Below are 144,179 nucleotides of genomic sequence, written 5' to 3'. Positions count from 1 at the left end.
TTGTGATTTTTGCAGGTTGTACTGTTTCATAATAACTGAGCTTTGTTTCCTCACTGTTTTCTGTCCAGATGATTGAGATGAGCCTGACCTTTGTGCTCCATCCCTCTTTATCTCTGACACTCAAGCAATCAGCCAAAACATTAGAATCTACATTTGCTTCACCATGAGAATCTTTATTGTAATCTTGCACAAATATTCATCTGATTACCTTTTCCTGTCTCCAGGGGGATGGCAAGCGAGCCATGATCATCACTGGGCCCAACATGGGTGGCAAGAGCTCCTACATCCGACAAGTTGCTCTGGTGACCATCATGGCACAGCTGGGATCCTTTGTTCCTGCCAGAGAGGCATCTGTAGGCATTGTAGATGGCATATATGTCAGGTAACTTCCACCTGCCTAACACCACCTTCTTCTCTGTAGCCTATAAACAATGGCTGAAAAAAGATCATTGTAGTCGTAAAAGGCCTCAGTATGAGCATAATGCATATAATTTCCTCTGGTTGTCACAAAATCCATCCGAGATGTTTTAATTGCACATTACCTTCTGATGAAAAGAAACTTGCAGACCTTTTATTCTCCCCCGTCCTTATTTCCTGTTTTTGTCCGCTTTCTTTCCTAAAGAACAAAGATCACTCTCATAGGAGATTTATCACAGCCTCACCTAATCTGCCGTAATGCGGTATTTACGGAGGAACAGAGGCTTGGGAAACCATCCATCTTCTTAAACCTGTGGAAAAATCAGCTGTCACTGAGATGTTTTTTTTTTTTTTTTAGTTTTCTGGTCATTAGAGAGGAAGTTCTGTATGACAGCACAAAGCTGAACTTTAGTGACCATGACAACACTTCAGGGGCTGAGCAGACTTTAGAGTTTGTGCTTGAATGGTCCAGAATTGAACAGGGTGAAACCATGCCCACTAGTCTTTTCAAAGAACCCCGGTAACCACAGATTACAGAGGCAAGAGTGTGAGTCAAACCTATTCAGCCCTCATGCCACATCTGCTTGATTTTTGAGGAGCAGAGTAATACTAGATTTTCAGGTCCTTGAAAGAAGTACCGGTGCTTGCCAAGCAACGAACGGCGACAGTGAAAACATTGTTTTAAAACTAAAAAACAGTGTTGCTTTGTTAAACGCATGGAATAAATTTAGATTAAATATAATTTACTTATTAAATGTAATTTTCATCATAATTTACTGTGATGCCATTTAATTAGATTTTTAATGTCAAACATTCTCTGCCTTTTTAAAATAAATTATATGTAATAAATGAAAAAAAAAAATAAATACTACCGTTCAAAAGTTTGGGATCAGTATGATTTTTTTTTTTTTTAAAAGAAGTCTCTTATGCTCATCAGTGTTCCATTTAATTTGATAAAAAAATACAGTAATATTGTGAAATATTATTGCAATTTAAAGTAAAAGTTTTCTATTTGAATGTCCTTTAAAATATATATTTTTTCTGTAATGCAAAGCTGAATTTTCATCAGTCACTACTCCACTCTTCAGTGCCACACGATCCTTCAGAGATATGATAATTTATAATCAATGTTGAAAACAGTTGTGCTGTTTAATATATTTTTTTTGGAGCCTGTGTTACTTTTTTCAGGATTCTTTGAATCATTTTTCAGGATTTCTTTTGAATTGCAGCGTTGATCCAAAATAGAAATCTTTTTAGAAATCTAAAGACCGGAGTGGTGATGCTGAAAATTCAGGTTTGCATCTCAGGAATAAATTCTATTTTGAAGTATATTAAAATAGAAAACCACTCATTTAAAATGCAATAATATTTCACAATGTTACTGTCTTTTCTGTAATTTTAATCAAATAAACGCAGCCTTGATGAGCAGAAAAGTCATTAAAAGCATTAAAAATCTTACTGATCCCAAACTTTTGAATGGCAGTGTAACAATAACAAGACTTAATGTGCAAAACTGATATGTGTTCAATTTATTAGATTGAATATTTAAATATCCACCTTTTTCTCTAGTAACCGATGAGCAGCACCATGAAGGATTCTAACTTCCGTTTGGGTGCTTTCGTGTTCCAGTCTCCGTAGAAATCCATGTTAAAACAGACTGAATTTAAACTTTTTGGTAACACTTTATTTTAAGGTGTAATAATACGGAGTAATTACCTAATTAAGTACTTCGTAGTAGCTGTTGTACTTACACGAAACAAAATGTACTTAGTTATGGAACAGCCTGTACTAACAGTTTGTAATTATGTAGATGTAATAGGCAGCCACTGTTACACATATGTAACAGACCGAGCCTGTTATACAGCTACATATGTAAACAAAACACTGTTGTGTTGCACACTTTATACAACTTAATTAAAAATGTAAGTACACAGACATAAGGTACTTAAAATAAGTGTATCAAGATTGTACTTATGTGCATCTATACTGTACACCTTATCCAGCTGCACCTTAGTTTGATTTAACCCACTAGTACACATCTTAAATACATGTAATACCTTTCTTATTACATTAAAATTACAGAATATTACACAGGCATAAGCTACTTAAAATAAAGTGTATCAAGATTGTACTTAAGTGTACAAGTAGCTGTGTAACAGACTCGGCCTGTTATATATGTGTAACAGTAGCTGCTTAATACATTTACATAATTACAAACTGTAATTACAGGGTGTTCCATAACTTAGGTACGTGGTAAGTACATTTTGTTTCTTGTAAGTACAACGGCTACTACTAAGTACTTAATTAGGTAATTGCTCTGTATTATGTACACCTTAAAATAAAGTGTCACCAGCTTTTTCGATATAACTAAATATAAAAACGTGCACAGGTTTAACATTATATTTTATCGGCTTGGAAAATATGTTAATTAAACACCAGAGACAGGAAATACAAAGCACCGCTCCAGTCAGGCAAGACTTCCGTGTTCAGAAAAAGGTGGATAAAATAATATAAATTTAGTGATTTATTTAAATACAAATTATTAATTTGTTTGTTAAAAGCCTAATTTTAAGTTTATTATTTTTTATTTCTATTTTGCTTTTAGTTTGGCTTAAATCTTCACAGACATTTAGACATTCTCTTTTGTGTGAGGAAAAAGAACAAAATCAAAACAAATGTGTTTGCACATCAAAACCAAGATTTATTTATAAAAGGAATTAATGGATATTTCTTGTGAGTGTCAGTAGTGATCTACTTTCATTCTGTAATGTGTTCTGAAAACATAAAAAATGGCCTGCCTCTTTCGTTTGGTCTTTTTACGTTGCACTGTCACAGAAATTTATTCAGTGGTGTTTCACTTCCCTCATAAATTCAAATGAAATATCTACATTCTTGTCAAGTATGTTAACTAAACCTGTCTTGCTCTTATTTCTTAGTAACCTAAGTGAACTTCTAACCCCTGCTTTAGCCTTTCATTTTGATGTGATTTATTAACATTGTTTACTTTTGTAGGGGTGGATGGTTTTTGCTGACTCTGCTAGTCATTAGGCTACGAACAACAACAACAACAACAACAACAACATCTACAGCGGTTCACTAATTAGACTCAGATGCAAGTAAAATGCCTGAGATCTATCTGTATTTTAGAATATTTCTTGTAAGGCCAGTAATAATGTAGAATTATTTCAGGTGTTGTGTAAATGTTCTTAGCAGCCACTTTCATTTTGATATATAATAAAATATCGTTTTACAGTGAAAATGGTTTGATCTACAGCTAAAGATTTTAATGCACCACTGCGAGGCCGTTCAGCAGCAAATAGATGTGATTGTAGAGTGTTGTATGTTTTTTTTTTTTAACACTGTCTGTCAGTTTAAATCTGTACATGCCGCTAACAGTGAAGTGCTGCCTTGTTAATTAACCCAGTCCTGGCACTATTCACGTCAGAAGATAATTGCCTTCACTCCCCAGAGTTGTGTTGGTTTGTTCCAATTAACAGGTCAAGATCAGGTTCAAACAGAGCCCAATTAAGCCTGAAGGGTTCAGTGGCCTATACTATACTCTGGTGAAGCGGAAACATAGAACGGTTAACACTTTTGCGTAATGGGGGGGTATAGAATACAGGAGATGAGTTTACATCCTCAGCAGAGTCGAAGTTTCACAAAAGCCCTTGCAGCTGCTTTGAGTGGATTTTAGCTTTCCATGTAACAAAGATTTGTGACACGCTCTAAAACTGTTGGTAGGAAGCTGACATGAAATACTTTTGAAAAGTGCACGTCCTGTGGTTTGACACGGTACACTCCCTCTAAGATGGATTTATTCTCTTCCAGAATAAACAGTTCCTGATAATTTACTCACCTCATGTCATCCAATATGTTCAGATGTTCTTTTTTTTTTCTTCAGTTGAAAAGAAATTAAGGTTTTTGAGGAACACATTCCAGGATCCCAGCCGAGGAATGAGGGTCTTATCTAGAGAAACAATTGGGCTTTTATTATTTTTTTTAAAATGTACTTTTTAACCACAAATGCTTGTCTTACACTAGCTTGACTTTACACATTTTGTAATCACATTGGAAAAGTACTGACCTGGTGTTTACAAAGCCAAGTTGCAAAGAAAGTGAAACTTTCTTCACAAAAACAAAAAGTAAAACAACAATGTTAGATGATTTTGAAGTTGTTCAAAATGTTTGAGTTTACCTACCCTACCTTTAGAAAATGACCAATCGCTTCATTTCAGACCCTGTCAGACCCTTTGTTTTTTTGGCTGGGATCGTGTAGAGCCATTTGAAGCTGCTTTGAAATTGCAGTTTGGACCTCCAACCCATTAGTCAGCATTGAAATCCACTATATGGAGAAAAATCCTGGAATGTTTTCCTCAAAAACCTAATTCTTTTCAGCTGAAGAAAGAAAGACATAAACATCTTGGATGACATGGGGTTGAGTAAGTTATCAGGAAGTTTTTGTTCTGTAACTGAAATAATCCTTTGAAAGGCGTTTTTGCAATTTGATGTGAATTATCATCAATGCAGGCTTATATTATTTGAATATTAAAAAACTTATTTTGTTTAAAGTTTTAATTTGTCACACTTCCTGAGTTTAAGTTTTGTCAGAATTCTTACATTTATTATTTGTTTATTAATTACATTTTTTTGCGTTCATGAGGGCATTGTGCATCATCTATTCAGGCCCAGAAGCAGAATGCGTTTTCATCTTATTTATAGTGACATAGCCATAATGTCTATTTAAACTGCAGAAGTCCGAGCATCTGTGAGAGTCTTTGGTCAGACAGACAGTATTTTGTCTTTTTTCTCCACTGATGGAACAGTTTTATTGAATAGCACTTAAGGTTTGGAAGCTCTTTTCCCCCTCTTTGTTTTGGTAGCGATGGAAACAGGAAGTTAAGTGCAATGCAAAAAATAAATGAAACATGAAGCCTTTAAAAGTGAAAAGTAAATCTTTTGCAATAAAGAAGAAAATATATTTTCTCTGAAATATCTAAATCTTTTTTGAGTTTCATAGTACTGTCTGACCTTTATTGTGTTTATTGCAGTGTTCTGCTTGAGATTGCTTTTACGGCAACCGGGCTGAAACATTTTATTGCTGACGTGACCAATTTTGAATGGTTTCTGCAAGAAAAGAGTGCATAAATATGCATATGAAGCATGAACAGAATCAAAAATTTTATGTGTGTAAAAAAACTCATTTAATATTTTGATCGTCACAGAAAACAATGACTCCAACAGCCATTGATGCCGCTGATAAAAATTCGAATTACACTTGGGGTGAAATTTGCTGGGAAAAACCCTAAAGACAAACATGAAAATTGAAATGGTCAAAATGTTTGGATGTTAAAATACAAGAAAACATTGAGAGACAAATACAAAAGCAACAAAAATAGAATGAAAGTGGCATTTCGTTAATGTGGCTCACGGCAAAGCAGACTACATATACCATCTGTGTTCTCTCTCGAGCGTGGCCAAGAGCTGCACTATTAGTCCAGCTAAAGCTTGTCTGTGGAGTTTTATTCAATTTAAAAGTAGGATGAACCCCCTTTTCAGGATAATGGGAATGATTTTTAGATTAGCTGTTAACAAAGAATAATTCTGTGTTCTGGGGATCTTTGTTCACGACCTCTAATGGCCAGCACATTAATTGGCTCATATCTTGCTTAATGCTGTTGCAATTGGCCTGAATTAGGGAGGCTTTGCTTTGTGCTTTTTTACTAACCATTGGAAAATGAAAAGAAAAGAAGAAAAATCCAAACATTAACACTGTTTAACACAGCAAGAGTCCTGCGGTACAAACATACCCTAGAGGTTCGTTCACCTCTACATGGTGATTTTTCAACAGCGTCAGCTTTTTCCTGCACTCTCAGCATCTTATGAAATAATGAGGTGCTGCATTTGCCTAAGTCATGTGATCTTTGTGTGGTGTTCAAATTTGATTAGAGATATCCTATAGCCTTAAAATGTTATCAGCTGCCAACCAATATTTTTTTTGTGCTCAAATACTGCATTGCCCTGGTAATGCAAGTGTTTGTAGGTCGCTTTTGTAATCATCTGCCTTATTGAGGTCTTAATGAAAAGTCTGTAACATACTTTAGTATAAATTTTTCAATGGTGGTGTAAAACAATATCCTTTTTACCTTGTCAAAAACAGCTCTGTTCATAGTGACCCATTTCGGTGCATTAATTTGCTCATTACCAACTTAATGCTTGTTCAGAGACAATTTAATTTGCTCAACTTTGCTTTTTTTCTGACAGAATGGGAGCGTCTGACAACATTTCAAGGGGTAGGAGCACCTTTATGGAGGAGCTTGTGGAAGCATCAGATATTTTGGCTCGTGCCACATCCCGTTCCCTGGTCATCCTGGATGAGCTTGGTCGAGGCACCAGCACTCACGACGGCATCGCCATCGCTTATGCTACCCTAGAGTCCTTCATTAGAGATGTAAGTGAGATCGACAGACTTGGAGGGCTTGCTTGGAGGAGGCTGTGATTCTGACATGTTTTCATGCCAGATTATAACATGCCATATAGTAACACAGTTCATCCAGAATGATTTGTAGTATAATTACTGGAGGGAGATTCCCTGTGTTGCAGCCTGTGGTTATGTGCCCTGTATACAGGCTAAATAGAGGACTGTGACTTGAGTAATTCTACAGTTCTCAGGTCACTAGTACTTTGGATTGAACCCAGCTCCCAAATCCTTAACCTAATGTTGTGTGGCAAGCCAAGCCCACTAATATGCCAATATTTGCCCATTTTGAGAATATCAGCATCAGTGTTGTCTCTGCCTTAAATCTGTTCTGAAATCTGCAGATTGCATCACTAGTGTATAGAGCAGATTTCGCTTATTTATTTCAAAACATTGTAGAAAAACATTGTGTAAAATAAGTGTTCAGTTATATATACACTAACTGGACACTATAGGGGTGTGCGATATTGACAAAAAAAATTATATCTGGATATTTATTGGGATTTTTTCTGATAACAATAGTTAAACAGTATTTTGCTTGGTTTACGCTTGTCATAAATAAATAAATGACACTAAAACCGCCAGCAGGTGGCAGCAAGTCCCTGTCTTAATAAGTAATTAAATCGTTCATTCAAATGAGTCATTCATATTTGCTAATGTCAGTTAGTCTCTGAATGGATCATTGAATCATTGACTCATGATTAATTCAGCCACAGATTCATTCAGGAACAAAACAAGGCAGTGTTACTCTGAGACGCACAAGTGTTCTGATCTGACTTTGTTTGAAACTAACTAAACAGAAAAAAAAAAAAAAGAAAATTTAAATCACTCAGTTTATTGAACACTTGTGTAAAACTAACATCACATTTGCGATCACGCTTGTGCTAATATTTAGAAAAACAAAATCCTATACAGAGACATTTTTTGCTTTCATTAGGTGAATTATAGGGTATGGGTGCCCGTTTCCGCCACTGAATGAATTTAGTATTTATTTTATTTATTTTTTTTTTTTTAAAGTTATTGCAACTTTTTATCTCACAATTCTTTTTCCCATGACACTTTTTCTCAGAATTGCATGATACAAACTCACAATTCTGACTTTTTTCTTGCAAATGCGAGCTAATGCCTTGTAATTCTGACTTTTTTTTTTCTAGCAATAGACTTTTTTTTTTCTCAGAAATGTGAGATCTAAACTTGCAATTGCGAGTTATAAACTCTACTTTTGAGAGTAAAAAAGACTGGAAAGTCAGAATTGTGAGTTTATATCTTGCAATTCTGAGAATATTTCTCAGAGTGTGCGAGTTTGTCTCATAATTCTGACTTTATAACTTGCAATTGTGAGTTTATATCACAGCAGTTCTGAGAAAATAAGTTAGAACAGTGAGTTTGTATTAGGTCTGGACAATAATTCAATATCAATTGCGCTGTAATTTTTTTCCAATAAAGGTGATATGAATTTTAAACACGTTTCCAATATTTCAAAATACATTGGCAGTGTTTCCCATACACTGAATTATTTGTGGCGATTGATTTTGTTGAATAAACATGAGCACTGCACTTTTAAAATCAAAATGCGGCGTGGGTGTTTTTAAAGAACGTATCTTTGAAGGGAACCGACTGTTTTCAGAATAGGTTTTTTTTTTTTCAAAGATTTATTTTTGGCATTTTTAGTCTTTATGACAGGACAGATCAGAATGGACAGGAAGCAAAGTGGGAGAGGGATGGGGGTGGGATAGTGAAAGGTCCTCAGGTCAGGATTCGAACGCGGGACGCCTGTAGTGCAGCAGCGCTGTATGTCGGCCCACAAGGCCATTTTCATTTTGTCTGATAAAGTAGCATTAATGAGCGCAGCTCTGTTTTGTGTACAGCTGTTATCGGGGAAACCACTGTCTCTGTCGCTCCAAAAGCGCCTCCTGCTGGCAGAGAATAAATTTGAATTTTCAATAAGGCCCTCCAGCAACATGTTTTTGTTGCTCACTCTATTTTTCTGTTTTCTGCAGCAACTCTGAGCACTTTTCATGTTCTTTATCCAGACTAAAGCTCTTTTGTTTCAGTCTATAAGAATAATCTGCTTATGTGATAGTTTAAAGATATTAATATTAAGGTGAGATTAATAATATTAAGGTGAGCTAAGAGTCTTAAGTTTATTTGACAGTGATTTTACATTTCTTGTTTGTATCAAGGATAAATACAAATAAGGTTGTTGCTGGTTTTTTTTTAATATATATTATATAGTTTTATAGAAGGAGGTTTCATAGACTTGGCAAATTCTTTTTTTCAGAAGTTTGTAGGTACAGACATCTGTTGTGGGTGTTCTTGGCAGTTTTTCTGAGGCTTTTTTTTTTTAATAATGTTCATATCAATATTGGAATTATATTGTAGCGACCAAAATTAATAAATATATTGTGTATAAAATATAATATAGCCCTAGTTTGTATCACACAATTCTAGGGCTGTAACGATAATCGCACAATGTCGTGAGGCGCGTTTAGTCAATGAAGCCGGTACTTTGATTAGTAGTAAAGCTCCATCACGTGCGTTCAGCTGGAGCGGCAAGTAATACACAGAGCCGTAAAGCACTGACAAGCTACGCCAAAATCGCGCGCAAAATCGAATCGCGATTTTGGCGTAGCTTGTCAGTGCTTTAAGTCTCACAGTTCTGAGAAAAAAGTCAGAATTGTGGGATAAAAAGTTGCAGTTACCTTTTTTAAAATGTGTTCTGCAGTGTCTGAACCGGACTTCTATAATAGGTGCATTTTAACGGCATTCTAATAGGCTCTTGGTGTTTTGTTTTTTGTTTTTTTTGCAAAGTATTGTTGCTGACAATGTCCATCTCTTTATGACCACAGTGTACCCATCTACACTCTTAAAAATAAAGATGCTTTAAAAGGTTCTTCACAGCGATGCCATAGAAGAACCATTTTTGGTTCCTCAAAGAACCATTCAGTCAAAGGTTCTTTAAAGAACCATTGCTTTCTTACCTTTTTATAATCTGAAAAACCTCCTTTTGCCACGACAAACCTTTTGTGAAACAAAAATGTTCTTCAAATGTTAAAGGTTCTTTATGGAACAATTTAAACAAAAAACGTTCTTCTATGGCATCGTGAAGCACCTTTATTTTTAAGAGTGTAATGATGACTACTTCAAGTAGGTTAATGTGTCACAAATCATCTCAGACTGGTTTCTTGAACATGATAGTGAGTTTACTATCCTCAAAAGGCATCCAAAGTCACCAAAACTCAATCCAATAGAGCATCTTTGGGATGTGGTGGAGATTTGCATCATGGTTGTGCAGCAACAGGGGATTAAAGCTGGTACTAGTAAGGTGTACCTAATGTACCCAATTAAAGATAATATTCTTGTCCTCATATTCTGATTTCTCTTCTCACTCCAAACTAAAATGCAAAGTCGTGACTGTTGAGAGGACCCATAAGATGTTAAATGGAAGGTTTTCGGTTCTTTGGTATTCAAGGAATACTTTGCATCTCCCGTGTGCTTTGTTAACTTGCAAATTTGACAGGTAAAGACTACTCACAGGAGAACAACCACGTTAGATGTGTTAAAATGACATTCTGATTGGACAGCTGTGTTTACCTGCTAAATGAAAACTCACATGAGTCACAGTCTGGAATCACAGGAGCCAAAGTGATGCCTTCGTTGAACGTGTAAAGTTAATTAAACCATTCACAGTTTTAATAACAGTTCTCTGGCATCTGGCAGCATTTGAATGTTTGACATGCAGCATGTCATAGTGAGTGCCATTCTGACAGAAATGAAAAATGTTTTTCTTCCAATTGCAACAAGGTCAAAAATTCTCTGGGTAGTGAGACTTAATGGTTTATACTCCAAAGCAAAACATCAAGGGATATGCTGGACTCAAGGGAGCATGTTTCCCCCCCGACACACAAAAAAATATCTCACACCAGTCCGTCCTTTGGGACACAGTACATTCTCCTGTGAGACACGCTTGTTTTCAGCTGCTTAGTGTAGATTTTTTCGATTAAGCTGGTAGGTTGATTTTTCCCAAAAGCTTAAATGTTTTTAACATTGTTCTGTTAGTTTGACCAGCACGGCAGCCATGACTCAACCAGTGGTGTGAGTTTGGGGTGGGATTATCTGTTTTTACGACCAATGGCTGACAGTTAAAGTGTAGGTTTAAAGTGTAAACCTACTGAATTTTAAAAACATTTTTTCAAATTTCAAGTTTTCAAGATTCAAGAGTGCATCACACATTTATATACAAAATGCAACTCAAAGTGAAATGTGTTTTTTGGGACACTAGCGGACCAGAAATTTCACACTTAGTGCCCTATTTTAGCGATCTAAGCACATAGTCTAAAGCGCACTGCGCAGGTGCACTTGGGGCATGTCCGAATCCACTTTTGCTATTTTAAGGACGGGAAAAACGGTCGCTGTGTGTTTTGGGCATAACATGCATTTAAACTAATCAGAGTCTCATCTCCCATTCCCTTCAAGAGCCAGCTGCGCTTGCGCCATGGCGGATTCACTATTTACACGGCGGAATTTGCAAGAACAAAGGCTGAACGCTTCTCCAGAGAGCAGGGCCGACGCAAAGGGGGGCATTCATTGGCCGAGCCCACTCAAATGAGTTACTGTGCACCCCCTTTTAAAACTCTCCCCTCCTTGCTGAACTATTTATTATGACCTGTAGGCATTTTTATATTTATTTACACAATAATAATAATAATCTTTTACATTGTAATCCTTTCATTTTTAATATTTGGCATGTTTGTGTGCTGATGTGCATCTCTGTGTGTGTAACATAGCATTGTGCACCTGCCTATAGGCGCGTATTTCTAACACGCTCTTTAAATAACAAGAAAACTATTGCGCCATTGACTTTAGACAAGGTTTTAGTTGGTCAGTGGCGCAGTGTATTTCAGTTGCCTCAAAATAACAGCGCGCCAACAATGTGCCTGAACACACCTCGTTTTCAGACCAGCATGCCCACGGGCGAATAAATGGGTCGGGCTGAAACTAGCAAAAATCAATTGCGGTGCAAGGCGCCGGGTGTATGATAGGGCCCTTTAGCTTTAATTTAATCTGATATTTTGATGTATTGTTTATACTACATTGATTTTGTCTTATATATGACATTTTCTACAGGTATAAATTTAGCAGCAAATGATTGTCAATATATAAGTTCACCACTGTGAACACTAAATTTTGCTGCCAAGTGAAACAATTGGATCCTAGTAAAATTGGCAATCATATCTTGTGTGTGGCAAATTAAAAGTGCTAATTAGTTGGTTGTTGGCTGTAGTTGCTCATATTGAAGGTAAACGTCACTTTAGAAGCTGTGCTGGTGTTTGGGCTGTCAGAGGGTGACCTCCATTGGGTATTGCATAATGTTGTGTGTCTCTATGGCTTTGGCTCAGGTGCAAGATCTATCACTCTTTCTTTTTCTATTTTGCTCTCTTTCTCCCACCACAGGTCTCTTGTACTGATACTGCCTCAGGCTGGAGTTATTTATTTATTGGCACATGGATGGGCTTGTTTTCCACAACTCAGCTGTGATGCAGAATAGCCAAGGCATTGTTGCTGTTTGTCTTCTTCCCAGATGCTTTTCACATTGTTCACCTGTTCTGCCCTTTTTTTCCTCTCTTACTCAGAGGTTTTTATTGTAGAGGGTTTGTCCTTATAGCAGGGTGATGGATTTCTGTCTGTTCTTTGACTAGTAATCTAAGATAATCATCAACATGAATAGGGAATGTGGTACCAGGCATATAGAATATTTATGCTTTCAACGGAGTATCGGTAAGCTTGTTATTTTTGCCATGTCTGGCATGTTATTAATTAACTGTGTGTTTTATAGCTATTTGAATGGTGATGTTTGTTTTCTCTTACCTTTTCATGCCACCTTTACCGTTACATCTCAGCCTTATGATGCAACAAAGCCTAAATTATCTTTCTTTCAGTTCATTTTACTTGAATGAAAGCTCTACATAACAGTACATTAAACATCAAATATGTTCTGATTGGGTGTTATTGTGCCACGTCATGGTACATGTTCGCTTACAGCGAGGTGAGTCAAATTACTTGACAAATTACCGACAAATTAGTCACTGGAAACGTGCGTCTCGCCTGGTGGGGGACACAGTGTCAGACGGCACAGCCATGGGCCATTCACTGACCATCTGATGCTCATTGCTCACGGAATTGGCATGAGCTGTTTGTTTCAAAAGCTGTTGATGTATTATGGAAAACAAAATGACTGTGTTTAAATACATGGTGGTCCTTTTTAAGGCAAGCCTCATTATCACTGTTGCTCATAGTTGGGGTTAAGGGTTTGTTGTTTTGTGCAGTCTAACAATGAGGCTTTTTTGTTGTAAATCAGTAGTTCATTAAAGCCATAGTTCACCTGAAACTGAAAATTCTGTCATTAATTACTCACCAACATGTCATTCCAAACCCATCAGAGCTTCGTTTATCTTTGGAACACAAATTAAGATATTTTTGATGAAATCCGAGAGCTTTATAACCCTGCATAGACAACAATGCAACTGGCACGTTGAAGACCCAGAAACATAGTAAGGACATCGATAAAATAGTCCATGTGACATCAGTGGTTTAACCGTAATGTTATGAATCTATGATAATATTCATAACATTACGGTTGAACAACTGATGTAACATGGACTATTTTATCGATTTTCTTACTATCCTTCTTGGTCGTGAACATGGTAGTTGCCTTGCTGTCTATGCAGGGTCAGAAAGCTCTCGGATTTCATCAAAAATATCTTTAATATTTTGTGTTCTGAAGATGAACAAAGGTCTTATGAGTTCGGAACGACATGAGGGTGAGTAATTAAATGACAGATTTTCATTTCTGGGTGATCTATCCCTTTAATTAATTCAATTAATTCATTAAGTAATACATTATCCTGACACATTTTCCAACTCCTTTTTTTTTTTTTTCTTTTTTTTTATTTACTTAGTTTAATTTAGTTAACTTTGAGTTGCTTTAAAAGCTGGGCACTACAAAATGTATTAGGGTTTTTTATTTAGTTATATAGTAGGAAGTCTCTTATGCCCACTGCATTTTGATACAGTATTATCACAGTAAAAACAATTATAGAAGTCTTTTCTGCTCATCAAGGCTGTTTATTTGATTTAAAATATAGAAAAAATAATGGTTTTCTGTTTTAATGTACTCTAAAATATAATTTATTCCTGTGATGCAAAGCAGAAATTTTATCATCATTACTCCAGTCTTGAGTGCCACATGATCCTCCAGAAATCATTCTAATATGCTGATTTATTATTAGTGTTGGAAACCGTTGTGCTGCTTAATGCTTAATAATAGTTTTTTTTTTTTTTTTTTTTTTGATCTGTGGTACTTTTTCAGGATTTTTTGATGAATAAGACGTTAAGAAGAACAGCATTCATTAAAATAGAAATCTTTTGTAACAATATACACTATCTTTCAAAGTTTAGGTGTCAGTGAATTTCTTTCTTTCTTTGTTCAAAAGAAATTAATACTTTTGTTCAGCAAGGATGTGTTAAATTGATAAAAAGCGATAGTAAAGATCTATATTGTTAGAAAAGATGCTGTTATTTTTAACTTTTTATTCTTCAAAAAAATCCTGAAAAAGTATTAAAAGTTTCAAAAAAATATCAAGCAGCACAGCTCTTTCCAACATTGATAATAAGTCAACATATTAGAATGATTTCTGAATGATCATGTGACAGTGAAGACTGGAGTAATGATACTGAAAATTCAGTTTTGCATCACTAAAATAAATTATATTTTAAAGTATAGTAAAATAGAAAACTGTTGTTTTAAATTGCAATAATATCTTAATATTTTTTTCTGTATTTTTGATCACTGAGCATAAGAGACTTCTTCAAACAACGCTAAAAATCTTACTAATCCCAAACTTTTGAATATAGTTATTTTCAGTCAAACCTACACCCAGATGAATTCCACAGGCTTGAAAAAAGCATTGAAAAGAGGCCTCGCACATATCCAGAGATCATGTCATAGAGACTTGTGGGTTCAATCAACAAGCAACCACCCAGAATACCGTAGCAATTCCTTAGCAGTGCATAGAAATCTTTTCTGAACTGTGCGGTAGCTACATACCAACATCCTAACAAGGTGGTGGTGACTTTTTACAGGCAAGCAACATTAAGAAAATGTACAAATGCAGTCTTGCTCTGTATACTAGAATCCACTGAGAATATCATGAGAATTATATGCTCAGGCTGGAGCTGTGACACTGAGTGCTCACAGAGGTTCGAAAATGAAATGCTTCAGCATTTGTTCAAGCGTGCGCTTCATATTGAAATTCCCCCTTCGCATTAGAATAGCTTTTTGTCCATGCCCGTTTGCCTTTACAGTGCGTACATGTGTCCTGGCAGCATCTTGCAGAGAGTGTCTGCACATCGCCATGGCAACAAGGCTCAGTCATTCACCTGCGCTGTATTTAAGAATGTAAATACGTTTGTTGTGTAACACCGTTGAATGATGCATTGTGAGCAACCTTGACGCAGAACTTTCTTCTGTGAGCAATAGGTAGTGGAGCAGCGCTGGTTGCCATAGCAAAGCACTCGGAGCACATGTGAGAGGCAGACAGAGTCCCTCCTCAGTACTTAGTTGAGATATCTGAGAGTTGAAATAAGTGAGGAGGTGGGCTAAAGACGGCGTCATGTCAGTCGGAACTTCGCACTAAATCTCAAACAAAAGCTTTTCCTCTTGTTGTGCGTTAAACTGGCCTTGAAGTGCTCTCCTTTGCTCTCAGTGGCTGCTAGTTTCGTCATACTGGACTCTGGGTTTTTATCCTTGTTTTTTCTTTCAGTTTTGAGGTTCTGCTTCACATGACTGTATATTAGACATCAAATGTGTTTAGCTATGATTGTGTCGCATGACTCTGCAATTGCTCTGTTATACGGACAGATAAATTATTTGTCTGAAGTCAAACAAGCGGTCTTAATTGTACATTACGATCTGTGTAGCTGGCTTAGCACCCTATGAAATCAGTTTTATTTCAGTTTACATTTTTCTGGAATCTGTTTTTTTTCCATTTTAATTTTTCTCAACTCCTTTTAAATGGTAAATTCAATGTTATTAATCAAAGAGCATGTCTAATTAATTAAAACATGAAACGCATACAATTTCATGTCAGTTTAATAAAGGTTTAACAAAAATGACATGATTAGGGCCCTATGAAATGTTTTATTTTTTTTCACCATATGTTTTATTGTTACCAAATTCTGTGTTTTAGCATGTCTAATTATTTAAATGCATACTTAATTTATTCAAATTTATTCTTAAAATAGCCTTTAATAGGTTTGTTTTACCCTCAGAAATTCTGTGTTGTGTATTTAAAGTGTTCTGGTTATCAAATGAAGGCATAAAACATTAATTTAATTTATCTTTTACTTATTGAAAATTAAGCAAACTTTTTTTTTTTTTTTTTTTTTTTTTTTTTTTTTGCAAACAAAGGGGAATTTACTATTAAAACTAAAACATGGAAGAAATGTTGTGTGATTATACCCTAAAAAATAATCTTTGTTTAATTTTAGTAGTAGTAGTAGTAGTAGTAATATATTTCTGGCACAATGTCTTGGAACGGTCAAATGCTGAAATCACCGCGAGCGTCATGCGTGCTTCCGTGTGTGTAGTAAACAAAACCGCTCGTCTGCTCCATTCATTAAAAGAGAGACACAGAGAACATGCAAGATTCACATTTAAATGGTATTTTTGCGGTGTAATATTTACAGATACTAGTCCATATTGCAGTTTGATTTAAGTGTAATGACCTGCTTTTGATTAATTCATTCAAACTTTGACAAATTCTGTGACATTCCGCGTTATTTAGTAAATTCCGTTTTATGACTGGATTCTAAGGTTTCATCCGTGTTTTCTGCATTGTGGAAATCATAGGGCCCTACTGGCTTTGCATCCTTTCCAGGATATTTTCAGGATAAGGTCTTTATCCACATGCCAGGAAACAAAGGCCACACACTCACTGTAAAATTTTTTAGTTACAACTGAATTTCACCAAAAATTGGTGTGCCATGTACCGCATGCGTCGTGGTACTCTCTTTAATGTGCGTCGACTGACACAGATGAGAAGAAATTCTTAAATTAAGTAGTTTTTTGGTTTTCTTTACACACAAAAAGTATTCTCATAGCTTCATAACAATAAAGTTGAACCACTGACATCACACAGACTATTTTAATGATGTCCTTACTACATTTTTGAGCCTTGAACATGTCAGTTGCATTGCTGTCTATGCAGGGTCAGAAAGCTCTCAGATTTCATCAAAAATATCTTAATTTGTGTTCTGAAGATGAATGAAGGTCTTATGGGTTTGGAACGACAGGAAAGTAGCAACATTTTGGCAGCTTACCATTTCTGGCCAAATTATCTGCTATTTCTGACCAAAGTTATAATGCAGCCACCAATGACTTATATTCTGTAAATTTTACTAAACCGCAATCAACAGACCCATTGTATTTTGTTTATGTTTGGAAGGCTACTTTGCTGAGCGCACTTATTAATGTTTATGAAAGCAATTGACCCTTCGCAAAAACCCGCCCTACTTACTGTTGCTATGTACGACAAACAATGCCGCTCTCACGCTACAGATCATGTTCTCACACAGTGGAAAAATACGTTGCAGCGCAAAGTTTACGTCCACTGAAGTTAATCTGCTCTCCTGTGTAATTTGTTTGTCGGACAGAATGGTGGATTTGTGTGTTATGATTGGTCAGATCGCCTGTCAATCAAGCTGTTTGCGAAGGGTCAATAATTAAAGGGATAATTTTGTCAATAATTACTCGCTCTCAAGTAATTCCAAACCATGCATAGACAGCAATGCAACTACCACATTCAAGGCCCAGAACGGTAGCAAGGACATTGTTAAAATACCACCGTGAACCACTGAAGTCACATGGACTATTTTAACAATGTTCTTACTACCTTTCTGGTCCTTGAATGTGGTAGTTGTATTACTGTCTGCAGGGTCAGAAAGCTCTCGGATTTCATCAAAAATATCTTAACTTGTGTTCTGAAGATGAATGAAGGTCTTACGGGTTTGGCACAACATGAGGGTGAGTAATTAATGACAGAATTTTCATTTTTGGATGAACTGTCTTTTAAGCGTCTTTGGGTTTGTTGTTTGGGCTCAGCACATAAAGCAGTCCAGTTTATGGAGTTAATAAAATAGATTTTGGTATGTGGCTTTTTTCCAAGATAATGTGTTTGGACTTGAGTTTATTACAGGCTTTTTTTCTAGCAAGATCTGGCAACACTAATGAGGCTAAATGTACCCTGTGGTTTCTTGCACCACACATAATAAAAAAAAGACAACTCTGATATGCATTCAAATACGTCATTAGCAATTAGCTGTTCAGTTTGGTTCCATACACACTGCATCAAATTTGTGAAAAAGACTGCAGACTGCTGAAAATTCAGCTATGCATCATAGGAATAAAGTATTTCTTAAAATATATTACAATATATTAAAAAGGAAAACAATTTTTTATGCTTTTTAGGCTTGATGTGCATAAAAGATATTTCAAAAAAACTTTACCAGCCCCAAACTTTGAATGACAACTTGTACTTTTAAAGTAAATGAGAAATCTTTATTCACAGCTTTGCTCTAAAGACTGTGTTTGTCCCTTAACATCAAGTAATTGAAACATGCTTTAGTTGGTTGTTTTACCTACTGATCAGATGATATATTTTCTTTTTAATGAGCAGTTTTTGGTCAGAATAGTTATTGTGGACCAGACTTCATTCTGAAAAGTGTGCCTATATGTAACTGTCTGTTTTAATTGTAACATATTTTTTCATTTAGTCGCCTTTCACATCAAACATGAATATTGCCACAAACAAGACTTTGTGTAGAAGCAATGCCCCAGGAATTCTCCCTACTTTTTATGCTTCGTCGATTTTTAAAAACTTGCTGACCAATACAATATATTCAGCTTCAATAATGTTCCTCCTATGCATTCACAGATGACGCTAATCGTATTTGATAGTGATGGGCAAGATAGAAGCCTTGCATTAAAAGTCTCCAAAACCTCCATCAAAGTAAAGACTACATCACAAAAAAACAAATAAAAAATGACGTGCCTCTTGTTCGGCTTCACTGCTCTTTTTGTGTATCTTCTGCACGTCTCTCATTCACACTTCAGCTCAGTGCCTCCCCTGAGCCTGCTAAAGAAACAAATGCATCAATAAATGGAGAAATGAACACGTCTCCTCTCTGGAATGAAATGTGCGCATTGGTGAGGTGGTAACGCGATGCACACAGACGCGCACGCTGTCTGCCGGGCTGCTGATAATGTTCGTAAATGGCGAGTGAGGGGGTGGTTGCTGTTTGCGTGGTTTGTGCATCTGGCTCAAGGATGTCTCGCTCTGTCACGCAGTCATATGGAAGCAGGATGCTGAGTAACCAAATCTATATTGTTACTCCTTGAATAGATTTGTGATATTGAGTTTTGATTATAGTTGCTGCTGATTTGTAATGTATTGTCTTAAGTAGTAGAGGTGAAGTTAGTCTAGATTCTTTCTGACTGCAGCTTTCAAGCTGTATTCACCAAACTTGGCAGTTGTTCAAGCTGTTCTGATTTAGTTTGTTTTTTCTTGACAACAATCAAATATCCCTCAAAAATAACACTGACTGAATGACTCGTAATTTTCATGAATGAAAAATCTGTCATCATTTTCTCACCCTTAAATTGTTCCAAACCTGTATGATTTTTTTTCTTCTGGTAACCACTCAAGAAGATATTTTGAAGGATGGTTGGTTGATGAAAGCCATTGACTTTCTTTGAGAAAGACTGACTGTAGCCAATAACTTCCATAGTACAGATGTCAATAGTGGCTGTCAACTGTTTGATTACCAACATTCTTCAATAAATCTTTTTCTGTGTTTAACAGAACAAGGTTTGGAACAACTTGAGGGTCAAAGCACCTTAGCAAATGCTTTGTAGATGTTTTAAATTTTCAGGTAAAACTTTGTCAAAGTGTGTCTAATGCTGGTAGTGCAGAAATGACAGCTTCACCATGATGTTCAAATGTGTGAAGTTTGATTGTTTTTCTTTTCTATTTGCTTCTGCAGGTGAAGTGTATGACGTTGTTTGTGACCCACTACCCTCCATTGTGTGAGCTGGAGCACTTGTACCCGCAGCATGTGGGGAACTACCACATGGCTTTCCTGCTGAATGAACCAGAGAGCACTTCTGATGGTAAGTGTGGATTTATCTACCAACTCACATTGCATCATTTTCTAGAGTTGGGACTGAGCTATATATATGCTTCTATTCAAAAGTTTGGGGTCGGTACGAGTTGTTGTGATAAGAATGTTTTCAAAAGAAGACTCTTAGCCTATCCAAGGCTGCATTTATTTGAAAATACAATAAAACAAATAAAATATTGTAATTAATACATTAATATTTATATATATTTTATGATATAATTTATTCCTGTGATGGCAAAGCAAAATTTTCTGCAGTTGTACTCCAGTCGTTATGAAAGCCCATTTCGTTCACTGAACAAAAAAGATGAAAGGTAATTGCAACTTTTTATCTCACAATTCTGACCTTTTTTTCCTTGCAATTGCGAATTTATGTCTCGCAGTGCTGACTTTTTTCAGAATTGCGTGATGTAATCTTGCAGTTGCAAGTTTTAAAGTCAGAATTGGGAGATAAACTCGCAATTCTGAGAACATATCAGCCTTTTTTCCCCTCTTAGAATTGGATTTTATAACTCGCAATTGCAAATTTATATCTCTCAATGCTGAGAAAAAAAGTCAGAATTGCGAGCAAAACGGTAAGAATTGTGAGATACAAACTCGCATTTGCAAGAGAAAAGTCTGAATATTTCTTGCTATTGCGAGTTTATATTCCACTGTTTTGACTTTATAACTCACAATTGCGAGTTTAGATTTCACATGTCTAAGAAAAAAAGTCAGAATTGCGAGAAATAAGGTTTTCAATCCGATCTCATTTCAATTCATACACATTTTACAAGGCACACTAATTTATATGAATTTTGTACGATTTGTGCTAAATCGTACATATTTCACAAGGTCCCTAATTCATATAAATTCGTATGAATGTCCTACCCCTAGCCCCGCCTCTAAATCTACCTGTCACTGGCGTCTACACAGATCATACAAGATCATACAAGTGAGGTCGTATGAATTTGTACAAATTAGCTACCTCGTAAAATCCAAATAAATTGGTCATGAGATAGCGTTGGACTTTTTCTGGGAGTTTATTTCTTGAGTTAATGCCGTTGTTCTGAATTTATAACTTGCAGTTGCAAGTTTATATTTCACATTTCTAAGAAATAAAGTCAGAATTGTGAGTTTTCAACTCGAACTCATGCCAGTTTGTGCATATTTTACGAGGTGGCTAATTCATACGAATTTTATGAGGTCCCCAATTCGTACGAATGACCTACCCCTAACCCGGCCTCTAAACCTACCTGTCACTGGGGTGACAAATGAAGTCGTAGGAAATCATACAAATTAGCCACCTCATAAAATATGTATGAATTGGTTGAGAGATAGCGTTGGAGTTTTTATGTTTATTTCTCAAGTTTATCCTGATGTTCTGACTTTATAACTCGCAATTGCACTATTCACAATTCTGAGAAAAAAACTTTTTTTTTTTTAGCTTGTTTCATGTAATTCTGAGAAGAAAAAAAATTAATTGTGAATTGTAAACTTGCAGTTGTGAGGGGAAAAAAATAAAATTGTGAGAGAAAAACTTTATTTATATTTATTTATATTTATTATATATATTTATTTTTTATTCAGTGGCGGAAACGAGCTTCCATAAGTTGTCAGACTGTATAGTAGTGCAATAGTGATAGTAATGGCAGTAGCCAGTATAATAAATATTTGAGGATGAAGCCCTTGTTTTGAGAATAGCCTAATAGGCTGTTTTTGTTGTTCTAGAGCCATATCATATTGTAGTTATGGCACTGTTTCCGTCCTTTCCCTCTGTTTATTAACTTTGTCTTGATGTCATCTGTGAAAGCCTTTAGTGTCTGGATCAGGGATTTCATCTGTGCACATAAAGCAGTAGTAGGGAATGAGAAGTGCATTGTCTTGAAATATGCTGGTTTTGATAGCCTCTGAACCAGTTCCTTTGCTATTGTACTGTATGTCAGCTGAGTCATTCGGGATTTCATGGATCACTTACTCATGCGTGTTATCTTTGCATTGACCTTATGCTGCTTGAGTGATCAAAGAGTTCAGCACACTTTTGAAGACCTTCTGTTAGTCAATCCACTTATTGTCTGATCTGTCTGTAGGAATAGTTCTGTCCAATGCTTTATTTTTAATATAATAGAACAGAATACTTAACTCTTAACTTAGTGTTTTTTTTTTTGTTTTTTTTATGTTTTTGATTTGCTTCATGATGGGTTTTTTTTTTCAGTAAAGCCTTTCATTTAAGTTGTAGAATAACAAATGTCACTTTTACATGTGTTTGAATGCCAAATTGAATTTCCGTGCTCCATGCACCGTTTTCATTTATTTTAAGTTTTTTGACAGTTTCATTTCCATTTTATCTACTGACATGCCTGAAAGGGTTAGTTCACCCAAAAATGAAAATTCTGTCAGCCTTTACTCACCCTCATGTCATTTCAAAGCCCTGAGACTTTGGTTAATCTTTAAAACACAAATTAGTTTTTTTTTTTTTTAAAAAAAAAAAAAACAAGAGAGATTTGTTCCTCAACTGAAAATCAATGTAACCAAAACATAGATCATAAAAGCATTGTGAAATGAATCAATAGGAAGCAAGTATTTTTTGGATACGTGGACTTTCAATGGAGGTACAGAAACCTGTGAGGTTTCTTTAAAAATAATTTAATTTGTCTTTTGAAGATTAAGTAAAGTCTTAGGTTTGGAATGACATGAGAGTGAGTAAATGAATTTTCATCTTCGGGTGAACTTTCCCTTTAAAAGAGAAGAGATGGTCCATGTGATATGTTTCCAAGCATCCTTTTCAAATATTAGTTTGATATTCAAGAAAGTGGAAATGGTTGAATCAGTCAGTATGAAATATGAGAGATGTTTTCGTTGCTTTCACGTGTGAAATAGATTTGGTAATCTGTTGTGTAGTACATTGCGTAATCTGTAAATGACTTCAGGCAGTGACAGGTCAACAGATCACGTTTGCTCTTACGCCGTGGACTGCAAAAGACGAAAACCCTGAGTGGTAGTTTCTGAGTCTAATTCACTCATTTCACGATTACCACATTGAGCACATCTCAAGATATTTCTTGTCAGCCCAGGTGTCTTTCTCTGCTTTTTCTCCTGTGGTAGATTGGTAGAAACTTCATGAAAGAAAACTTGGAAAGATCCGTCAACCAATCAGAGTCAGGCATTCTAAAGTTCTGTTGTACAAATGTAATTTTTCCAGGAAGAAAGAGAATTCCAGAACCTTAAATCCTTGTAACACTGTTACAAGACCCAGGTAGTGGTTACTTAACAACTAGCTTGTGTGTATGGCAGTAATCCTATTGCATAAGTAGTCTTTCCTCTTCAGTTTCTCATTGCACTGTGCTGTGTAGTTTCCCTACATTAAAATTCATGTGTAAACCACATCCAGATTCAGAGTTCAGATAATTCCCCCCAATCCCTATCCCTGTATTTTCTAAGAGACATATTGGAAGAAATGCTTTAAAATATTCACGAAGGTTAATAATAATTGTGTCGTTACTGTCACACCATGACATAAGAAATGACTTTATGTGAGTTCTTCACTGAAGAAGTTTAATTTGTGGAAAAAGTTCTCGGCATAACTCAGTGACCTTATAATGTCCATCACTGATGAAATATCTTTTCTCAGACAAAAATTCTTCAGTTATTATGCCATCATGTGGGTATTATTCACAGATTTGACCCTTTTCAAAGTATTGGTCATATACTTTATACTTCAAGGTAATGCATTTCATTTTTTTTTGAATGTTAAAATGCTTTCTCTTCTCCCAGTATAACAGCTTAAATACTTGATAAATTCATCAAATTTAGCATTATTTTACAATGATAACATAAAACAGTGTAGTACTTAGGCAGCAGACAGTTTATCAGTGTATAAATATAGTAGCATCATTATAAGGATTATCATGGATCTTGTTTTCATAAATTCTTTACTTGAATCCTTTGTTCTTTTACATTGAATCCTCTTATCATTGCTTTGATACACACGTAGTGCTTCCAAAGTGTTTAATAACTCTCTTGATCTCATTTCTAGAGGAGGAGGTGCAGCCAGAGTTCATCACATTTCTCTATCAGCTGACTGAAGGCGCAGCCGCCAGGAGCTACGGGCTAAATGTAGCACGTCTGGCTGAAATCCCAGAGTCCATCCTCAGGACCGCTGCGTTCAAATCCAAAGAGTTGGAGGCTCTCGTGAACAGCCGGAGGTACGTGGGCTGATTGGTTACACAATGGAAAAAAGAACACTGTAGTAATTTTGGGTTGTGGAGGAGCTTCTTTCAGAACAAATTAAAGACTTTACAGTGGCACAAATATCTGAAGAGGGTACAAAGTATTAAAGGAGAAGTTCACTCCCGGAACAAAAATACAGATACTCACCTCCTTGTCATCCAAGATGTTCATGTCTTTCTTTCTTCAGTCGTAAAGAAATTGTTTTTTGAGGAAAACTTTTCAGGATTTCTCTTCATATGGTGGACTTCTATGGTGGCCCTAAGTTTGAACTTCCAAAATGCAGTTTAAAAGCAGCTTCAAAGGGCTCTAAACGATCCCAGTCGAGGAAGAAGGGTCTTATCTAGCAAAACAGATTTTTTAAATCCTAACCGATTATGAAATCTGGTTGCAGCACGCACATAAGGAGAATCTTTGCAGATTATCTTCTCTGAAATCTTAAACATGCACATACTGCAAGATTTGAAAATCGTGGTGCATCACACACTACAAGATATTAAGATTGTCATGCCAGAGGGATCCCCTCAACACAACAGATCGTCATTTTAGCAGTGTTTACATATGTTAGCTAGCCTGCTAGCAGCTTTCTACACTCACCTAGTATGTTCAAAACTGAGACGATTTCACCCCAGAGCTTCTCTTACTCCTTACTGTTGTGGTATGTTTTCGACACATTATACAGATAGTGTTACTACAAAAACTCAAAAAGCAGTTTCCTCCATCTCCACTATCCAACGGACCATACAGCAGCTGTTTTGCGGTTGCGCATTGGCTGTTGAGAAAGTAGTGATGTAATCATATAGCCGTCATTATCCCAATCTAAAATCCTAAATATCAAACATCTTTGATATTAATTGGGGTGGCCCCGATTTGTGTGCGAGCAGATCGGGAGGTGCAAGATTCAATCTGTGAACGCCTCACATTACCAGATAATCTGCGCTGAACATCAGGACCGATCGAAGTGCTCGACAGGATTTTTGCTCCGATTCTCGGGAGAGGAAAATCGGGGCAAAAGCGGACTTAAAATCCTGTAGTGTGAGCCCAGCTTTAGGGTGGATCTAAAACTCCCATCTCATTTGCTCCTCCAACTTTAAAATCGCCCTATATCGCTGCAGAAGTACCAACCCAGTGTTTACAAAGTGAATGTGCAAAGAAGATCAGACGCCCTTTATGAAAAAAGATAAAACAGCGATGTAGGACGATTTTGAAGTTGGAGGAGAAAATGAGATGGGAGTTTTTCAACATTCCCTAACTGGGAACTGGAATACACACAGTTCACGCAGAGCTAGACAAGATGTGCATTTGAGGTTAAAAAGAATATAAATTGTCAATTTTTTTAGAAAATAACCAATTGTTTTGCTAGATAAGACCCTTCTTCCTCGTCTGGGACCCTTGGAAGCTGCATTTAAACTGCATTTTGGAAGATTAAACTTGAATGGACATAGAAGTCCATTATATGGAGAACATTCCTGAAATGTTTTCTTCAAAAACATAATTTCTTTACGACTGAAGAAAGAAAGACATGAACATCTTGGATGACAAGGGGGTGAGTAAGTTATCTATAAATGTTTGTTCTGGAAGTGAACTTCTCCTTTGATGGGGTTGAGGCTCCATTTGCAAACATATTGTGTAGACTCACGTATGTTGTATTTGATCATAGACATTAAAGTCAGTGCTAAAAACCTATGCTAAAAAATGGTCAGAATTAAAATAGTAACCGATTGTGTCAGCTGCTTTGCATGGATTTTCACATACAGTAAATGGAAGCCAGTTTGTCCAGTTGTCCATGTATTTCCTATTAACACATGCTTGAAGTGTAGAGGAAGTGGACAAAAGTCATTCTTCAATTTCAAATGTTAATATTCAGATTGCAGTGCAAATTGAAATTTAAATATCCATAGTGAGTCTTAGTGTATATGCATTTGTATTTGCTCCAGCCACTAAAGGAGCAGCAATTTATCAAATGTCTTTGATGAAATATTTCCTGAGGTATTAAGCCTTTGTCATTGTGAGGTATGTAACATTATATTATCCCCTTTTTGTCTTTGCAAACATAGGACAATGGTGCGACTGTTATCTGATGCCTGGAGTATCACCAATAAGGAAGCACTGCTGGATTGGAGAAACTATAGTTGCTAATAATAGCTTGGGTTTTGCCTGTAGGATGATGGTTGCAAAAACGGTTAAACAAACAGGAACTGAATATTGTGTATTTAAATATATCATGCATTTCATGCCATTTTAATGTTAACTCAACAACAGATCTTACAACTATGAATGATGTCTTTATATAGACACTCTCCAGGTGCTTTGGCTATCAGATTTGCTGGTAATATACAGCATATTACCAGCAAATGGATATTTGTGCCCTTAGAAAAAGAAACTGTGATGCAAATGATGCATCTTTCTAAGATTGTTGGTGTAATGTTGTATTTACATTAATTAAACTGGAATTAAAACATCTTTCTGTAAATTGTGGTGCTTATTCCATTAATTCACCTATTAATGAAAATCCTGTCATTATTTACTCACCCTCTTGTATGATTTTCTTTCTTTCTTCTTAATTTAAATAATGTTGGTAATCAAACAGTTTTGGTCACCATTGGCAAAATGAGTGTTCTACAGAATAACTGATAAAGATTTGGAATGGTAATTGCTGACAGAGTGTTCATTTATATCAATTTAAGTTTCCTCCGTAATCTCATTGTCCTTCAGAGGTGACGTCTGAGGTGAATGATAATCAGTCTTCATAAAAGCTGAAGCAGTCAGGCTGAGAACATAAAACCCTCCTGTGTCTTCATCGTTACGCACACTTGCATTGCTTTGAAGTTACCCAGATTTGCTTTAATAATATTATTTTAAATGTCATTTAAAATGATGAATTATAGAGATGCTGGAATGACATGAGGGTGAGTAATTAATAACAGAATATTCATTTTTGGGTGAACTATTCCTTTAAGGCCTATTCATACCAAATACTATAACAGTAACTATAAAATTTTAATTATCATTCTAATTCTGAGTATAGGGAAGCCCACATCACAGGTGTAACAGTAACTACACAGTTGAACAATATAATTGGAATCACTTTCAGAACTATTTTTTCAGAACTAATAAACGCTAAAAAATAAATAGCCTATCAAAATTTAACTGACTTAAAGTGACAGATGACGAAACAACAGTGTGAACTTATCATAAACAGAATGTATTGTGTGTTGGTGTGGATACTAATATAACATTTTAGGAAGTGTTGGGGAAAGTTACTTTTAAAAGTAATGCATTACAATATTGCATTACTCCCTGAAAAAGTAACTAATTACACTACTTAGTTACTTTTTACGTAATGCGCTACATTACTTTTGCATTTTAAGTAAGTCTGGGCAGGGCTTGCTTGTTTGTTTTTAATATAAAAAATTCTATTTTTGGCAAATGTAAAAGCCCTTTCACACCAAAAGTCAAATTAATAAGCCTCAGGCTGAAGAAAATGTGAATTCACGTCATGAATTCAAGTAATTTTTGCTTCTTAGTATGGTTAAATGAGATCATCAAGGTCATCAAGGTCAGCAGCAAAAACAGGTAATATAATAGGATATATGTGTAATTTAATTTGTTTAATTACTGCAGGTTTGCAGCATATTCTGAGTTTGCTTCTGCACTTACTCCTGGTTTCTCTCAACATGGGGAGAGCTGTCAATCAGTCAATCGTAAAACAAAGTAACTGGCGTTACTCACTTGTAAATTAAAAAGTAATGCGTTACTTGTTACTCGAAAAAAGTAATCTGATTACGTAACATGCATTACCCCCACCACTGTTTTTAGTTATCTTAATAGATAGCATTCTTGGTGTAAACTTGTTTCCATGGCAGTTTTCATGCATTTATTGAAATGACTAGTAATGTATTGAATGTGTGAATTTCAAATGCTGCTTGTAGTTATTTTTTGTAATTTTTTGTAACCTAAGTACTAATGACACCGAAATGTAACATGTTTCATGTACTCAGTGTGAATTGTGGCCAGTAACCTACCAGTAAAGCGCCTAATTGGACCCTGTCAGATGCTTGCTGTGTGTAGAGTGATGCTCTGCAGCGCGCTTCGCCCCGCCTCCTCATTAAAATCTCTGCATCACCCCGCCTCCTCATTAAAATATCTGCATCGCCCCGCCTCCTCATTAAGAACTGCGAGTCTTTCTGCCCGCGCTCTCGATCCGCCCACTCATTAAAAGCTGCGCTCAGCCACAAGGGAAAGTGGATCTCAGCGCGGGGGAGAGAGAGAGGCGCTGTCTCTTTAAGAGGATGCCAAAGCCGATTACATCTGATCTCAACAGTGATTCTCTCTCACCGTCTGTCCACTACTATTGCTTATTTTGCTATACTGCATGAGCTAAACGCGTTGACAGACAGTGTTGCTCGTCGGGGTTAAAACTTTTCTTCAGGCCAGAATGGATTGGGCTCCGACCTCGTTTGGATGAGTCGCGTATGAGCAGTGCGCTTCAGCTCGGCAACTTTCCCGTGCGCATTTCTCCAAACATCCTAGGTGGAAAGTTAAAATCACGTGGGATATGGTGACAAACAAGTGAATACATATTAAACCAAGACGGAAAATGCAGAAGAGTGTTCGGTACAATGAGGGACACGCTCTGTATCTCTCCGTTATCGCGCGTAAAGAGGGCACCAAGCGAGGTTATCTCAGCAAGAAGACCACAGAAAACAGCAAATGGCATGAGAAGTTTTTCGCACTGTATCAGAATGTTTTGTTTTACTTCGACACCGACCAGAGTGCTCGACCATCAGGGATTTACCTCCTGGAAGGATGCACATGCGAACGAGTCCCTGCGCTCAAGGTGTCCACCGCTGGCAAAGATACACTTGACAAGCTGGTGAGTTCAACGTTTCTTCAACATACCAGGCACGAATTAAGGCTTGAACTTCTCCAAAGGGCGTCAAAACAAAACGATAGGGTGTCTTTTTACATAAACGTATATGTTACTTTAACCTGCCTTTTTTAACGTTTCCCCAACTAAAAAGTTAAATCACAAGTTGTCGGAGCGCAACAGACGCTCGTGAATCAAAGTCGCGTTCACGAGATGAGGTAACCATAGCAACAGTACGCTGCTTTAGAGCTTAATATTATTGTCGGGTTGTAAATCGACAAAAGCATAAGTGCGGTCATTATCACTTTACTACAGATCTAGATAATCACATAGTCTCGAAAACGAAAGAGTGGTTTGTTTAAAACGTAAATGTTGACAGCTAACTGTGAGTCCAAAATACGTTTTGGTTGCGCCTGAGGAACCTCCAGAGACTGTGCTCTAAAATGACTGACGTAAATGCCTTTAAAAATTCCAGACCCTGAAAGTCCTTGAATGATTTGCACATTAAACATGTCACCAAAATGGTGAAAATACTGAAAAAGCTTTTTGTATTTTGAGTGCTGTTATCTCAGTATGCGTAAAAGAGATCTGATGAAGTTATCACTGACATCTGGAAATCCAGACTAATCTTTAACTTGGAGAACATATTTGTCTGTTTTTTTTTTCTTCACAAAACGTAAAAACGTTTTTATTATCCCAAACGTCGGCAAAATGTTGGAAAGTATCTAAAAGATAATTACAAATGTCTTGTAAAAACGATTTCTTTGCTATGTTGAAAACCTGTTGCATTGGAAACCCAGAGTCCTCCTTTAAATAACATTCGAGCAGTGCAGAAACGTGACCGTGATGTTATGCATTGATTCGAGATCATCACATCCAGAGGACCTCTGTAATGTCTACTCGTGATGTCTGCGTTAGTATGTGAGATATAGGTAAAAATTGAATTTCACATGGGGTTCTGACAAAGAAATGTGAGTGAAGCCTTTTTATCATGAGGAAATGTTCACCTTCTGATAATATAATGCAGTAGTCTGCTGATGTCATTAGAAATGTGATATTGTAGCTGCCCATTGATGTCAGATATTGATTTCAGTTAGAAACAGTATTAGAGGCTCCCTATTCAACAGGTGCAGTCTGTTACCTCTGTACTGGAAAAAAACTATTTGTGCCAGCGTCATTTATGTAAAACGATCACAAGCAATACCTAATATGGGATTTATCCAAGCTCTATAACCACTCATGTTGTGGTTAACACTTTCATCTGCTGATAAATCTCTCACAGGCACAAATTAGGTGTGAAATATGTGGTATTTTCTTTTTCTGTCTTTTTCAGTCATCATCTTAAACACAATATACAGAATTGATTTAAAATGCTGTCCCACAACCAAAACACATTTAAAAAGCATTTAAGTATTCTAATCTTAGATGATCCTTCTATTATCTATTGAAACCCACAATAATATTTAAAATATTAGTAAGCTTAATATATATAAAATCATAATTTATTGGGTACTTTCAATTGGGAGATGGCTGTCCCGAACCCTAACCCCTAAATTTCAATTTATGAAAATGATATTGAAATAATTTTTGTATTTTTTCTATTGTTGTATTTAAAAGTATCTTTTTGATTATTTAAAAAAGTGAAGTTCAAAAAAGAAGCAGCCACTACTGAAACATTTGGTGGAGTTTCAGTAGTGACATTATTGATTTTTTTGGGTGTTATTCCATAAATTTGTCACGACCAAAACATGTCATCATTGTTTTGGTGGTGGCATAAGGGAATGCATAATCCTCATATTTGGGAGAAGTAAACAAAATTTTAGTACAGTTATGCAATTTATTTAGCCTTTTATTATGTTTTAGTAGTGTTTTATTATGTTTTAGTAATGTGACGTGGTTGCTACCAAAGCATTATGTCACTACCGAAAAATGGGATGTTTTGTCAAAAATAAAGTATACTGAATTATCAACTAAGGTGTTATAATAGTTTTTGGTGTAATGAATATTTAAACTAATAAATCCTTAACTCTGAAGTCAGTATGATCAACTTTTTGCCTTTTACAAAGAAAATTTGGATGCAAAATGCAACAAATTGCATTAATTACACTTGAAATATTGTTAAAAATGTAATTGTTATTGCTTTACGTCTGAAAAAAATTAAGAAAATATCAAAAATGTATATTCTAATTATGATTGATTTACCTCTGAAAAAATGTTAAGAGAATAGCAAAAATATATTCTAATTAAATGATATACTACTGTTTCAGTAGTGACAAATTTGGGGAGACAAATATTCCAAAACTTTTTGAAAATACAATATGAGAATTAACTGAACAATTACTAGAAATGTGTACCTTGGATATTATACAATTTGCACAGATACTAACTTTTTTCCCCAAGACGTTTCCAACTCTGACTTTGGACCAATTCTGTTCAATGGCCTATATATAAAATGATATCATCAGACCTTTTTCTAGTTTTCAAAAACATGATTTTTCTCTATTATGGGGCACCACTACATGAGATGGAAAGTGGACCTTCTGTAGAAGCTGAAGCTCTTGAGGACCCCGTGAAATCAAAGTGAGAGTTTTGTGCCTTTTATTCTGTCAGTGGTAGTTCTGAGGTCATTCAAACGTAGACCAGCTTCACTTTTAGCAAATAAATATGGGTGTTCAGCTGCCACAGGTCACCCCCATGGTGATTTAAATGTTGCTTACAAAAAAAGATATTACCAGCCAATCTTGCATGAAAAACATTTACGAGGTTGCGTTTTCATATGAATTCTTATGATGTGAAATATATGAAAAAGTCTTTTTAGACAAAAAAAAAAGTCATAAATACCCACTGCTAAAGAGCAGATCATATAAAAACGTATGAATAAGGGCTTTATTATTGTTTAAATTAACCATGTAATTATTAAGTTAATAAGATTCAATTCAAAGGTTATATATCCTGAAAACCTGATTTTTTTTCTGTGTTTAAGTGCTATAATTGGGTCCCCAGTGCATCTACCAACCCAGAAAATGTGAAAAAGGACAACTCATTAACTTTGTTTTGTGTTGGTTTTTTTCTGCAAACGTGAAAAAACGAAAGCGTCAGATTTCGCTTCCCCTAATTATAATATTACCATCCCTTAATCTGCATGTTTCCACCCATGGTGCCATCATTTAGTTTTTGCAAGCGACAGTGGTATACCAGTTCTAACGCCATGGCGAAAGTTCGAGCAAAGCATGCTAACTGTTCTGTTGTTGGCTGCATAGAAAGGTACAGAACAATATTTAGAGACCCAGTCTCAGAGGAGACAAGAGAGCTGTGGATTTATTGATTTATTTACTGTATATTACGCTGCTGCCACCACACAGATCTAACATAAACATGCAATTTCATTCCCAGCTGTTTACCTCAGGCAGAACAGACTGTTTTTGTAACTCCTGTGTGTTTTTAACATAAACTTGTGTGTATTTGACCCTTTAAGCACAATAAGACCTGAAAGAGAACTTAGTTTAGTACTCACATGTTGTGTAACAGCCGCTTTCTGTGTGCGTGCTTCAGAAAACTGTATATTAGAAGTTTAATATGGTTTAAAATAATGATACCAGTGTGATAGACATGATAATCAAAACCAAACAGATGTTTTATCAGAGTATCTGAGGTAGGAGCTGTAAAGGCACAGCCCTACTCTAGAAAAGGGGCGGGGAGCAGCAGCTCATTTGCATTTAAAGAGACAAAGACGAAAATAACGTCTTTCTGCTTCCACTCAAAATAAGCATTTTCAAAATTATGTAATAAATGATCTGTGGGGTATTTTGAGTTGAAACTTGAAACTTGAGCTGACACATTCTGAGGACACTTGAGACTTATATTACATATTGTAAAAAGGGGCATAATAGTTCTCCTTTAAGTTTATTGATTTTATGTTGTAGTTCAGCTTTCTTTTCTCTGCCTGTTTATATTTCTGTGCAGTTTGATTGATCAAAATGATGATATCCCATGTGAACTGAAGGCTTATTGAAAACCATCCGTACTAAAAACGTCACTTTTATAGCCAGAAAAGATTTGATAAGCACCAGCAATCATGTGGTGCTTTGAATATTATGCCTGTTCAATCAGAAATGAGATGGCTTTGAATCGACAGATGTTATATAGTTCTCACACAGTGCATGTTTGTACCCTGTATTGACTCTTTCCTCTGCGAGAACACAGTTAGAAATCCTCTCTCAATCACACACCCACAAACTCCCACACGGCTGCATATAAGTATGCGCACTCTCTCCCACAGACAACTAAAAAGACACAAAGGAATAAATGTGGGCTAGTCTATAAAGAGTACAGACGGGTGTAGAAGCAGTCGATAGGGATACTGAAACTCCTTTGGGGAGAAAAAACCCAGAGGAACAGAAAATGTAAACCAACCAAAAACATTTTACGAATAAATGTTTTCAGCTCTGCTGAAACTGATAATCAAAATGCATTTCCCAGTAGTTTAAATAAAAAAAAAAGTTAGAAATGGCTATTTTGATGAGCAAAGCATACAGATTTTATAGAAATATGTAGGTGGAGATTTCCAGCTGTTTATTTGAAACATAAAGCTTGCACTGATGTCAATGAAAACCTTCCTGTGCCTGACCAATTTTATTTGTGTACTCTTATGAAGTCCAGAATTCGTTTTATAATGCCAGATTTCTAAGGATTTGGCATTCGCTGAAAATACGGTAAATAGATGCCCTTAAGCTTATAAAGACCATGGAACAATCAGACAACATCATGATTTGATTTTGGGTCTTTTGTTGTTATGAGATCTTTTGTATTAACTGCCTTTATGAAAGATTAATTACATCAACACAGAAATTATATGGGGTAATAAAACACTTCTAGGGCTTATGAAGTGCTTAGAAACAGACATAAATTATAAATACTGTATTCCCGCTAATGTTGTGTCCTGGATCAATACCATAATCTTATCATTTCTAAATAAATAATCACCTTAGAGCAACAACAGGCATGCTGCCTTCGTATGTATTGTTTGTGGAAAGCTGTCTTTGTTTTGTTCAAGCTGGACGAAGGTGATTCAGTGCATACCCTGCTGATGTTTTCAGATTCAAATGATTTTGTTAGTGCGTATAATATAAACAGTGCAACAAAATGCAGTTGTTGTTTAATCTTGCCATGCAGTTTAAATGCTGATAACACCAGTTCTTGTATTTTTATATTTCATACACTACCCCAAGACTCATTGATGTTTCTTGGTCTTGTGCGTAGTTCATTCATATATAGCATATCTGATGAGCTGACAGTTTGATGAATGAGGGGCAAAGAGATGCACCGTCTGTGGGGGCTGAGTGTGTAATTTTCAGAAGAGACTCAGGTAATAACTTAAGGGCACAGAAGAAAGGATGACAAAGTAACACTGCAAGTTTCTTGCAGGCAAAGTTGATCATTTTTGCTTTGTTGAAATGTCTTTTGCTTGAGTTCTCTTTCTTCCTTTAACCAAAGTAATGAGTCGGTGATTTGTTGTCAACACTATTAAAGGGGTTAGTTTACTGAAAAGAACAATTCAATTTAGCTGTTAATTATTTCACTCACTCAGAATTCACTTTTACATGATGTTTGAACATAAATGTGTTTTGGCAGTGTGTGTACACAACCACCCTATAATGATAAAAAAATCCACCCAGTGTTTTTTTTTTAATCCCTCAAAATCATAACCCCTTTCTCAGATCAAGCCATTCTCAGATTCTTGTCTGTGTGATGTCACACACACCTAGGCCACTCCCACGATTGTTATTTGACACTGGTGTTTAATCATAGACCCGCCCTAAATGAGCTGTGAACAGTCCACCATTGATTCAACGCTGGAGCAGGAGTAGACAAGAATGACTCCTAAGCGATTGAGGTGTTTTGTTGTTGGATGTAATAATGAACATAGCAGTCGTCATTTACTCCCAACATCTGAGCCATTGAAGGCGCAGTGGATTACTTTCGTTTTTGAAGGGAATGCATCCTCGATCTACCTAAATGTGTCTATGTTTGGCCAAATCATTTGTGATCCAACTTCACCTACAGAAGAAGTGAGTATAGCCCAATTCAGTGTCTGCAAACAGTTATGATGTTTTTTTGTGGGCGGAGCTTATCTGGTTGCATAAAATTATGGTTTTCAAGTAGCAGTCTATGGAGCCATGAAATAAAAGAATTAAAAGGGTAAATTTGGGTTTATATTTCAAAATTCGGACTTTATTCTCACAATTCCGAGATTAAATCTCACAGTTGACAAACTCACTATTGTTGAGTTAAATCGAGTTATAAAGTCTGAACTAGGAGATGTAAACTTGCATTTGCAAGACAAAAAGTCAGAGTTGTGAGATAAAATAAATAAATGTTATATAAAATGTTAATAGTAATAGGTTTAAATATTATGTCGTGCTGTAACTGTAGGGCTAATACAATAAGTCCCCTATTAACAGCATATGTGAATATTATGGAGATGTTGTTTAAATCAAATTTAAATCTACGTTTACAAATGGCACCTTTGACGACAGTATTCTATAAAAATTATTTGCATTCCGATTCTGGCATCAAAAGGGCCAAATTTTTTTTTCTCTTATTCTGTGGATTTTACACGTTTCCTTCAACTTGTTACCAGTGTTTTTCTGCCACCACTATACTTGCAGCTGCAAGTGACATAACAGTGACGTCTGCTACTGATTGGTCTGTTAAGGGTTTTTTTTATGAATTTTTTTTGCAAATCGCCATTTCTAATAATGTGTAAGTTAGCAAGTTCCGTGGCTAAAGTTATCAGTCTCAGAAAATGGCTCGTCACCCCACAGAAGGGGGTGGGGGGGTGAGGTGGGTTAAAAAGACCTTATTAACAGGGGACACGAAGGGACATGCAGCGAAACGGGTCACTGTGAACAGAGCTGTTTTTGACAAGGTAAAAAGGGTGTTGTTTTACACTACACTCTTAAAAATAAAGGTGCTTTAAAAGGTTCTTCACAGCGATGCCATAGAAGAACCATTTTTGGTTCAACAAAGAACCATTCAGTCAAAGGTTCTTTAAAGAACCATCTCTTTCTCACCTTTTTATAATCTGAAGAACCTTCTTTCGAGACAAAGAACCTTCTGTGAAACAGAAAGGTTTGTCAGATGTTAAAGGTTCTTTATGGAACTATTGAGACAAAAAAGATGCTTCTATGGCATCGTGAAGCACCTTTATTTTTAAAAGAAATTGTAACCAAAATATGTAATAGACTTTTCATTAAGGGGTTACTCCACCCCAAAATGAAAATTTTGTCATTAATCACTTACCCCCATGTTGTTCCAAACCCGTAAAAGCTTTGTTCATCTTCAGAACACAAAAAGATATTTTTGATGCATTCCGACAGCTCTCTGACCCTCCCATAAACAGCAATGTAATTAACACAATCAACTTTCAGAAATATAGCAGGGAGATCAAAATAATCAATGTGACATCAGGGGTTCAACTTTTTAATTTTACAAAGCTATAAGAATACTTCTCGTACGTAAAGAACACAAAATTCATGATTCAATTCAATTTTTGATTCGATATCAATTATTATGAATATATATCAGGTACAGTACATGCCAGATGTTCTCAAGGAAATAAATCTCTCAGCTAATGCTGTAAAATATGCATAAGAGTCAGCTGGTACAACATTACTAAAAGGTGAAAGTGAACTGATTTGTATACAAACGCTTAAATCACACTCAGTTAAGTTTTTATAATTATAAAGTTACAGTTACATAATTATATTTCTACTCCAGTTCATTTTTTTGAACTATGAACATATACATGTTGTCTGTCATGAAAACTTAACATAAATTAAATACTGAAGAACAGTAAAAATTGTAATGAATATGTTATATGGTGCAGTTAATGTTTTCTAGCTGACTAACAAGTTTATGGTCACCAAATATTTTTTTCTGAGGTAAACCTTGTTTACAAGCTCTTATACTCATGTCTTTGCACGGTTGAAACACTGACTGAGCAATTACATGACAGGATACGAATTTCAGAAGTTTCAGAAGTACGAAGTTGTTATTTCATGCTGAAACATATTAAAGTGGAGGAGATGATCAGATCATATGCGCTTCGGATTGCCGCTTCTCTTGAAATAAGCCGCAACAGCAGTCTGTCGTTCCACATTAAACAGGGCCAAAATGTTATTTATTGTTTGACTACTGTAATTAAATAGACAGAATTTGACATCTGAGACTTTGTTTCATATCAAAAGTAAATAAGCACAAAGCTTATTGCAATTTATTGGATGGGAGGCACGCTACAATGTTCTGTTCATTAAATGAAAACAGGCTGGACTAATCGATTCTTGGGATTTAAGAATCGATTAAAATTGAGAAATCAATATTTTTTACCCAGCTCTATTTTTTAAAGTGGTCATCGGATGCAAACTTCACTTTTACATGTTGTTTGAACATTAATGTGTGTTGGCAGTGTATGTACACATCTACCCTATAATGATAAAAATCCATGCAGTGGTTTTTAATTAATCTGTAAAAATAAATCTCCTTTTTCAAATCGAGCCATTCTCAGATTCTCAGATGTGGCATCACACTGACAGAGGCCGCTCCCACGATAGTTGATTGACATGAGCGTCTTACCTCACACCAGCTGTAACAGTCTGACCTCCATTGTTTCGATGCCAGAGCAGGGATGTAAGATAGGCAAGTATATCTCCGATTGAGGTGTTGTGTTGCTGGATGTAATAATGAACATAATGACATCTGAGCCGCTGAAGATGCAGTGGATTACATTTGTTTGTGAATAGAATGCCCTCTTGCTCTACATATATCCGTCTATGTTCGTGCGAATCATGCGTGATCCAGCTTCACCTACAGCAGAAGTGAGTGTAAGGGTTTTTTTTACGAATCTTTGCGATCACCTTTCCTAATAACATGCTAGTTAGCAAGTTTAGTGGCTAAACGCGGGTAAATGCTAAAGTAAACGGGCTCGTCACTCCACAGAGAGAAGAGAGGGGCGGGGCGAGCAGAGCTCATTAACATTTAAAGCAACCTCGACCAGAACAGGATGATTTTTGCAGAGCTGATTTTGGCAAGGTAAAAAAGGTGTTATTTACACTACCATTGAGAAATGTTAACCAAAGCATGTTATAGACTTTTCATTAAGACCCTAAAGGATCATATCAACTTGTGGAAAATGGGCATCCGATGACCCCATTAATACTGGAAAAATTTTGATCAGATTATTAAAATGTTCCTCACACTAAGAAAACAGTGTGAAGAAGTGGTTATTCTATTGCATCTCTGCCAAAAAACCCTTTATTTTATAGGGGCTGTTAAGCTAGAAGGCAAGATTGTAAGTGAATAGAGTAAGTGCTTACTTTTTGGTCTGTTCTGTCCACAAAGCTATTTTACGCAACTTTTGAAGACTTACAGAATAGAGCACATCTGGCCTATGTTTGTTTTATTTTTTTGTCATTTTTGACAGTCAGCATTGACATTTTACAGCTTGTTTTGTGCTACACAGAAGAAAGTGAAGTCATGGTTATTAGTAATTGTTACAGCCTGAACTCAGTTACATATAGTTGCTTCATCAATAGAGACCGGATGATTTATTACTCATCTTATTGTGTCTATTGTATTAAATTACTGACAAAAAAATCACATTGTTCAGTTTCACTAAAAGGTCTGTTAGATTTAGTTTGCAACCTATTGCGAATGTTATCTGATAAGTAGTAAATTGTTTGATTAAAGAGAATTAGTCTTGAATTCTTGAAGCTTTTCTTATGGAGTAACACGTTATTGATGTTGCGCTGCTAGTCTTATTAAAGATTATACTGAGAAAGACAGATGCCAATAAGCTTGTATCTCTAACAGCAGTGACATCTCATTCATTATTGATCAGTTTACATAGTGAGTGTGGCCCATCTCTGAAATTAATGCTTTGTGTCATCTCTGATATTAATGTGTTAGAAGTGTTTGTGAAGGGTTCAGTCCAGATATACCTGGAGCAGCACTCACCAGTAAGTTGACTTTCACGTTATTCTCACAATGTCTGTGTACTGTGCTGTGCATAGGATTGACATAATCCGACTGAGAGACTACAACATGTAGATAATCCTTTCTAGCGGACTTAAAAAAAAAAGCAGGATGAGTATGTTCGCTCTCATAAAATGAGCAGGTACGGAGTTATAGAAATATGAAAGAGCAAGAAAGGTGCTAGTATGAAGTCTGTAAGCTGTTTAAACAGATGTCAGCCTAAATCCCTAAATGCACTGTGGTTTTCAGAATAGTGTACATAGTGATGCTAACGCTTTAGTTTTAGACCAAAACATATTCTGAGCAAATACGTGGATGCAAACACTAGCTATGCAAGCTCAAGGTTGTGCGTCGTCACTGCAGTTCAAGTCTGACTGCAGTTTCATAATGCGGTGGAAGTACATGTTGCTTTTTCAGAAAAAGGGGTGTAATAGCAGAGATTTGTTTGATACAATAAAATTCTGTAATTTGGCATTAGACATTAACTGTAATTAATGCACACACCCTAAATGCGTCAAATCGAGGTGTTTTTTATTAATAGAGGCCTGACGTTAGTTTGTTTTTCCAATTAGGGAAAATACATACGTTGGGAAATTCCGCATAATTCCCAGCAGATCATCGGATGGATGTGTTGTGGAAAAAAGTTAAAGTAGTCTGACCTTTTCTACTGCGCTACACTTCACTCTACAACCTGTTTTATTGTTTTAATGGTTCTTTTCAGGCCCAGATAGCGCACAATAATGTTTTTTATAGCACAAGCTGATAATGGGCTGCGATAATACTTTGTAAAATGGAAAATGTTGGAGCGAAAAAAAAACAAACAAGCAGGTGTTTCTGATACAGTTTGATTTGTGCTCTATAATTTGCAAGAAAGGACAGAGCATGTGGAATGTGACATCCGTCTTTTCTTTACTTTACATTTGCTTTCAGTCTGTTTTGCCAGACTCTTGCTAATAACAGTTTACAACAGTCAGCATTATATGATTCCTCTTTCTGGCAAATAACATGCTCATCCATAAAATAAATAAATAAATAAATAAAATCAGTGTGACATATCTCTGCTCCAAACCCCAGTGAGCTGCAAAATCATACTTCATTGAAAGGAAAGTACGTAATATAAAAAATGTAATATAAAAAAATGTAATATAAAAAATAATATATAAAATAATAATATAATAATAATAAAAATGAAAACATTAAAGAGATAGTTCACCAAAAAAAATAAAATTCTGTCATCATTTACCCCAGTTTCAAAACTTACTGTGGTGAAATGTAAAAGAATTTTGAAGACTGTTGGTAACAAAGCTGTTTTGGTTACCAGTGACTTTTATTGTATGAACAACAAGTACTGAGATGTTTCTCAAATAATCTTCTTTTATGTTCCATAGTTTATGTTAGGCCGTTATAGCCTAAATGTTTGTGTAATTAATTTTATGTTTAATCAAATTAAATATAACTTTCTAAAGCTGCAATTTGTTTATTTCTGTTTTATCTGTTTTCCTCTTTACTAATTATAGCATAAAACAAACACAAATTAAATCAGAAAGTATCTTGTTTTAAAGGGGTCATCGGATGCAAACTTCGCTTTTTCATGTTGTTTGAACATTATTGTGTGTTGGCAGTGTATGTACAAATCTACCCTATAATGATACAAATCCATGCAGTGGTTTTTAATTAATCTGTAAAAATAATATCCCCTTTTTCAAATCGAGTCGTTCTCAGATGCCTGTCTGTGTGGCGTCACACCGACAGAGGCCACTCCCAGGATAGTTGATTGACATGAGCGTCTTACCTCAGACCAGCTGTCACAGTCCAGTAACTTTCCTTGTTTCGATGCCGAAGCAGGGATGTAAGTTAGACAAGAAATCTCCGATTGAGCAATTGAGGTGTTGTTTTGCTGGATGTAATAATGAACATAGTAGTCGTCATTTACTCCCGACATCTGAGCCGCTAAAGATTCAGTGGATTACGTTTGTTTGTGAAGGGAATGCGCCTCCCGATCTACATATATCCGTCTATGTTTGCGCAAATCATCCAGCTTCACTTACAGCAGAAGTGTGCATAAGTTTTTTTTTATGAATCTTTGCGATCGCCTTTCTTTATAACGTGGTAGTTAGGAAGTTTAGCTGCTAAACGCGGCTAAAAGGAACAACCCCTTAGAATGAGATGATTTTTGCAGAGCTGATTTTGGCAGGGTAAAAGGGTGTTGTTTTACAAAACCACTGAGAATTTTTAATCAAAGTATATTAGAGACTTTTCATTAAGACCCTAAAGAATCATCCCAACTTGTGGAAAATGGGCATCCGATGACAGCTTTAACTGCATAAAGATGTCAATACACAACATTTTTAAAGTTAAAGTCTACCGAAGTTAATCTACTCTCCTGTCTGGTTTGTTTGTCGACCAAAAATGGCATATTCTGCATTATGATTGGTCAGATCACCTGTCCATCAAACTCCCTGCAAAGGGTCAATTGGATGCTTTTTGTGTCTACATAAGTTACCATTCCTGCTGTGTAGACTGATTCAGTTCAGTCACCCCTGATGTTTCTGTGAGGTTATAATGCTGTCTCATCGAGATGTAGACAGCTCACTAGGTTTTGAAACATAGCTAGTGTGCACACATGTCTAAATGCACAAATGTCTAAATATCAATCCATCCACCTAATATTGATCTGCTAATATATGCTGAGCCATGACCACTGACGTCATGATGATATTAGATTACACATTGGCTCTCCTGGCTGCAGTTATTAATAACATTAAAGAGTCGCTGCTGGGCGCTTCATTACTGGTCACACCCGAGTGGGAGTTATGTCATCCTGCTGCTGCCATCAGCCACTGGGATACGCACAGCTGGATACAATGAGCTTGTGTTCATGAAAAATCATGCTAAATATACAGTGATTTTTATCAGGTTGTATTAGATGGTAAAGTTTTGTGATTGTGACTGAATAGACGTTGAAATGTCTAGACAAAACGGTGATGTAAAGAAAGTGCCAGGAAGGAGCTGTTGTCAAAAGTACAAGAAAAGGGGGCAATGTAGTTTGTCAGGTTGATTTGGTGTCAATAAATAGAATAGTATTTATTTTCATTTGCACCCACATTTTAATATGTCTACAGTGCAGCAGCTGCTATTATTGAACAGCTACTGTTAATTATTCATATTAAGAGACTATTTCCAGGGCCATGACCATCCTTTTTTTCTTTCCTTCGGCATCTTATGTAAGCTCATCCATCTTCACACAAAACCAGATGATCACAAATTCATACACTTTTAATGTATGAAATTTATCACACCCCATGACAGTTCCACCACCATGGCGCCTCGAGTATTATCATTACCATTACCATCAGAAGAACGAGATCAGACATAATGTGAATCTTTTCCAATTACGCTGATGTATTTCAACATTAAACTACAGTAACTTCTCTGTGAAAGTCTTTCGTCCCTGTGTTCCTCATTACCAAAACGTTTCGTGAGGAAATCTTCCAGCTCAAGATGTTTATTTTTACTAGATTAAGAGGAGAGATGGGGAAACTTATTCCTGGCTGTTCAGCTTTTATAATTGGCCTCAGAAATAAGCTCTAGATTGGGAGCATTAAAATGACAGGTCCCCTAGAAGTAAAATATTGTTTTGGGATGTGAAGCCTGCTGTTTTGCTGCTTTGTGTTATTGCGAATCTGTGTTAATTTGGGTTTTTTCGTTAAAGGGGTCATGAAATGCATATTTCAAATGATTTTTATTACGTTTCCTAAGGTGCGCTTATAATCTTATTAGTATGTTGTTGTTTTTTTATTTGGAAGGGGCATGTCTGCTGTGAGACTTCAATGTAAACGCCCACTGTTATGATTGGCTAACATCATTGCATATGAAATGAGCGGTACATGTAAACTCTCTTGAAAACTTTTACTGTGTTTTTACTCTTCAAGATCAATGAATTGTGAAACGTGTTGATTATAGCGTTATATTTAGAAATACTCCTGTTGCATGAAAGAAAAGAAAAGCAAATGGATCACTGCAATTCAAAGAAACAAATGGTCTCCAGGCAGCGAAACACGGATTTGCAGTTATCATGTTAATATGTTGAATATTGCGGTAAGATCACACCCTATATATTGTATTGTCATATATCATACTGACAACTCACAAATTAAATATTTACCACCTTAAATTCTGCATAACTGGATGTTTTTAAATAAACACTGACAAAAACTATATAAGATTTTGGGCTGAACATATATATAACACTGATTAAGTGATCAGCCTATTTTGTATTTACAAAATGTGTTCACAGGCAACTCTGCTTTGTTTATTTCCCCGGTGTGGAAATCAGGCACACATAAATGTCGGGAAAGACGATTCATGGCTGCATATCATTATCTGTGGACCACTGGATATTTGGTAGATTGTAAGGAACATTATACTGAGTCCAGCAAAATGATTATCGTTTTGTTTTACTTGTGTTTTCGCAGCTTCCCTATTTAATCCATTTACGCAGCTGCTTCTTTTGGCACTTAGTCCAGCTGAGGAGGCGTGTTCTGGCAGGAAAGTGACGTCAATGCATACCCTCTGTTGACCACATGATGCAATGATCTTATTGTTTGGGCTGGACGATAAAACGATAATGATAATTATCATGATATAATTTCCCTCAATAAAACAATAACAAGAGTTTTGCACCACATGGACCATTTATTTGCTCAGCTCAAAGTTCAAAGGGCAGCTTTTTTTCAAAGTTACTCGCGACCGCTAAACAGCGATGTGAGATCCAGTGTGAAGTGCTTGAATTCAGAGAAAAACACAAAAGACTTGGTGATCTAAACTAGTTTAAAGCCAGATGAAACAGCGCTGGCAAACAGGAGAAACACTGTGTGCAACGATACAGTCAGAAGGCTTTTCAGTCTACAAATCACCATCTTTTACCATGGATTTACTGTAGTAACACTAACTGCAACATGGTATTGTGTAAGAAATGTGGGATGTTTATCTCAAATTATGTTATATTATTTGTTTAGACATGTAATAAATGTATTAAAGGAGTAATAGAATATAATTACATTAGTTTTTTGCATTTATACTAAAAGTATTTAGACTACTGTTTCTTATACAACTGTAATACACCTTTTCACACCGAGGACAACTGAGGGACTCAAACACAAATATTAATAAGGTTCACACATTCACTGATGCTCCAGAAGGAAACACGATGAATTTTGAAAAATTTTGAACAGGATGAAGATGTCCAAATTTTTCTTATTTTCTTCTATTTAGTACTGCCCTTCTAAAGGAAAAGAAGATACTTGCATGTTTCCTGGAAGACAAATTAAATACAATTTACCTTGATCTTCAGATTCAAAAAGTTTTCACCCCCAGCTCTTAATGCATCATGTTTCCTTATTTTTTAAATGATTTCTTATTGTTATCTTTTTTTTGTTTGTTTGAATTATTCACTTTTCACAGATTCTGCAAGGGGTTTCCTAACTTCCGCATGCCACTGTAGATACATTTTTTATGGTATTGAGGTGCTAAATGTGTGGTTTTAACTGTGGTTCTCATAATCTAAATGTATGGTGTCATTATGATTATTTAACTGCTCCCAGTCAAAACAGAGCATCCCCGAACTCAAACATTTGATCTTTACGACTCTTGACGAGCGCTGATTGTCTTCCATTTGTTTTTCTTCACTAGTCACGTTTGATCTCTCGAGTCTCCATGAGATCTGGTGTTACTGTGAAATCTTTCCTACAAGCATGTGGTCTCACGGTCTGGTTGAATTGTCTAGTGTGCACGTTCAGAGGATTATAAGGATTCAGAATCGGTTAAAATGGTCTTCATGTCTGTGGTCTTCCATGTTTTTAAAATCGGTTAAGATTTGAAAACCATCTAGTTTGCGACCAGCCTTAGGAGCAAAAATCTGCCTTTAAACTTAAAAGAAATAAAAATGCTAAACTTACAGTTATAATTATCAATATCGACTTATATGAAAATGATATCTGATTGACCAATATCGATTTTTACGGCCATATCTTATTTATGGCCATATCAGCCAGCCTAGTCATTGTTTTTTGCAAATCCAAATGGTGGCACAGAAATTGCACACTTCATCTTTAAGGAAGTGATTTTACTTGTAATATTTGTAGATACAAGTGGCAAGTAAAAATCAATCCAATCCACACATTCTCCCACATAATCAACACTCTTGTAACACTCCTTACTCTTACTCTCCCATAATAAGTCATAAGAGTGTAAATGCTGCACATTAATCAAATGGAAAAAGATTCATGAATACTTCATCAGTTGTACTGTTGTACATTTTTCCTATGACTCCTAATCACTGCCAAGTGTTTTATTTTTAAATCTATTTTTAAAATGTCAGATATTGAATGTTATATATCTTGAATGTGGCAGTTGCGTAGCTGTCTATGCAGGGTCAGAAAGCTCTCAGATTTCATCAGAAATATCTTAATTTGTGTTCTAAAGATGAATGAAGGTCTTACAGGTTTGGAATGACATGAGGGTGAATAATTAATGACAGAATTTTAATTTTTGGTTGAACTAACCCTTTAACCCTGTTCAATCTCTTGAGGATTGTATGGCTATAACAGTGATCCACATGTTCCGTCTACCTGAGTTTTCCATAGTCTGTGTTGATAATGTGATCAGTAGGAGAACACTAAACAAAATATTAGTTCCATCTGATCTTTGTGTGATGTAATTCCTCATGTGGAGGCACAGATCAGAGACAGGGTCTGGGAGCTTGATGCTCTTACTGCCAAAACCCTGCCAAAAATAACAGCTTCAACCAGCCTAAGGTGTTTTTCTGCAGAATGTATGAGTGAAGTGGAGTGACAGCAATTTCTCCTCTCGCTGAAAGTGTTCTGTAATCACTCCACTCTAGCCACACTCTGGGTTTTCCATTTCCTGCTCCATGCTCACCAGTGATAGAAACCACACTTCATGTTTGCTTAACAGCAAAATTTGCAACTAGAATGTTAAGAAGGTGAGCTTCAGGTTCACTCCGCACCTCTCACATACTTAGTTTGTCTTAGTATGTTTAAACTTGATTTCCCAACTGTCAGGTGACAAAAACCCGTCTAAAACCACCACAAAAGACCAGCCGAAGCAGCATGGCTAGAATGTAAGACTTGAAGGCATAGTTAGTTTGCAAAGGCTGGTTTATGGTGTTTGTAAAAGCTGGAACAGCCTGCACAACTGTTAAAATCTGAACAGATTTTAAAACACTAGGTGACTGTTTAGATGGTTACAGAAAAAAAAAACACTACGAGAAGTCATTCTGAACACAACAAACTCACATAGAAACATCCTGCAGCTCATTACTAGGAAATGCATGGCAAACTAAAACAATAAGTGTTGCTCAAAATATGAAAAGATGAATATCTGTATGCAGGACAGAACTGAAGCTAAAAAATCTGTACCCTGTGCAATTTTCTGTCTCAACTCCAACTGTCTAAAATCTGCAGACTGGCTCTGGAAGCTAGTGTTGACTTATCCAGACTGCAAATCAGGAGAAAAATCTGGGCAAAAGTCATGTACTTCCAGCCTTAAATAATTTCTTCAAAACCCTAACATCCAAAGCAAATACTACTGACAGTCCACTTTATTCTCTGCTTTTAAAATATTACGTGCATGTCAAGAAATAACTGAGCAAGATATTACCATAGATTCCATAAAAACGTGATTGAAAGCTTGAAAAATTGTGCACTGTCATGCTGAGAAAAAGCAGGACCTGCTCCATTTCTTTTACTGGCATTCGCCTGTCATAAACATACCAAGAAGGTGTATTATGACAGTAGCAAATATTGCTTTGTGATTGATTGCTTTATATCTGGCTGTAGCTGTAAAGATAACTACAGACATCTAAACTGCATGATTGTAAACAGTATCAGTAAGCACCCAGCAGGAGTGAGAGCAGAAAGCATCATCTATTTCATCCAGACGGCGAACATCAACACTTTCCCTGAAAAACCAACAGCAAAGCTGACAACTACATCCCTTCTTACTTCCTCCAATGAGAGAAATGCATAAAATGGATTCTGCTTATCTAGACAAATATGTGAAATGAAGTGAAAGTGAACCACCCTGTACCCTTAAAAATAAAAGTTCCAAAAAATGTAGGTGATCTCCCAACCTAAATAAGCTCAGTCTGCTCAGTTTCACTGGTTTCATAGTGGGGTTGAGTGATTGTCAGACTGGAGAACTGGCTGGTTGACAGGCTAAAAGAGTTTAAACCAGATCAAACCAGCAAAAATCCCTTTAGGTTCTTTGTTTTTCAACACATGATTGTCATGTGCTGAGATGATGCCAAATATGATTTACAAAAGGTGAGCCAAACTAAAATTTCCTGTCAGCGTAACAGACAAAGAAGTTTAAAGTGCCCTTATTATGCCATTTCAAATATTGTCTTTTATGCAGTGTGTAATGTAGCTGAATGTGAACGCAAATGTTCTGCAACGTTGTAAAGCTGAAAGTGCACAACATATAAAGTTATCGTCTTCCAAAAAAAATGGACTCTGAACAGAGTCGTTAGTAATTCAAATCAAGTTTCCGTGATGGCTACACGTCACGGAGTAACACATTTGCATATTTCCGCCTATGTTTTATGTTGGCCAGACGCAAACAACTTGACCCCGCCCACAAACACGTCATCTTACTGGCTCATGGAAAGGAGGGGTTTAGAGAGACTGAACTTCTTAGAACAAAGCATTGGAGAATCTCTGGAAAATGAGGTGATATTAAATACATATTTTGAGAAAACAAAAGCGATGTTTGACCTTGCATGCATGTAAACCTTTTGTAAGAGACTCCCAAAACTATGGAAGCCTGTTTCTGCCGCTGAATTAAAAAAAAAATGGTAATTGTGACTTTTCATCTCACAATTCTGACTTTTTCTTCAGAACTGTGTGATACAAACTCATAATTTTGACTTTTTTTCTCAGAATTGTGATATAAGCTCTAAATTGCAAATTCTGAAGTCAGAACTGTGAGATAAAAAGTTGCAAATCTGACTTTTTTTCTCAGAATTACATGATATAAACTCACAATTGCGTGTTAGAATGTCAGAATTGAGACATAAACTCACAATTCTGACTGTGAGTAATTGTATATAAAAAATAATTCAGAATTTTTTTCTCAGAATTGCTAGTTTATATCTCGCAATTGTGACAATTGCAAGTAAAGTGAGCATTGTGGGATACAAACTTGCAATCTGGAGAAAATATCTGTTTTTCTTTCCCAACAATATTGGCCTTTATAACTCACAATTGCCAGTTTATATCTCATAATTCTGAGGAAAAAAGGTCAGAATTACATGAAAAAAGTCAAAATTAGGAGATATAAATTTGCAATTGCAAGAAAAAAGTTAGAATTGTAAGATACCAACTCACATTTGTGAGAAAAAATGTCAGATTTGTGAGATTTAATCTTGCAATTCTGTCTTTATTTCTTGTAATTGCGAGTTTTTGTCGCAAAAAAAAAAAAAATCTAAATTGTGAGATAACCTTGAACCTTGAAATGACACAATAGGGGCACTTTAATTGAGAATGCTGAACAAAAGAAGCTTTCAGTGAACAGTTCTTAAACAAAGCATTTTATTCTTAGTGTGAAGGAAATTTAAAAATCTCTAGAACCCTTTTTCTATTGTAAAGAATCTTTTGTGGAATGGACAGTTTCAATGAATGTTAAAGATTCTTCATGGAACCATAGCTGCCAATAAAGAACCCTTTTTTAAAGATTCACTCAAGTTCCAAAAGCATGTTTTGCAGTGATGCTATAGAAGAACCTTTTTGGTTCCTCAAAAAACCTTTCAGTGAGTGTTCTTAAAAAAAACATTCTTGGTGTGAGAACATTGATCTAAAGAACCTTTTTCTACTGTAAAGAACCAATGGAAAGGTCCCATGGATGTGAGAAGTTCTTCATGGAACCATGAATGCCAATAAACAACCTTTCTTTGTAATATAAGCCTGATTATTCTCAGTATATTCTGTTTTGCTGGTTTCATAGAGGGCTTGAGTGCTTGTCAGGCTGAAAAACCAGCTGACTGACAGGCTAAAACTGTTTAAACCAGATCAAACCAGCAAAAATCACCTTAGGGTCTTTTTTTAAACATTATCGTCATTTACAGGGCTGAGATCATGGCAAATATGATTTGCTAAACGCAAACCAAACGTATTCATAACAATCTCCTGTCAGCCTAATAGACGAGGAACTTTAAATGAAGATTGGCAAGGCGCTGAACGAATAAAGCCGTAGTAATGAATGCAGAGCAAAAAGCATTATGGAGCGCCGCTCTTGCGCAGAGCACTGCGTCGTCATGGCAACGGGATTTGTTAGGTGAAGTGACGGTTTAAAAATATGCTTGACACTTGTTAAGAAATGTTATGCAAGAGGTTCTGTCTCTCTCACCCACCCGCTTTGCTTTTCCCTTCTGTAGGCTTGGCAGATTTCCCGAGCAAATTACTATTGCGGATACATGCAGCGATGAATTCACGTATTGGTGGCAGGTTCGGTGACTCGATTTAGAGGTGTTGGACCAAACCTTTACCCTGCTCACCAGGCCTGTTGGTTTGTGTTGGCATTGGACGCTAATGCGGCGGCATAGTTCAGTCCCTCCTGTGAGTCAAACAAGAGCGTTCTGTGTGTACCTCTTTCATATAAGCGCTCAGCCCAGAATAGACACTCTTCATATAATTCAGTGCTCTGGGGCATGGCCTTGTGAATACAGGGCTTCAGCATTTTGCAAATGTATGACTTGTGTGAGGAAATAGGTTAGGAAGCATTTTAGTCAGACCATTCCAGGGGAAAAGGCCGACATAACTGCTTGTGAGTGAAGAGGTCACCGGTCCATTCTCACCCGCATTGAAAGGAGCTCATGCGTGTAAAGGGGCAGAGCGCTGATGATTTAGTTTACTAGGTCAGCATCAGTGTGGGCAACTTCTTCACTCTATTTTTATTTATTTTGTTTAGAGAATATTTGGCTCTATCAATAGTATATCGGTCTGTTTTGCAAAGTTATGGTTTTGCATTATAATATATATCATTTACTCACCCTCAAGTTGTTCCAAACCTGTATGATTTTCAAATGTTGGTAAACCCATACAGTGTTGGAACAACTAAAGGGATGAGTAAATGATGACAAAATTTTAATTTTTGGGTGAACTATCAGTTTTAAGGTCATAAATGGATTAGACGAAACCTGATCAACACAAATACTTAAAATGTTTAGCTAAATAACCAGATTCTGTTCTGCATGTATTAGCTTATTCTTTTAAAATGTACTTATGTACTTATGTGCTTGTTCTTTTAAAATGTACTTAAAATGTACATACTATGTACTTATTATAGTAATTACAATAACTAGGTAACTAGGTACTAACGCTGAACCTACCCCTAAACCTAACCCTACCCATGTAGTTACCTACCAGTACTTTCCTTGGTAAGCACACTGTAAGTACATGTACTATAAAATAAAGTGCAACCATAACATTTTACTTATGCATAATTACATGCAACTACAGTAACCCTAAACCAAACCCTCATCCTAACCCTAACCATATACAGTAGTACATGTAGTTAATTAATATTACTCAGTACTTAAATGTATAATTACACTGTAACAAGGACACCTTAAAATAAAGTGTAACCGTCTGTTTAAAATGAGCATATTTTTGATAGTTTTCAGTGTTTTTCAGTACATGTACATGTACATGTTGATTTCATATGATCTTTTGTTCTTAGGCCATTTGTGACGTATAGAAGTTGTAGAAAATCTCCTTTTTGAATGTTCTTTTTGTGTAAAATCCGAGTTTGAGCACATTACTTGCTTTCTGTTATCGCAGAAAATACCAGTGTACACTAGAGCCTTGCAACAGACCATTTAAAAGATTACTCCAGGGCTTGTGATTGCGGAGATGTAATATTGTGTTCGGTATTAACGTTGATGTCCGTGTATTTGTTTTGACATTGTTTTTATCTCATCCTATCACCAAGGCTGCTCCTTAGTCTGTTGCTTGAAAAAAGCCTCTGGGTGCCGCACAATATCGCAGCTGTTTGAAACATTTACCAACACAAGGTACAAGGTTTCAGTTGTTAATATTAGTTAACTATATCAATTCACATGAACTAACAATGAACAATACTTTTACAGCATTTCTGACAAAAAACGATGCATTAAGAGCAGGGGGGTGAAAACTTTTTGAATTTTAAGATCAGGGTAAATTGAACTAATTTTGTCTTCTGGGAAACATGTAAGTATCTTCTGTAGCTTCTAAAGGGCAACTCTAAATGAATAATAATAATAATAATATTTAGGCAAAATAAGAAAAATCTTTGTTCTGTTCAAAAGTTTTCACCCCCAGCTTTTAATGCATTGTTTTTCCCTCTGAAGCATCAGTGAGCGTTTGAACCGTCTGTAATAGCTGCTTATGAGTCCCTCAGCTGTCCTCAGTGTGAAAAGATGGATCTCAAAATCATACAGTCATTGTTGGAAAGGGTTCAAATACAAGAAAATGCCGAAAAACCAAATAATTTGTTTGACCTGAAGGATTTTTTTGAAGAACAGCAGGACAAACAAGGCATAAACAGCTATCACTAAAACAAAAAAACACAGCCGGTCACAAAAGAGCATTAAGAACCAAGCATATGTAAACTTTTGAACAGGGTAATTTTTTATAAATTCACCTATCATATATTACTTTTTCTAGTGGATTATATGTAAACGTCTTTTGCAGATTCTGCAAGGTGTATGTAAACTTTTGACCTCAACTGTAAGTTCTAATAGTTTTACCAGTAGCTTACTCTTAGAAAAAGGGTACAAAAGTACCTTATTTTCCCCTAAAAATGATACATAATATACTGTACCTAAAAGGTACGGTTGGGTTTTGACACAAATTTCACAATTCGATTAGATTCTCATTCACAAGCTTGTGTTTCAATTCGATTTCCGACTTTCCGATTTCTGAATTTTAAATCGATATTGATTTTTTTTGTTCTATATACATCAGGTACAGTACATGCCAAATTTTCTCAAGGACAAAAAAATCTCTCAACCAATTCTGTAAAATATACATGAGAATCAGTTTGGTACTACATTACTATAATACTGAAGGTTAAAATTAACTGATTTGTATTTGTAGTTTTTTAAACTGACTAACATTTTTTAAACTGACTAACAAGTTTATGGCCAAAACGGCATTTGTTGTTTGAATGCTGTAATAAAATAAACAGAATTTGAAATCTGAGACTTTGTGTCATATCAAAAGTAACAAAGCACAAAGCTTATTAGGATTTATTGGATGGGAGGTGTGCTACAATGTTCCATTCATGAACTGAAAACAGGCTAGACTAATTGATTGATATTGTTTCGTAAAAATAGTAATCAATTAAAATCAAGAAATCAATTTGTTTACCCAGCCCTACTAAAAGCTATATACTAGTACTTTAAAAGTACAAATTAGTACCTAATGTGTACATACTAGTACCTTTTGAAAGAGTACCACCCTTGTGACAGTTTTGTACCTTTTTTCTGAGAGCATAGAGATGGTTTGGTGTATGTAAGAATGCCTGATGCTGATTTTGTCCTTCTGTTTACATGCAAGTTAAACGCCCAGAGAGGAGTGCAGGAGGACGTCCAGAGAGGCAGCCAGCCTGAGAGACTGTAAATAGATCTAGGGAGGGTTACATAAGGCCTCTCATGTCTGTCTGTACTAGAAAACACTGAACGCTTAATCCCTTGAACTTGACTTCAACTGCAGTTTTGTGATTATATGTGTGTGCCTACTGTACATATACTGGAAGCCTATGCACATCTGTACACACAAACAGTTTTTTCTATCGCTGACACATACAGTACATGGCTGTCACAAACTGACTGAAATGTCTGCACTGTATTTTGTCTCCTTCTCATGAATTCAGCGATGACTCAATGAGCAATGAGTGAAGCTCACTGTGTTTACTGTTGCATGACCAGCTGACGTAGATGGTTTCATTAATGTCGGCTGCAGATGTAAAAGAAATGCAAACGTCAGATACACTAACAAACGCAATATGTTCTACTTTCTAACCCCTAAACCTTTGAATCAGTAGATGGCATTTATATGCATAACGATGCCATATGAAATTATATAGAGTAGTTATAATTATTTATATATTTGAGACTTATTTCCCGCTGGATTCTAAGTGTATGCTAATTCAGCCACCAAGGGATGGAAATGATCAGCTTTCATGCATTTAGACTATGATTGCTTTCTTCCAGTGTCAGTTAAATGCTGTTAGAGTGTTTTTTTCACAAGTGATTTTCACTGGCAAAGCCACAATTCTTTTTTAAAGTGCATGTCAGGCTGTGGTTAGTAATGCTCAAATTTAGCTGCCTTGATGCAGTTGATATTTCATTAATAATGTCTTTGAAGCCACATCAGTTTTAATGGTTATGTAAGGATTGCAGTAATAGTTCGTTCCCCTATATAAACAAATAGCTAGTAGCTTTCAGTTTTGATGATGTTGTTTATAACTGGATATGCAAGAGTTTATGTGTGTGTGTGCATATCTGGCAAATGATATTATTTTAGAACTTTATAAAGTAGGAATTTTGAAAATCAGATTTTAATTCTATTCTGCTGCTTTTTTTTTACTTATTTGTTTACTTATTTGTTTATTTTATTTTATTTTATTTTATTTTATTACTTTCTTTTTTATTTATTTAACCTTATTTTTTCCAAACTATTTATCCTGGTCTTGACTGTAACTCTAGAAACCAACACAAAACAATACATTTAAAATGAAATGCATGTGATATTCTACGCTTTGTGAAGCTGCTTATGAATGTCACTATGAAAGCATACATGCTAACCAGCTCACACCATGCATTTTCCCTCAGGTCATTATGACAATAGCTGATTCAACTCCTCTCACACCTGCTGTTAAGCGGCTGCGTGTGTTTATTTGCCTTGCAGATGGCCTTAAGCCACGCAGTGCTCAGACTCTCATAATGCTGTATCTGTTTTATTTCACAGACCTTGTCAGCATCTGTGTGTTGGCAGTAAAAGCTTGATGTTTCTATGAGTTTTTAATACAGAGCAGGTGCTCTGATAGGAATATCTAAAAGCAGGTCTTTTATGGTTGTAGTTTTTATTTATTTATTTATTTATTTTGTGCTGGAGGTCAGAACAAAACATTTCTAATCATCATATTTTAGACTGTAGGGACAAATAAGGTACAAAATAATGCCTTACAAAACTCTTAAAGATGGAGTTGTCTTTCTCTGTCTCTTTTAATAAAATTAAATTGTTGATTCAATTTTTAATTTTTTTTTTTTAAATGTAACAAGGTTGAAGGTAGGGTTGTATGATTTCCACAACGTGGAAAACACGGACAGAATTGCGAAATCTGGTCATAAAAAAATGAGTTTTACTGTATAACGCAGAATCTCATGGGAATTTGCCAAATTTGGATCAATAAATCAAGTAGGTCAGTACACTTACATCAAAACGTGATATGGACTAGTGACTGTGAAAATTAAAGGGGTCATCGGATGCCCATTTTCCACAAGTTGATATGATTCTTTAGGGTCTTAATGAGCAGTCTGTAAAAAATTCTCAGTGGTAGTGTAAACACTGTACACTTTTTTCACCTTGTCAAAATCAGCCCTTTTTAAAGCGAGCTAATGAGCTCTGCTCATCCCACCCCTCTCTTCTGTGGGGTGACGAGCCATAATGTTTACTTTAGCCGCATTTAGCCACGAAACTTGCTTATTTAGAAGAAGATGTATAAAAAAACCTTATACTCACTTCTGAAGCTGGAACATGAATGATTTGCACAAACATAGACACATTTATGTAGATGGCCGGGCGCATTTCCTTCAAAAATGAAAGTAATGTTAATCCTCTGCGTCTTCAAGATGTCAATGATGACTGCATTGTTCATTATTACATCCAACGACAAAACACCTCAGTCGCTCAATCTTGTCTTCCCCTGCAATGGAGTCGACACAGTGGCGGTTGCACTGTTCACTCGGATCATTTAGGGCGAGTCTAAGGTAAGACACCAGTGTCGATCGACTATCATGGGAGCAGCCTTGGTCAGTATGATGTCACCCTGACAAAAAGCTGAAAATGGCCTGATTTGAAGAAGGGGATATTACTTATAAAGATTCTAAAATTCAGTTTTGCATCCAAAAATACTATTTAAATATGAATCCTGCATGTATCTCTGTGCCTCAGTATATAGTTCATAAACAGTACATAAACATAATCTCTACAATGGATTTGAGAGTCACTTCATTAACGTTAACATCATCATATCATAAACAAACAGAAACTCAAAGGTCTTGTCAAGGCAACTCGTCAAAATAAATGTTTGGTTTAAGTTGAAGAAACTGCGACAGAAATATATTACTTAATGTAATGATACAGTACTACAACTACTACTAATAAAATATATTATTAAATAAAAATATATTATTAAAACATTATTGTTTAAAAATACTTACCAGAAAAATGATTTACCAGAATTTGTTTAGCTGAAAAATATAAATACACATGTATTTAGTATTTTTTAATAAATAAATATGTTATTTTTTTTAATTCTATAAATTAATTAGAGATGCTTTTGATTATTAATTTTATGAAACCATCAAAATGGAAACCAGACAATTAGTGGAAAACACAAAATTTGTTAAAAATAAAACTGAATTTGAGGGGAAAATAAATGTTTATATCATAAACTTTTAATAAATTGCTGTTAAATTGTGTATGATTCATGATTTCAATTAAATAGACTTGTTTTTTGATTCATATTTTTTATTTAACAATTAAAACAAAGTCTAGAAAAATAACAATCTAAGAACATTTAAGCAGGAAAAAAATTGAATTTGGAAAAAAAAATATATAAAACACAATTTGGGGGAAAAAAAAAAAAACCCCTAGGTTGAAGGTTGATTGTTACATGCATTGAACACTGCACTTTGGTCTCTTTATTATTTGTGTCACATTATTTCTCTCCATTTTGTAGAAAAGGATCCAAACTGTGCATGTGGTCGTGAGTGCCACACTTTTATGGAATGTTATATATATATATTTTTTCTGTTGGACAGAAAACAGGGGTTGCGATGAAAATGTGGAAACAGGTAGTTTTTTAAATAAATAAAATTAGGTAATAATTAAAAAAGATGTGAAATGAGACAGGTCAAAATTAATTCATTTTAATGCTTGTCATGCAGCTATTTGACTACGCATAAAAAATGCCCGTAATGTTTTAAAGGGGACATCATATGCAAAACTCACTTTTGGCATTTGCATATAGCAGTGTGTGGACACAACCACCCTATAATGATCAATTCAAGGAGTTTTGATTTTCTGAGCAGTATGACATAGATCCCGTCTACAACCACTGATGGACTGTGCCTTATTAGCATATTTCCACCCTTAGACAATTGTACGCTTTCTGCCATTATCTTCGCATTCAAGCTGTTGTATCAACAATGTCTTGTTAGCAATGCAGGTGTTTTGTAGTTGGATGCAAAAGTGAACATGAAAGTATTCACTTTCTCCCAACATCAGAGCCACTGAAGAAGCAGTGGATTAGTTTTGTTTTTGATGGTAATACGCCACCAAATACACAAAAAACGGAACAGAAGGGCGGGGTGAGCAGTAGCACTTTATCATTTAATATGTGAACATGCTGTGAACAGTGCTGTTTTTGACAAAGTTTTGACCATTGAGGAATTTTAAACAAAGTATGTTGCAGACATTTCATAAAGACCCAAAAAATGATCAAAATAGGGCAGTGAAGTATGCTATTCGTGGAAAGTGTTTGTAGTACAGTTTGAAGTTCAGTAGGTTCAGCACACACACAGACTTAAAGTAACTTCTCAGTTTGTATCTGTCTTTCTATCACTTCAGCATTATTTCCTCGTCGTCTTCGGCCATGATGGACAGAAGCCTCTGGAACTGCGGACAGAGGAGGAGTCAGACTGTGACGAATGGGTGGAGGCCATCCAGCAGGCCAGGTAGTGTGGCTGTTTGTGTTTGTTTTTTGTATCCTGCTCAGTCAAGGATGATATTTCACAGCGCTAAAGAAGCTTTACTCTCAGGCTGAAAGAATAAAATCATCATAATAAGAAAGAGACATATCAGAGCGGGTTAAGTCAAGCGCATTGTGCATTTATCCCTGTCACTGCAGAGCAGCACAGCAACAAATAAGCCGCACTGAGGTTGACAGCACTGTTGTCCTCCTCTCCCCGGTGCTCAGACGTGCAGCCTAAGATCAAACTTCGCAGTCATGTTTTATACATCTCATCTCCAGGAGACAAATTTCTAAAGAAAGCTTAAACTGCTTTATTTGTTGTATCACAAATCTGCCTTAGAGCAAGACTGAATATTAAACTGTAATTTCAGACTATTGCCAGGAGCGTCATGCATCTATTTTTTGGTTTTTAAGAAGTAACAGCCCTTTCTTGCTGCCAGGCAAGATTTTAGCAACTTAAAAACTTCTTAGCAACTTAGTAGTTCATTATGTAGAAGTCTAGTGAAACAGTTTTCTTTTAGTATGTTGGGATTCATTTTTTCTCCCCAAGCTTTCTTTCTTTCTTTCTTTCTTTCTTTCTTTTTTTAAGCTTATTCATTTTACATATTATTTATTGCTCTATTTGGCAATATTGTAATTGTTAACAATAGTTTTATAAACTAAAAAAAATATGTAAACACTTCTGAGACTGTGACTAAGTCTAATGGTACAGTTTTCTTTTAGCATATACATTACATTTATGCAGATGCTTTTATCCAAAGCGACTTAAAATGAGAAACATAACAAGCAATTCGTCACAGAGCCAACAAAATTCATAGTATACAATGCCAGGTTTATTAGAAAGCTACATTAGAAGACAAGCTAGAACACAGGTGAAATAAAGAAAAGAAAAGAAATATTTGTGCGTGTGTGTGTAACCAAACGGGCATCCTGAGCTGAAATCAGTTTTTTGGACATAACACCATGGAATTAATGTTATTATTATTTATTTATTTATTTTTAAAATATGTATTTAATCTCATGCTCTAACAAACATAGCAATGTTTTAAAAAACCTCAGTGTTTATACTTTTGGGGGAATCAATCTTACGAATGGCTTATTTATAGTTGTGAAAGTATTTTAACATTGAAATAATTATACACTTCATTTTAAACAATGACACAAATACTGTTTTAGATCTGGGGTAAAAAAAAATACTAATTTATGATGTTATGACAATGGTTTGTTGTTGTTAGCAACTTACGCACAGAGACACACACACACACACACATAATATTCTGCAGACACACAAACCCACAGAGATTTAAGGCACTCACATGCTGACACTCCAGAGATTTATACTCTTATACAGATTTATACTCAAGCCGCAGTGTACATTTGTATTGCGTCACTGGGGAGATCGGCTGAATCTAACGGATTATTGGGTTACCCATGAGCAGATGTGCCTGTGAACATCTGGACAGTCCACATTGGACTTTAGTCAAACAGGCCGACATTGTTCACTTAAATGCAACTGGAAATAAATTATGGACAATACGTAAAGACAAAATGCACCATTAACATACACTGACCAAAATTATAAACGCAACATTTTTGTTTTTGCCTGCATTTTTCATGAGCTGAACTCAAAGATCTAAGACTTTTTCTATGTACACAAAAGGCCTATTTCTCTCAAATATTGTTCACAAATCTGTCCAAATTTGTGTTAGTGAGCACTTCTCTTTTGCCGAGATAATCCATCCACCTCACAGGTGTGGCATATCAAGATGCTGATTAGACAGCATGATTATTGCACAGGTGTGCCTTAGGCTGACCACAATAAAAAGCCACTCTAAAATATGCAGTTTTATCACACAGCACAATGCCACAGATGGAGCGTGCAATTGGCATGCTGACTGCAGGAATGTCCACCAGAGCTGTTGCTCATTAATTGAATGTTCATTTCTCTACCATAAGCTGTCTCCAAAGGCATTTCAGAGAATTTGGCTACATCCAACCGGCCTCACAACCGCAGACCACGTGTAACCACACCAGCCCAGGACCTCCACATCCAGCATCTTCACCTCCAAAATCGTCTGAGACCAGCCACCCAGATAAATGCTGCAACAATTGGTTTGCATAACCAAAGAATTTCTGCACAAACTGTCAGAAACCATCTCAGGGAAGCTCATCTGCATGCTCTTCATCCTCATTGGGGTCTTGACCTGACTGCTGTTCGTCAGCATAACCAACTTGAGTGGACAAATGCTCACATTCAATGGCGTCTGGCACTTTGGAGAGGTGTTCTTTTCATGGATGAATCCCCCAATTCACTGTACAGGGCAGATTGCAGACAATGTGTATGGCGTTGTGTGGGTGAGCGGTTTGTGGATCGAGTGGCCAATGGTGGCGGTGGGATTATGGTATGGGCAGGCATATGTTATGGACAACGAACACAGGTGCATTTTATTGATGGCATTTTGAATGCACAGAGATACCGTGACAAGATCCTGAGGCCCATTGTTGTGCCATTCAACTTGCAGCAATGTTGCAGCATGATAATGCACGGCCCCATGTTGCAAGGATCTGTACACAATTCCTGGAAGCTGAAAACATCCCAGTTCTTGCATGGCCAGCATACTCACCGGACATGTCACCCATTGAGCATGTTTGGGATGCTCTGGATCGGCGTATACAACAGCGTGTTCTAGTTCCTGCCAATATCCAGCAACTTCGCACAGCCATTGAAGAGAAGTGGACCAACATTCCACAGGCCACAATCAACAACCTGATCAACTCTATGTGAAGGAGATGTGTTGCACTGCGTGAGGCAAATGGTGGTCACACCAGATACTGACTGGTTTTTGGAATTTCCTACAATTTTAAATGTATCAAAACTTAAATTTAAGTTTAAATGTAAAAAAACTTAAATTAAGTCTTATCAACCAACCTAACAAAACATACATCAATGGAAAACTTATTTATTCAGCTTTCAGATGATGTATAAATCTCAGTTTAAAAAAAAAAATCTACCCTTATGACTGGTTTTGTGGTCCAGGGTCACATATTTATACTTGCCATCCTGATAATTTCAGTAGCCCTTCAAATATTTGTTACTTTTTAAAAATATTCATATATTGTATTTTTTAAGTTTTTTGGCATTTAGTATGAATATGTTAGTCTTAAAGTTATCTATAAGCTAGTGTGTTTCAAAACAATGACAAAATTCGCATTTACAAGACATAAGCATTCAAAACGTCAGTCTCTAACTTCCACCAATATGGATCAATGATTTTGATGACATCACCCTGCACTTCAGCTTCTCATTAAACTTTCCATCCAATCAAATGCTCTCTAGAATCTGAAACGCCCCGCCCCCTACACTCTGAAATCAGTCACTTGTTCACAGAGTTAGTATTTTCTGTACGGTGAATGGCACCTAGTGCACTATATAGGGGATAGAGAACGATTCAGACAGTGTCAACATACTTTCCATTAGGGCGAAATAAGTCTGGTTTCACACTGTGTCATGCAAACTGCCACAGAGTGCACAGTCTGCTCTGGTCCAGAGAAATGATAGCACGGAGTGAATCTTATGCATGAGTCAGCACAGACAACTAAAGGTATCGAACCCATTTGAATTCTACACAGAATGTTATGTTTAATAGCATTATGGATAAGATTGTGGTTGTCGTACGCTGTCAGATGCAGCTTTACTGAGCTCAGCAGGTCTGGTCCAAACTGTGATATAAACAAAATGCTATTGGCTATTTCAAAAAAAGGGGGTGGGACTGTTTGATGTGCCCCGCCATGTATTCCTGTTTCAGTTAAAAGGGGTCATATGATGTTGCTAAAAAGAACATTATTTTGTGTATTTGATGTAAAGCAATGTGTTTGCGTGGTTTAAAGCTCAAAAAACACATTATTTTCCACATACCGTACATTATTATTGCTCCTCTCTGTCCCGCCTTTCTGAAACGTGCCAATTTTTACAAAGCTCACCATTCTGAAAAAAAGCGTGGTGTGCTCTTATTGGCCAGCTATCCAGTGGGCTGTCATTGGCCGAATACCTTAAGTGTGTGACGGAAATGTTACGCCCCTTAGCATGTTGTGATGCCGTGTCCCTGCTCAACGAGACGAAAACAATAAAACCCATTATAAATGAGGCATTTGTTGCATCCAGTGAGGACACTTTAATCTTTAATCAAAGGGTTTGAGACTTTAATCTTTGCAAATTTACAGATCTTATATATGCATGAACAGCTTTTAACACTCAAAAGATAGAAGGAAACATGAAATGGCATGATATGACCCCTTTAAAATTACGTCAACACATACAAAAACACCATGTGTTTCAAAGCACTTCAGTGGCAAAACCATTTAACATTTTTCAGTATTTTTTCATTTAAAATGTTCATTTTTTTGTTATTTCAAATTAGATCTGGAAATTATAAAAGCTATAATTTAAATCCATCACAGCAATAATGTACACATGTACATAATCAACACAATCAAGTATACTGATAGTAGCAATTCCCTCAAATGGACATCTTTATTGTTGAGCCCTGCTAAATGAACCCAGGCATACATAAACGACTACATTTATATTCTCATTAAATGTAATGTTTATAGATCTCATTAAACTTGAGTTTAACCCTGTCGTTTTCATCTCAGCTACTCTGACATCATCATCGAGCGTGAGGTTCTTATGCAGAAGTACATCCACCTGGTGCAGATTGTGGAGACCGAGAAGGTGGCAGCCAATCAGCTCCGCACACAACTGGAAGACCAAGACACGGAGATTGAGAGGCTTAAAGCTGAGGTAACTGTATATGCTTGAGCTGTGCCATTTAATGGGCTGTTTTCCAACGTGTAGTCCAATTTTATGAATCAGTGAACCACTCTAGATCCCATTAATCTAATAACAGCACAGGTCTCCAAAATGTCGCCATTACTGAATGATCCTGTGTACTAAAAGCATTTTGTGACTTATACAGACTGACAAAATCCTGATATGGAGTTTAACCGTGGGTTTACTTTTCTCGTATTGCATTTTCCAGAGTGCGGTATTTCTTTTTGTGATTAAGGTTACCAGCAACATATTCAATCCCAGTGTGCCACAGAGCATCTCTCAGGCTCTGCATCTTATCTGTTCCCTAGTTGTGTTACCAGGGAATTATCCTCCCCATTGGACCAGTCGCCATGGGGACGAGAATTATGCCCCATTATTGACATTGCAGGGTCAGTGACATGTGAACACACGTTTCAGAGCATAAATCAATGCAAAGCAATGAGAAACATGTTATCTTAATTAAGCTGATTACACTCACTGCTTAGTGTTCACAAAAGATGGGATCTATCTATCTGTCCATCCATCCATCCATCTGGTTCTATCATTCTTTCATTCTATTATTCTACTTTTTTTTTGATTGCATTGTGCTGTTTTACTTACGCTGTTATTTCTTTATATAGACATAAGTCTGGTGTATAATATAAATAGCCATAAAATCCACTTATGCTGCATTGTCATGATTATATTAGAAGTATTCTTTTATGAATAAATGATGAAGCCATAAAAGCAGTGCTTTGTTTTTTAACGTCTGAACGTCTGCATTCAAACTTGTTGTGGGTTATAAATATTTTATAAGGATACAATAAAAATAGATATCGAATTTCAGTAACTACTACTGGCTCATGCCCTAATATTGATATTTATTGATAATATACAGCCAAGATGTTTACAAATACTATACATTATGTGCAAATTCTGCATTTTAATAAGTAATTGTATTATTGGTTTTATTATAGAAACTCAGTTGAGTTTTAATTGTTGTGAAACTGAAAAAAACAAAAAAAAAAAAAAAAAAAAACATTTCGCATGTTATGATGGCAGTAAATGGGGCTGGCCAATATGGCCAAAAAAGTTATCATGATTACATTTTTCATATCAGTCAATATTGATAATTGTCACGTTAAGTTTCGAATTTTAATTTCTTTCAAGTTTAAAGGCATATTTTTCTTCTAAGTGAAAGCTGTAGAAACCAGACCATTAATTGTGGTTTTAAACTATTCTTTATCGTCAGGACATAACAAACACTTGACGTTTTCAAATTCTTTGCCATCACTTTTTCTTTTTCATCACTTTTCCAGTCATTATTCCTTAACAAAATGAATCACTTAAAATAAAAGTTAATTTCTTAGTGTTTGTGTCACGAATCTGGTCAATGTTCCGCGGTCCGCTCACCACCAGATGTCACTCTCACCCTATCATTACACGTTGACTGTTGTTCTACACCCCGGACTACTATTCCCATCACCCATCACGCTGATTGCGTCAACACCTGTGACCAATCAGGCGCCCTATAAAAGTCCCGGTCTCTCCCCATGCAAGGCACGGAGTATTGCGTTGTTATTGTGTTCATTGTTTGCGTTCCTAGTTTCCTAGTTCCCTCGCCTGGCCTTCACGTCTCGACTGCTCGCCGCCTGCCCAGTGGACTATTGCTCGTGTCACGGATTCTTCTCTCTCGTCTCGCCCCTTTACGGATTACGTTCGCCCCTGTTCGACCCACGCCTGTTTCACGGACTTCTTTGTGCCTAGCCCTGATATCACTGTTTACTGTTGTTTTGACCCTGCCTGTTCGACCATGTCTCTGTCTCGTCCCCTCAATAAAAGCTTGCATATGGATCCGCTCGCCTCTCGCCTCTCACTCCCCGTTACAGTTTGCATGTAAATACATTTAGTGTAAATGCACAAATGCTATAGCTTGAAGTAGTTCACTTCCAGAACAAAAAGTTACAGAAAATTTACTCTCCCCCTTGCCATCCAAGATGTTCATGTCTTTCTTTCTTCAGCTGTAAAGAAATTATGTTTTCTGAGGCAAACATTTCAGGATTTCTCTCCATATATTGGACTTCTATGGTGCTTGTGAGTTTGAACTTCCAAAATGCAGTTTAAATGCAGCTTCGAAGGGCTCTAAATGATTCCAGCCGAAGAAAAAGATTTTCTTAAAAAAAAAAAAAAAAAGTATATACATTTTAACCTCAAATGCCTGTCCTGTCTAGCTCTGCATGAACAGGCAAAGAGGGTCAAACACCCATCCACAAAAAAAGTTAAAACAGCAATGTAGGGCGATTTTGAAATTGGGGAGAAAATGAGATGGGGTGCACAATAAACATTATATCAAACATTTATTGAACTCTTGTTATCATTTCATCGTTTAGCCCTAGCAGTAAAACTAGAATAAGGAAACTTAACTGTTATCCACTTGAAGCTAAGAGTAGTAACAGAAGCCTTCAGATTATATGAAAGGATTGTTTTATTCCAAACTGACACTTAACAGAGAAAGAAAAAACAACAAACATGACCATTACCTATTATCTATAGTGTACAATAGCACTTCAATAAACTAAAGTATTTGGCTTGTGCCTGCAGACTACATATACTGGGAGATACGCTGTGGGGCATTTAGCCTATTTGCATCCAAAGTAAATGGCTGATAAAGGCTTGGTGAGAGAGCTTTTTGATGAAGGCTGTTGAATGAAGGAAGGAAATTGTCCGTGGAGAGGAAGTTAAGATGGTTATCTGATGTGCCAGCACCCACACAGGGTCTCAGTGATCCACATTTATGACACATTGAGAAGGATGAGCGTTAAATACCTCAACATTATCTGATTTGTCAAATTATAATCACAGCGAGCGTTTGCAGCCCAATCATTTTGACAGTCACCTCCACCGATTTCCTTTTCATTGTAATGCTCAGTCATGCTGTATTTTGTTTTCTTTTAAAGATTATAGCCTTGAACAAAACTAAGGAAAGAATGCGTCCGTACCACGTATACCAGGAAGAGGAGGATCCTGATATAAAAAAAATCAAAAAGGTAAAGAACCTAAACCTTTCTGGCTACATTACATGGCTAGAAGTATGTGTACATCCAAACAAACGGGCTTGTTATGCAGAAGTTCTTGAAGGTATTTTTTTTATTTGTTGAACAAAGTGTGACTGCAAATAGTAATCCTACATTTTTTGTCTCTGTAGGTCCAGAGCTTCATGCGAGGGTGGCTGTGTAGAAGGAAATGGAAGATTATTGTGCAGGACTACATCTGTTCTCCTCATGCTGAGAGCATGAGGAAGAGGAACCAGATCGTCTTCAACATGGTGGAGGCTGAGACAGAGTACGTCCATCAGCTTTCCATCCTGGTCAACTGCTTCCTGAGGCCGCTCAGAATGGCTGCCAGCTCCAAGAAACCTCCCATAAGCCACGATGATGTCAGTAGCATCTTCCTAAACAGGTCTGTGAGTTTGGTTTCTTTGGCTTTCAATCAGCACTGAAAACAACACCCTCGAAAATCAAAAGTGGCTGTGTGGAAAAACCAATGACCTATAACCAAAGTACCTCAGCATAGATTCTTGCAAAACCCAAAAACGTACATGAACATTTCATTCACTTGCAGTTTTCAACTTATATATATATTAGTGGTGTCAATCGATAAAAAAATAACAAAAGCTATCACTTTAAGATTTATTAGGCTTTAAACAATAATTCTAATTTAAGCACTTCACATAAACCCCATGATAGTATATGTCTTATAGCTGTGCCTTTCAGAAGAAAATATAGCCTAAAGTTATCAAACACTACATTCTAAATTAAATAAAGATTAAACTTAAAATTACACAAGTTATTGATTTCCTATTTTTAATTGTTTTTTGATTAACAGACATCACAGCAGCTGGTTATTAGGATATTTTGGCTGCTGTTACTTTAAAAGCTGCCTCTGTTAAACTGGACGCGGATCTGATACTGCTTTAAATGTAACTCATAAATAATAAATACTTACATGCACAGTTTTAAGGCAGCTTTAATCACCTTTTTTGTAGCGTCTTGACTTAACTGACGACATAACTCTGACATTGGATACTCCTAGTTTGGGTTTGAATATGATACAGCACTTTAATATAGCCTAATGCCTAATGCAGCGCGACACATTTGTGCCTGCACTCGAAGAGCACGTGCTGCGAGCACAGTATAACGGCTGACAGGACAGGAAGATTCGTTTTACTTACATATAGCCTGACAAGATCTCATCTGACTGCAGTTCGCTTATGTTCTACTAAAGCGTCCGTCTGAAACGTCTCTCGTTTATATGCGCTCCTAAAGACGTTCCGCGTCTAAATAAACGCAATTCTTTAGCAGTTGTGAGTGGCGTGGCCAAACCTAGCCCCGCCCCTGCATTAATTGCGTAAACTATTTTTAACGCATTAAACTAAAAAAATTAATCGCCTGCGTTAACGCGCTAATTTTGGCACCACTAATATATATATGGCTTTTCTGACCGTAAACTTGCTTTGTAGCTCACCTGGTACAGCACTACACTTATAAACAGTGTTTGAATTGTGTCAAAGCTCTTGGGGGGAATGCATTTAACCTGCAGTTACAAATGCATGAAAAATGTTTTAATATTTTAATCCTAAAACGTTGAATGCTGATATTTACAATTATTTTAAAAAATTAAGCGGTACTTTAAATGTGGAATTACAGTCGTCAGGAGGTGTCAGTAAGTCACAGTTAATAAGTGAGTCACTGCGATTGAACCGAATCATTTAAACGGTTGATTCATTCAGAAACGAAACACCGTCATGCTGTTGGCGAAATAGAGTAAAAATACGCAATATGGTGTCTAAAATGTAAGCCACTTAATATTAACTTACAATTTATTGAACTATTGTATAAAATCAATATCCCATTTATGATTTTTGCAAAAAAATATATAAAATTATATAAATATACTAAAATTATATGATTTTTTAAAATGTATATAATTATTAAAATGATATAAATATACATTTTCTGCCCCCATATCCTGAATATTGGGAAAATACATTTTATTAGACTGAATCACGCAGTGAAAGAACACACTCTAAATGAGCACAGTCAGTCTAGCTAGTGTTTATGCACTCATAACTTCTCTTATAATCAATGAAGCTGTCCATACACTGTATGATAAATAAATGTCTTACTTACATATTTCGTACATCTGCACTTTGTTGCTTATGAGGGAATTCGTGAGTTTAATCTGAACAAAACTCCAGGTTTCAGCAATGACTGTTCTGAACGCCTCTGATTGGCCACTGCATTCGTTGTGCGTGATTGATTACAATGTGCAACGCTGTAAAAACGTGTAAAATTAAAATATGATTTGACGTGAGCAGGTCTAAATTTAATACAGCAATTGAATCTTTTAATTTAATTTGCACTAGTTTTATGTTTTAAGTATTACATTTTTATTGGAAAAATAGGGGACCCCCCAAGTATATTTTTTGGGTGTTATGGGGGGTCCCTTAATGCTTATGGGAGGTCCGGGACCCCCCAGCCCCCCCTCAGTTTGAACGCTGCTTAAAAGTCAGAACACTTATGTACGAGTCAGACGAAACGCAAGTCACGATAAAAGAGCTCAAAGACTTGTAGGAGCAACCTAAAATGGTCTGGTTGATTCAGCAAATGCATTTTATCTCATGTTGGCTTTTGTTAATGTTTGCTTTTGTTGCTGGTTAGATTTAGTGTAGGTGGAATGAGAGAGCATCAACCTTCTAACGCTAGTCACTGCCGAACATTTCATTTCATTTCTGAACTGCGCTGTACATGAAACAGCTAACAAAATAAAATGCTGCCAGGTTCTCACTGATCTGTTTCTGATAAAACTCAATGCATTTTTAATGACCCTCACTTGACATCTCACTAGGAAGTGTGGCAAAATGTGCAGAAAGCAACACCATTTTGCAGAAATTATGCCACAGGCACGTTTTTCCAGTGATCATGGGTTGTAAAAATTGAATGTAGGAGAGCCTCTAACCCAGATCAAGCAGGGTCGGTGTTGATACATAATTACTGCAGTGTTATGACGGCTTGTTTGCATGCTGATTGCATGCTATTTCATCCACATCCTTCTGCAACACAGACATAGTCAAAAATAGCAATGCTAACTCTTTCCACAACTGCTTTTTTTAGTAGATGTTCATCATACTTATAATTCAATTTTTAAATGAAAATTCTGTCATTAATTACTCACCTGCATGTCGTTCCAAACCTGTAAGACCTTCGTTCATCTTCAGAACACAAAATAAGATATTTTTGATGAAGCTTTCTGACCCTGCATTGACAGCAACATAACTGAAATGTTTCCAGGCCCAGAAACGTAGTAAGGACATCTTTAAAATAGTCCATGTGACATCAGTGATTCAACCGTAATTTTACAAAGCTACAAGAATACCACTGATGTCACATGGACTGTTTTAACGATGTCCTTACTACCTTCCTGGGCCTTGAAAGTGGTAGTTGTGTTGATATCTATGCAGGGTCAGAAAGCTCTTGGATTTCATCAAAAATATCTTAATTTGTGTTCTGAAGATGAACGAAGATCTTACGGATTTGGAACAACATGAGCGAGAGTAATGAATGACTCTGGATTTATTGATATTTTAGTAAGTGTTTTTGTTGTATTAATATATATGTTCTCTTTTTTGCCCTCAGTGAGACAATCATGTTTCTACATGAAATATTCCATCAGGGATTGAAGGCGAGGATAGCAAACTGGCCTACACTGGTTCTAGGTATGTCATGATTTTTACATTTTATCTCTCAGAAAGCTAATTACCGCACTCAGGAGCAGCTATTCAGAACACCCCATCAACAAAGACAGCACATTGCAGGGTGACACTAACATCAAGGACAAGCTGTTTCCGCTGACGCACAGCATCTCAATCAAACCCGTCAGTGACGTCTGACTCTCTCCTATCTCACCGTATACAGACACACACACTTCTGTAACAATGAGAGCCAGACAAAAACCCGCCAACATCTTAAACCCAAGATAAGCATTTTCAAGCACCGCTGTGAATAAAAGAATCCGTTTTTAATGACTTTGACTTTGTTTTCTCCTTTTTAGCGGATCTCTTTGATATCCTGCTGCCAATGCTGAACATCTATCAGGAGTTTGTGAGGAACCACCAGTACAGTCTTCAGGTTCTGGCCAACTGTAAGCAGAACCGGGACTTTGACAAACTCCTCAAGCAGTACGAATCAAACGCGGCGTGTGAGGGGAGGATGCTGGAAACGTTCCTCACGTACCCCATGTTTCAGGTGCCGCTCTCGCACTCTCATTAGTGTCTTATTTAATTCCAGCCTGATCACTGAGGAGCTTGATTTGTTCAATTAATTTGAACTGCCACTGGGAATTGCTGGCTTGTGTTTGTACAAATAAGAAATTTGTTTTCCATAAACCATTTGAACAAGCTCTTCAAACTCACTCACAAAGAGCCTCATTTATCACTTGTAGAAGCCTGATGTACAGTCAAACCAAAATTATTCAGACAGCTTGAACATCTCTCACATTATCAAAGTTTATTCACTATAGTTTAGAAAATGGTAATAAGATATGTCAGAACAAATTCATCTTGATAATGTCAGATAACTTTGATAGAAAGGTATGTAATGGATTACATTCAATCAAAAATTATTCAGACAACTGTTAGTATGATAATATTCACACAGCTGTCAATACTTTGTTGAACAATTACATGCAATGCTTAATTTTGTTCAGTCTGTGGTGTAAAAAGGTTGCATTAGCAATTAAAGAAAAAAAACACTTAAGCAAAACATGGTTAGGTCTCAAATGTTTACTGGTTGTCCACTGTATGAAGACTTTTTGGGTATAATATGTCACAGTTCACTTTATTTTGCTATCCTCACTTACGTAAATGAGCTATAGTGTCCTGCACCCACTAGTAAAAAAAATGAAAATATATATCTGGTGTCTGAATAATTTTTGGTTTGACTGTATCTCAATTCTTCCATCAATCAAAGTATTTTTTTAAAATTCCTGAAATTAAAGCCCAGGCACAATCTAAAGACATTTTTCTGAGGTGATTTTGGGGTAAAATCTGTAGAATTGAATGAGTCAGAGAGTACTAGACTCTTGGATGAAAGCATTATTAAATTGGCCACAATTTACTGAACATGTAAGACACAAGAGATGTATATAAATTGATTGATGGACAGACACTCTGTGGGCGCAGATTCAATGCAGGCCTGTTGATAACTCTCACTCTCTTTGTATGCTTTCACTCTTCACACTGTTTCTCTCTTTATACTATTGATTGACAGATCCCTCGTTATATCATTACTCTCCATGAGCTGCTGGCTCATACACCTCATGAGCATGTAGAAAGGAAAAGTCTAGAGTTTGCCAAGTCCAAATTGGAGGAACTGTCCAGGTAAGGAAACCACCCTTAGAAGCAAACTTACTAAACAGTTGCGCATTGTATGTCATTGCAAAAACCTTTGCCTAATTCACTAACCACCTGCAGTCCTGTTTAACCATAAGTTTAAAGGGATATCTAACCCCAAAAAATGAAAGATTTCCTTTTTTAGGTTTTCAGACTTTTTTCTTCTGTGGGACACAAATGGAAGACTATTAACTTTCAGTGCATGAACAAAAAAACCCACTGAGACATTTTTCAAAATAACTTCTTTTGTATTCCACAGAAGAAGGAAAATCATTTACACTACCAGTCAAAAGTTTTTTGAACAGTAGGATTTTTAATTGTCTTCTAAATAAGTATTTTTAAAAGGCTCACCAAGCCTGCATTTATTTGATCCAAAGTACAGCAAAACAGTAAAATTTTGAAATATTTTTACTATTTAAAATAGCTGCTTTCTATTTGAATATATTTTAAAATGTAATTTATTCCTGTGGTGTCACATCCTCTCACATGATCCTTCACTAATTATCATTCTAATATGCTGATTTGCTCTTCAAGAAACTTTTTTATTATTATTATTATCATAATTAATATTTAAAACAGTTGAGTACATTAATTTCTTTGATAAATAGAAAGATCAAAAGATAAGCATTTACCTGAAATAAAAAGATTTTGAAACATTATACACTATTCCTTTTAAAAGCTTGGAGTCTGTATTTTTTATAGGAGAAATTAATACTTTTATTTAGCAAGGATGCTTTAAATTCATCAAAAGTGATGATAAAGACATTTATAATATTACAAAAGATTTCTATTTTAGATAAATGTTGTTCTTCTGAATTTTCTATTTAACAAAGAAACCTGAAAAAATTCTACTCAGCTGTTTTCAACATAATTATAATAAAAAATGTTTTTTGAGCAGCAAATCAGAATACTAGAATGATTTCTGAAGGATCATGTGACTGGAGTAATGATGCTAAAAAATCAGCTTTGAAATCACAGGAATAAATTACATTTTAAAATATATTCAAATTGAAAACATTTATTTTAAATAGTAAAAATATTTAAAAATTTTAGTGTTTTTGCTGTATTTTGAATCAAATAAATGCAGGCTTGGTGAGCAGAAGAGACCTCTTTAAAAAACATAAAAAAATCTTGACAGAATTTTAATTTTAATCCCCTTAATACGCTGAAAGAGCATTGTGCTTTGAGTATTAAAGGGAAAGTTTACCCAAAAATGAAAATTCTGTCTTTAATCACTCACCCTCATGTTGTTCCAAACCCGTAAAACCTGCATTCATCTTCAGACCACAAATTAAGATATTTTTTAAGAAATACGAGAGCTTTCTGACCCTGCATAGACAGCAATGTTGCTACCACGTTAAAGGCCCAGAAAGGTAGTAAAGACATCATTAAAATAGTCCATGTGACATCAGTGGTTCAACTGTAATATTATGAAGCTACGAGAAGCTTTTTGTGTGCAAAGGAAACCAAAATAATAACTTTATTCAACAATTTCTTCTCTTCCGTGTCAGTCTCCGACTCACATTCATGAGAGTATCACAATGTATGCGTGTGGTGCTGACGCAGGAATCGTTATTTTTGTTTTTTATTTCCGCACAAAAAGTATTCCCATAGCTTTAGAAAATTACAGTTGAACCACTGATGTCACCTGGACTATTTTAACGATGTCCTTACTACCTTTCTGGACCTTGAACATGTCAGTTGCGTTGCTGTCTATGCAGGGTCAAAAAGCTCTTGAATTTCATCAAAAATATCTTAATTTGTGTTCTGAAAATGAACGAAAGTCTTACAGGTTTGGAACGACATGAGGGTGAGTAATTAATGAAAGAATTTTCATATTTGTAGTTGATTTGTAGTTGATCGTATTTGAATTATCTTGTGAATAATATGTCAAAACAATGCAGGCAGTGCTTCAGCAGGACTAGTGGATTTCCTTCTGTTTTTTTTTTTTTTGCCCTTGGCAATATGTAGTAGTTGTAAATACGTCACACTTATACTTTAAAGTGCTTCTTATACCCTGTCATGTTCGTTTACAGCTTTGGCAGAGTATCAAAGTGGCAAAAAGTAAGAAAGTGAATTTTTCAAGTTTCCATTTGTGACACAAGTGTCATGTTCGCATTGTTCCAGGGTGATGCACGATGAAGTGAGTGACACAGAAAACATCCGTAAGAACCTGGCTATTGAACGCATGATCGTGGAGGGCTGTGACATCCTCCTTGACACCAGCCAGACGTTTGTGAGACAAGGTGAGTCGTGTTAACACCTCAAGCTGCCACCTGCTTGACACGCCGCCTTAGGCAGAACCAGCACCTGAATGACAGTGACAGCTTCGGTTTGATCCCCTCTGGCTCTGAATAATTCATGGTTTCACAATTGGACAGCATTGTCTCCAGGATTGACAGTGTGTCTGATGTTTTCAGTTGACGTGTTTTAAAATGTATTAGAATCCAGCGCTGTATTGGAGAAGCGGAAAACCAGGATTAACAAGCATTTGGAGGGTCTCCACATGGAATGTATGGAAGAGGAAATGACATCAGCTCACCATAAGAAAGTTCATGTTCTTTTGTAGCATGAGTGACAGGAAAAGCAATTTCTTTTGTTGATTTTTCTTGTGTTGTTAAAACGCATGAGCCCCTTGAGTCAGTGTGGGAGGATTGATCATTATTATGACTTCCGTATTGCATTCTATCTATAGGATGCCCACGTTTTAAAAGAGTAGCTTAGGTTTATTTTATTTTATTTTATTTTATTTTATTTTATTTTATTTTTTATTTTATTTTATTTTATTTATTATTTTATTTACCCTGATACCTTTGCAAAGAGGTTGCCATTAAATAATAGGAGAGTTGTACAGAAAACTCACATCCCGTATGTAAGAAGTTTCCATTTTCACATGCAATGTCAGTGTTTCTTAAAGACATGGCAGAAAAAATAGATATTTAAATTTATAAGGTTATTCACACATCTTCAGTGCCAAAACATTCTAAAGTCATATATATTTTTTCAATGTGAGTTGCTGATTTCTGGAGAAATGAGCAAGAGGGAACATTGATTTGACTCTTTGATTTGTCTCTGCCCACATACAGTGATATAATAAAAATCATTCATCATGCACTGATAAACGTTCATCTTGTGCATAATGCATTGCACACTGCTACAATTTAAATACAAATGCTTTCCTCTGTAAAATGTTTATTTTTAGCTATAATAAAATTGCTTTCTTGTCAAAATAGTTTCTTCAGTTTTTTAAATTGCGCTTTAGGAAAGAGATTTTTTTTTCTCCTGTTGAAACATTAACCATATGAACCTTCGTATAGGCATAATATGAATTTATTAGGATATCGTAAAGAAAAAAATTGGGAAAACATTAAGATTGATCATTATGAACCTGTTTTAATTAGAATTAATTTATAAATGATATGTTCCCAGATTTAGAACTAATACATATGTTTAGTTAATAATATTTTATAATAATAATGAAATTGTGTGTGTATATTTAGAATGATATCTTATTTACTCAAGCGTCAGAAAGAGGGTGTGGAAACTAACAATTAAAATATACACTATGAGTCAAAAGTTTTTGAACAGTAAGATTTTTAATGTTCTTTAAATGTTCACCAAGCATTTATTTTATCTAAAGTACAGCAAAAGCATTAAAATGTTGAAATATTTTTAGTATTAAAATAACTGTTTTCTATTTGAATACAGTTTAAAATGTAATTTATTCCTTTGATTTCAAAGCTGATTTTTAGCATCATTACTCCAGTCACATGATCCTTCAGAAATCATTCTAATATTCTGATTTGCTGCTCAAAAAAAATCATTTTTATTATTATTATGTTGAAAACGTGTGAGTAGAATTTTTGTGAGTAGAATGTGAGTAGAAGTTTCTTTCATGAATAGAAAGTTCAGAATAATAGCATTTATCTGCAATAGAAATCTTTTGTAACATTATAAAATGTATTTATCATCACTTTTAATCAATTTAAAGCATCCTTGCTAAATAAAAGTATTAATGTCTAGCTTTTGAATGGTATAGTGTATAATGTTAAAAAAGCTTTTAATTTCAGATAAATGCTGATCTTTGGATCTTTCTATTCATCAAAGAATGAAAAAAATGTGAGCAGTTGCTTTAAATATTGATAATAATAATAATAATTATAATAAATGTTTCTTGAACAGCAAATCAGCATATTAGAATGATTTCTGAAGGATCATGTGACTCTAAAGACTGGAGTAATGATGCTGAAAGTTTAGCTTTGATTACAGGAATAAATTACATTTTTAAAAAGTTAGCAAAATAATTAAATGATAAAAAGTGTGATATAAATGTAATAAAGTGATTTAATAAAGTAAATAGATTTAATTTATATTGCTGTGTTGCCCTGAAGTTATAACCTGGATACATTTATACATTTTTCCTGGACTCTAGCTTATATATTCTGGATATGATTTCTGATGATATGATATGAGGTCTGCCACGTTTCCTTCCTTCTTGTAATCTTTTGTTCAGTGGTAAAGGTGTCTTTGATCTTCATTTATCATGTTTGCTGCTGTGGCTCTGTTGTTTCAGCTTGTTGTCACTCTATTAATATTTCTACATGTTTTCTCTCTCTCTGTCTTGCTGTCTTTTCTCTCAGGCTCTTTGATCCAGTTGCCCTCAGTGGAGAGAGGGAAGCTCAGTAAGGTGCGACTAGGCTCTCTCTCGCTCAAAAAGGAAGGAGAGAGACAGTGCTTCCTCTTCACCAAGCACTTCCTTATCTGCACGCGCAGCTCGGGAGGCAAGCTTCACCTGCTCAAAGTACGTGACACACATGCACACAGTGCACTCCAAATGAAAATGCCACTTTACTACACAACAGTCACTCTACAAAAATGTCATCGCTTCTGTGTTTAATATATTGACAGGGCAGCTAAGGCATAGTAATTACGAAGGAAACCCCTGAAGATCAATAACTTAGAAACCAAGCAGCAAATATTTGATAATTGCAATGATGTCAAAAGGTTAATCATGTGTGATGAGGTTTGAGCTTCCCCTGTTCATTTCGTTCAATCCCTACACCCCTCGTGCAGATTTTTGCATATTACTCCTCTCAGTCTTTTGTGCTATTTTAATTGACTGGTTCAATCCTCAGACAGTTTCGGGAGCTGAATTTCCTCATGAGCTTCAAATAGGTATAACTAAGAGGGGTTTAGAAAATAACTCTCTTAATACAGTATATTTAGTTTGTCTGCTAACAATCTAGCAGTGTAAATACATAAATCACAGGAGAATTCTGTTGTTGATTTTGTTTTTTAAAGGCATGTATTTTAGTGGCATTTTGTGATAGGTATGATGGTGGTGGAATGATTACATTTTAAACCATTTTGGGATCAGTTTTTTGGGATTTTTTTTTTTTTTTTGTTAAGGCTCAATTATCTTGATAAATTCACTCATGCTTCAGTTAATCTAAATTATTTCTAAACAGTCAATTGAAGTGGTTTATGTTTAATTTAGAAAGTGGCGCAATAAGGCAGACCAATTATTTGTTTAATGTTTAGCAACATATTTTTATGCATCAGAATAATAGATATACACTATCATTTGTTAATATCTACTGTAATAATAATATGTTTCTTTGCAACATAAAACAATTTGCTATTTTGCAGTTATTTGTGAGCCATTTTTAGTTTTAGTCTTAGTCTTTTAAATAACTTTTAGTCTTAGTCCTGTGTCAAATGTTCTTTTTAGTTATTATCATATTTAGTCAGCCTTGTATGGAAGCTGGTTTCCACCACTGAATAAAAAATGTAAAAAAGTGTTATTGCTAATTTTTATCTCACAATTCTGTTTTTTTTTTTTTTAATTTTTTATCAGAATTGCATAAAAGCTTGCAATTACGAGTTATAAAGTCAGAATTGCCAGGAAAAAACTCACTGACTTTTTTCTTTTCTTTTTTTTTTTTGTCTTTTTATATCTTTTTTGACTTTCATTGACTTGTATCTGACTTGTGAGATATAAACTCGCATAAAGTCCAGTTTTGAGGGGAAAAAGACTGATATTTTCTCAGAATTGCAAGACATAAAGCAATTCTGAAAAAAAAGTCTGAATTGTGAGTTTATTTCTGAGAATTGTGAATTTATATCTCACAATTCTGACATTATAACTTGCAGTTGCGAGTTTATATCACACAATTCTGACTTCATTTGTCAGAACTGGGATTTTTATATCTCACAATTCTGAGAAAAAACGCCAGATATGCGAGATGTAAACTTGCAATTGTGAGAAAAAAAAGTCAGAATTGTGAGATAAAAAGTTGCATTTACCATCTTTTTTTATTAAGTGGTGAAAACAGGCTTCCATAACCTCATCTTGTTTTTGTTTAGTCAAGTTTTAGTTGACTGATTTTAGTCAGTGAAAACTGTCACATTTTTATCGTGCATTATAGTAGTTAAGTTTCATTTTAGTCATGGGAAAAAGCTTGTCAACAAACTATTTTGTCATAGTTTTCTTTAACAAAATTACCACTACTGTAAATTAAATATAATGTAACTCCATTTGTTTGATGCATTAACTAATCTTAAGTTATTTTCTCAGTTTAATTTTCTCAAAAACATCTTGTTTTTGTTATCCAGTAAAATAAATACCAATTTAATTATTTGGTGATTACCAAAGCAAAAGGAGATTTATAAGCAAGCTTACAAAGACTTTTGAAAAACACCTTTGAAATGTGACCCTGGACCACAAAATCGGTCATAAGGGTTTTTTGAAATTGAGATTTGTACATTATCTGAAAGCTGAATAAATAAGCTTAAGCTTGCAAGAAAATATCAAAATAGTGAGAAAATCGCCTTTAAAATTGTCTAAATGAAGTTCTTAGCAATGCATATTACTAATCAAAAATTACATTTTGATATATTTACAGTAGGAAATTTACAAAATGTCTTTACTTAATATCCTAATGATTTTTGGCATAAAAGAAGAATCAATAATTTCAACCCATACAATGTATTGTTGGCTATTGCTACAAATATACCTGTGCTACTTAGGATTGGTTTTGTGGTCCAGGGTCACAAATGTCTTTGTACATTAAGATCCATCACAAACCTGTTATTCTAACAAACCATCAATATCATGAAACTCTCTTTGTGATTAACCTCTCATCCTAATGGTTTGACTCTGGCAGCAAGGTGGTGTGCTGTCCCTGATTGAGTGCACTCTCATCGAGGAGCCTGACGCCAGTGACGAAGATGGTGAGCCTGTTTCTTTGACGCACATTTTCTAACACATCAGCACAGATGAGTGAAGACATGCATCATTAGCTATATATTGGCCATTATTCATATACTGCAGGTTAATTAACTGTTATAGACAGGTCAGAAAAGAGTCCAAACTACCTGCTGTTTAAATGTCAAATGGGTAGAGATGATAATTGTCATGGATTGATTATCCACTTGAGGGGATAGAAAGAGACCCAAGGGCTAATTCAAAACGGCATCACAATGACCCTCTCGTGATCCCTGAATATGGTCCCTAAGAGATGTTTAATAAACATCACCGCCATTATTATGTTACTAAGAAGAGATCACTCCGTTCAATTAGTTTTTATTGCCATTGTTTTCCTGAGTGATCCCTCAGGACTGGTAATTAGGATTTTCATGCATGATTCATGTTTAATTCTAACCTTATGTCTTTTTTAGCCAAGAATTCAGGGCAGGTGTTTGGCCACCTGGACTTTAAGATTGTGGTAGAGCCCTCAGATTCTCCTGCCTTCACTGTGGTGCTGCTGGCACCGTCCCGTCAGGAGAAAGCGGCCTGGACCAGCGACATCAGCCAGGTTGGTCAATGTTGAAAACAGTTGTGCAGCTTAATATTCTTGTGGAAACTATGATCCTTTTTTTCACAATTATTTGACAAATAGTCAATATGATTTTTACAAAAAACAAAATCCAAACAGCAAAACAAATATCTGAAGTGTAGTGTATGTCATTCCAAACCTGTAAGACCTTTGTTAATCCTCAGAACACAAATTAAGATATTTTTAATGAAATCTGAGCTTTCTGACCCTGTACAGACAGCAACGTAGCTACCACGTTCAGGGCACAGAAAGGTACTAAGGACGTTGTAGCCAAAGTAGTCCATGTGACATCAGTGGTTCAACAATAATGCTTTGAAGCTACAACAATTCTTTTAACAATGTCTTTACTACCTTTCTGGGCGTTAAAGGGGTCATCGGATGCTAAGTTCACTTTTTCATGTTGTTTGAACATTAATGTGTGTTGGCAGTGTATGTACAAATCTACCCTATAATGATAAAAATCCATGCAGTGGTTTTTAATTAATCTGTAAAAATAATATCCTCTTTTTCAAATCGAGCCGTTCTCAGATGCCTGTCGTTGTGGCGTCACACCGAGAGAGGCCGCTCCCATGATAGTTGATTGATATGAGCATTTTACCTGAGACCAGCTGTCACAGTCCAGTAACTTTCCTTGTTTCGATGCCGAAGTAGAGATGTAAGTTAGACAAGAATATCTCCGATTGAACGATTGAGGTGTTGTGTTGCTGGATGTAATAATGAACGTAGTGATCATCGTTTACTCCCGACATCTGAGCCGCTGAAGATGCAGTAGATTACATTTGTTTGTGAAGAGAATGCGCCTCCCGATCTACATATATTCGTCTGTGTTCGCGCGAATCATTCATGATCCAGCTTCACTTACAGCAGAAGTGAGTATAAGCGTTTTTTTATGAATCTTTGGATCGCCTTTCCTTATAACGTGGTAATTAGGAAGCTTAGCAGCTAAACGCAGCTAAATGCAGCTAAATGCGGCTAAATGCGGCTAAAGTAAACAAGATCGTCATTCCACAGAGAGAAGACAGGGGCGGGGTGAGTAGAGCTCATTTGCATTTAAAGGAACAACCCCTTAGAATAGGATGATTTTTGCAGAGCTGATTTTGGCAAGGTAAAAAGGGTGTTGTTTTACAAAACCATTGAGAATTTTTAATCAAAGTATATTAGAGACTTTTCATTAAGACCCTAAAGAATCATTTCAACTTGAGGAAAATGGGCATCCGATGACCCCTTTAAATATACCATTGCTGTCCATGCAGGGTCAGAAATCTCTGGATTTCATCAAAAATATCTTAATTTGCGTTCCAAAGATGAACGAAGGTCACCCTCACGTCCTTACAGGTTTGGAACGACGTGAGGGTGAGTAATGACAGAATGTGCATTTTTGTGTGAAGCATCCCTTTAATTCACTTGCTGGAGATGAAATTTTAGTATCTAGCATGCTTTATTTCTCATATTCAGTGATATACGATCTTGTCTTTCTAGTGTCCTGTTGAATAAAAGCATGCAATGTCACAGTAGTAAAAAATATAAAGACAACAGTACCTGACACCTCATCTATAGTTGGTGCATTTGCTCTGAACCGTACAAATTCCCTGTAAACTTTAAAAAATAAAATGATAATGGCTGTACAGAAGAACTTGAACATAATAGCTAACCACCTTGCTAAAACTTCACACCAAGAGCCATGAGGTTAAGACTTGTTCCTGGAGGAGATCACTTTGTATTTGTAGACTGAACCTGGCTTAGTGATGAACCCACAAGAGACATCTCTCTGTCCTTGAAACCCTCAGTCTCTTACATACACAAAGAAATTACATTATGTCCAGCATTTAATGAGAGGATTAATTATGTTGTGTTGTGTTTATGTTATGTTCATTATTTTGATCCCTCTCTTCATTTGAATTTCTGCTCTTTGGGATATAGTGCATTGATAACATCCGCTGTAACGGCCTGATGACCAGCGTGTTTGAGGAGAACTCAAAAGTCACAGTGCCACATATGATCAAGTAAGTCAGACCTTTGTTTGTTGTGAAATAATGAAGAGTGTTACAGTGTTTCTGTAATTATAGAAGCACAACTGACTAAAAAGAATATTTCAACCAGCTAAAAATTGCTGTTTTGACCATTTTAATGCATAAAAATGTGTCAGCTAGTCCAGAACAGCATTTTGCTTGCAGCTCATTTTTGAGGCCCAGTGAACATGCACTGAAGCCCTGAGTACTGAATCGTTGCATGTGTGCAAACGCATCTGTCCAGGCTAAGCATTGAACACAGTGAGCTCACTACAATAAGTGCAAACAACCGGGACTAATTTCCCTCTCTGCTGGACAATATGTTGGCAAAACCAGTCCAGAAAGCATTGCAGCATTTCAGTGTGACTGTCCGTGTGATTGACTTCCACTGCCAAAAGGGCCTTAAGCAAAGAATAATGATTATGTATTTTTATTTATTTCAAATAAACTAGTTGTACAGTCAGCACAGCTGGGTGATCAGGATCCCAGTGTGAATCAGGGTTTATTTTGGTATAATGACTAAATAGCTGTGCATAATCTTGCTTATTGCATTTGTGCTTTTGAAATAAATATAGATATGATATACTGATTTGAGATTTTAAATAGTTTTAATATTCTACTTAGATTAGCATAACGCTTCTAATCAAAATGAAAAACAATTTTAATGTATATGTTATTATTATTACTCTACAATCTAAGCTACATTTGTTATGAGCTGCAATTGCTATCAACAGTGTAATAAATGATATCAGTGCATCTCCACTAATGCTTTATAATATCACCATAAATGTACAGCAAACAGACAGTTAAAATGCTTTGGTTGTGCTCCTCATTAGATCCGATGCGCGTCTCCATAAAGATGATGTTGACATTTGCTTCAGTAAGACGCTCAACTCCTGCAAGGTTCCCCAGATCCGCTACGCCAGCGTGGAGAGACTGCTGGAGAGGCTGACTGACCTGCGCTTCCTCTCCATTGACTTCCTGAACACGTTCCTGCACACCTATCGGATCTTCACCACCGCCACCGTGGTCATGGAGAAACTGGCTGACATCTACAAGAAGCCTTTTACATCCATACCAGTCAGGTAATAAAGCTCCTAAAGGGGATAAATTCACTGCCAAAGCTGGGAAATGCAAATAAAAAATTATATCAACTGTGTATTTTACAGCTTATTGTTTAAATGGCCAATATTATTTTTTTCAATCCATCATTTCTACCAAGCATATATTGGTGTTGAGTAGATTTCAAATGTTTAGTGCAAATACAGTATAAAAAAATAATAAAAAGTAATAAACAGCTTTTTTAACCTGTTTTTGAACAGTAAGATTTTTAATGTTTTTTTTATAAGAAGTCTCTTCTGTTTACCAAGCCTACATTTATTTAAAATGTAAGTAAAATTGTAAAATATTTAACCTATTTAAAATAACTGTTTTCTATTTGAATATATTTAAAAATGTAATTTATTTCTGTGATTTCAAATCTGAATTTTTAGCATCGTTACTCCAGTCACACGATCATTCAGAAATCATTCTAGTATTCTGATTTGCTGCTCCAAAAAGATTTATTATTATTATTATGTTGAAAAATGCTGGATAGAATTTTTTTCAGGTTTCTTTGAAACCTGAAAGTTTCAAAGAAGAAAGAACAGCATTTATTTGAAATGGAAATTTCTTGTAACATTATAAATGTATTTGTCATCACTTTTGATCAATTTAAAGCATCCTTGCTAAATAAAAGTAAAAAAAAAAACAAATTATACTGATTCCAAACTTTTGAATGGTATAGTTTATAATGTTACAAAAGCTTTTCATTTCAGATAAATGCTGATTTTTAGATCTTTCTATTCATCAAAGAATCCTGAAAAAATGTACTCAACTATTTTAAATATTGATAATAATAATAATAATAATAATAATAATAATAAAAATGTTTCTTGTACAGCAGTTCAGTGTATTAGAATGATTTCTGAAGGATCATGTGACACTGAAGACTGGAGTAATGATGCTGAAAATTTAGATTCAATCACAGGAATAAATTACTTTTTAAAATATATTCAAACAGAAATCAGCTATTTTGAATAGTAAAAACATTTCACAATTTTACTGTTTTTGATGTACTTTGGATCAAATAAATGCAGGCTTGGAAAGCAAAAGAGACTTCTTTAAAAAACATTAAACATCTTACTGTTCAAAAACCTTTGGTAGTGTAAATAACTTTTTACTTAAAAAATATATGTAATTTATGTTTATATAAAATAGTATTAAGACTGTACATTTTTGAATCCATTGAACTGAAATTATTAATTAAAAACTTTAAGTTAAATAACAAATTAACCAACTCTAATATCGTTTTTACTACTTAAGTTTAAATTAGAGCCACTCTATTTTAAACCAATGATCCTAAAACAAACATTAAATCATCACAATATTCTCAATGGTTCTTAAATTTTGAAATGTTATTTTGTGCAGTTATATTGTGAATATTCAATATATCAAAGCCAACAGGTGTTCAGCCAGTTCTACAGTTTCTGCTGCCAAAGAAGTCAAAGAAGAAATCAAAAATCACAGCACCCTGAAAGAAACATATTTTATACTTCAAAATCAAAAATCCTAACCCCAATTTTTTTAGTTAATTTGTAATTCTGTGGCCTCACACTGGGTAGCCCGGCCCACAAAAAGATCTCACTAGTCCCGGTCAACATAAATATCTTCTGAATAGCTACAACTGTATTGTGTCACACAGCGGTTCTGTATTGAGTGTAGACAGGCAATTTTTTTGGATCATATGCCATTTTCTACACTGTGGTCTGTCAAGTAATACCATATATTAATACTCAAATGGTCTGTGTGATTGAAATATGTGAAAGAAATCACTAGGTGCATGCGTCTAAAACACTGCTGTGAGCGAGAGCGAGTAACCCATTTGTCTCTGCATACAATTGTCTTTTCAAATGGAAGAATGTTTTCTGTTCCAAAAGCAGGTGTTCTGCCAAGTTAAATTGGTGCACTCTCCGTAACCCTTGCCTAAAAAGCAGTTCAGAAAGCCTCAAAGTGCTCAGCAATTCCTCCTCCATTTTGCTTGAATGTTCGATATTCTTGTGCAGAAGGCAAATGCAGCATGTGTACCTCATGTGACAATGCTTGTGGTCATTGTGAGTGCTGTTTAATGTGTTGTCTCTGATGTTCCTCATCCCCACACCCACTTTGCTGTCACACAGGGTCCAGTATCACTCATTTGACCGCTTGTCCATTACATCCATCTGCCCAGACTACAGCCTGAAGATCAGGAAGATAGCGATGGATCAGTCAAAGTAACAAACCCATCTCTGTTACCGATTCACTTTCATCCCTGTCTGTTTTTCTAGTTCCTTACATTTTCAACTCTGTTTGAACTTGTTTTGGAGTGTTTGTCTTTGTGATTTAATATGTGATTTTATTACATCCTGGATTCTCAAAACTTCCGCACTTGCAGAAATGCTAGCATCCATTGCAGATCTTGCAATGTTTACCTGTTTTGTTGTTCTCAACTTCTGAAAGCTGCAATCAGTACTCCTCATGTGTTTCCACATGTAGAATGCATCCAACACACTGTTTGACAAGAGTGTTTAGTGTACTTGGAGCATGCAAGTATGCAGAACAGAACATGAGACATGTGCCAGTGCTGCTCTGCCATTTATCCCCCATCTTTCAATGTTGTTTCCACAACTCAGATCCCTGGAGCTTTTCTTCGCCACCAATCAGAACAACCGCAGCGGGGACCACGTAAATGACAAATCCCCCAGACTGTGTCGCAAGTTCTCATCTCCTCCACCTCTTTCCATTCCTTCCCGTACTTCCTCTCCGGTTCGCACCAGGAAACTTTCTCTTAATTCCCCTATTGGCTCAAAAGTAGGCATCTTGGATCTGTCCACAACCTCCTCGTCGGCAGCCAGCAGTCCAACCTCTGCCAACCCTACCATCTCACCCCCACCGTCCAACAACAACAACAAGCCCCCTTTGGATCTTAGTCGTGGACAAAGTCCATCCTCCCCCGAGCAGAGCCCTGGAGCTCCGGATGATAATGCAGAGGTGCCACGAATCGACGCCCTCTGTGGTAAACTGCGCCGCAGCATCAGGAGAGGTGAGCAGAAAATAAATTTTCTCTTCTAAGAGTAGTGAGAGAAACATATTAGCTCTGTTTTAAAATCAGTCTACTGTCTACTTTGGAATGTGCTTTCCAGGGTCAGAAATAAGAAAAAGGGCAATATTTGACCCCAGAAATTGATTTCCAGCTGCATTTTTTACATATGTGAGGGCAATTTTTATAATCACCTTATTATAAAAACCATATTTTGTCTTTAATGTCAAATACCCAAATTTACCCAACTTTAATCAACATTCCAAACAATAGACTGTTTAAAATTGTACCTAAATTATACTTGTAAAAACAGGAGCTCATAGGATTGCAATATTATGACAAAAATCATTATTGTAGATTATTGCTCTATTAATATAAATATAGAAAACAATATAAAACATTTTTGTTTCGTTTTAGGCATATCACATTCTGGCTTCATAGACAAACATGTCTGTTTATGACGTTAGTCAAGTCTAGCACAAATTATGTGCTATTAAGCTCCCATTATAATCACTGAAGATACAGAAATTAATCTTTTATTTACATCATATCTGCACTGTGTTGTTTATGATGAGGGAATTCATGAGCGTATACACTCAACAACAGCTCTGGCATTTTCAGTACTGAATAATCTAAGCGCCTCTGATTAGCAAATGCATTCCTAAGTTCAACAGAAATGCGTTTGATTGGTTATAAGGCTCAGCGCTGCACAAAACAGCATGTAAAAGCAATCTGGTGAATTGACACTTTTCATTCATTTTCACATTTCATTTTAATCACAACAGCCGTAATACATTTAATTGTGCAGGGGCATTTTTTGACCCTATGTTTTGAATTTTTGGGCATTTTTGTTCATTTTGGTGGCATTTTTGCCCTAGTTAATTTCTGACCCTGGTGCCTTCCATGTAATCCACTTAAATGGAATCTCATAAGTCAAAATGTAACAGTTGGGTCCCGGAAGTAAAAATTGAATTCGTTTTCTCCTTAGTAAAATTGAGATTTAATGAGAACTTATAAACCAAGGGTGCCCAATCCTGATCCTGGAGATCTCCTGTCTGTAATTATCAAATGCTCCCAGAGACAGAGATTGTCTTACTATTTGGAGATGAGACTCTGTAGTACTTACCATTGAAAATCATAACAGCTAGTGGATAGTTTCTAATGAATTACTTTGCTTGTCTTCTGATAACATATTGCACAAGGAAAGCGATTTTGGTGTTTCTACTGATATTGTGATTAGCATTTGAAAAGGATTCATTTACAATAGATGTTTGTTGTTATCTTACAAATACAGTAGGATGTAATATTTGTAGAATGTGCTTTAAATTCATAAATTTAATTAATTTATGGAAATGAAGCCATAGAAAGATACATATATGTTTACCTTTATTTATTAAAAGAGGTTATATAATCATCATACAGAGCAGTCACTACATTACATGTAAAGTCATTACATTTTAAGTCTGTTCATTGAAACTTGGAAGACATATAAATAACATATTTTCATTAAACGACATACAGTATAATATCATATTTTAAATTGATATTTGATATTGATATTTTGAACACTGATATTTTCAGACAATACGTCTATTATTAAAGTGCCCCTATTGTTCTATTCTGAATATTGCCTTACATGCAGTGTGTAATGTAGCTGGATGTGAATGCAAACAATGTGAAAGTTATAAAGCCAAAAGTGCACAGTAAATATAGTTATTGTCTCCCAAAAAAAACAAAAAAACAAAAAAACAATCGACTTGGAACAGCCTGAATGAGTTATTAGTAAATCGAATCCCACTTCTATGATGTCTACATGTCACTGTGTAATACATTTGCATAAAGCGGCTTGACCCGCCCTCAAACAAGTCACTTTACTGATGACCGCTTCGCCAGATTCACAAAACGCAAAAAAACACAAAACTGTACCCAGTTTACTTTGACTCAACTGAATCACAACCTGTAAGTATGATAAATAATAAATGTTTATATTTTCTATTAAGCGTTCAAAATACAGAACTATGGCAATAGGTGTATCGCTTCTGACACATTGTACACGTTAGACAAATCACAACAGACTGGGCCATCTGACCAATCAGAACAGAATTTAGAGAGACTGAATCTTTGAATTGCTTAGAACGAATCATTGAGAACCACTGGAAAATAAGGTGAAATTAAATGCATATCTTAAGAAAACTAAAGCGCTGTTTGACTGCTTCTGGTATCCTTCCTTTCCTGTGTACTGCCAAAGCCACAGCATTAGCTTTAGCGGTTATGCTTTTTTTTAGTTAAATGTTTACCGAAGATCTTAATTAGCTGGCTCTGTTGTGTTTGATCAGGGTTGGAGCTGAACTTTGCAGGATGGTAGATCTCTATAGGAACAGGATTGGGAACCCTATTATAGACTATTAAAGGCAGACCTATTGTGAGTTACAAGCCAAGGTTGTTAATCAATGGTATTTATTTTTGTTAAGGCCATCAGATTCACATTTTTTCAACTTTTTCAACTTTAAACAATCATGTTTAACAACAGAATTACCCATTAAAAAAACACACCAATCAGAGAATCTAAACAAGCAATTGTCAAAAAGAGCACTCCCATGAACCACTCCATGAAAACCAACATCTTTAAAGGAGAACTCCACTTCAAGAACAACATTTACAGATAACGTACTCACCCCCTTGTCATCCAAGATGTTCATATCTTTTTTCTTCAGTTGTAAAGAAATTAGGTTTTTTGAGGAAAACATTTTAGGATTTTTCTCCATATAATGGACTGATATGGTGCCCCGGGTTCGAACCTCCAAAATGCAGTTTAAATGCGGCTTCAAACAATCCCAAATGCGGCTGTAAACAATCCCAGCTGAGGAAGAAGGTTCTTATCTAGCGAAACTATCTGTTATTTTCATTAAAAATTAAAACATTTAACAATTTACATACTTTTTAATCTCAAATGCTCGTCTTGTCTTGCTCTCCCTGAACTCCGTGTATTCTGGCTCAAGACAGTTATGGTATGTCGAAAAACTCCAATCATATTTTCTCCCTCAACTTCAAAAATCATTTCAAAATCATCCTACATCACTGCAGAAGTTCTGGCCCAGTCTTTGCAAAGTGAACATGCAAAGAAGATCAAACACCCTTAATAAAAAAAGGTAAAACAGCGATATATGAGGATTTTGAAATTGAGGGAGAACATGAGATGGGAGTTTTTCAACATATTCTAACTGTCATGAACTGGGAAAAAAACAGGTCGGGAAGCGCAAGACAAGACGAGCGTTTGACATTAAAAAATATATAAATTGTATTATTTTTATGAAAATAACCGATCATTTCGCTAGATAAGATCCTTCTTCCTTGGCTGGGATCGTTTACAACCGCATTTGGGATCATTTGAAGCCGCACTTAAACTGCATTTTGGAAGTTTAAAATCGGGGCACCATATCAGTCCATTATATGGAGAAAAATGCTGAAATGTTTTCCTCAAAAAACATAATTTCTTTACGCCTGAAGAAAGAAAGACATGAACATCTTGGATGACAAGGGGTGAGTACATTATCTGTAAATTGTTGTCCTGGAAGTGGACTTCTCCTTTAAGTCAATTGTCTTACATTTATCCATAGTTTTTCATTTGATTATGTCATTTGCAATGCTTCATTGGATTTTAGTACTTTCCCTTATAAAGCCATTAAGTATACAATCTTTTGTCTTTTTTTCAGATTTTCAAATAGTTTGTAATGTTGTAATTCACCTCGTAGCTGGTTGGTTTGATTCAATGGCTTGTAAGTCAAGATATTAACAAAGACTTTTAAAATCCCAATGGGTAAAATACTTTCGTGATGAAAGCCGGTAAGAAAAGTAGCCGGCACTGTTGCACACTACAATTTGGTATTGGCATACTACTAAGGTAACAGAGCAGCACATAAAAATAATAAAAATATATAGTGCACACAAATGTTTGGTCATTTGTAAGTAAATCTGAATGATACTTTTAAGCAGTGATTGAAATCTAAGATTTATAATTTAAAATAAAAAAATATATATCTTGCTTCGTCCACCATCTTTTTTCACTAAGCTTATCACAATGCATTTTGGCATTGCCTTTTCAAGTAAGGTTACATGAAAGGATTCAAATATGGCTAAAACAAGCTAATTAAGCGTAATTAGGATTTTAATTTTTAAAGTCTTCGCATTGGGTGTGTGTATGATGTTACTGTAAGCAGCCCACTAGGTTTTGGAGTAGAGCAGTGTTGTGATGTTGGAAGATGTAGGTCAGCACACTGGCTGGATGGTAACATGGATGTTCATGAATACGAACTTCATTAGCTGGCTTTTGCCTTTTTTAAAAGCATAATTTCATCTACTCCCAGAAGTAGCTGGCAGAGCGAATATTGTGGGAAAGATTTGTGTAGCTGCTCCAAATAACATCGAAAACCACTTCATCATAATAACTTGACGGCCAAACAAATGTGTTATTTTCTTTTATAGGCTATTAGTCTGACCAACATTCTCCTGTCTCCACATAAAATCCACGCGCAAATAAAGTGCAAACGTGCTTGCATTGTGTGCCTCCTTAATGCAAAACAGAAGACCTGAGATATTTGGCGAAACACCCATAATTTTGTGGTTTTACTGGCAGTCAGGCAGCTCGGAATGAGAAGCAGGCATGTTTGAAACTCAACCAAACTATAAAGCGCTTGCTTTATTCAGAAACATTGAAAGGATCGATTTGTGTCTTGTAAATAGAGTGACTTTGGTTAGGATGTGTGGTGCGCAAACTACTAATGGTTTGCTTTTTGTGTTTGCTAGTTTAAAGAGATGTGCTTCTATGGTTTTTCCCTCTGTCTGCTGTAAAATCCACCACATTCTGAGCTCTTATTGTGAACCATTAGCACTAATAGTAAGCTTTAACACTGCATCAGATGAGCCACATTAAACCTGCTAAGAGAATCTCTTCTGGTTTGCTTCTATATCACAGCCTAATCAATGTCTCGATGCAATTTTCTTGTTTTCGATTTTACTGTCATTTGGAGCTTCTCTGATCTCAGTAGCGAGATAATCAGTCTCACAGCCACAGGGAACAAATGCTACTTTGATAAAATTCAAATGTTTTGAGCAAGCCTGCATAGATAATTTGTTATATGATCGACTCTGTAATACTTTTCTGTCACAGATGTTCCTTGTTACAAACCGCTAGCTCAATGTATTAAATTTCAGTGTCTGTCAAACGATAAATCAGGCAAAAAATCTTGCATTATGTCTTCAACTGGCCCTTTGCAAAGACCCGCCCCCCTTTGTTATTGTCTGACAAGCATCATAATGTTCTCACGTAGTGAAAAATACTGAAAATGCACTGACAGACAAGACAGATCAGGTTACTTTTGGTACAAAGCATTTGATTCAAATTTTCTCATTTTGTAAGAAATTTACACACTAAATACCATTTTGTGGCTCTTTAATGTGTCGAGACAGATTGCTGTAGCATCTCAGTTCAAGTGGAACATAAACGGATCAGCTCTTCCACTTCCACTACTAGTTATAGTACAAAATATACATGAATGAGCATCAGAAGATATCTTGTTTCAACTACAGAAAGACGTCAGTTTTTCAAGTTCAAGTCCACCGACATTAATCTACTCTCTGGTTTGTTTTTCGGACAAAATGGCAGATTCGCCATTATAATTGGTCAGATCACCTGCCAATCAATCTCTCTGCGAAGGGTCAATTGTATATATGGACTATAATATCAGATACACAGGGACAATGTTATTTTAGTAGACTGAGATAGTATTGTAGTTTTTATAAATTTTGAATTAGATTTTTTTAAATATATTTTCAATTTTTTATGTACATGTTAAAGTACAATTTATTTTCGTTTTTATTAGTATTAGTTTATTAGTTTTAAAAGTAGCATTTTTTTATGAAATTTTATTTTTTTTAAGTTTTAGTTATTTTAGTACACACTGGCATGCATCATATTTGCTCAATTAAATCTTTGAGGTGCTAATTCCAAAAAAATAGTGCTTGTTTTACTCTAGCACATCACAATTTCAGCATTTTTCCATTTAACCTTTTTGTAAGGTGATGAAGTCTTGTATCATCCATGAATCACCAGAAATCTTCCACAAAGGCATGATTCATATCTTCCTCTGAGCCAGGTTACAAATGTTTGTTCAATTCTCTGACAATTTTTACATGTATGAACAATTTCCAAAGACATTTTATGAGTATTTATGCTCTTGATGTGAAGGTTAGAATTATGGATAGTGACAGAAAAAACAAACATGACCCAGATGTTTTACTACATCCAAACAGTGACAGCAAATGACAGTTTGTGTTAAACAAAAGTATTTATATTTCTAAACTTGTATTTATGTAAAACTCTTTGACATTAAATTAAATATTTAAACATATTATTCCACTCCATTGCAGATTGCAAGTTAAATTATACATTTTGAATACTTTTATCATGAAGTTTTGACCAAAAAACATGATGTTGATATTTTTGAACTCAGCATCATCAGAAGAATTTTTTTGTTTTGTTTTAAAGAATGCAGGGCCTGCTTAGAGGTTGCCTTTTTTAACTTGTGCCAGTATGTAACCACCATGCTCCCTTTCATATCCCTGTATCAACAACCCAACAACCACCCATAACTCCCTAGCATCCGTGTAGCAACTCCCCTGGCCATAGTTATTTGCTGTTCCCTGCTCCCTGCTCGGTTTGCTTGTAGAGCTGTTGCCCTAAAAACATTCATTTTTCACAAAGGAGGGGTTCTATGATCCATTTTAATAAAGGGTCTGACTTTCCCCTCAGCTGTGCTGGAGTCAGTGTCTTTGGACAAATTTATTCCAGAGTCGCCACAAGGCAGTGAACCAGGAGAAATCTCTCCCTGCCGCTCACCCTCCACTCCACGCCACCTCCGCTACAGACAGTCAGGAGGTAAGCGTGCGCATGTCTGTTTGTGTTTGGCTTCTGAGAACAACTGTCAAACACAGTGGCGATTTATGACTTTCTGAAGGAAATATAAATACTTCTGTGAATGAAACACTTTCATTCCAACATTGTCGATCTTAGGAGATCTAGACGTTCTGTACAATGAGGCAGTGTAATATAAAGATTTAACCATAGTTTAATAAAATATAGCTGGACTGCAGATAACTTTCTGAACTCTTTTCCCATTAGTCCTGTTATAAGTATTGAGTAGCTGTTGTACTGGTCTTGGATCAGTTTTGTATTTCATTTTAGAGGAGAAAGCAACCAATCCTTCTGATGGGTCATCAGGCAAAACTTACTCAGTGCAGGCCTCAGCAAAGTCCAGTTCAGTTACTAAATGGCCACAGTCACAGTCTTGGATTTGAAACAGTCAAATATTGTGCTTGGATGATATTAAATGAAGCCATATATGGGGAGAGTTGGGACAGGAGTTAATTACATGTGACTTCTTTCCACCAGCATGTAATTGGTTCTGAATGGCGCAGATGTTGTTCCATTCAGACTGTTTGTATTGGGTATCTTTAGCATCTTTATTTTGTTCAACATAAGCAATCAGATTATGATTCTGCATTCAGCGGATATCCATGGAAAGCTGTTTCCATATGTTCACTCAGTTAATGACTGAATATGGTTACTAAAAGGAGGGAATATTTGCAAAAAATGCTTTCATTTTGAGTATGATCACTGGATTGGAGGAAGAACTGCTTATGTGATAAATATAGCTTAGTTATGCGTACAGCGCTACATACTGTACTACACGTCCATTGAGGAAGTCAAGGGTAAATTCACACAAAAATAAAAACTCTGTCATTATTTACTCGTTAGGCTTTTTCCAGTGGAACACACACACACATAAAATTATTTTTAAATAGTATTAACAGTATTTTCCATACAAGAAGTCAACAATAATCAGGAGCTATTAAGCTACAATGGCCAAAAATAGTTTAAAAGTAGTTAAATAAATTGGTTCATCCTATAATTTTATGTGATGAAGTGACTTAAAATTAAGCCATATTTTAGTAAAACGATTCACCAAATATGATGGATATGGTGCAGGTCTGACATCATGGTGTGTGGCTATGAGACACTTGAGAACTAATGGTGTTTGATGTTATTGAGGTCCAATCTAACAAAATGAATAAATAGATTAAAAAAAAAAAAAAACTACTGGATTCTCTTTGTTCTATGAGAGGTAGTTTACCCAAAAATAAAAATTTCCCCATGATTTACTCATCCTCAAGCCATCTTTGGTGTATATGACATTCTTCTTTCAGACGAATACAGTCGGAGCTGTGTTGTAAATGTCCTGGCTCTTCCAAGCTATATAATGGCAGTGAATGGCTGTTGAGATTTTGAAGCAAAGTGCATCTATCCATCATAAAAAGTACTTCACATGGCTCCGGGGGGTTAATCCACACGTTTTGTTGGATCAAAGTAAAACAATTGCTTGTTACAAGTAATCCTTTTACTTTTTCTCAACTGAAAAAATTAAGTTTGATCAAATCAAATTTCTACAGTCAACTGAAACTAAAAAAAAAAAAAAAAAAAAAAACTTTCAATTTCCTTTTTTTTTTTTTTACGATTCTAGCACAAATTAATCACTAAATTTATTTGGATTAACTTACATTTTTAAATATTTTTAAATCAAATATCCAGATAAATACAAATCTAAATTATACACGCAAAGCAATTTCTTCACCTTTAGAATGTGATTTTACTGTTTTAAAATGGAAGGGTTTAACACTCTTGTTTATACCATCACAGTGAAATCTTCAACACTCAGTGACATAATTTCCATTTTTAACATTGCAAAAAATTTGAGGAAGAATTTACAACAGTTAATAGTGAAAACTGCTTTTAAACTACATGGTTTAAAACGTAACATAGAACATTCATCCAAGAAATTTAACATCCATGTGGCATTGAAAAAAGCCACTCACAGTTCAGATGAACTTGAAAAAAGAAAAGAAGACATTTTAACAAATTTGAAAAAATACATGCTAGGTCAACATTATAAACTCTTCAATACTCAATTCTCCGGATATTCGGTGCTTTTTAAAAAGATCAATTAATTGAAAAAGATCAGTTCACTGGAAGATTTACTCACCCTCTTGTAATTCAAATCCATCAGACTTTTTGTTATCTTTAAAACACAAATCAGGATATTCTATGATGAAACCTGAAGACTTTCTTTCCCTCCAGTGACAGTCCATTTAACCAAACCTAAGAAGATCCAAAAAAGTCATAAAGGCGTCATAAAATGTATGTGTGTTTATATGTGAATAAAAGCAAGTTAATCTGTTTAAATAAAAATCGAGGAAACAAGATTGCTGTCGATCAATAATGTGGTTTTCACAAAACATAAAATTTTTGATTGGTTTTGGTTTTACTTCCAGTTAAATAAATCATTTACTTTAGCTTAATGACAAGACAGAAAAGTAAATTAAGTGGGATCAAGTATAAAATGTTCTTTAGAGAAACAACAAAGCATATGCACTTTTTTTCAGTAAAGCTTCAGCTAACTTTCGTACACGTGACTTATATCGAAATCCTACAACATTTTTCTTTACAAATCCTTTTGTTGTACTTCTAATTCATGACCGTGTTTTGTTTTGCTCTCTTCTCTGTGCTTTCACGTTTGTCACTTCTCACCAGAGTTTTACCAGCTTTACTCACCAGTTTTAAATATGGATATTTTTCTTACACGTTTCATCAATTCAGACGGCCTTTATTAACCCTCCGGAGCCTTGTGAAGCACTTTTTATGAGGGATTTATGTACTTTATTTTAATTCAAAATCTCTACATCCGTTCACTGCCATTATAAAGCTGGGAAAAGCCAGGACATTTTTTTACTATAGCTCCGATTGTATTCTTCTGAAAGAAGAAAGTCATATACACCTAGAATAACTTGAGGGCGAATAAATCATGGGGTAATTTTCATTTTTTGGTGAACTATCCCTTTAAGAGTGAGTAAATAATGAAAGAATTTTTGAGTGACTTGATTTGTTGGTGCCATCATCCTATTTGGATGATTCGTTTTTTCCTAAAAGGATTATCGTTAAATCTGTTCTCCATATTTTTTTTCTAGTCCAGTCAGCTGAGAACTCGCGCTGCTCTGTTTCTCCAGCCTCTGCGTTTGCTATTGCCACAGCAGCAGCTGGACACAGCAGCCCTCCAGGTACAATGCACCACTGACACAACCCGAGAGAAATGCACAGTTTTTATATCCTCTGCCCTTTGCCTCAGAATTCTGTAGACCCTCTACTGTGTTCACAAATTGAAATTCACATAAAGCTGTAGCAGTTTCTGCAGGTCTAGTAGCTTTTTAATTATCAGCACAGTAAATCCTAACGGCTCATGAGTTACATGTTGAATTAGGAAAGTAAACTGTTGATCGTGTAATCTATATTCACATTGGTTTTATAGGCTGTATTTTACAGGTCTGTTTTTATTACACTTAAGGTGTGTTTTCTCCTTTGCAGTTTTTAATAATTCTGAGCGGACTTGTGACAAGGAGTTCATTATACGTCGTGCGGCTACCAACAGAGTCCTGAATGTCCTGCGCCATTGGGTCTCCAAACACTCTCAGGTCTGTCCATCAGCATCAATTCTTCCACAGCTGTTTGTATTTCAATGACATCTCCTCACAGAACAGCAGATCACACACTGAGTGTCACTACTGCGTGTATCCACTCTCTTTCTCCCTCCCTGCTGCCTGATATTTAATCAGCACCTTTACATTTTAGTCCAGGCTCTAGCAGTGAACACATGGTTAACCCCCAGGCCACATATTTTACAGGGCAGAAGAAACACCTCTTCACAATTTCCATGTTATTTTCACAAGGAAAACCAATTACTTTACATAAACAGAACCAAACCTTAATTACCACAGCAACTACTGGATCAAAATTCATTTCTTGAAAGAGAGGCTGTTAAAGGTGAAGTGTGTAATTTCTGTGCCAGTAGCATCCAATCAAATGGATTTGAAAGAATAATGACTGTTTAATGTTGCTGACCAATGTTTTGAAAAGTCTTAGAGCAAGTGTTACGCTTTTCAACAGGATACAAATGATTTTGAATATGCACATTCTGTTGGAATATGAACGAGAATTTTTAATATGAAAATTAGTTTTTCATCAGAACAGGTCGGGTAAATTTAGTATTATATCAGTTGCTTACCACTGGATCCTCTGCAGTGAGTGGGTGTCGTCAGAATGAGAGTTCACTAAAATTCCAGTCTATCAATTAACGTCTTGTGAAGTGAAGCTGTGTGTTTCTAAGAAACAAAACCAGCAAGGTATTTTCACTTTAAAACATCACTTCTGGCCAAAATACCCATCCATTATCTATTAGTTATGAAAAAATAAAATATTTTAACACAGTTAACACACTGGCACTGCCCCAGACCTGTATGTCATCTTACAGTCCGTACAGTTGACTAATGACAAATATGATGCAGGGTAACAACTCCATAAACTCAGTTATGCCCTAAAATTCAAGATATTGGTGCAGAAATGCCCTGTATGTGTTTTGTCTCAAATTTTGATATATCACAGCAAGAACAATATGACACCTGTACCGATTTTGTCTTGATCTATCACAAGCTTAAATTTGATTTTCTATATTGTAAATGTGAAGTTGATATTGTGTTATTTTGTAAACACAATATTGTTTTTTGCTCAATTTTGCAGAGAACATATTACCTTTAAAGCCATAGCAGAATTGTTTCGTGTCTCTGAGCAACACATCGGTGTTTAGTTTCTGAATGAATGCGTGTTTTGAAAGAATCGGGTGAATCAATGATTCAAAGGCCCATTTATAAAGAGAACCATTTACTTCATTCCTGAACGAATCAGCCATTTGAACGATTCAAATGAATGAATGACTCATAAAGACAGTTACTGCCACCTGCTGGCAGTTTTAGTTTCTTAGTTAGAGTATCATTTCATTAAAAAATAGATAATAATAATAATAATAATATTAATTTAAAAAAGGGATAGTTCACCCATTCTGCCATCATTTACTCATCCTCATTTCATTTCAAACCTTTCTTTTGTGTAACATAAAAGAAGGCATTTTAAAAAATGTTGGTAACAAAACTGTTTTGGTTACCAGTGACTTTCACTGTATAAACCAAAAATACTGTGGTGTTTCTCAAGTAATCTACTTTTATGTTCCATAGTTTACTTAATGTTGTGTAATCGATTTTATGTTATGTAAAGCTACAATTTGTAATGTCTACTTGCTACTTTCTTATTTAACGAAAAATAGCTTTAAATAATCTTTAATTTTGTGGGTATTTTCACAGTCAATTTCGCAATTAATTAGATTATTATTGGAAACATCATGTAATTAATTAGATAAAACATTTTAATCGACTGACAGCCCTAATAATAATGCTTCCTCCAGGGATAAAGTTCATCCCCTGTTGTCCTCTCACATCAAAATCCACTGACATATTTGCTTAGAACCTGTTTTGGGCTGTTTTCGCTCATGAACAGTGCTTGATCTGTGCATATTTCTCTCCTGATTCAGATGAGACAACTTTTTCACTAGCGAAAGCAATATTATGAATAGAGGACATGTATTTAAAAGGATAGTTCACACAAAAATGAAAATTTTGTCATTAATTACTCACCCTCATGTCGTTCCAAACCCGTAAGATCTTTGTTCATCTTCGGAACACAAATTAAGATATTTTTGATGAAATCCAAGAGATTTCTGACCCTGTATAGACAGCAACGGAGCTGAAATGTTCAAAGCCCAAAAGGTAGTAAGGACAACATTAAAATAGTCCCATGTGATCATGTGTCCATGTGAAATTATAGTTGAAATTTGGAACGACATGAGGGTGGGTAATTAATGACAGAAATGTTAGTGGATTATTGTGATGTTTTTATCAGCTGCTTGGACTGCATTCTGACGGCACCCATTCACTGCAGAGGATCCAATGGCAAGTGATTTAATGCTAAGTTTGTTTCAGTGAAGAAACAAACCCTACATCTTTCTTTGGGTATCCCATCTTTTTTTGGGTAATTGTTTCATTTATGGGTAATTGGTAGTTGTGGGTAATTGTTAAATTAATGTATGGCTTTATACTTTATGGCCTTACTGCATCTTATGGCCTCACTGCTTCTCACTGTACACTTGTATCTGTATTGATTCAGGTGTTTTCAGCAATACTTGGTTTGCTTTCAGCCATATATTCGTCATATTGATCCATGTTATATTATGTCCATTAACTTGTAGAGATAAAAGATCATTTCAGTCGCTGCCAACTTTTTCTTGAGTCAATACGTAGGACATTATAACATTAATATTGACAACTATTCAAAGCAAAACTCAAGTACACACACATAGTCACAGGACCTCACACACGGCCAACATAATTACGTGCTGCAGTGGAAACAGTCTCTCATAATGGCCTTCTGAAATAAGCAGCTATTTTTCAATTTACTTCGCTTTGTTTGAGTGAAGGCAAAGTGTGGGCTAACTGCATTGATCTGCTTAACCCTTTGTCAGTTTAGGCTAAGAGCGACCTGACAAACTCACACAGACAGAGCTTGTTAGAAATGACCTTTATGGTTGCACAGGTGAAAGATGCGGATCAGAGAAACATGAGAGGAGGAATGTTTACAAATGCTGGTTGTCTAGGGGGAGATGTGAAAAATTCAGCAGATAGTAGGGAGTAGGTCAAAGGCACTTCAAAGTATTATCAAAGTACATTGTTATTTTGGGATTATTTATATGTTAGAGTATTTAGTAATATTTTTTGTTATTATTATTATATTTATGTAGCTTTGATTTATATTTAGAAAAATTAAATTGTATTTCAATTATTTGCCAAGGTAACATTTCTAATATTCAGTTTTTCATCTAATACAAATTCTAATATCTAATATTTCTAAAAAATGTTATATATCTTAATATTTTAATTTATTCCAGCTTTATTTCAATTTAAGAATTAATAGTTTTAAAACTTTTTTTAGCAAGGATGTTTTAAATTGATCAAAAGTGGTGATAAATACTGTTCTTCTGAACTTTCTATTCATCAAAAAAACCTGAAAAAAATTCTACTGTGCTGTTTTCGACATAATAATAATAATAATAATAATAATAATAATAAATGTTTTTGAGCAGCAAATCAGAATATTAGAATGATTTCTGAATGATTGTGTGACTCGAGTAATGATGCTAAAAATTCAGCTTTGAAATCACAGGAATAAATGACATTTTAAAACACATTTAAATAGAAATCAGTTTTTTAAAGGTTAAACATATTTCAGAATGTTACTGTTTTTGCTGTACTTTGGATCAAATAAATGCAGGCTTGGTGAGCAAAAGAGACTTCTTTTAAAAAATTACTGTTCAAAAACTGGTATTAGATTGGTATCTAACAAATCATGGCATTACCATTGTACCAATACTGTTAGGCTTTTTGTTTGTTTGTTTCTCTAAGGACAAAAGTGGAATAAACAGCTATGTCCTATTCACAGTAAAATGGTAGCAGCAGCAGAATAATTTAGTGTAAATCACTATTGGGTCTAGAAGCGCTTATCGCAGGCTGCTAAATCTCTTTGAAAATCCTTTTATTCACAAGTGAATAAAAGGATTCAACTGCACAGTTAATTAGCACAGAGACCCTGCACTGCCATTTCACTTCTCCCATGATCTTCTATCAGATGTATACATCTTTCTCCTTCTACCATAACAAAAACAACATGACCAGTTATGAGAATCTGCTGCTTCAATCTGGCAACACTACTTTTTGAATTCAGATTAATCAAGCAGGTTTTTGTAACATGGTAACTTGTTTGCTTGTCCAAGATGGTCCATTATACCAATAAGTGTAGAAGCCTCACAGAATCATCAGAAATGGCTAAATCTGGTTCTGCTTCCTTGTTTTAAAGTTTCTGTTTGCAGGCAGATGTCTGGTAAATGTATCTTAGGAAAGTATAAAAAATGGTCATTTTAATATTTTATCCAGACAAATACTGTATAGTGGGGACATAAAACTGTACTGCATAACAGGAATAAGCAAGTAAGGTGGCCAGTATGCTAACTACAGTCTAGCATATCAAACATAAGAGTACTTATACTCTGAGAACAACACAGCACAAGCGCTCAAGTGCTTTATGTATTTGCATGTGAAAGGCAGCACAGAATATTATGCACTAATTTACTGGTTTGTTTAAATCATGTCACTTATGCTATTTTGGATAACTGTTCCTTAGCAGAGGAATATTTACATTAATTTTTTCATGTCAGGATCAGGATTTATTATAAGCTCAAAAACTGGCAGTATAAAAGTGTTCTAAACACAGATGGTATGAAAAAGGATAGATCAAATTAGACGAATGCTTTGGTCCCGACGGCCAAATTATTTCCACAATAAACCTAAAGTGAATGGAGAAATAAAAAAAACAGAGAACACTGACTGCTTAATAGATGTGGGGCTTTATGAAGCCAGAACTGAAGAATGCTTTAACTGTGACACAAGAGATTAGCCACCCACCTGCAGCGCTTGCAGGCACAGAGAGACAGAAGAAAGGCTGGGTTAGCTGTTGATTAGTGCACTGGGAAACTGTAAAGCTGTGGTAATACAGATTCTGATGAACACTAATGGAGAGTGTGCAATCTAAAACACTTTCACACCACATAAAAAATGTATGAATCTGTTTTGTTCTTGTTTTTCAGCAAAAACATGTAAACATCATTAAAGCAAGATAAATTAGCTTAAAGGATTAGTTCACTCCTGAATTTAAATTCTCTGATAATTTACTCACCCCCATGTCATCAAAGATGTTCATGTCTTTCTTAAGTCGAAAAGAAATTAAGGTTTTTGAGGAAAACATATCAGGATTTTTTTCTCCATGTAGAGGATTTTAATGGGGATCAACAGGTTGAAGGTCCAAACTGCAGTTTCAATGCAGCTTCAAAGAGCTCTACACGATCCCAGCCAAGGAATAAGGGTCTTATCTTGTGAAAGAATCATTCAGAGTCATTAAAATTTTTTTAAAAATGTATACTTTTTTAACCACAAATGCTTGTCTTACACATAATCATTCGTCTGTGTACTTTGATTCAAAAAAGTAGGGTAGGGCGAAAAGCATATAATTTTTTCCTCCAATTTCAAAATCATCCAACATCATTGTTTTACCTTTTTTTTGTAAAAGGCATTTGACTTTCTTTGCACGTTCGCTTTGTAAACACTGGGTCGTTACTTTCACGTGTGAAGTCATGGTTGCAGAGGTTAAAAAGTATATACATTTTGAATTTATTTTTGAAAATGACAATTGTTTCACTAGATAAGAGACTTATTCCTCAGCTGGGATCGTGTAGAGCCCTTTGAAGCCTCACTGAAACAACAATTTGGAATTTCAACCCGTTGATCCCCATTGAAGTCCACTATATTGAGAAAAATCCTGGAATGTTTTCTTTAAAAACCTTAAAGGAGAAATCCACTTCCAAAACAAAGATTCACATATAATGTATTCACCCCATTGTCATCCAAGATGTTCATGTCTTTCTTTCTTTAGTCGTATAGAAATTGTTTTTTGAGGAAAACATTTCAGCATTTTTCTCCATATAATGGACTGATATGGTGCCCCTATTTTGAACTTCCAAAAGGCAGTTTAAATGCAGCTTCAAACGATCCCAAATTTGGTTGTAAACGATCCCAGCCGAGAAAGAAGGGTCTTAACTAGCGTAACGATTGGTTATTTTCATAAAAATAATACAATTTATATACTTTTTAATGGAAAACGATCGTCTTGTCTTACTCTGCCTAAACTGTTTTTGTTCCGGTTCATGACAGTTGTCGAAAAACTCCCATCTCTTGTTCTCCCTCAACTTCAAAATCGTCCTATATCGCTGTTTTACCTTTTTTGTTAAGGGTGTTTGATCTTCTTTGCATGTTCACTTTGCAAAGACTGTGCCAGTACTTCTGCAGTGATGTAGGATGATTTTGAAATGATTTTTGAAGTTGAGGGAGAAAATACGATTATGGTTTTTCGACATACCCTAACTGTCTTGAGCCAGAATACACAGAGTTCAAGGAGAGCAAGACAAGACGAGCATTTGAGATTAAAAAGTATTTAAATTGTAATTTGTTTATGAAAACAACCGATTGTTTCACTAGATAAGATCCTTCTTCCTCGGCTGGGATCCTTTACAACCGCATTTGGGATCGTTTGAAGCCTCATTTAAACTGCATTTTGGAAGTTCAAAATCGGGGCACCATATCAGTCCATTATATGGGGAAAAATCCTGAAATGCTTCCCTTAAAAAACATAATTTCTTTAAGACTCAAGAAAAAAAGACATGAACATCTTGGATGACATGGGGTGAGTAAATTATTTATGTTTCAATCTCTCTCTCTCTTTTTATTACATATCATTAAAGGTGTCATCGGATGCTAAGTTCATTTTTACATGTTGTTCGAACATTAATGTGTGTTGGCAGTGTATGTACAAATCTACCCTATAATGATAAAAATCCATGCAATGGTTTTTAATTAATCTGTAAAAATAATATCCCCTTTTTCAAATCGAGCCATTCTCAGATGCCTGTCGTTGTTGTGTCACATCGACAGAGGCCGCTCCCACGATAGTTGATTGACATGAGCGTGTTACCTCAGATCAGTTGTAACCGTCCAATCTCCATGTTTTGATGCTGGAGCAGGGATGTAAGTTAGACAAGAATTGAGCGATTGAGGTGTTGTGTTGCTCGATGTAATAATGAATGTAGTGGTCGTCATTTACTCACAACATCTGAGCCGCTGAAGATGCAGTAGATTTACATTTGTTTGTGAGTGGAATGCGCCTCCCGATCTACATATATCCGTCTATGTTCGCGCGAATCATTTGTGATCCAGCTTCACTTACAGCAGAAGTGAGTATAAGGATTTGTTTATGAATCTTTGCGATCGCCTTTCATAATAATGTGCTAGTTAGCAAGTTTAGCAGCTAAACGCGGCTAAAGTAAACAGGCTCGTCAATCCACAGAGAGAAGAGAGGGGCGGGGCGAGCAGAGCTCATTAACATTTAAAGCAACCTCGACCAGAATAGGATGATTTTTCCAGAGCTGATTTTGGCAAGGTAAAAAGGGTGTTGTTTTACACTACCATTGAGAATTTTTACCAAAGTATATTATAGACTTTTCATTAAGACCCTAAAGAATCATATCAACTTGTGGAAAATGGGCATCCGATGACCCCTTTAATTGAAAATACATTCTCTGAAAACATGTCTTAAATATCGTATGCTTGCAAAAGAAACTACACAAAAATACTGATTAACAATATTTTGCAGTCTACACACACACTGCCAGGAAAAAAAGGTACAGTTCTGTCGCTGGGGCGGTACCCTAAGGTACAAAGTAAAAAGTTACAAATATGTACTTTTAAGGTACCAATACGTACCTTTAAGGTACCAACATGTACTTTCAAAGTACTAAAATGTACCTTTGAGGTACTAATATGTACTGTTTAGGGGTAGGTAAGGTACAAAAATGTACCTTTTCACTTTTGTAACTTAGGGTACCACCCCAGCGACAGAACTTTTTTTTTTTCTGAGAGTGCAGAATCTGCACTGGATTAATCTCCATTAGTTATAAAACCTTGGTATGTCAAAGAAATGAGTTTAGATTCACCCTGAAGTTGATTTTGGGCGTCTGGGGATGTGAACTCATCAGCCTTTGCTTTACTTAAATTATGCATGGGTCCCGTATGTTTGTGGAATGTGATTCAATGTGTGTGGTGGGTTTCAGGACTTTGAAATGAATGGAGAGCTGAAGATGGGTGTGATCTGCCTGCTAGAGGAGGTATTGAGAGACCCTGACCTTCTTCCCCAGGAGAGAAAAGCCACAGCAAACATTCTAAGGCAGGTTACATAAGCACAGCCTCTTGCACATGAAATTCAGCACTTTCTGAAAGTCACTATGGACAGGGCTGTATTTGAATGTAAATCTTTTTTGAGATTTAATTTTCAAGGGAAAGATGAAAGCTGATTAAAGGAAGTTGGATTTTTCTCCCCAGTGCCCTTTCTCAAGATGACCAAGACGATGCACAGCTGAAGATTGAAGACATTCTTCAGATGGTGAGGATATTTTGTAGTTTTTGTGTGTGTTTATACACCACAAGAAATAACTTAAGTGCAGTTTGCTTTTCTGTGTTAACATACACTATATGGACAAAAGTATAGGGCATTTCAGTCAGACCCATTGCCACAGGTGTATAAAAATAAAGCACATAGCTATGCAGTCTGCATTCACAAGCATGGTACTGTATTAGAATGCCACCTTTGCAGTAAGTCAGTGAAATTTCATCCCTGCTAGACAGTCCACAGTCAACTGTAAGTGGCGTTATTGGATAAAGGGAGCATTTAGGATCAGCAGCAATTCAGTCACAAAGCGTAAGACCACGTAGTGGGATCACTCTGTCAGAGAGTGGGTGCATGGTGTCTAAAAGTCACCAAAGCTCTGCTGAATCCATAACTGAAAAGTTCCAAACATGCACTGACATTTATGTCAGGACAAAAACTGAGGCAAGAGCTTCATGGAATGGGTTTCCATGGCTGAGCAGCTGCATGCAAGCCTCACATCGCAGAATACAATGCCAAGCATCAGATGGAGTGGTGTAAATCACGCTGCCACTGGACTCTGGAGCAGTGGAAACCTGTTCTGTGGAGTGACAAATCACGCTTCTCTGTTTGGCAGTCTGATGGGTGACGCTTCAGCATGCAAAGACATTTTGGACAATGCTATGTGTCCAACTTCTTAGGAACATTTTTGGTAAGGTCCTTTTCTATTTCAGCATGGCTATTTCCCTTAAAATCAAAGCAAAGAAGTAGTTTAATGAGTCTGGTGTGGAAGAACTTGACTAGCCTGTACAGAGGCCAGCCTCATCCAACATCAGTACATGACCTTACAAATGCTCTACTGGAATAATGGGCTAAAAATCTCACAGAAACATTGCAAAATTTTGTTGAAAGCATTCCCAAAAGAGTGGAAGATATTACAGCTACAGAGAGGACCAACTTCAAATTAATGTTTATGTATTTAAAATGTGATGCCATTGAAATCCCTGTTGGTGTAATGTCCCAATACTTTTGTCCATATAGTGTATTTCCTATTAAATCAGGAACTGAAAGACTTCACATCTGTGAATAAATATGAATGATCAGATGGATGGAGGGACAGATATACAGTGGCATGCAAAAGTTTGGAAACCTCTTGCAAAATCTGTGCAAATGTGAATAATTTTAACGAAATAAGAGAGATCATACCAAATGCATTTTTTTTTTTTTTTTGCATTTTACATTTAGTACTGACCTGAGTAATCTATTTTACATAAAAGATGTTAACCCCATACAAAGGTTTGAGAACCCTTGGTTCTTAATACTGTGTTTGATTACCTGGATGATCTATGACTGTTTTTTGTTTTGTTTTGTGATGGTTGTTCATGAGTCCCTTGTTTGTTTTGAACAGTTAAACTGAGCACTGTTCTTCAGAAGAATCCTCCAGGTCCTGCAGATTCTTCAGTTTTCCAGCATCTTTTGCATATTTGAACCCTTTCCAGCAGTGACTGTATGGACTACTATTAAAAAAGTTTCAAACATTCTCTGATGCTCCAGAAGGAAACACATTGCATTAAGAGACAGGGGGTGAAAACTTTTGAACAGGATGAAGATGTCCAAATTTTTCTTATTTTGTTAAAATATCATTTTTTACTAAGAATCTACGAAAGAATCTGCAGGACCTGCAGGATTTTTCAGAAGAACAGTGCTCAGTTTTAACTGTTCAAAACAAACAAGGGACTCATGAACAACCATCACAAAACAAAACAAAACAAAAAAAAAAAGTCGTAGATCATCCAGGTAACCACACACAGTATTAAGAACCAAGGGCTCCCAAATTTTTTAGGGGGTTATTTTAATAATTTTGTCTTGTGGACTATATGTAAATATCTTTTACATAAAATATCTTACTCAGGACAGTACTAAATAAAAAAAATAGCATGCATTTTGTATGATCTCTCTTATTTTGTTAAAATTATTCACATTTTCAAAGATTCTGCAAGGGGTTCCCAAATTTTGCCACTGTTCATACAGTCAAACCAAAATTTAAACTGTGTCAGAACAAATTCATCTTGATAATGTTAGATAACTTTGACAGAAAGGTATGTTTAATATGAAAGGTTACAGTCAACCGAAAATTATTCAGACAACTGTTAGTCTGACAATATTTACACAACTATCAATAATTTTTTGACCAATTACCAAGCAATGCTTAATATAGTTCAGTCCGTGGTGTAAAAAGGTTATATTAGCAATTAAAGAAAAAACACTTAAGCAAAACATGTTTAGGTCAAAGTGTCTGAATAATTTTTGAAGAATCTTTGGGTATAATATTTTGTAGTTTACTTTATTTTGCTATCCTCACTTACGTAAACAAACTATAGTGTCTAGCACCCACTAGTAAAAAAAATACCAAAAAATTATGTACGGTGTCTGAATAGTTTTTGGTCTGACTGTACATGCATACTTGACACCTCCAATCAGAATTTAGAGCGTAAACCATCTGTTTTAAAACAGGGCTCATATAAGACTTTGATATAAGACTCCCATACCAAGCTGTCTCACATATCCGAAGATATCGTATCATTTAAAATCTTATTTCTGTTGCACATCACTGTTGAGCAGCCACCTAAGGTTGAGATCTCAGAGGGAAGGCAGATTTTGGCATGCCTCATGAGGCAGCTTCAGAGGCAGGATCGGGCTCAGGGACTGAATTACATGTTCAAACTGCAAATCTCTGAGCAGCAGGACTCTAATTACAACTTCAAACAGCGAGACGGAGTGCCTGTTGCTGTCCGCCACATGCAAACTGTACGCAACAAAGCCGGCGCACACAAAAACACTCTAAATGGCATTTCAGGGGCATTTCCTTCTTGAAATATCCATGTGTTATTTTAATTGATCATGCTATTGCATTGCAAAGCCCTGCTAGTGATATTATTGAGTTTCAATTTTAGCGGCATGGTTTTGTGGGGTGGGGGGTTGGGGGGATGGGAAACATATCATTGGCACTGTAAGAAAAATAGCTATTATTTTATGTGATAAGAGTAGTCAAAAGAAGAATCTGCACTGTATGCAGATTTCCTGTATAATGCAGTCAGTTCCACTTATTCCTCTCTCTGCTTATATGATACATTTAATGAACACTGTATGCAGCACTGTGTTTTAAGAGGACTTGACTTACATCAGTTGATTTTAATGTTTCTTATGCACCATTGTTTATAGATATGCTGATAAATGTATTCTCACACGCACACACACAAGGCTGCATGATATAATGTGCTACTGGCAGCAGCATACTGGGCTCACTAATTACAAACACAGCATGCATTATCAGGGCTGGGCTTGTACAGTTTTGTGTGTGTGTGTGTGTGTGTGTGTAAGTGCATGTTTTGATAAGTAATGCATGTTGCCTGGACACACACACCCTTATCTTGCTTCTGAAATCCTCACCTGCTGTGTTAATTGAAAAGTGTCTGTGCCAAAGGAAACAGAACCAACAGTCACTCATCGCTAATTGGCGGTTTAATTATAGATTCTCATAAGTTCATATATGTGTACAATATGCATAATTTCTAGCTGTCAAATCAGCATCAGCATGATATCTTGCACTTTGCCATTAAAGAATGCTACTTACGTTGTCACAAGTATAATTGTGTATATATATGTAGTATAATTGTTCCCAGTATAGAACGTTTATGTTGTTAAAGGGATAGTTCACCTAAAAATGAAAAATCTTTTCAAAACCTGTATGACTTACTAAATTCCATCTAACACCAAAGCTGCCCTTTTTCTATGCAATGAAAGTGAATGGTGACCACATCTATCAAGATTTTCACTTAATGTATGGCTTTAGAAGACTTGAAATACAGCTCATTGATTTATTTATTTTTTAAATTTTATTGAAAAGAGCTGCACAAGCATTGCAGTGTATCTGCAACGTTTCTCCGGTAGTAGGCGGAACTAATGCGCAAACGACAATTTCATTGGCTGGCACTGACCTATTATCGTCCCTGCTCTGATTTCAGCAAATCAGTTCGATGCAACGCAGACAGCGTAATTAATATTCATGAATCCAGCAGCTCAGTAATCCTTAGTGGGTTTTATATCGTTATTAGTAGTAGAATTCGTAGTTTTGTTATCTTATCAGTATCGTCTTTAGTATTTTGCCCTTTTTTATAGAAACACTAAACTACAAACAATATCTTAAGCACCACCATCAGTCCCAAGTTCAGTCAACATGACAAATATGCATTCATACATGCTTATTCTAATTACCAAAGTTCTAATTGCTAAAGTTTAATACTGAATTATCATAATGTCATATTATAATGCTTGACTGACTGACACTAAATCTACTTTCAGAAATGTACTTTTCAGAAAAAACTGTGCTATTAAGATTTATATACATATCCGATATTTAATATTAGTCTGGTGAGTAAACTAAAAATTTAATTCATTTCATTTAAATTTCATTAATTTAACATATTTAATATTGGGGGCATCCATGTTATTTGACATATTTGAACATTTTTTTTAAAAGTAACTCAATAGTTACTTTCCTTGGTAATTAGTTACTTTTGTAATGATGTAACGCAGTTACTATTTGTGAGAAGTAACCACTAATTATAACTAATTACTTTTTAAAGTAGCATTCCCAACACTGGTCCTTACCACCTTTCTGGGCCTTGAGTGTGTCAGTTGTATTGCTGTCTATGCAAATCAAAAAGCAGAATAAAAATAAGTTTAAAGGAGAAGTTCACTTCCAGAACAACAATTCACAGATAATTTACTCACCCCCTTGTCATCCAAGATGTTCATGTCTTTCTGTGTTCAGTCATGAAGAAATTATGTTTTTTGATGAAAGCATTTCAGGATTTTTCTCCGTACAATGGACTTCATTGGTGCCCCGATTTTGAACTTCCAAAATGTAGTTTAAACGCAGCGTCAAAGGCTCTAAATGATCCCAGCCGAGGAAGAAGGGTCTTATCTAGCGAAACGATCTGCCATTTTTTTTCGGAAAATAAAAATGTGTATACTTTTTAAGTACAAAAGCTTGTGTAGCACAGGCTTTGGGATGCGCGTTCACGTACTATTGAATCACTTTGAAAAGTCACGCGGAACATAGGCAGAACTACAGACCCAGTGTTTACAAAGCGAATGCGCAAAGACTAAGAAAGACCTTTGAGTCTCGCTCATCAAAATGAACAAATGTTTTTTTGAGTCATTTCATTCATTTTAACAAAATCAGCATCACGTGACACCCCTATAAGATGAATGAACGACTCGAAAAAAACGAAGACTCGAAACAGGTGAACTAATTCCAGTACAGAACCTAATAGGATGTTGCGCATGTGCAACTGAACAAATCACTCCCCCGAGATGACTCGTTCTTCCCGAGTGACATTAATGATTCGTTCAAAATGAACGAATCGTTCAAGAACGACCCGTAGATGCGCATCCCAGAGCCTGTGCTACGCAAGCTTTTGTGCTTAAAAAGTATACACATTTTTATTTTTTGAAAACAATGACCGATTGTTTCACTAGATAAGACCCTTCTTCCTCAGCTGGGATTGTTTAGAGCCCTTTGAAGCCGCATTTAAACTGCATTTTGGAAGTTCAAATTCGGGGCACCAATGAAGTCCACTATATGCAGAAAAATCCTGAAATGCTTTCCTCAAAAAACATAATTTCTTTACGACTGAAGACAGAAAGACATGAACATCTTGGATGACAAGGGGGTGAGTACATTATTTGTAAATTGTTGTTCTGGAAGTGGACTTCTCCTTTAATTTGTGTTCTGAAGAGGAACAAAGGTCTTACGGGTTTGGAACGACATGAGGGTGAGTAAAAAATATCAGAATTTTCATTTTTGGGTGAACTGTCCCTTTAAAATACTTCGTAGATATGCAGTATTTATAATACCAGAAAGAGTTGTTATACATTTACAGTTCCATATTGTCACAGTAAATAACTGTCTATGTTCATCTCATCCAGGCTGAATGCCCAAAGACCGAGTGTTTCGAATCTCTGTCAGCCATGGAGCTAGCTGAACAAATCACTCTTCTCGATCACATCGTCTTCAGGAGCATTCCCTACGAGTGAGTAGAGCATCAACAGAGAATAATGGATGAACAAATCTGTGTCAGCTTTACTAAACATATTCATTATGGGCTTCAAAAAAGCTTGTGTTCATGAGAGATGAAGCCTCTGCAGACACACATCTATCACAATACACTGACTGTGTTCTTGCTGTAGGGAGTTCCTGGGCCAAGGATGGATGAAGACAGACAAGACAGAGAGAACTCCATACATCATGAAGACAAGTCAGCATTTTAATGATGTGAGTATATGGAAATATCTATCTGTTAACCTCTTAGGATACCGAAGTAAAAAAGAGACAACTGGTCTGTCGTTTATAAAAATGTGTGTTTTTCTCGGTGTAGATGAGCAACCTTGTGGCCTCTCAGATCATGAGCCACACAGATGTAGGCTCTAGAGCCAGCTCTATTGAAAAATGGGTAGCGGTGGCTGATATTTGCCGCTGTCTCAACAATTATAATGGTGTCTTGGAGATCACATCTGCCCTGAACCGGAGCGCCATCTACAGGCTAAAGAAGACATGGGCTAAAGTTTGCAAACAGGTGAGAGTGAACAATGTGCTGTATTAGATTATACCAGTATGGTAAATCATAAATTATTCACTGCTGTTGTGTCTTTTCAAACAGACTAAAGCACTAATGGACAAACTTCAAAAGACTGTGTCTTCTGAGGGAAGGTTTAAAAACCTGAGGGAAACTCTAAAAAAGTGAGCTATTGCTACATTTTGAAACGCCTCCATTATTATTATATAACATATGACTTGTGTTTGACCTCATTTCTGTCTTTCTGCAGCTGTAATCCACCTTGCGTTCCATATCTGGGTATGTACTTGACAGACCTCGCGTTTATCGAAGAGGGAACCCCAAACTTCACAGAGGAAGGTCTGGTTAACTTCTCAAAGATGAGAATGGTAAGAAATTACATCATATCCTGTATTTGTGTGTGTAGATTTAGTATCTTTGATAAAATGTGGGTGGACTAATTAATCATGACACTTTGTCTACAGATATCTCATATCATACGAGAGATTCGACAGTTCCAGCAAACTCCCTACAGAATTGAGCACCAACCAAAGGTTAGACAAATAATTCATATTCAAATCAAGTTCTGACACTTCCATCTATCCCTGCTGCTTCAATAATGTTACTATATATCATTTGATTAATGTCAGGCATGCATACGGACAGTGTATTGTCTGTACTGTTCATAAAAAAAGTGTAATTAAGAGACATTCATGCAATTTATTAGATGCAAATTAATGCAATCATTGCTTGTTAAATCATGTACAGTGCCTTGCAAAAGTTTTTTTTTTCACGTTTTGGGTTTTTCTGCCTTATGTTAAACTGCTTTAAATTACTTTTTGGTTCCACATCAATCTACACTCCATACACCATAATGGAAAAAAAACAGAACTGTCACAACTTTGTAAATTTATTCAAAATAAAAAAACTGAAATACGTACATTGCAGAAGTATCCGTCCCCTTAACTCCTAGCTATCACAGTTTCCACAAAAATATTAAGCAACATTGTTTTCAACATTGATAATAATAATAAGAAATGTTTCTTGAGTCACAATCATATCATCATCATATTAGAATGATTTCTGAAGGATCATGTGACACTGAAGACTGGAGAAACGATGCTGAAAATTCAGTTTTACATCACGGGGAAAAAAAAAATCAATTTTACAGTATATTAACATAGAAAACTATTATGTTAAATTGTAATCATATTTCTCAATATTACTGTTTTTACTGTATTTTAAGATCAAGTAAATCATATCATGTGATCTTCTGTTTTCATGTCCAGGTCACACAGTATCTTTTGGATAAGACCTTGATTATGGATGAAGACACACTGTATGACTTGTCTCTCAAGATTGAACCCAGGCTTCCTGCATGAACTACAACCTCAGTACCTGGCAGCTTCCATCTAGATGTGCTTCTCACTCTTGGGATGTTTTGTAGGCATGAAGCATGCCTAGTGTTTGAGAAAGAGGGACGTGAAGAGGGAGGGAAAATGTCCATTTGAAAATATGAAAAGGTAGAGGGTCCAGGTTTGGGGGAGAGTATTAAACAGTGCTCACCACCACAAAGTCCCCTGAAAGGTGACTTTTATCATGGAAAAGAAGGAAATATGGATGAAAACTGGCCACTGTCAGAGGTCAGGGGTCATGAGTTTCAGGGTCTAGCAGATGGATTCAGTCTAAATTGTGAAGAGAGTGGGTGAAGATATGTAGCATGTACAGAAGTAGAGCTATTAGCCAGATCTTATGTAGTGTATTGTGGCCCCCCTGCGGGCCTGTGGCCCCTGGCACATCCCCTCATTGGTAATGGTAGTGACTTTGTGCATGAACTAGACTGTGGGTTTGCTGTGTGCTTTGCCTCAACTTTACACTCCATCTGCCAACAGCTGGCCACACTGAACCAAAATGCCACATGAAAATTTTAAAAGATGCATCAGACTTCTAAGTAACGAGAATGTATAGTAGCTTTCTAAAATAGTAACCAGTCGTAGATTATATAGATATTTCGTAATTGCCCTGAAGCTATGTGAGCTCTTTAAAAATCAGTTGCTTATTGTGCCTTCTCATATTCACAGACACTTGTAAATGAAAACCAATGTCTCAGCAATGCTTGAAAGTTAGGATATTAGCATATTATTGGCCTGTGTAGCAAAGTGTTGACAGAACGGAGATACTCAGACTATTCAAACCAATAAATACAGGCATAAAATAGCATTTTTCTGCTCAAGTTCAGTGTAAAGGCCTGTTCATGATAATGACATAGTTTTAAAAATCATTCTAAATTTAATAGTCAAGCAGAATCCACATCACAACCATAGAGTGTTTTCACGACGCGTCATCAATCGGCCATATTGGTGGCACTGAATGTAAACAATGCCACTGAACAGAACAAAATTTCCATATTTTGCTAATTACTGCTGCTGAAATGGTCAATTACTGTCATGTTTTGGGCTGTACTAATCGGTCGGACCAGGAAAAACATTTGGAGTACTATAAACTGCCAAAAGTTATAAAAAAAATCAAGGAGAAGAGTTCAAAAAACTGTCTGAGGAACAAAATGTGTTTGTGGTTGGCCAAACTGAACCAGGATTTCCAGGCCAAGGATCTTGACAACATTCGTGTTGTTCTTATTATTTCCAGTCAGTTAAGATAAATATCTTAATTAATACTTCTCGTATGTATCTTTATCTCCTATTAACTTTAGTTTGTCAAAATATTGCACCCTTTCCTGCTTAGTAAGTCCTTCTCTATATTATTTGGCAGCTTCCACAAATTTTTTTCCATGGTTTAGACAGCGTAAATTAGCAGAACAACGTATTCAGTAGTACATCAACCGTACAGTCCATGCTGTTGTTTACATTCGAGTATCTCCAATATGGCCATGCATCTTGGTAATTGACTAAATCGTGACTTAAGTGCAAACCCTCTATTATGATAAGGAGCGATATTGTTGGAATCACTTTCAGAATGTTTTTTCCAGCTGATGAATGATCAGAAACATTGACAGTCGATCAGAATCCATTCTGTTTTAAAGAGCTTTAGCATTTGGTGTGGACGCTGATGTAGTTATTTTCATCCACTTCATTCTTAAACATGGAAGTAAGCCAATGGGCAAGACTTCCGGTTCCCTGAATAACAAGAAGAATAACATTCAGTAAACGGTAAAACTGTGTGCACTACAAACGAGTGTGTTCATAATTAAGATAACACATTAAAATAATATGATAAGATACATCACATTGCAATATCAAGCAGCAAAACAAGCTATTTTGTACAGCTAAAAACATCTGGAAGCGGATGAGACCGATAGCCCGACACATAATATTTACAAATGGTCGCGCCCGCTCATAGAGGAAAAATATGGTGGATAGGTATTGTTTTTGCCGTGAACGGGCCTTTTATTTAAAACGTCTTATTTTAACGCCTCAGCGTGCAGATATAATCCACTTACAATAGGTTGCATCATCCATGAATTACAAAGTACAAGCTGACATATGCTTGTGAGGTGCAAACCTATGCTGATCTAATATTACAGTTAGTTGAGGCTTTGCCACCCCCTATTGGAGGAAAAGCTCATTGTTGTTGAATGATTCTTAACCAAATCGAATTCTGACTCGCAAGTTCTTCGATAATCAATGTTTTCCTGCTTTTTAATGTCATGACCCTACTGGTCAGCTGTCCAGAAAAGAGGGTCTCTCCATTATTTGCATGAAAAATACCGTGATCGCATGTTGGAAAATGCATTGCAAGACATGTTTTGTGGTCATGTGTCATTCAGCTGCTGTGTAGCCTCTTTTGAACTCTCTAGAAACCTCAAGTAAAACAGATACATACATATATTTAACTTCTCATCTGACTGCACTTCTTTATCTAAATACTTTGATCATAATAGCTGGAGATTTCATATGCATAGACTGGCAGAGAACTGTCAAATTGGCCATAAATATATATCTACCACTGTGCTGTATGAAGACAATGTTGTTTTTGTCTTATCTTTCCTTTCTTCTGGGATGGATTTCTATTCTTTATGTGAAAGTGTGTGAAAGGCATGAGAGCGTGTAGGTGTGAATGTGATCTCAGAGGTGAGTGGGTAGGAAAGGTGCGAGTTACACTCTCATCAATGTAGCGTTGTTATCTTTAAAACAAGTGTGAATCGGTAGTATTTATTTCCTGGCATATTTATTTGACCCTTTTTGTATATAGTGTGTCAATATGGGTTGATGATATAATAATGTGATTTTTGTCCCCATCCATCACCATGTAATTTTTTAATTTCTGCAAGCACTCCTGTAATTGTTACATTTTGCTAAATGTGTTAAGAAAATGTAGCATATCTGATTAATTTACAATCTTTTGTCCTTTTCCCCTCTCTTTTATTTATGGGTTTAGTGTGTTGTGCACACAGAATTGTTGCTTTGGTATGTTGCATGTCTTTGCATGTCCAGGTTGAATTCCTTCTGTGAAAGCTGCATTTTGTACATTTCTGCATCAAACTATTTTTCCTTATTTTCCCTTCCTCTTTATTTTATCACTGATTCTCTCAGAGAATGTATGGCTTCGGTACTTAAATTTCATGCTTTCATTTCAAATAAACAAATCAAACAAATGGATTCTACAATTATTAATCAAATGACTGATTATATGTCAAATCAGATAGATCGACAGCAACCTCTTGTCTCTTGGTCTCTTCAGAAGGTGTGAAACGTTCATAAAAGTGATCAAATTATTAGTCTCATGACTGTCCGGGCACTAGTGTCAAGGTCTCCCCTTATAATCCTACAGAGGAAGGGAGGGATGAGCACCAGATAATGCACAATCTCTTGGGCTGTGCAAATCAAATACCAGTTTAATTTTATCCCTCACACACTGTCCAACTGAACAAGTGAGCTTTATATATCATGTATAGTAAACGCACAGTCAAATAATGGCCACTTGTTGGACTGTGGTGGGTAAAAGGTCAGCATGTACATATCTATAGTATCTGTGTACAGTATCACCAGCACGTAACTGGAGGTGGAAGAACTGGTGAGGGAGAACTCAAGGACACAGAGACGTGGTGTCATGCTGACAGATGAAATAGGATTGGCTGGAGAGATGAGCTCTTATTTTAAGCACGGGCCCAGTGTGGTCTCACTCTGCAGGGAACAGTCTGCTGTACTGAAGCTTGAGACCCCTTCAGTCCTACAGGTGAGTACAATAAAGCATTTGCTTTAACAATCATTTGTATTTGTAGCTTTATTTATTAACAGAAATGTAAGCTGCAACAATGCTGAGGATATTTTATGACAGTTTGGTTCAGTGGTTGAACTTTTTGATGTTAATATGTTTAACACACAAGTTAATTTCTTTATCCAAAATGGCTGTTAATAATTACCTCTTTCCCCGCCAGCGTTTTTGAAAAAAGTTGCCAGCCACCAGCAGCATTTTTGATCGCTTTCACTAAAATTTCATGGCCCACACAATATTGTTGTATGAATGCAATACATCAAAATAAAGAACAGACTTTTAACTTTTTAACTACTTTTAAACAAAAAATCTGATTTATTCTAGCTTCAAGCATTTTTATCAACACTTGAATGTAGTGAAGTTTCATTAGAAAAAAAACAACAACACTGAGCAAAAAGCTGAGAACAGTTTTTATCGTTTTTATCAAATACTACATCTGGATCATATTCAGTACAAAGATCAAACCATAGATGCAGTAAATTGCTTCCATCAACACCTCCAAAGCTTGCACAGTCTCTTTTACCAGTTCCATTCTGTTCTGTCCAACTGTTCCAGTTTTCATTTATATGCTGATCATAGCATTATTTTTCACATGCATCTGCTTACATATGAGATGGCTTGTTTCTGCATCTTCCTCACGTTTTTTAAAAGGACAAGTTCACTTTCAGAACAAAAATTTACAGATAATTTACTCACCCCCATGTCATCCAAGATGTTCATGTCTTTCATTCTTCAGTAGATAAGAAATTATGTTTCTTGAGGAAAACATTTCAGGAATCATCTCCATATAGTGGACTTCAATGGTGCGCCCAAGTTTGAACTTTAAAAATGCAGTTTAAATGCAGCATCAAATGGCTCTAAATGATCCCAGTCGATAAAGAAGGGTTTTATCTAGCGAAACGATCGGTCATTTTCAAAACAAATTGACAATTTATATACTTTTTAACCTCAAATCACTTTTTTTATTTTTCCCTCTGTTTCTATAATTCACACCATTAGCCTACATTCTCAGAATCCTCTAGAAGTGTGACCGTCACACACCCACCCTGTCCCATTGTAAGCCCCCCTGACTGGTCATGTGATCATTGTAACATATGCCAGCATAGTTTGGACACTGTTGCGTAAGACCATTTGCTGTGGATCCACTGTCAGCTGTAACACTGCAGACAGCGCTGACCTCTTTGGCATACAGCTAAAATATTCCGTCCATAAATTCCTCACATGGACTACATAATGTAGTATTTGGATGGTAATGACAAACTAGTTAGGATGATAATGAAAAAACAGTATTAGCAAGTAGTCTCTGCGGAAAAATGAATAGTCTATTTAGATATTTGAGTCAACACTGATTTAAGTGCTGTGCTTATAATTAAAGGTTTTGTGTAAGATTTGTAAAAATTTTGGGAGCGGTTTTAGATACCTGATGACTGTAACATACATGTGACACATGGACTGCACTGCGTGGATACTGAGGCATGTGAAATATAAGCTGAGACATATTACTGTGTCATTAAGTTCAAAGCCAATGTATATTTGGATACTCCTCAGTGGAAAAAGTCAACACGTATGTCAGGACACAGAGGTTGCTCACCATGTCAAACTATAATACTGTATTGACAAGTACAGCACCTTTGATTAACACTTTAAGAAAAAACAATAAAAAGCTGTTTACTTGCTGATAGGCCTACTTAAAACGTATAAAATATATAAAATTATGAAATATAAACATTAGAAAATATTTTTTTTAAAAAATGTCATCATTCATTTTTGGAGTATTTTGTTTTGTTTTCTCATCACATATGTTTGTCTATTGAAAATCTATGCAATCAAGATTTTTATGCGTCAAACTTGGTTTAAGCAGTGTTGGGGGTAACGCATTACAAGTAACGCGAGTTACCTAATAATATTACTTTTTTCAAGTAACCAGTAAAGCAACGCATTACTTTTTAAATATCTAAGAAAATATCTGAGTTACTTTTTCAAATAAGTAATGCCAGTTACTTTTTCCACCATTTATTGATTGACAAGTTTCCTATCGGGAAACTGGGAGTAAACATCATGTTACTGTATTCTAGACTAAACGTGACCCTGGACCACAAAATCAGTCATAAGTGTAAATTTCTTGAAATTAAAAGAAATTTATACTGAATAAATAAGCTTTTCGTTGAGGTATGGTTTGTTAGATTAGGACAATATTTGGCCGAGATACAACTATTCGAAAATGTGGAATCTGAGGGTGCAAAAAAATAAACATTTTGAGAAAATCGCCTTTAAAGTTGTCCAAATGAAGTTCTGAGCAATGCATATTACTAATCAAAAATTAAGTTTTGATATATTTACAGTGGGAAATTTACAAAATATCTTCATGGAGCATGATCTTTACATAACATCCTAATGATTTTTGGCATAAAAGGAAAATCGATAAATTTGACCCATCCAATGTATTTTTGGCTATTGCTACAATTATACCTGTGCAACATAAGACTGGTTTTGTGGTCCAGGGTCACAAATGTGAACATGCATTAATTCATCTCACTCACAAAAAACAGATTCAGTATTCCTCGAAATGAATAAAAACAGTGCAATGCAAATTGAGAATATGATGCAACCCTGCAATAATTAAATATGTTAAATAAAATAAATATCCTTTATGTATTTAATCCCATTTTATTAACCAGTGTCTTTGCTGCTGACCTTCGATGATGCAATTCAACCATACTAATAAGCAAACTAACATTTGTGCTTCATTTTTTATTTATTTTTTTATGTATAGCTGAAGAGTGATCTCCTGCATAAATGTACTTTTCTTTCAGCCTGAGGTGAATTATTTTCACTTTTGGTGTAAAAGGGCTTTTACATTAGAATTGATTTATATTAAAAACAAATAAGCAAGCCCTGCCCAGATTTAAAAAGTAACGCAAAAGTAACGTTATGCATTACTTTCTATAAAAAGTAACTAAGTAACGTAATTAGTTACTGTTTGACGTGTTAAACGCTTGGTTGCATGTACTTTTAGTGGATGGACAAAAATATAGTACACATACCCTAAAAAACTATGAGAAGACACTTTTGGTGGTAACGTCACAATTATTCAGTTACATAAAAAGGCAATTTATTTTTACCTGACAAATCATTTTTTAATGTAACATTACTGTTGTCGTCTGCTCTGTAGTTGACGTTAGTGAGTGGCTGAGTGGTGAGGATGGCAAGCATGTTCACTCGAGTGCTCTCCGGACGCAACACGGCTGTGATCATGGCCGGCCTGGGTGCAGGTACCCTGGTATCCAGTTACATCATGACTGAGTCAGGAGCCTCTGCTGGGGAGAAAAAGAAGTTGTACCCTCCCAGGTAAATTTGGAAAGTTAACTTCACTTAGTTTCCAGTTAAACTTAGAACTTAGATTGCAGTTAACCTTGGTTTTTATGTTCCCAAGTGCTGACTACCCAGACCTGCGCAAACACAACAACTGCATGGCTTCCGCCTTGACCCCTGCTATTTATGGTCAACTGAGGGACAAGCTGACCCCCAATAACTGGAGCCTTGACCAGTGCATTCAGACTGGAGTGGACAACCCTGGTCATCCCTTCATCAAGACTGTGGGCATGGTGGCTGGTGATGAGGAGAGCTATGAGGTACAAAACTGGGCCAAATATTGGTAAATATGGCTCTAGAGAATAATCATCAATAACACAATTGTGAGGAATATTTCTAGTATTAAAATTCTGCTTTCACATCTCACTTCTCAAGGTGTAATTACGAGTTTGTTGCATTCAAGTGCTTTGTTGTTGAAGGAATTGTCGAGGACTGCCCATTCATGAGTTTATTCTTTCTTGGGGAAACCTTATTAGAGCCAAAAAAAAAAAAAAAAATGTAGTCAGTATCCAACAGGTTTTGAATAAAATGTAGCATCCTATTCGTTGGTAACCATATAAATAGTTACCGCTCTATCTATTTAGCTTGCTGATGATTACAAAATTTGAGTCAAATAAATGCCATTTTCCGTATTCAATACATTCAATACGCACCAAATAAATGTTATACACGTAAATATACATAACTGTAACAGCAAGAGAAAGCAATGTAGTTGCTGGAAAAATTAATAAAACTATGAAGTGGCCCACTCCCACCTACTGGGAAACTCGGGTACCAAAATGATCTCTGAGTTTCCCACTTGTAAATACAACTTGAAAGGCTGTTCATGTCTGATTTCCGATTATAACTCTTCTTTACGAACATTGAAGCACATGAAGGCAGTATTAGTCATCTAAAAAAAATGCTGTTAATATTTAATGACGTTTTTGCTCTGCTTTTGTTTTCTACTTTTTGATACCAATATTTGAAACAAATGTTGGTTTTCTTTATCTAAATTAGCTGTTAAATTGTAAAATAGCGTTTGGTTTTCACATTTTAGTGCATCATTTTCAGCTGTTTGTTTCGTTTATATAACTTACAGTCTTAAAATCCACCTTAAAATATTCACTATTATTTTAAATATAAATATTAAGCAAGCAAAATTAAAATGAGCGGCAAAATTATGATATATCTTATTGTCACAGGCACAATTTCACTAAAAAAAATCTTTATGAGGCTACTAGTCACAGTGATATGCAAAATATTGTAATTTAATTGCTTTTGAATGAATAATGCAAAATACAGTTTTTAAGAGTTTAGCTTTAGACTATGGTCACTGTCAGTCTAGTTTGAAAAGGGCAAGGTTATAGTCAGTTGAACAGACAAAGGAATTTGCATTTAGTTTATAATATAATGAAACTATTTATATGTTTATGATCACCTTTAATTATTGGCAAAATGAAGTATGTCAAGTGTATGCAGATGAACTTTATGATTGACTATGGTTGTGATCCTTAGGTGTTTGCTGAAATCTTTAACCCAGTCATTAAGGACAGACACAATGGCTATGACCCTACAACCATGAAGCACCCAACAGACTTGGACAGCTCAAAGGTAAAGCTTCCTTTGGTGTCTTTAGTTCTAATGCTTTAACAAAAATTCCTTCTATCAAGAACTCACTCAAGGTGAGACCTGCCTCACTTTAGTTACACTGAACACTAAGTTTCTACTGATGGCCTTTGAACAGATCACCTCCGGGATGTTTGACGAGAAGTATGTGCTGTCGTCACGTGTGCGCACAGGCCGCAGTATTCGTGGGCTCAGTCTGCCACCCGCCTGCACCCGTGCTGAACGCCGTGAGGTGGAGCGTGTGGCGGTCCAGGCTCTTTCTGGTCTGAAGGATGATCTGGCGGGCAAATACTACAGCCTGACAGAGATGACTGAGCAAGAGCAACAGCAGCTGATTGATGTAAGTACACACAAGAAACACATTTTAGCTCATTGTAGGCAAATGAGGAACACACAAGTACAAGTATCCAGGTTTTTTGTCCTCCACTTAGACTCTCTGCTGAGCCAGAGACACTAGATGTAAAAATTATACAAATTAAAAATATTAACTAACTTTATTATCTTATATAATGATTTTTAGATATTTTATATATCTTATCTCCAGATCACCTGCAGTACCTTCACAAACCTTGAGAGGTCTCTGTTTGAAAATGTTCATGTTACACTCACATTCACAGTAAAAGACAATATAGGAATAAAGCAGATATTAAAACTTAAATTTAGCAAACAAAACAAAGTGAAGAGTGGACATTAGCATTATGTGTGGTCACTGAACCTTAATAATACTTCCCAAATCATACTGTTATCATCATGCTGAAAAGACTATGTTTGACCAGCATGAATGTAATGAAAATTTATATTGGTTAGTTATAGTCTGATGCTTTAGAGCACTGCAGTGATGACATATTTTTGTAGGCTAACCCAGAAGCTGCATATGGGATTTTTTCATTGACACTTGGACTTGAACTTTTAGAAATTTTAAAGTCTAAATACATTAGACGAATAAAAATCTAAGCGTAAGCTATAAATGTAAAAATACACTACAGTTGCATGGCTTAAACGTCATCATCAGTTCTGACAACTCTCTCAAAGTTTGAGGTAGAATAGGTTGCAAGAAAGTGGTTAACTTATAAACACAATGAAAGTGTAAAAGTGGACTTGTGAGTAAATGAGTTAAAAAAAATTAAAACATAACACTTAAACTTAAAACTTAACACACACACAAAGTAGTATTACTGATGTATTTTATGCCATTAAATAAAACATGAAGACTTTATTTTAGGTATTTAAATCCAATGACTTTAGGACAATGGAACCGGAAGTGCTGAAATGCTAAAACGCTACATTTCCAGGGTTTGTTTGTTGCCAAGTCCGCAGTTTTCCCACGGAATTCTCATAATGTCATATTTAGCCTCTGGAATGTGAAGTGTACCAGGGGAAACCCGCCAAAAAATGTGTATTTTACCCCATTGGAACGTAATTTTTACTGGGGGACCCCCATCAAAACAAGATTGGGCTACTTTTGGGCTAGTTTTGAGTAGTAATTGGGTTTTGAAAGTTGTGAAAATCTGGATACCCTGGCTGTGAGGTCATTCTCACTCAGTGTTGCCAAGGCCACGATTTTCCCACGAAATTGGGGTACGTTAACACTGTTGCCGCGGGTTGTTTTTAATGTCCGTGGGTTACAGCGACCCCAATAACGTAATATTTAGCTCCTGGAATTAGGGATGGGTACCGAGAACCAGTATTTTTTTTGGACTGGTACATAATTGGGTTAATACCGGACTACCGATAAGCTTCAGGACAAACAATACTGTTATCGATACTTGCATTGTTTTATCTCAATATACTTACATTTTAATGGCGAATTAGAAGCTGCTGCTTGTTATTTTCCTTCACTGAATAATGTGGCCGATGTTTGCTCAATGTGCGTGTGCCAGTTAAGGCCGCAAGGGTGAAACGTTAGAAAATGTGGGCTCACGCTACAAAACTAAGCAACACCAGTGTCAATAACTCACTGCTCTTGATGGAAGAACTTTAATACAGTTTAATACATAAAATAATAGAACTTTTTTACATATCTTTTTGCACCAAATAGTATCGATAACAGTATCAAGATGTACCGGTATCAAATGGTATCGTATCAGTATCGATAAAATGTAAACAATACCCTTCCCTACCTAGAATGCTAGTTTTAACAGGCGAATCTCGCCAAAAAACGGGTATTTTACCGGCTGGAACGCAATTTTTTCCAAGGGACCACACTCGAAACTGTACTTTTGGGCTGCTTTTGAGTAGCAATTGGGTGGGTTTTGTTGTGAAAACCTGGCAACTCTGGGTATGGCCTACTAAAATACGTCATCTCTGCAGCGCTCTATTCCTTCTGGTATGTAAACATAGTAATACTGTTCCCCAAAAACACTTATGAAGCTGGTCATCCAGCATACACAAATATTTGCTGGGTTAGCTACTTTTAGGGACAGTATCCAAAACACAGCAGGGCCATTGCATACTGTAATTCTCTAACAAACCTTACTGCTCTTGTCTTATGATGGCCTACCAAAGGAGCATTTTCTCTTTGATAAGCCAGTGTCTCCTCTCCTCATCGCATCTGGTATGGCTAGGGATTGGCCAGATGCTCGTGGGATTTGGTAAGACTGAAGAATTTCTGATCTGTTGGTAGAGCATAGTATTACATCTCCATGCTGTTCTAGTCACCCATAAGCTGAAAAGCTCTCTTCTTTTCGGCAGCTATATTCCAGTTCTAGAGAGGCATTTTATATGTAATAATGACAGTCTGAATGATTTGTAACACAATAGATACTCAACAACTAAGATGGTCAACCAGAGAGAAAAGTGAGGATTGAGGTGTTGTCATATCAGGAGATATTTTACTACACTGAACCAGTTCAGACTTCCCTTTCTTTTTCTTTTCTTGACTGAAAATTCCAGGACCACTTCTTGTTTGACAAGCCCGTATCACCCTTGCTGACTTGTGCAGGAATGGCACGGGATTGGCCCGATGCCAGAGGCATCTGGTATGGTGCATGAGGCTTGCATCACCAGAGGGCGCTTTTTAGAGTGCATGTTCTTGTGTGTGTTACATAATCTATGACCCTGACAGAGCTCTTAATGGGTGTCTATTTTACTGAGTGATTCATTGTGTTACAATAACCCTATAATGATTCCGCAATACATGGAATCAAAAGCTTGCCTAGTGCATTTTATGGTTGTAATAAAAAAAATATAGGACTGATTATAAATCTTAAATGTATTTTAACCACGATTTGTCCTCTTGTGCAGGCACAACAATGAAAAAACATTTTTAATCTGGATCAATGAGGAGGACCACACCCGTGTCATTTCCATGGAAAAGGGTGGGAACATGAAGAGGGTGTTTGAGAGATTCTGCAGAGGGCTGAAAGAGGTATCATTGTCAAAGCATTTAGCACAAAAGTGCATATTGTCTGTCAATAAAATTGAAGCAAGGTCAGTTTATGATATTTGATTCTCACAGGTGGAGAGGCTGATTCAGGAGAGAGGCTGGGAGTTTATGTGGAATGAACGCTTGGGCTACATCCTGACTTGCCCCTCGAACCTTGGCACCGGCCTGAGAGCTGGAGTCCATGTCCGTCTACCTCTCCTAAGCAAGGTGCTTCATTCTCACATAGTTTAGTTTTATCTGAAATTGACTTTGGCATTTCCCAATGCCAAGGTCGGGGTTAAATTCCCATCAAAAACGATAATAAGAATTTGTTAAATAATCTACAGTACAATTACAATCTGAAAGTCTTCTTCTACTAAGAATGTTCTTTACTTCATATATCCTTCTGAACAGGACTCACGCTTCAATAAAATTTTGGATAATCTCAGGCTACAAAAACGCGGTACAGGAGGTGTGGATACTGCGGCTGTGGGTGACACTTTTGACATTTCCAACCTTGACCGTCTAGGCAAATCTGAGGTAAACAGCTCCCCTTTGACAAGTGTCTTAACCCCTGCAAGTGCATTTAACTGGATAGAAATAGCAAATTCTGCAAACAGAAAATGGACATAATCCAAGAGATTTTGTGTGATGTTTAAACAAATGTTATTAGTATAGAATCATGCAAAAGCAGTTTTTCAATATGTTGGTAAAAACTAAAGATCGAAGATCTGTAGCCAGTGATTAAATCTAAATCTAAATCTAATTTGACAATGCCTTCCAGGTCGAACTCGTTCAGTGTGTGATTGATGGTGTCAACTACCTGATTGACTGTGAAAAGAAACTTGAGAATGGCCAGGATATTACCATCCCTTCACCAGTATCCCAGTTCAAGAAATAATGGCATCATTGCAAGAGAAACTGAGAGCTAAGCAGCTGAGAGACCTGTAACCTGTTATCCACAACATCTTACTAAACTGAACTCAACTGAATAAATTATTCATATTTTAATTCTGTCTTGTGGAATCTTTTGAATTTGAGGCTGGAATATACTACATGATTTTTACCCAAAATTTGGCCCTGATTTGCATTTGAAGGTCAACACCACACTCTCAGAAAAGAAGCAAAACAAAAGCTAGGATGGTACCTTTTCAATAGTTACACTGTGTACCTTATTTATCCTTAAAATGTGTATATTAGTACGTTAAAGATACATATTAGCAGCTCAAGTGTATTTAGTGCCTTTTGAAAGAGTACCGCCCCAGTGACAGTTTTTGTACCTTTTTTTTTCTAAAAGTCAGATCTAGTCTGCAGAAAGTGGGCAGTCAGAGTTTAGTTCAGTCTGTTTAATTTATTTAAAGGGGTCATCGGATGCGAAGTTCACTTTTACATGTTGTTTGAACATTAATGTGTGTTGGCAGTGTATGTACACATCTACCCTATAATGATAAAAATCCATGCAGTGGTTTTTAATTGATCTGTAAAAATAATATATGTTTTTATATAATATGTTTAGCGGCTGAAGTAAACATGCTCGTCACTCCACAAAGAGAAGAGAGGGGCGGGGCGAGCAGAGCTCATTTGCATTTAAAGCAAACTCCACCAGAATGGGATGATTTTTGCAGAGCTGGTTTTGGCAAGGTAAAAAGGGTGTTGTTTTGCACTACCATTGAGAATTTTTAACCAAAGTATATTATAGACTTTTCATTAAGTCCCAAAAGAATCATATCAACTTGTGGAAAACGGGCATAAGATGACCCCTTTAACAGGGACCATGTGCAAAACAGCTGTTGTGCCAGTTAGCTATAAACTCATTTGCATCATCAGTCTCTGGCCAGAATGATATTATTTAAAATTACAACACTACATTACAATCAAAAAGAGAGAGAGAAAGAAAAAAGACAGTTTCAAAAGCTATTTTTCAAGAGCTATATTTCAAGAGTAATCCAGTGTCGTCTGTCAGAAGAGGCAAAGAAGGCTGAGCCTGCTCAAAAATATTTAAAATGATCTATAGCTGCTAAATCTTGTGTTAATCTATCTACTAATGCAATATGCGTATAATGTAAAATAATGTGCGAATTAAAAAAATGTAACGTCATTTAAATATCTATAAACATTAAATAATAATTGTATTTATTTATTTTAATAAATGCAAATATTATTTTATATTCGTAGACATTCAAACTTGCGCAACATAAATAAATTCTAATTTTAATTGAATATTTCCGCATTTATAAGTAACGGGCGTATCTATTCAAGCCAATCAGCTTTCAGTCTTGTTATGCGTCATCAAGCCTGCTTGTGAAAGTCAAGAGAAACTTGTTTCAAAACAAGTGAGACTACAAGGCTATTATATACATGTGCCATAGTGAAGGAGAAGAAAATGGAGGTTCTGTGCACACAAGTGAGTGGCTGTTAGATGGATTTGACATTTTATTCATGTATACAAATGTTTATAATGATCTGGCTCTGCAGATATGTTGATATGTTGTGTAGTGGACCGTTATTATCAACACTACAGCAAAGGGGATGTTGATTGTGTACAGGAGCGTAATTATGAAAAAAACATAAACTGTGCTGCAAACTTTTATCGGTTTAATCAGTATTAATTTACATATCAGACAGAGAGCCTCTCAAAAGAATCTCTCACTTGTCGTCTAAAGTAGGCTAATCCACACGTAGCTATTTACGCTAATAGAAACGATGAAATGAATACCATTACGAGTGAATGAGAGAAATGAGTCCTTGTAATGTTCATGCTATATAAAAGTTAACATTTAAATTGTTTATATTTCATTTAGCAGAGATATTTTTTCTAAATAACCTTCATAATAAAACGGCATGCATAATATACTCTAGAAACAAATCTGATTTATTGCTAAAGAATCGCGAGCATCTAGTGCACAAAACATTCGCTCTAGTTCACCAGCAGATGGCAATATGTTAACATGTGATGAACACATTCCCAGTTCTGCAGACGGCAAACAAAATGTTTTCCATAATAACATTTACTGTTGTAATATGTGGAATATTATGACCCAGATTTCCCTTAATATGATTAATCGCGGTTCTAATAGGCTACCAGTGGGTGTTGTATGTACTCTCAAAATATTTATACAACTAATTCTTTTTTAAAATTGTATTTTATTGATTTTAAGAATGAATAAAACTTATTCTCTTTACAAATATATATATATATATATATATATATATATGTTTAAAAAATCTTAATGAAATGAACATGTACAAACATAAATGAGAAGAAAATATGACATCCACCTATATATACTTACATAATATACCTTCTCCTACGCAAATTGCGCAAACCTAGAATTGTATGACTCGTTCTGCTTTTTTGTTGCATTGTTCTTTTTCAATTCAGCCAGGCCGTTTTGAGATTATGGCATGCAGCCTGTCCCGTCTGAGACAGGGAGAATCCTCCTGCTGGTCACGGATGTGTGCTCTGGGTGGATAAAGATGGCATCCCGCTGATGTCTGTGACCTTCATGGTGGCTTACTCCTCTGCCAGCCACTGATTTCTGATTTAGTGCTGCTCTTGTCAGGGGCTGTGAGGTGCTTTCCATGCACTGACAGAGCAACTCAAGGGCAAGTGTGGACAGATTGGGTGAATAAAGAGCACAGATAGAAAAGCAAGGAATGGCTTATGTGCATTAGAAGCGCATTGTTTATCCCTCTGTGTTCATACTTTTTTTTGTAAGGTTATGGCTTCATTTTTGTATTTTTATTACAATAATCAGATGCATGGCCAAAGTGGAGCACGGTATTGTGAAATAGATACACATGTAGCCTTCAGTTCATTCATAACTCAAATTTCCTCCTCTTTGTGCATATATCAGTGATTCATTAGCATACACTCATATCCATGGGACCATGTTCTAAATAATGAAGAATAAGGACAACGTCTTCAGTGGCCCTAAGGGCCGACTATTAACTGAAAGTAGATTTTTCAACGAACACTTTTGACAAAATCTCATTCATTCCATTTAAAGAATCTCCTAATTGTCATTATATTCAGTTTTAATCACAAGACACTTGTGCGTTTTGCTTAAAGTGAAGAAATACACCAGTGAACAGAGCATGCATTCGCAAGGGGACCAGAGAGGCAGAGGGTCTCTCAGAGCAGATGCTAAAACTGATGATGATGGATGTCTACATGGAGACTGTTGAATGATCAGGGGATGCTTGTGTAGATTCTACATTTTCCATTGTTTCATGAAATCTTATATGCAAATTTACAGGGGCAATTAGTCTCACATCAGTGCAGGGTGAAACTCTAAGAGTGGCAATTTTAAATTTTTGAGATGTTTAGATGTGTAGGCTGATGTGTTTTATATTATGTTTTTTTTAATATTACTGTAAAAATAGAGTAAAATAGTAAATCGTTTTTTATCTGTTACTACAGGAACTACAGCAATTATCTGATATCTGGTTACATTTGTCGAGGTCTGTCTGGGTCTTTTGTCAAGGCGATTACTGAAGTGACAGAAGATGTTTCTACTCACAGTTGTAAGGAATCTTTTCTAAATGGGAGACAGTCTGGCTATTGTATCGGAGGAAAGATCAAGCAGATGTTTGTGGGCTGTTCCACCTCCCCAGTGGTAACGGTTTCAAACCACACAAAGAGATCAGGAGAAATAAACATGGCACACTAATTGGTTACAATTTTGCTTTAGATATTGGTCTGTAAGGGGCTACAAGCAGATAAGCTTACTTCCCTATGGAATATTGCAACTGGAATTTATGAATGCAGTAGTACTGTGCATTATCATAAGCAATCTCTGTAAAATGTGTTGTGAGATATCCTGTAGCTATAATTATGTTGGTGTTTTACTGTTATAGAGTTAAAGCAAAGAAGTATAGGATTGTGAGTAATGTGTCTGAATTTTTCAGTGACAAATTTTAGCCTTCTATTTTAAATGAATATATTTTATTTGTCCAACTAATGATCTAGGGCAGATGACCACAAATATTTAATTTTTTTCCCAGAGATGTAAAATTTTGATCTTGTTCCGTAGAAAAAAAAAGAAGAAGAAGAATATGTTTTCTCATCTTTATGTTGTTCCAAACCTGTGTAACTTTCTTTAGGGAAAGATGAAAAATATGATATATGATGTTTTGATGAATGTTGAACATTGAAGACATTTTTTAAAGATCTTCTTTTTGTGTTCCTCAGAAGAAAGACAGAAGACAAATAAGTTTGAAATGACATGCGTTTTCATTTTTAGGTGAGCTATCCCTTTTAGTTACATCATTGTGTGTATTCTTTTGTTTTATTTTGGCCATAAAACTAAAATTAAGCATCTGTGCTAATCTAATCCATTACATTATTTTTAAATATTTTTTAAAAACATATTGCAGACACTTTTCAGTGTTGTGAGATCAGAATGTATCTCTGTTTTGTTGACTCTCCAAATTACCATATTGTATCCTTGATTAGGAAAAATACAAAACTTAAAACAAGGATCAGGATTTGTGCCAGGAAAAATTTTATATGTAAACATATGATAATTTTGTCTGTTTACTTGATGTCCGAGGGTAAATATTTATTCCCTAAGACAAAAGTAACATCGGGTAATTCTTTAGAGATGGGGTAAAAATTCCTAGGTTTAAATCTGGACAAGCGATTCCTGAAGTGCAGCATTGTTGAGTGTCCCTATTGTGCAAAGGATTTCCTTCATAAAAGTTGTTTAAAAATTATATATATAAGATCACTTCAAACATTTGTTTGGATTCCAACATATCTGTCCATAACCCTAAAATATGTGGAAGATTTTTCATTTTGAGCTATGTTTTTGTTTCTTATCCATCTTTCAAACTGCATACTGACTTGTCACTCTTGAATCATCTGGCAGCATACTGTACAGTACTCTCTATATTTATTTGCTGCATTTCAAAAATCCTCTGGACGTCTATAGAGATCACATACCATGGTGAAATTCTTAAAATGATTTTATTCACCCACTTACATAAACCTTCCCAATTCTGTTGAATTTGGTAAGATAAACATTTACAAAAACCATATTCCAGTAATAAGCACAGACAATAAGTTAAAACATATCACAAACATACCAGCAGATAACAAGATTTTTATCTTATCTACACAAACACTCAAGTTCATTTTGATTTATGTAAACAACTTCCTGTCGATCCCGGCTGAAATATTACATGCATCTGAATCTGTTTATTTGGAATTTGGCTCTTAATCCAACGTGTTCAGTTCTGTACCTGAAAAATCACTCCAACATGTAGTACGTGCCTTAAAACAATCTGTACATGCACACATGTGGTCCTTATTAACGTGTCCTTTTACATTTAGTTTAGTTAAAAATAATATCACCGATCAACAAAATAATTTTGCTTGCAGTTGTTTCTTCATATATGAATGAAGAGTCAAATAAATACTCATAAATAAATAAATAACTCGCCGTTATTAAAATCAATAGCTATGAAAACAAAATAAACAAATAAACATGACCGAATCCAACACGTAAATAAATTACATACATTTCAAGCATTGAAACTATCACTAGAGTCTACATCTGCTGTATATAAGCATTGTCTGGGGTTTGTTGAGATTCCATCATCCAGTAAGGCTGCCAATTTGTAATTTCACAGTTTTAACCTCATATCCTGAGTGCTCCGTGACTGTTTTTCAGGAATACTTGGGGTTTGCAGTGACAGAAAAGACATCTCGGATGCTCAAATTAGGTGAAACTCATCGAAACGGTGTGCTCAAGTGCTTTACGGCGCAGGGAAGCGATACTAGTCCCTCTCCACACGTCACTGTCCGGGGAGCTACACAGCTGAGGAGAACCGCTCACATTCGTTGGACCCGAAAGGGAAGCGGGCACCATCCCTGGAAATGTGGGTTGATACAGATGCGACTGAAGACCGGAACCGTTTGACGATAAGCTGCTGGAAAGGCCCATGGAGTTTGGTGGGGGGCCAGCTCCGAGACTGCACTGGGAGAGGGACTGTGCCATCGCCTGCTGTCGGCCCAGCCCAGGCGGTATCTGCAGCTGTGAGACTCCGGGCATCCCAGCCGCGGCCCAGCGCGTGTCGTTGGCATGAAAAGAGCAGAGACTGTCGCCCATCGCAGCCGCGGCCGCAGACGGAAATTGAGGCAAACCGTGTGTTGGCAGCAAAGTGCCCGGCGCCCGGAAAACGTTGGTTGTCTTCTTGCGCTTCTTCCATTTTGCACGTCGATTCTGGAACCATACCTGAAATTAAAAACAAGAACAAACACTTAGAAAGTCACGCATTTCGTTGGTGAGTATGAGTTATAGTTACATAGGCTACTTCCTTTCACAAATATTTTCGCTATACTAAACTTCATATAACAATATTACTTTGATTTTAAATTGATACAAAATGTTTTTTTAAAAAAAAATAAAATGTAATAAATAACAACATGAACAGAATATATATAATAGATTACCGCACAATTTATTGCAATATTTTTGTTTGTAAAAGTAAAAAAAATTAAATGCTAAGCCACTGTAAATATATAGTGGTTCTCCATGAATGCTGAAATTTATAAACATGCATCATATAAATCATCTGCTTGTTTTTTGTTGACGCTATGTAAAATTTAAAATATTAGGCTACTGTCTTCACGGACAACTAGCCTTGCCATAACATGCGGGATGGTAATTCAAATAAAAAAAAAAGAGAGAGACAAAGCAATTTATATAATGTTTTGCAGACAGCCGGCGATGAAGTCGTTATAACTGATGGCACATTCTAGGGGACAAATAGTTTTATGGCCTCAGTAATTCATCATGAAACCACAATCATGAATTCATGGTGAAAATAAGCTCACAGGCAGCGAAAATAAATATTACCCTTTCCTACTGTGAGATATTTTTAACATTTTGCGCTTAGCTCATACGAACTATTATTGTCACGTCCGTTTATTGACGCCTTACTATTATTGTTCTCTAATTTGCATATTTTTTATATTAGTCTTAACGATACAATTCGTATTCAGTTATAGAACACGTTTTGCCTATAAATATAAATTGTGTTGACGCTGACGTTATGCTTCCGTGAAGAACCAATATGCACATGTAGCCACTACTTTTTTTTTTCTATTGAAAAAATGCTATTTTTAACATCGTATTTTTGCATATTCAATATTGCAAATCCTTTTATATTTTAAAGTAGTCCAAGCGCGACGGGCAGCATTGATATTTATTTTGTATTCTTGAGAGAATATTAAATGCATAATATCATGCACTTTATGCAATACATTATTACGAATCTTTAGAGTGAAAAAAACCCCCATCATTTTCACCATACTTTTTTTGTTCAGTTTGCTTTGCGTTTTCTTTTTAAACTGTGTTAATCACTAACTGGAAAGCTCCATTACGATGTTAAAGACGAGCAGGTCCATTCTCAGTCTCACCTGAACCCGTGACTCCGTTAAACCAATCCGTAATGCAAGTTCCTCTCTCATGAAGATATCAGGGTAGTGGGTTTTAGCAAAGCTCCTTTCCAGTTCGTTCAGCTGCGCTGGAGTAAAGCGGGTCCTGTGGCGTTTCTGTTTCTGTTGGTTTTGCTGGCCGCCCGACTGATTATTAGAGTTTTGCTGTTGCTGCTTTTCTTGGTCTTTGGCGTTGACCTGCTGGATTCCATTAGGATTGGATCCACCATTACTTATGTCTTCCCCGGGGAGCAGAGTGGTCCCTTCAACAGTTTCTGTAGCCGAAGTAAGATCGCCGGGGTGTCCAGATTCAGTGCCCCCTAGTCTGCACTTCAGCGCCTCTCGGTGTCCGAGAAGCTCGGCTGCAGCATCTTTCATCCCTGTAGACGTACGAGTCAACAATTTAGCATTCTCTCCAAATGACAGAAACATGTCAATATTAACATCAAAGACAGAAAGAACAAAATGCATTAGAAAAGTATAAACGTATTGACACATTTGTTGCACAAACAATTACAAAAATAGTTCAGCATCGCAATCCATCAACGCAAGCTGATGGAGGAAAATGTATCATTAAATTATCTGATAATTAACAAACATTGCAAGTAAAATGAGAACAGATTGAGATATCAATTTTGTCATCACAATAGTTAACCAATGTTTGAAGACTGAAAAATACTCTAGCTTACAGTGGAGCTGAAGACCGGAGTTTGGTGGCGATAACTCACCGAGGCGAGTATCCAAGAGGTCGGCATGAGAGAGCATTGCGCACTGCTGGAGTCACAACTGCTTCCCAAACTACTCTACAACTTTTAACCCTTTTAAAAAGCGCATAGGGCTCAAATGAAGGAAAGTCGTCAGTGCGTTTAAAAAGGCGGTTCCATGTATTATACTCTTCTTTAGAGAGATTGGGAGGCGCTTAATAGTTGGATGAGCCCGTGAGCTTCCACATAAGGGAGCCAATCAGAATCGAGGGTTGAAAATGTCAGACAACCAACCACTAAAATCCACAAACCGGCTTCATCTGCACTTGCTCTCGTTCATTTCAAATCTGATTTATTGCGTCGCCCCCTTATTAGCTATACATTTTAAATGACTTCATAATCATGGCAAATAACCAGTGAACAATAAATCTTTCTGTATTGGTAAAAAGAGGCTTCGCAAAAGGTGGGAAAGTCTAGTCTTTGGGATGCAATATCTAAACACATGGAATAAGCGGCACTTTTTGTAAATTCACTATTTGGTTGTAGCCCAACTTTGCGAGTCCCTTTACGAATCGAATGCACAACTCTGGTCATATTTGCTTGTTTTCGTGTGAAGAGAATGAACACAGAGTTGTTGCTATGAGCTGGTTGTTTTATTGCCTTCATGTGAGTTACAGCTTTATTTAAGTGGAATCCATCTATCAAAAACGATGAATTCTTTGAGGCAGCTAACAACACATCCAAGGTACATTTCCAACTAGTCATTTTCAAGACCATTAAGCATTTGAAGTAATTAGTGCCAAATCTATGAGCTTTCATCTCAATTATTACAGTGAAATCTGAATAATGCGTGGTGATTTAACTGTGTTTAGATATATTGCGAGAAGGCGTTGTAAATCATGTTTGAAGAATTCTAATTTATTTCGGTAAAGGCTTGAGGTGAAGCAGTGAAACAGGCTACTGATGCGTACTGATGCCTCAGTTGTATCGATGTTTCATCAGCGCTGACGCAAGTAATTTGATTTATTTAATTCAAACTCGCTGACATACATTGCCTAATTTAATCCATTCAGCGAAAGCACATTCGCCAGGCTGTCAAGTTTTCAGCGTATTTTTGTGTAATCAATCAGTGCTCCCTTCGTTTTGTGGCATGAATGTGCACGAGCAAGCCGTTGGACTACTGAGAGTAATTAAGAAACACAAAGGATGTGGGAATCTCGAATATCACTAAAGACTCTATAAATGCCGTCGTATTTCTCTTCTGAGTTTTTAATCGGCAATGAGAAGCTCTATCACTTTACAACAGCTACGTTGGAGTCGTCGCGTAATTTCCTGCAATATAGCATGAATACAGCAAAATATCAAAGCAAGGGATGGGGTCTAAACATCTGTTCAGATTAAAGCATTATTTTAGACAATAAATAATCTACATAATCACGGCGGTGGAGGACATAAGTTGTAATTTTTTAACTATATGAATATATATACATTCTAAAACAATATCAAGAGAACAATAGATTTGTCTATGTTTATTATTATTAGTAGTAGTAGTAGTATTGACATATAATGACTTGTGCACGCATGCATTCTTTTCTGGCCCTGCAAGTTGGTGATCGAGTCAATTATATAATTATAATGAAATTATACCTCTGCTCCAAGGTTCAAATGGTTTATTATTTGAAGGGTTGCCATTTACAATTTACTGCAGTTAGAGAAGGAATAATGTAGGTATTATTTTTATTACTGGCTGTACATTTTGCAGTTTTCATATATAAAATGTAAACATGATTTCGAATGTGCTGTAATATGCTTTGCTTCTAGGTGTTATTTTATTATTTTCACAGTACAATTTCTGTTGATACTTACCGATCCCATCCATGAGGAATTCTTATTTATTTTGTGTAAATGACATTGCGGTTTGACATAGGTTGGATAATAGGTCCAAAGGGCTCACCATATACCGTGAAATAAGTGAATTGGAAAGTAACACAACGGCTCCTCCATTCAAGCAGACGCGACCCCCGTCGCATCTCATACTGTGATTAGACTCGGTGCCCTCCATGTGGACCCGATTTCAACGTGAGTTATCTGGGGAGAATACAATTATGGCCCTAAATAAAATAATCAGCATTGGACGGCGATTACCGTAATGAAATGGAGCTTTGGTGTGTCACGGAGTGGCTGGCCTCCATTACGGTTCGTAATGAGACTTTTGGGGGTAAGCACGACAATCATCTAAACATGAAAATGTGTTTACTTCGATGTCCACGTTTGCACTAAAACTTTGTTCTCCAAGTCTAAATGCAAGAGTTAGTCCTGTTTTACAGATGCATAGGCAAATGCAGCTCTGGGCCTTATAATACTTGCAAGAAGGGTTTTCAAGTTTACTCTGATAGGAAACGTGAACTGTGGAAATACAATATAAAAATAAAATTATTATTTTTTAATTAAACAAATATCTAAAAATCGCATTTTGTATTTTTTTTATAAGCAGTATAAGCAGTGAACTGAACCCACTGCCATTTTTAACAAGTAAAAGAATAGGGTGTGGTAACTAATATCTAAGACAATACTGATATTATTCATTTAAGAAGGGCCTTAAGTGGCTTGCGAGAAGGGAGGACTTGGGTCAGTGGTCACTCTGAGTTTGCCCAAATTGCGAACATGTGCTAGTAATTATTAAATTCCAGCATAATCACACTGCTAATGCAATTTAATGCATCAGCAAATTAATACTGAAAATAATTAGTTTCACTGACCTTGTACATTGCAAGACGAGAGTGAAACAGTAATGCTTAAATGAGCCAAACCACTCCCCTTCCATACAAAACCCGTTGTGAATGTCTTATAATTTTCATAAAGCAATAAAAGTAGATATATTGGGCTATAAGTAATATATCTATCAAAACAGTGATTTTAATAAAAAGTGCAAATTAATCTGTAAGTTACCTGTGTTGTCCTGTACTGCAATTTTTTATTGTCTTCGTTTATTGTATTCGTTAAAAATGAATGAACTGATCCAGGTTACAGGTGTTTATTTTACATTTAATTAAATTTAATTAAATCTGCTCGTTTATCAGTTATCCCAGAAGCTTGGGATTCGAACTAGAATGTTGCGCCTGAAAGTTAAAAAAAAAAAAAAAAAAAAAAAAAACACCTCACACAGTGTATGATAAATCATAAAGGCTACTATTTGACTCCTATACTGATGATACAAATCCAGCAATTTGCGACCCAGCTGCAAGCCCATTATCTACAGACCGAGGCGGTTCAGCTCCTTTCTGCTCATTCCACTAATCTCCTGTCTCCACTCCATTTATTTGCCACTTCTCTGCTGCTTGTCCACAAAATACAACTCTAGCGCCTCCAAGATTAATTGATCGTCAATTTAGCTCTAATTCGGACCAAGTCAGGTGGTAAATGGTCTACTTTTACTTGATTGTAACTGAAATGTGTGCAGGTTACATTGATAAATTTTGATTATTTATCAATTACGCAAAAACGAGATACATCTACTGAATAAATTGCAGGCTGATTTTTCTAATAGAGTTTGTAGATATCACTATTGATAATGATTCCGCACTAATAGTTTCCTTCCGGATTTGCTTGCTAACTTGTCGGGATGACAGCACAAAATTCATTTTTCATGAAATCAGCAGTGCGCGTGGGCAAGCTGCCATTAGTCAGGTGCATTATGGGGCAGATCTTCAGTAATGTGTGTTCTTTGCTCAGAAAGCCTGACATACTTTGTCACACTTTGTGTCAGTTACAAATAATTTCAGTCATTGTTAGCATATACGGAGCTGAACTCACCAAATGAATATCTCATGCTGCTTTACTGCAGCTTTGAGAAATGCAGAAAAAGTTGCCCCAGTGGAGGCATTTTATTTTTATACCGAGGCACTTATGTAAAACATTAGAAATGGTTTTGTCGCTTCTTAATTCAAGGTATGCTTCTTTTTGTTGGCACAAAGGCCATATGAATATAATGTAGGTCAAATAATATGTACACAATCAAGTATTTAGCTTTAACTTTGTTAAATGTAAATGAATAAAAATTAAATCCAAGAAACGCAGTGGCTGATTTTTTTTATCTAGTTGCGTCTCTCCCGTAAAAGATATCCTCTATAACCAAAATCATAGATTTTCCATTGAGTCACCAATACTATATATTTTTTTTGAATATTAAAAACTTTATATAATCTTTACAAAATAGATATTATGTTTCATCAAGCCAGTATATAGTCCTATTTGCTGGCGTGTGGCAGATTTTGCAGCAACCTGTAGCAAAGCTCATCTGTGGCCCATTTTCAATTTTAGTGTAATCAAAATAAAATCGATATTACATCTGCGCACATCACGGAGGAAAACTAACAACACCACTTGTAAATCCTCGAAATGCGCTTAGAAATACTTCATTTCGCCATACCACCATCTCACCCCATTTGTTCTTGAATAAGAACACATTCATTTGCATCTATGTAACTGCACCGAGACATACAGATATGATTTGCAAAGTAATTGCCTAGCACTACGTTATTTTATCTGAGGGTACCACACAACCAGAGCGCTGCGTTCAGCGCGCTAGATTTAAAACAGACCTTGGTATTTATAGGCCATAAATGGAACTTTTTCTTAAGCATTTGAATGCAAAGGAAGAAAAACGACTAAGAAGAAGATCGTAAATCGCTAGTTTTGGAAGTGGGTGAATTGGCATGAAGGAAAAGACACTCCTCCAGGTATGTTTACCACCAAATTTCAAAGGCTACAGTAAATGTGCGCAAAGAAGAGTGTCGCATCTATCGATAGTATTTTAATTGCCACCTTATAATCCCTCCGTGTCCTCCTTTTTTCTCATGACCCCTGATTATTAGTATTTTCCTTGTTTTCCAAACTAATAAGTGCCACCATCAAGCACTTGGAGGCTCCCGGAGGCTGCAGACATGCTGCTCGGTGTAATTGATATTGAACGAGCCGGTGGTAGGCGCGAACTGTTGGCGCTGCTGGATAATTTGCAGTTTAATCAGCGATTGTAATGAGAGTCGCTGATTAGGGGCCGTTTGAAAATAAAAGAGAGTTACAAGGAACGTCTGTCAGGGTCCGAAGATAATTCAGAAGTAATTGTCGTGATTAGGGAAAACTGGATGAGTGGCTTATCCTAGCGCATGGAACAACCAGGCGGTGGCGAGATTTCATACGACCAAGTCAAAGTGGACTAACATGAATAAAATAAATATAGGACAGCACGCAAACATACAGCTTGGTAATAGTTTAAAAGAGTTAAGTCTAACCACTACAGTGGAAAACGAACTTTACCTCACATCTCAGGCCTCAGTGAGTCTACATGCTGATAACAAAACAACAAAGTACTGTGGACCGCATAAATGCAGAGAGGTGGTTGCACTTGACATGACGCTTAAATGACAGCTCTCTGTGAGCATATTTTAACTCAAACCCAGCGTGGTTCTTCGGGCAACCAATATGAGCGAAAAAGACCAAGTGAACACATCTAAATGCAGTCCTGGTGTCCTCGCAGAGAGCGCTGTCTGAATATCAATTACACCATTAGTGCGCATGTGTGTTTGACTGTGGAAGAGCAATTAGTGACGTTCGGAAAGGGGAGAGAATGTTACTGCGGTTACGGCGAGAAGAGCAGGGCATCAGCTGGTGGAAATGAACCATTGTGACACCTGCAGCCAGTCTAGTTAACAACACACACACACTCCTAGTACATAAGGAAATCACATACAATCTCACAATTCACATAAATGGTCAGGTATTACAAATATCGCATTGTGTAATATAGTGCGCCTTGGGTCTGGAGACTCCGGTGTAACCCTAACCTCTTTAAAGCCGCCGGTTTCTCTGCTAGACTATCCCCATCTATCCCGTGTCAATGACTGTCTTGTTGAGAGAATCAGTGAGTAAACAGGACTGACAGAGTAGGGAGCTCAACTGATTACTCATACAAATAGACCGCGCGAGCACACCAGGCTGGAGATGGCTTTTTCTGCCTCTCCAAGGGTCCTCTGTCCACGAGCTCTCACATTGTCCCGCCATCAATCATTCTGTTGTGCCCTGGATGTTCTATAGAGTCACTTAATATCCTTACCTTCATCTCTTTTATACTTTTGGAGCGATGCACCACAGCCACTCGCCCTTTTCTGTCGGATGAGGCCAACAGGCAACAGATCATGAAATGATTTAGTGAGCCCCTGAAGGATATTATCACATGCTATAAACTACATCAGACATCTTATTTAGAGCACTAAGATCCTAATATTTTGGTGGCGAGTTGTAGGCTTCCACTGTCCAAATGGGCAGCCAAGACCTGATCATGGGCCTACACCAAAATACTTAAATCAAAGTCAGGTTAACATCTGTAATAGTAGCAAAGACGGTGATGCATTGACATTATTAAATGATGTAGATACATTGTGGTGCGCTCTCAAAAATATATACAAATGGAAAACCTCCTTTTTCTCAAAAATCATGTGTATTTATTTATTGGCCTATTCCTGGACATTTTCTATACACAGAACGGAAAGGGCCAGATCATGACTAATGAGTAATTAGGCCTGATGAGAAATTTCCTGCTATGAATTGTTGTGATAAATCTACTTCCAGTCATGCCGTTATTGTTGCCAGCGTGCTGAAGTCATTATGTGTTATGAGTATTTCAACTGGCATTAAGCGGCCACTAAAACAATGATGGGATGAACTGGCAATTCATCTTTACCGTCAAAACCAGAGGCGAAATAATTGCAATACAGGGTCTCATATTGTGCCTGTGGCCTGTGTGTGAAATGGAGACATCACCTCTGCCTGTTCTGTATTTATGAGGGCAGAGCGGCCACGCATGAGTACGTCTCTGTGTGCAGTTTGTTTAGTCAGGAGCTGCAGCATGTATTTGGAAAAAAAAATGACAGACTGTAGGACACACAGACTGTAATTTGCAGACACTGTGTATAAAAATGTAAAATAAAATATAGATTTGAAAATATAATTTATTATATCTTATGTTTAACACGCATAACCCTGGAGGTTTATGTTAAGGTCCATCCGTGTGACTGTGAACTTGGCACGAGGCCATTTTCCCAGCGATCAGCAAGCAAAGTCACCCATCCACAGTCGACGGACGGCTTTCAAATTCATAAAATTCATAGGATTCTTCACAAATGAATGAACACAATTTTCTATCAATTTCCTCATTATGCAAATATGCAAAACATCAAATTTGGATCAATTAGGGACCCTAGAGTTCCAAATTTAGCCATTTATATAGTAATTGCTGGGACTATCAAATAATTACTTGGCTAATTTGGAATATTTGTGACAGACATAGCAAATTCAAACACAAATTATTTTTAATTCATGTAAGCACTGCACACCACTACAAACTGTTCAGAGACAAACACTAGCAGCAATATGCAGGAATTTTAGGGTTTATTTTTATAATTTGTGGATAGCCTACTCATTCTGTGCAAAAAATATATATACATTTGCAAGATATTGATTTTATGAGTGTTTTGGAAAACCCCTCAAGATTGGCTCATCCTAAAGCAAATATGTTACAAAATAATACAAATGTGGTATATTATTTATATATGTGACCCTGGACCACAAAACCAGTCATAAGGGTAAATTTTTTAAAACTGAGATTTATACACCATAAATAAGCTTTCCACTGATGTATGGTTTTGTTAGGATAGGATAATATTTCACCAAGATGCAACTATTTAAACATCTGGAATCTGAGGGTGCAAAAAAATCTAAATATTGAGAAAATCGCCTTTAAAGTTGTCCAAATGAAGTTCTTAGCAATGCATATTACAAATCAAAACTTACGTTTTGACTTATTTATGGCAGTAAATGTACAAGATATCTTCATGGAACATGATCTTTACTTAATATCCTATTTATTTTGGGCATAAAAGAAAAACCGATAATTTTGACCTATACAATGTATTTTTGGCTATTGCAACAAATATACCCGTGCTACTTAAGACTGGTTTTGTGGTCCAGGGTCACATATTGCAAATACAAATGCATTTGGATGTGGTTAATATGGTTACTAAACGTGCAGCCACCAACAAGACAATCCAATACATTATTACAGAGTGAAACAAAGAATGTGAGACAAAGATGATACTTAGACTCAAATAAATGTAATGTTCTTACAGAGAAGACTTCATTGCAGGCTGTTATTGCTTTACTGTTTTGTTCACAGGTTTTAAGTGAATGTCAAATGAGAATCCCATAATGTCCATTTGGATCCTGCCTTGCTTTTTCCCCTCAATTACCAAAGACAAAGCAAAGCCTCAAGTTTAGGTCATTAATTGTGTTTTATGTGTATTTTTTTTTTCAACAGTGATTGAAATTGATTTAGAGTCCATGCAATAAATCACGATTAGACTATGCACAAACAAAGCACAAGCCTTTAGAATCAATTGAATAAAATAATCCTACTGGATCTGAGGACATACCCTGTATCTGATGCAAAATTTAAAACAAGCCAGCCAGGTTAGTTTAAACAAAGCACAGCTGCACAGCTGCAAATAATAAAACAGCTTCTTTAAAATGGCATGCAATAAATTCCTATGACTAACTATTTCTATTTCTAGAGTTTTTGTCTTGGACAATATTACGTTTATTATCATAACAGCCTAAAACAACAAATGCAATTATGTCATTTGTCAGCAAAAGAAATCCCTCAGAATCCAGTATCCACAGACACCTCATAAAAGAGCTGAGATAATGACTCTACTATTTCATGGCATATTACACCATAATTACATTAATCCAACCATTTACATCTGATGCAGCCCTGGCCAATGGAAATGAACATCTAGTACGTCCCCGAATGGTCATTTATGAACAAAAATGAGAGACTATCAAATTTTAATGAAATGCATATTTACTTGATTCTCGAGACATTCATTGCTGGAGAGAGAGAGAGAGAGAGGTGCGTAGCAATTGAAAAAATTTAACCTGTTAATGCGTGAGTTAAAAATGCTGTTAGGAACACAAAATATATAATTGCGTATGGTCAGATTGGGGAGGTGGATGAGCTGATAAGCGATGCTTTGACAGATGTGTGCAAAGGAATGCAGCGCTAAATATTCCCACAATGTAAGTTGTCTTACTACTAACTGCGCAAATATGAAAACGCACACACACATGCACGGCTGTACATGCAGGTACACAGCAGCTGAAAAAGTGGGTATTTTACTTTGGAAGTTAATGGGAATAAAATACCTCAGTGGATGAGTGCAGATGTGTTTGATACAAATAGTCATTTTCCTATTTGCTGCCTCATTGAGCTTGATGAATGATTGGAGTCAGAGAAGCGCCATGATAAATGGCAGCACCTTGGCTCCATTGCATGCCCTATTGATTCTCCTTCTTTATTACCCCTACAACCCAGCTGGTTGCTTTGCTCTTTGCACACAGGCGCGCACACACACGCACGCTCTCACACGCTCGCAGACTCGCATGTATATCTTTGCAAACACATACACTCGCTGTATTATGCTGCCGGAGGTGGTGGTGGAGGTTTTCTGAAGTGGGAAGACAAATAAGGTTTTTCATTGGCTCAGAATGGCAGTGTCTGTGTTATTAAATGCTTTGTCTGGAGTGTCGGCTGAACATCAGAGACTAACAACCTCATTGAGATCTGCCATTCAGTTTATGTGAAGTGAAAATCATATTTTACGCCTAAATTGGCCACGCAGAAGGAAACATCGCTATCACCAAATAGAGCTCATTTGTGAGACGTAACAACTTCTCTTTAAAGCAGTCCTGCCTTTACGTAGTTCTCCGAAGACCTGACTAAATTACACATGCGAGCAGAAGATAGGAAGACATAATGAAACTCTGCCACCCACTGAAATGCAATTATCATGCACTCCTGGGCTCAAAGTTAGAAGGTGAGGGAAGATGAATAGGGAAAGTAAAAATCGCTGACCCTTCAAAGTTCAATTTACAATTTGAATTTCCTTGACCTTGTTCGAAAGTTTGGAGACGTAATAATTTAGGGCACCGAGCGGCTGATAAATGATCTGTGTGTTCATGCTCAGTGCGACCGCTGTTTATATGGAAATATTGTTATTAAATGTAATGGTTTAAGCCATTATAGTTCAAGGCAGTTAGTGAGTTAACACCACCAGAAGGAGGATGCGTTAGATGCGCAACAGGCCAATTTTATTATTTTGAAAAATCTCACCGGAATCAGGAGAGAAATATGTACATATCAAGCACCGTGAAAGGGAAACAGTCTGAAACAGTTCTACACAAATATGTCAGTGGATTTTAATATGAGAAGATGACAGGAGATGGACTTTTTCACAAGAGGAAGCGTAGAGGACGTCTTGTATTTTAGCTGGAAGCAATGAATCAAAGCTACCCTTATGAAAATGAATTATGGTTTTATTGTAGTAAAACTGTAGTAACCATGTTTTTACGTGTGTTTTCAAACCCGGAAGACGTTTGTTCATCTTCAGAGCACAAATTAAGATATTTTTTTCTGCATAGACAGCAGTGAAACTGACACCAAGGCCAGAAAGGTATAAGGACATTGTTAAAATATGTTAAAATAGTCCATGTGACATCAGTGGTTCAGCCATAAATTTATGAAGCCACGAGAATATTTCTATAATTTCCATAACCTCAGTTTTACTACAAATACCGTGGCTAAACTACTTTGGTATTAGTGTAGCAAAATCATGGTTAATTTGTGGTTACCATGGTTTAACTACAATAATCATGATTCATTTTCGTAAAGGTAACATGTCTTAAAGACAGATTTGTTTCTTACAAACATAGTTTTTAACTTCTGAAGACAGTTGATTGATAAACTGAAGTCGTGTAGATTACTTGTTAAGTATTTTCATGTTTTTATCAGCTGTTTGGACTCTCATTCTGACGGCACCCATTCACTGCAAATGAGAATTCTGTCATTACTACTCAAAAATTAAGTTTTGATTTATTTATGGTAGGAAATGTACAAGATATCTCATGAAACATGATCTTTACTTACTATCCTAATTATATAATTTTGACCTATACAATGTATTTTTGTCTATTGCAACAAATATACTTGTGCTACTTAAGACTGGTTTTGTGGTCCAGGGTCACATATTGTAAATACAAATGCATTTGGATGTGGTTAATATGGTTACTAAACATGCAGCCACCAACAAGACAATCCAATACATTATTACAGAATGAAACAAAGAATGTGAGACAAAGATGATACTTAGACTCA

General features: G+C 36.0%; 4 protein-coding genes and 1 long non-coding RNA gene across 9 annotated transcripts in view; 4 read left to right on the top strand and 1 right to left on the bottom strand.

The window, feature by feature from the left end:
- msh3 (mutS homolog 3 (E. coli)) overlaps positions 1-26,788 on the top strand; it is a 74,597-nt gene extending 47,809 nt beyond the window's left edge. The window contains exons 20-24 of the mRNA XM_051108883.1: positions 225-382; positions 6,679-6,865; positions 19,994-20,120; positions 24,144-24,312; positions 26,392-26,788. Of these exons, the coding sequence (XP_050964840.1) occupies positions 225-382; positions 6,679-6,865; positions 19,994-20,120; positions 24,144-24,312; positions 26,392-26,473 (723 nt within the window). The 3' untranslated portion in view covers positions 26,474-26,788. The remainder of the gene's footprint in view (positions 1-224; positions 383-6,678; positions 6,866-19,993; positions 20,121-24,143; positions 24,313-26,391) is intronic.
- A 1,796-nt stretch (positions 26,789-28,584) lies between these two features.
- On the top strand, positions 28,585-112,994 carry rasgrf2b (Ras protein-specific guanine nucleotide-releasing factor 2b). 3 transcript variants are annotated; one of them, XM_051108880.1, is made up of 28 exons: positions 28,585-29,210; positions 57,152-57,258; positions 61,929-62,076; positions 65,043-65,132; positions 65,291-65,544; positions 68,781-68,860; positions 69,196-69,389; positions 70,413-70,522; positions 72,662-72,780; positions 75,175-75,335; positions 77,701-77,767; positions 78,215-78,351; positions 80,293-80,375; positions 81,218-81,466; positions 83,600-83,692; positions 84,092-84,501; positions 91,307-91,432; positions 94,576-94,665; positions 94,970-95,076; positions 103,257-103,369; positions 103,525-103,585; positions 109,562-109,665; positions 109,823-109,907; positions 110,011-110,208; positions 110,293-110,372; positions 110,459-110,576; positions 110,673-110,741; positions 111,477-112,994. In XM_051108880.1, exons 1-28 carry the CDS (start codon positions 28,935-28,937, stop codon positions 111,567-111,569), a joined length of 3,822 nt encoding a protein of 1,273 aa, XP_050964837.1. In that variant the 5' UTR covers positions 28,585-28,934; the 3' UTR covers positions 111,570-112,994. The 3 variants fall into 3 exon arrangements, with proteins under 3 accessions (XP_050964837.1, XP_050964838.1, XP_050964839.1); XM_051108881.1 differs by lacking the exon at positions 83,600-83,692; XM_051108882.1 differs by lacking the exon at positions 91,307-91,432.
- Positions 112,995-115,257: 2,263 nt separating this feature from the next.
- On the top strand, positions 115,258-124,774 carry ckmt2b (creatine kinase, mitochondrial 2b (sarcomeric)). Of its 2 annotated transcripts, none has more exons than XM_051108884.1 (10): positions 115,258-115,380; positions 118,592-118,767; positions 118,853-119,051; positions 120,289-120,384; positions 120,518-120,739; positions 123,292-123,377; positions 123,643-123,766; positions 123,857-123,991; positions 124,178-124,303; positions 124,548-124,774. In XM_051108884.1, exons 2-10 carry the CDS (start codon positions 118,622-118,624, stop codon positions 124,662-124,664), a joined length of 1,251 nt encoding a protein of 416 aa, XP_050964841.1. In that variant the 5' UTR covers positions 115,258-115,380; positions 118,592-118,621; the 3' UTR covers positions 124,665-124,774. The 2 variants fall into 2 exon arrangements, with proteins under 2 accessions (XP_050964841.1, XP_050964842.1); XM_051108885.1 differs by lacking the exon at positions 123,292-123,377 and adding an exon at positions 122,905-122,990.
- Positions 124,775-126,077: 1,303 nt separating this feature from the next.
- On the top strand, positions 126,078-130,530 carry LOC127164807 (uncharacterized). The gene is made up of 3 exons (XR_007827703.1): positions 126,078-126,167; positions 128,958-129,009; positions 130,441-130,530. It is a non-coding gene; the product is annotated as an uncharacterized LOC127164807 (long non-coding RNA).
- On the bottom strand, positions 129,716-133,083 carry otpb (orthopedia homeobox b). 2 transcript variants are annotated; one of them, XM_051108888.1, is made up of 3 exons: positions 132,938-133,083; positions 132,192-132,589; positions 129,716-131,004 (listed from the first exon to the last, which is right to left on the bottom strand). In XM_051108888.1, exons 1-3 carry the CDS (start codon positions 132,972-132,974, stop codon positions 130,489-130,491), a joined length of 951 nt encoding a protein of 316 aa, XP_050964845.1. In that variant the 5' UTR covers positions 132,975-133,083; the 3' UTR covers positions 129,716-130,488. The 2 variants fall into 2 exon arrangements, with proteins under 2 accessions (XP_050964845.1, XP_050964844.1); XM_051108887.1 differs by having other exon boundaries at positions 132,899-133,063.
- Positions 133,084-144,179: the final 11,096 nt, after the last annotated feature.

The sequence above is a fragment of the Labeo rohita genome, chromosome 5, assembly GCF_022985175.1.
Source record: "Labeo rohita strain BAU-BD-2019 chromosome 5, IGBB_LRoh.1.0, whole genome shotgun sequence".
NCBI lineage: Eukaryota > Metazoa > Chordata > Actinopteri > Cypriniformes > Cyprinidae > Labeo > Labeo rohita.
The sequence above is the reverse complement of the archived record's forward strand: the minus strand, read 5'-3'. Positions and strand labels throughout refer to the sequence as shown.

Coding starts and splice junctions, on each gene's coding strand:
- rasgrf2b (XM_051108880.1), top strand. CDS start 28,935: ATGCAGAAGAGTGTTCGGTACAATGAGGGACACGCTCTGTATCTCTCC. Junction 103,586..109,561: donor TTGAAGACATTCTTCAGATG/GTGAGGATATTT, acceptor CATCTCATCCAG/GCTGAATGCCCAAAGACCGA. Junction 110,373..110,458: donor CTGAGGGAAACTCTAAAAAA/GTGAGCTATTGC, acceptor GTCTTTCTGCAG/CTGTAATCCACCTTGCGTTC.
- ckmt2b (XM_051108884.1), top strand. CDS start 118,622: ATGGCAAGCATGTTCACTCGAGTGCTCTCCGGACGCAACACGGCTGTG. Junction 119,052..120,288: donor GTGATGAGGAGAGCTATGAG/GTACAAAACTGG, acceptor TGTGATCCTTAG/GTGTTTGCTGAAATCTTTAA. Junction 120,385..120,517: donor CAGACTTGGACAGCTCAAAG/GTAAAGCTTCCT, acceptor GCCTTTGAACAG/ATCACCTCCGGGATGTTTGA.
- otpb (XM_051108887.1), bottom strand. CDS start 132,974: ATGCTCTCTCATGCCGACCTCTTGGATACTCGCCTCGGTGAGTTATCG. Junction 132,590..132,898: donor CTCCGGTCTTCAGCTCCACT/GTAAGCTAGAGT, acceptor GTACGTCTACAG/GGATGAAAGATGCTGCAGCC. Junction 131,005..132,191: donor TAACGGAGTCACGGGTTCAG/GTGAGACTGAGA, acceptor TTTTAATTTCAG/GTATGGTTCCAGAATCGACG.